Source organism: Phaseolus vulgaris, chromosome 2 (genome assembly GCF_000499845.2).
Source record: "Phaseolus vulgaris cultivar G19833 chromosome 2, P. vulgaris v2.0, whole genome shotgun sequence".
NCBI classification, from domain to species: Eukaryota; Viridiplantae; Streptophyta; class Magnoliopsida; order Fabales; family Fabaceae; genus Phaseolus; species Phaseolus vulgaris.
In genome coordinates this window covers 440,692-571,299 of record NC_023758.2, presented here as the reverse complement: position 1 = coordinate 571,299, position 130,608 = coordinate 440,692, and the positions used below count along the sequence as shown (strand labels likewise).

Sequence of the window (130,608 nt, the reverse complement as noted above, 5' to 3'; positions counted from 1 at the left end):
GTTTTTTTTTAAAGTATCCATGAATTGGATGATTTTGTACAAAGAAAAAAAAATAAAGAATGATGCAACAATAATACAACAAGTTATAAATTAGTTGTTGTCAATACTTTAAATTTGTTTTTTTAAGATTTAGTGTTGCAAAATTATTTTGAATTTTTTTCACGTGATGAACATCTTACCAACATATATAGTTAAATCTATTTCATTTGGTATTTTTTTTTAGAAGAAATCAATTTTGTCTCTAAGTTTTTTGGGCTGAAAAGATGGAAAATGAGAAACCATTGGGTGAAACTTCCAAGAAACCGAAATGTCCTCCTAAAACTGAAATAATAATTATCAAATTATACGTTGTATGCAATATTGTAATTAATTTTGGAGAGAGACTCCTTACACTCGTATATATTTCCCTATACATGAGATGTAAATATACATCTAAAAAAATTAAAAAAATCTTCTTCTTACATACCATTTTCTTATAACGAAAGGTGATAAGATGACCTCCAAAACAGATCAATCAAAGAAAAATTAATAGTAGTGACGTACATCAATCGTAGTATTTTATTATCATTGTTGAATGTAAACTAGTCCATTTGATTGAATATTGTTAGAATTCAATCCTTCCTTTTTGAAATTTATGCATTAGAAAATGTTTTTTTTATTTATATCTTTGTTTCTTTTCTTCATTTTTTTTTAAATTTCCAATATAGTTGCTCAGATTAATCTCAAGAGTTTCTTTGTGTTTTTGTTTTTTTTAAAAAAAAAATAGTATAAAAGTATTAATTTCATATTTTTTTAAAATCTGTCAATTTGGTAAATTCTGTGTAAAATTACACTGTTCTAATTATATTTTTTAATCAGAAACGTGAAATTTAAAAACATCATCCACATCAAATAAAAGTTAGGATTATTCTTTATTTATAAAATAATTTATGAGAAAGGTTTGTCTGGTGAGAATAGCACATGCATGCGTGGTAATATGCCATTGCTACAGAATGAGATCTTCATCACATTCTCAACACTCTTCTTTTTGCTTTCTGTCTTCTAACCTTCACATCGATCCATTTTCTCTTTCTCTTTCAAAATACTTTTCCTTTCTTTTTCCAATTCTCAACATTTTAATAATATTTTTTTAAACTATATTTCATGTTTAGACTTATTATTTTAAAATAATTCACAACCCTCTTAGCTATTATTTTATATTTATTAATTTAAAATTTAATTTTATAAAAGGTTTTTAGTTTATTAAGTCATAACTCATTAGATTTTGCCTGACTAATTTTAGTTTGCACTAATTTTATCAGTTAATTTTGCTAAATAGCCACTTTTGTTAAGAATAAATTCGAGGTATTTTTTATTTCCTGAATAAAGGAATGTCTGGTTTTCTTTTTCAAAAGAGTGGTTCAAATATGTGTAAGTTTGTCAAAATCAATAACATGATTGGATCTTAACCACACAACTGGAATAAAATATCTAACAATGATAATATTCCAAAATGTTTGCAAAATATAATTTTATCTTATTTTGTTTTCGTGTAAGTGTATATAATTTGATTTCGTTATCGATAAGATATATGATAGTTTTTTTTTTTTCATTTTTTAATCCAACTTGTGGATTAACTTATATATTTTTTTTTCATATCTTCTAATTGATTAATTATCTTGCCTTTAGAAAGAAAATAAACAAGTTGAGTAATGATGAGATTTTAAAGTGAAAAAGAAACAAATTAATCAGATTAATCTTTTATTAGATTTGTTTAATACATAAATTACAATATCATGAATTAAACAAGTTTAAGTAAAGCTTCGTTAAAATATATCTAAATTTTTAAATCAATTTGCAATTACACATATATGTATTCAAGAGAAGAAAGTGGACTTAATGTATAATACACACTTTTCTATATATTTTTTGTTTAAAATATATTTTTCAATTAAAATATTGTTTCATATATATATATATATATATATATATACTTTTTAAACTGGATCTTCTTTCTATTTTAAATCTAGAAAAACCTAATTTAAAATTTTATATGTTAATTCTACAATTTTCTTTTTCTTTCCACTCAATATAATAAGAAATAGTCTAACCCTAGTACTTTCATTTTAACAAGTGTTAGTAAGTTAGTAACACACTCTTTCTAATAATCTTTTTAATGGCTAACATATGTGTTAAAAGTTATAAAATTTGTGAAAACCCACAAAATTTCAACTAAAATAAAAGCATATTAAAAAGGAAAAATTCCTTTTTGACACCACTTTTAAAAAAATACATCTATTTCAAAACTTTTTATAAAACAAAATATTATATTATAATAAAATAATATTCTTTAGATGTTAAATAAATGTAAATGGTCTCAAATTTATCACTACCCTATTAAAAATGTTAGGTTAGAAATATTTGTAACACTTTTCATCTTTTGATATTGTATACCATTAGTGTTGCTACATTCAAATATGTTAGAAAATGAAGGCAATGAATTGAGTGAATAAATTTCCTTTTAAGAGAACACATTATTTAGTGGGTTATGATAAGCAACATGGCATTGTCATGTATAAGGACTTGTCAAAGATCTTCATTCACAAAAACTTCTTTTTTCTTCTTTCCATTTTAAAATATCAATCTATTAAGTGATTGTAATTTGCTACAATAGTGCTGGCCTCCATTAGCAGCATATAGAACAAAGAGGAAACAAACAAATTCAATTCAACTCTGAATGTGAATATATTCATAACCGACCAAGGCTAATCAAAGCCCCTTCAATACTATACTATTAAACCATGACTAAACACAATAACAAATCAAACACAATTTAATCAGGAATCAAAATCTTTGCCACCCAATTCAACCTTATCAATATAATAAACACTTAAATATATCTTTAATCCTTGTATTATTAAGTAAAATTGGTTTTGTTCTCTAGTCTAAACTTTAGATCTCTTATATGTTTGTCTTAAGAAAATTACTGAAATAAACTTTTATCAGTATTTTTACGAATCAAATGAATTTTTTAGTTTTTAGTTTTTTTTTACGTAATAAATGAATTTTTAAATTATTAGTTTTTTTTACGTGGTTGTTCTAATATGGACTAAGATGTTAAAATATTTTATGTTGGCTCATCGTTGACCTAAATGTTATATATCATACTATACACTACAAGAAAATCATGAAATATAAACCAATTTTAGAAACAAAAAATAATTAGTTGCTATAGTGACTAAATTAGAGACTAAAAATAGTTTAGTTTCTAAATTAATTTCTATTATTGTTAAATGGTTTCTAAATTGGTATCTAATTAGCTCCCAGGTTTTTGTTACCAAATTTAGAATCTAAATAATTGGTAGTTAAAACCTTGGTAATGGTAGCTAATTAGATACAAATTTAGAAACATTTATCAATAATAGAAACTAATTTAGAAACCAAATTATTTTTTAGTTTCTAAAATGGTCTCTAATTTAGTCACTATAACAACTAATTATATTTTGTCTCTAAAATTAGTTTCTATTTTATGATTTTCTTGTAGTGATAATTTACACTGAAAATTTATTTGTTAAACAAACACCGATAAAAACATATTCTAATAATTTTCTTACTATAAATAGGTAGAAAATCTAAAATTTGGATTAAGAAAAAAATCAATTTCACATTAAATATAGGAATGAAAAACATAATAACCCTATAATAAATCATCCTTAACTATAGTATTAAACTTGAATGATGAAGAGTTATTTGTCTTTAACTTAAGGTTTGGATTGTAGCTAGCAACATAGACATAAAGAATATTGGAAGTGTTATTGAGGGAAGTGATGAACACTAATAAAAAGGTAATGAAATAGGGAAGTCAACATCTTCACCGTTAGAGGGCTAATGAAAATGGAGCACATGTCCTCTTCTTACATGCAAGAATCCAATAACAACATTAAAGAAGCATAGAGAGAAAATGGGTAGACCAAACACTAAATTTATATATTATTTTGCTACCATGTGATTGGTAGCTTCAGTTACGTGACTGAATTTACATTTGATGCACAATAATAAATATTGTATTGTTCATGGCAGGGAGATATTATGCATGTTTAGTGCAAAATTTTAGTTTAAAAAAGTGATAGCGTAAACATTAGCATCACTGATTGATAATAATATAGAAAGAGCAATTGTCTCTTTTCTGCATTTTTTTTCTCTGTTTTGTGCATAACACGCAGGCCACAGGAGAAGATAACGTTCCAGAGTCTTCTCAAACATATTTAATTAACTCATATTCAAAACATTGATTTGGTTCTCCTTCAAAATATGGGGAGAGGTTTGCACCCACTTCCGATAAATGCCAATAGAGAATGACCTAATAAGATCAATAAATACTTGCTAGGATAGACTCGAAATGACTTTGATACCAGATTACAAAATGAACTTTAAATCTAACTCAATCCCATAAAACCGGCTCATGGAGGTGAGGTTTGCACCCATTTATATACCATGAATTATTCTCATATCTAATCGATATGGGATCTCCAACACTCTGAAAATAATTTAGTGAGACAAGATAACACAATCCATGTCTATACTTTATTATTTAGGTTTTTTTAACATCGAAATTGATGAAACTTTTAAAAATATTAAAATTGATAAATTTTTAAAAATTATTAAAATAAATAAGTCATATTAAGTTAATACAATTTTATTATAAAAGATTTGTGTTAAAGTGATAATAGCGTATTTAAACTATGACTTTAATATAATTTAACTAAAATTATTTCAAGATAGTACGATTTATTTATTTTAATAATTAAGAGATAAAATTATACTAAATTAATAAAAATTCTTTACTACTCCTATCAAGGAAATTAATTCATTAGGAAAAAAATTTATTTTCCTAAAATTTGAAAATGTAAATTTTATTTTTGGTTTATATTTTGAAGTAGAATACTTTCAGAAATGTTTCTTGAGAATATTTGTTGACAATTTTTCGTAAAAGCATCCAAAAAGACTACAAATTTAAATTTTTCATAATACTAAGTTAGTAAATCATAAGTATGATAATAAATTAAAGACTTTAGTAAAAGTAACATTATCTTTGATTTATAGAAAACTTCATAAATATTTCTTAAAGTATTTTAAATAAAACTAAAGTCGGTCCAAAAGTATCTAAGTTTCCAGAATTATAATTTCCGTATAAAATGTTATTTCCTCCTGCATGCCAAAAATGTCAACTAACGCCCTTTTTTTCATTCCGAAAAGATTGACTCTAACGCACTTTTAGGATACGAATTGTCATTTTCGAAATGAAAAAATGGCGAAATTACTTCATGCACCCAAACAACCAATTTTCACGTAAAATGATAAAAATATCCTTTAAGTAAAAAGAGATTTAATTTTTTTTTTCTGAAATACATTTTTAGATTTAAATTTTCAGAACATTGTTTTTTAATTTTAAAAAATTTATCCAAACATATTTCCAAATTTTGTTTCCTTGAAATTTTTTTTCAGAACATATTGTTCATTCCGGAATTGCTTATTTCGAAATAAGATTTTTAATTTTTAAATTCTATGTCCATCCGAATTTGATTTTCTTGAATGTATTATTTGAATTATAATTTTTCAATTCGAGAATGAAGGTAAGTTTAGAAATTTCAAAAGGGTATCGGATGTTGGTCACAATTTGTATTTCCAAACACATTTTCAGATTTTGTTTTCTTGGAATTTTTTTATAAGATTTTGATTTTCGACATTTCCATCGGAATTTGATTTTCTTAGAATGTATTATTCGAAATCTAGAATAAAGAGTAATTTTAGAAATTTCAAAAGAATTTGCCATGAAAAAGGAGTGTTAGTTCAAGTTTTTGAGGTGCAGCAAAAAATGTTCTTGTGCCTTGGATAAAATTTTGGGCTCCAGAAGTTTCCCTAGTTTCCATCAGTCGATCATATTGCACTGTAATGCAGTTCAAGGTAAGTTTATAAACAGAAAAATGCCGTGGTTTAATTAACTCCAAATTGAACTGTTTTAAAGCAGAAAATCCACACACAACAAACAAACAATTGGAATCATTTTTAAAGGTTTTATTTACAGCAACGCCACTGTAAATTTTGACGTCTCAGCACAAATATTACACACAAATATGAAGATGATGTTGGCCATGTCATGGAGTAATCCAGTGCAACTTGAGTTGTGAACACAAATGCAGCAAAAGAGATCACATTATAGTGCAACGGCTCTTTTCTTCAGTTGACTGTGAGTTTACTTGCTGGAACCTGCTCGACTCAGATGGGTTGTATGTGAATTCCGAAGTATCAAGTCCATACTGAATAACGACAGTACTAGTGTTAGATAGTAAAACCACATACATCACCATAATCATCTAACATATCTAATAAACAAGAAGAAACTATATTACGAAGTGGACTTTAAGCTTAACTCAACCCCATAAAACCGGCTCATGAAGTGAGCTTGCACTCACTTATATACTATAAAAGACTCTGATCTCTAGTCGATGTGAAATCTCCAACAAACTATCATATATATATATAGTCAAATTCAGAGAAAAAGATTTCACCTTCTCCCTCATCCGTGCACTCCATGCATCATTTCTGCTTGGACGCTGGTCAATAGTCCCAGCAACCGGTAACCCTGTTACTGGGGCTGCAGCTGGTCTGTTGAGCAATGGTTGCTGCCTTGGATTAATGAACTCCTCATCACTATCATAATCTGCTGGCTTGTTTACAGCCCTAACAATAAGGGCTAACAAGAAAAGTAGGGCCTGCAGTTTCATACATATTCCTTTAGATAATATATGAAAAAAATCCTACCCAATTTTATGACCCACAAACATAACAATGGATGCATTGCCCCACACACATGTATAAAGCTTTCATTACTATGGACCCCTCCATTTCCTTCTAGTGGTATGTAAATGGGGATTCGATGAGATATTCAATCAGGTACTCAAGTACATTTGAAAAGTTGAACTAATATTATACTAATTATATATACGGCTTCTCACAGGCACAACTGTTTAAAAATTCCTTAACAGATAACTAGGAAGCCTCAAAGGAATAAGAAGGAGGCTTCAGTTAATTTAGAGTCAACTCTGGATCAGGAATATTCGCAATATCTAATAGGGTTGTTGTTGGGCTTTTTATTATTATTTTTAAGTTTGTGTAATTAGGCCTTTACATGAGTTACATATTGTTAGCTGACTTATAAGATAGTTTGTTGAACCATAGACTAATTAGTTAGATGTACCTAGTAGTCTTAAGTTCATAATATAAGTTGTCAATTGTTGACTTGTGTAAGAAGTTTTAACTCATTGTGAACAAGTTATACAATTGTGAGAAAAATTCTCTATGTTTTTAAGAACAACCCTTGATTCTTATCTTTGAATTTTCTAGTACCAAGTGATGAGTTTTCCTCAACTTATCAATCACTACGGGTAATAGCATTGATCTCCATTTCTAGATTTCATTCCATTTTTTACCTTTTCTTTTTCTACAGTTTTCTTGAAATTTCATCATAAAAAAACAAAAATAACGTGAGATGCTGAATTTGATTCATCAAACGGAGTTTACACGATGGATCAAATACAACATCTCACATTCAGCCTCCTCGTCAAGAGTTAAATTATTCTCCATCGGTTATGAGCCCAATCTAAATAAAATCTTATAAAAAATGGATAGCTTGCATGCAATCCGAGAAACTATTATCTGCTGCCAATGGGTACAGGCACAAAGACAAAAGAGTGCAAAACAATACGGCATTCTTTCAAATGCCAATCATTCATACAACTTCTTGCTTACCTCAAAGACAACAATTCCAAGAGCAACCCATCTCACAATATTCCAATTCTCACTCAGAAATTCATATATCGCATCAAAATCTCCAGTTTTGTCTGTTGGGATTTCCTGAATGAAATATAATTATAAATGACAAATTCAACTTTAATATCTGTCACAAATTACCAGACTATTTACTTACTTCTTTCCAGTTTTTGTCGAAGAATATAAAGGCTGCACATCCCAGCTCTATCAAGATCAGTAATACCACCAGAATTGAATACTGTGTTGACTTAAGAAAATCAATAACGGATCTTGGATAAGTACAGATCAATGCATGTAATTGTACATATATAACGGGAGAGAAGAGCAGAAACTTAATCTAGTGTTTCCTTTGTATGAGTGGAAATTTATGAGATCATGAAATAATTTAATACTATATAGCATGAGACACTCTAATAGGATACACAGCTCAGGCAGCATCCATTTCGTGTTGCAGCTCCAATACAACCAAAACAAGAAATAAGAAAGAGAACTACTCCAATACCAATAAATACAAAAATAAACCTGCCAAACATGAAATAAAGAATTAGAGTGAGATCAGTCTTTGTCAACTTCAAAAGTAATTATGTGTTGTGTGTGTGTACTAACTGTACTATAAACTAAAATGGAACAGTTTGGTATATAAATGTAAAATATCAGTCGTGACTCAGGAATGAACAAAAGGTAAAGCATTGAGATCATAAAGCTCCATCAACATACAAAGGGAAATACTACATGTGGTATTCAATTGTTGATTTTCTTTTTCTCGAACAAAAACAATTAGTCAGTAAAAAACACTACACCTGAAAAAATAAAAGTTAATTCAAATTCACATTTTGAGGGTCATTCTGGAAAGTGCACAAAGTAGGTTGATCAAGTTTAATTTTTAATCACTAGCAAGAATAATCAACGGTGGACCAATCAGACCAACAAATGAAGATGCTTAGCCTTAAATTTTACCTTCTTAAATTATAATTAGTTCATAATCACAACAACTCCACATTCGATTGACCAAACATTCCAAAAGTTCCACCTTGCAAATCTCACAAAACATGACCAAAATCAAACATAACAATATATATAGCAGCACAATTAAAACTGCTGATTAGTTACAAATCTATCCCATGATTCTAGCAGTTTTTCCTCTGTTAGCGGTTCCTGTTTTGTAGCCATGTAATTCCTTTATTTTCGGATTGGAAGTTTTGGATCAACTGCAATTTATTTAATTGAATTGTATGACAGTACTGCGTGTACTCCCATACAGGCCAATCATGGCAACTCTTCCAAGCACTCCAAGTTCAAGTACGTCATATTCCTTGCCTCGTCTACAAACTTGATCACACTAATTATCTCTTATGGGAAACTACGATCTTGCCTATCATCAGAGGTCACAAATTAGATGGCCATGTCTTTGGCAACAAACCTTGTCCTCCAGAGTTCTTGCCAAGAACCACACCAGGCAGCACAGTAAAAATACCAAACCCAGAGTTTGAAGAATGGGTCTCAAATCACCAATTACTTTTAGGATGGTTATACAGCACCATGAGAACTGATATAGCATCTCAGTTGATGCGAAACTCGACATTGAAAGAATTGTGGGATGCAGCCAAAGAACTTTCTGGGGCACACACAAGATCAAGGATTGTCTATTACAAAGCTGAATTACAGAAAATGAGGGAGGGAGGCATGAAGATGGAGAAATATCTGACAACTATGAAGTCTATTGCTGATAATCTCGCTGTGGCAGGAAACCTGATATCTCAATCTGAATTAACAATTCAAATTTTGAGTGGTCAGAATACACCCCAATTGTCACTCTTCTGACTGGTAAAGAGTCTGTGTCCTGGATTGAACTGCAAACTCATTTGTTAAGGTTTGAAAGCAGGTTCGAGCAGCTTAATACATATTCAACAGAGGGCGTTACTCTTAACCATACTAATGCCCGCCTTACCACTAGCAAATTTGACAACAAGCCATTTAACACAGGCAGAGGGAAAAGTTTTCAACAAAAGAGGTGCTAAGAAGCAATGGAAATAAACCTGTGTGTCAACTATGCGATAAAGGAGGTCACACCGCTTCAATCTGCTGGAACAAATTTGATCGTACTTTCATGCCAAACTCATCCAACAACCAAGCCTCAAATGCAGTAAATGGAAACTTTGGTTTGGAGATTCCACTTTTAGCACAAACCTAAAACTAGAGGCTGTACCCAAGAACATAATTAAGAGGTTGAGTCCAACTCCAGAGCGCTATCATGTTCATCGTAAAGTACTGAATGCATTTGACCCATAGTTTTTCTAGAGCAACTCAGAATTGTCTTTAACATAACTATGCATTTCATACAATACTGATTACTACATTGTTACGAGCCATTAAAGCAAATTTCCCCGAACACCCGGGAAAAAAGCTTTGTCTGCATGAATATAATAACCTACGGAAAACTAGATAACAGATAGCAAATTGATGTAGTAAAAAACCTTTAGCAAGTCAAGAATCAATATAAATCAATGGATATGCCCCAATATCAAAAGTGGCAAGAGAGCAGAACTCATACCAAGCACTGGGCAGGTTATCCAAAAAACTGTTGGATAGGGAGACAGTCATAAGCACTGGCCGGCCAAGTTGAATCAAAGCAGAATCATCACTGACAGGAGAAGTCGTCAGAGTTTCGCCATCTGAAGCTTTAGAGAATTCAACAAAAAGATAGATTCCATAGCCCACTATGGCCAGACCAGTGAGGCTCAATATGAAGTTCAAAAGCTTCAAAAGGCACTCCCAGCATCCCCTACATGCCATCCTCTACCTATAACTGTACTTCAATCCCTCCACCACAGTTCAAAAAGTAGACCAATGCCTTATATATTTTTTCAGCAGAAACAGACAGGCACTTCCCTACAGTATCAGGTAACAAAAAAATAAAAACTATCACATAAACTATAGCACCTGCAGTTCAATTACAATTTAGCTTCAACTTCTCTTGTTCACACTTTACTGTCAGAAACTAACAACAACAATGATTTTGAGCTCTGTTTGGGAAAAAAATCGAGAACGTATTTTCGGGAATTCTAATGCACGTTCCTGAATTCCAAAGCACAAAATGAAGGAAGAATTTGTTACTTTGGAGTTAAAAGTACTTCTGCAGGTCCCAAGCCGATGTTCACAACCCTCTGATCTGCAAAACACATAAAAACATTTCTCAAACGAAAAAAGAAGCGATTTCCGCAAATTATACAAATAATAAATGCAAATTTCTATCCTTAATTCTTTTTATATATAAAAAAAAAAAAGTAGTGTTGTTGTGTATACTTGAGCCCTATTCGCAGCGACGTGCAACTAAGAAAATTAACAAGAGTTTCGGCGATTGATTAACGAAAACTACACAAACGAGGAGAAGTGAAGAATGAGTCTAAGCTGCAAGAACTTACAGAATAAATTGACGATTTCGAGTTGCAAATTGTGAATGCTTCTTTCAGAAATTGAAATTAAAATGGAACTCAGAGAGAAGAAAACAGAGAAGACGACACAGAAAAAGCGACAAATCACAAATTGCCACTCTGGCATAGGGAGGATCGTCTACAGTATCCATAAAAATGTAAACGATCTCCACCTTTAATTTTACAGAAAAATAATTAATAAATAGTGGTTAAAAATTATCAACCGTTAGATTGCTTTGAACCACCAGTCTCTCTTGGTCCTTGTTTGTTACTCACATTAAAATAAGAATATAAAAACATTGTTTTCTAAAATTAATAAAACAACAAAATAATTTCTGGAACTTTCTATTATAATTGCTTTAATTAAATTTTGCCTAACTTTCAAATTTTCACAAAATATGTAAAAATATTTTCTTAACACTTTGAAGTCTATTAATTTTCACTCTGAGTGGACCTGTAACACTTACATTATCATAAATAAATGAGATTAGTATTTGATTTAGTGGATTTTAAAATAAAAAATTACATTTTAAAATTATACTCATTTTAATTATAAATTGCTTTTAATCTCTTAAAAAATTGTAAAAATATTTAAGGTATGGTTTCAACTCTTGACTTTTACTTTTCCACTGCCACTAAACCTGCAAAGCCATTTTAATTGTTAATTTATATATAAAAATACATCATACATTTTATTAATGTATTTCTTAATTGTACTTATAATTTGCTAAATGTGTGTATATGTTTAATTGAAAATTATTTAAAGTTAAGATGATAAATTCATTTATGAATTTTTTTTATGTTAATTATGTAACTTTACTCATTCAATTATATTAAATTATTTATACATCTTTCTCCATTTTAGATATAGTCTAGTTATTTATAATACACATATTTAGTTGTTTTTTACAAGGCATTGTATTCTTTTAACTAATAAACAATTTTAGATATTTAATTAATAAATTTGTATCATTATTAATGATAGCTTTCATAGAAAATTAAGTCGTTGTAATTATCTTGTAGGAATCAAATTAAAGTCAATAAGAATTTCTCTTTATTTGGTTTAAGAATGAAATAAACAAATAAATAAATAAGAATCAAATACAAAAGGAAATAAAAGAAAAATAAGAAGGAAAAATGTTTTATATGGATGAAAAGAAATGAGAAATAAAATAGTTACAAAATTTCTCTCCACTTGTTTGGATGGATAAAAAAATGAATAGAAAAGGGTAAGTAAATTATATAAAATTGTTTTTATGTTAATTGTTCCGGTTAGAGAGAAGACTTCGTTTTCTTTCCTTCTTTCAGGAGGTTGTTGAGGCTTCACTGATCCTTCTGATCTTTGCGTCACTCCTTCGATTCTCAATCTCGGGTGAATGCCAAATGGGGGAGGTACCTGCAGAAGAAACTTCGACGCTCAAGTCAGTAAAGAGGGTATTCGACACTCGGGTGTGTAATAATGATGTACCTTTCTTCTTTGGAATGTGCGTTATTTATATATTATTTTAATGGATTTACCTTATTGAACCTGATTAGTGGAATAGATCACACTTATGGTTGCATTACCTAATTCTTAATGGTAATTTAGCTTCATTGACCTTGATTTGAACGTTAGTGATTAAATGTGTCGGTCGGCCAAGCCGTCCGTGGGGATCTCAGTCATCTCGATCTCGTTTCATACCAGTTGATGAGCATATATTTATTCACACTCATTAGCCTTATTCATAGAATATTGGACTATAATAATAAATAAATTCATTGTTTTAATTAATATTCTTATGGGTTTATTTGGGCCTTAACTATTATTATTGTTAATTTTGTGTTTTTAGAGTAAATTATCCGGAGGAAGCATCTACCTTTGTGAATGGGCCAAATATGCAAAAGTCCAAGTTGCTTCTTGAACCAAAACAGAAAACAAATTCTGAGGAGAAGAAAGAGAAAATAAAATCTACAATATCTCAGAAACAGAATTGGAAGCAAATCTTCTGCAAAATACAAGAATTCTGGAAAGATGAAAACTTGGAAACGGTTAACAAAATATAAACTACAATATTCTCTCAAGATCCTTTTTTTGGTTGATTCTTTTGTAATTCCCCATTGAGTTCTGAGGTTTTGTTCAATAAAAGTTTCGATTTTTAATTCTCTAAAGCAGTTGTTTTTATTGTCTAATCTCCTGGAAAACTGGTTTTTGTGAGAGGTTGTACTTGAACGCATGATTGAGAGTCTTCCTTATCTTAAACTTTGGTTTCTTAGTTAGTTCGCATGATTCAAGGGAGAGGAGGTAAGCATTCCCATGGAGTATACGCATGGAACAAAGTGGGTATTGATTAAACTAGTAGACGCATGCTTTACTGGTGAGTTTCAATTGAATCAGATCGGCGCATGTTCAATCTGGTTTAGCTCTGTTGGAGGATTGAGAAAAGATTAATCTTTAGAGAACCTGTGAAGAATTCAATGGTGGAAGAACTTGGGGATCAACCGCTTTTTATTTGCTATTTTAATCTCTTTTATATTTTTTGCACAACTATCTCAAACCCCCTTTTCATCTTTATTGTTATTGCTAACTTTTATTGCTTGCAGATAGATTTTAAACCCTGATTAACTGATTTTACTATTGGATTCGTTGGGAGACGACTTGGGGACATTTGTCCACAATTATACTATCATCTCTCTAGTGTTAGACAAGTCTACGCTAGAATCATATTAATTTGACAGCAAAACGACAACTATCACCAGTATATTAATAAAAATTATTCTCTTTATTCCTTTTTACAGAACAATATTTATTATTATAATTATTGTAAAAAATACATTTAATTTTAACCAAAATTCATAAGCATTATCCGTCCACAACTTTCCTTTCTAAAATCCCATCAAAACTGAAAGAAAAATACTCAAAATCACTCTCAAATTTATCCTTCCCAAATAAATCAATACAAATATGGGGTTAGGGAGAAAATCACAGTTTTCCAAACTAGCAAGTGATGAACTTGGACCACTTCAAAACAAGGAAGGACAATATGAGCATCTAATGACTTCACTACTCTCTCTAATCTATGAACACAAGCAATGCACTGTAAATTTCGATGTCTCAGAACAATATAACACGCTAACATGAAAATGATCTTGGCCATGTCATGGAGTGAACAAAATACTCAGCAAAAGAGATCACATTATAGTGCAGCGGCTCTTTTCTTCAGCTATCTGGGAGTTTACTTGCTGGAACCTGCTCGACTCAGATGGATTGTATGTAAATTCCGAAGTATCAAGCCCATACTGAACGACAACATTAATGGTGTTAGATACTAAATAACAAATAATAATAATTTACACTGAACTTATTTGAAACATGTCCTATGCTTAGGTGTCATGTTTTTACTTGAAGTGTCAGTCTAACTGAGATGTCAAGTAGCATAGTGATGCCTAACATGAAAGTTTTTTTTTTAAAAAAAGTTATCCTGTTTTGAACCTTGTGTTACATCGGAAACAAATTAGATGATCTTCACGTTTAGCTAAACCTTCAAGACATGAATTCAACAGAATGAGCTAGATTGAAAACTCCATGAAGTCTCTCATGAAATCTTATAACGATGTTATTCAATGATTAAATATTCTTCTGAGAATGGAGTAAATTTTAATCATTCAACATATAATGCTCAACAAATTCATATGCCAGAAGAGACTATCATATGTATAGATAGCCAAAACTATAAAGTTAGCTTTAGATCACGTGACCATTTAAAAATATTTATGTGTATTTATTTATATTTTAATCTTGATCAGTATAATTAGATTTTATAATCAATATCCATTCATTGTCTACATTTGTTGTAATAATAAAGTATTCCAACCTAAATAACTCCTTTGTATGTGTTTGCTTATATATGTAAGTAAAAACATCATGTGCAAAGATCATAATTATTGGCTTAGTTAAGATCTCAACCAAGGAAGCCTAGAGCAAGAGCCAAATATACGTGACTGTATGGGAAAATGTTTGGTAACGATGACGACGCTAAAAATCTTGGATTGCACCAGATAAACACATGTATGGTACTATCCATAAACCCTAAACTCTAAACCCTAAACCAAGAAAGCCTAGAGCAAGAGCCAAATACACGTGACTATATGGGAAAATGTTTGGTAACGATGACGCTAAAAATCCTGGATTGCACCAGACAAACACATTCAGCACAGACCAGGAGCACGCAAGCATGTAGGAATACCTGTTAAAACAAAAACACAAAAGAAATGCATAACAATATTAGCTAAGAGAAAAAAGATTGCACCTTCTCCCTCATCCTTGTACTCCAAGCATCATTTCTGCTTGAACGTTGGTCAGTTGTGCCAGAAGCAGGTAGCCCTGCTGATGGGCCTGCTGCCGGTCTATTGAGCAATGGCTGACGAACTTGCTGCCTTGGATTAATGAACTCCTCGTCACTGTCATATTCTGCTGGCCTATTTGCAGCCCTGACAATAAGGGCTAACAGGAAAAGAAGAGCCTGCAAAATTTTATGATAAGAATCCTAACAAAAATTTATCTTCCAGAAACATAACTATGGGCACATTACATCACACACACATACAAAGCTCACATTATAACTATTTTTCATTGAAATATCTAATATATCATAACTATTTTTGGTTTCTTTTGGGTCAAGAAACTAAGTCCCAAATATACCTCTGTAATTGCATTTCTCATCAATAAAGAAGCATCACGAAAAAGTTGGCTAATGGGCAAGTTTCCAAGAAATGGGGAAATAGGGGGCAGGGAATCCTATTGTTGATGATAATTGAAGAGTGATTACCATGAAATTATTAGCAGGAAGGTGGTAATAATCAATTCATTTTCCTTGTCTTCCTGGTATATAGATGTTTCTATATAAAAAAAACAGTGTTTTTTCCAGATCAACAGTTAAAGCATTCTCAATCTGTTTTTTGCCCAATCAAAAATAGGTGCTATACAAAATCAATAGCTTGATTATAATCCTGGAGACTATTATCTGTGGTCTGTGTGTACAAGTACAAAATCACATGACTGCAAAGCAATATGGTTTTCTTTCAAATGCCAATCATACAACTTCTTGCTTACCTCAAAGATAACAATTCCAAGAGCAACCCATTTCACAATATTCCAATTCTCACTCAGAAATTCATATATCGCATCAAAGTCTCCAGTTTTGTCTGTGGGAATTTCCTGAATGAAATATATTATAAGATGACAAATGCATTTTTAATTTCAGATTACAAATTATCACAGACAACTTAACTTACTTCTTTCCAGTTTTTGTCAAAGAATATAAAGCCTGCGCATCCCAGCTCTATCAAGATCAATAATACCACCAAAGTTGAATACTTTGTTCACTTAAGGAAATTAATAACAAATCCTTTAACTAGTACAGATTAATTCATGCCCATAGGGAAAATACTGTAGCATGAGACATACTAAAAGGATACACAGCTCAGGCAGCATCCATTCCGTGTTGCAGCTCCAATACAACCAAAACAAGAAATAAGAAAGAGAACTACTCCAATACCAATAAATAAGTAAATAAACCTGCAAACATGATATAAAGAATTAGAGTAAGGTATGTCTTTGTCAACTTCAAAATCAATTTTATGTGATGTATATGTGTATGCACTAACTGTACTATGAACAAAAAAGGAATAGTTTATTATATATATATATGTTAAATATCCTTGTAGAAGAAAAGGGAAAAAATACATGTGGTATTTTATTGGTGATTTTCTTTTCTAACACAAATACATAAGTTGGTACAACAATACAACAGAAAAAATATCAATGGTGGACCAAACTAGAAAGCGCATAAAGAATAATCAATGGTGGACCAATTACACCACAGAATGAAGCTCCAACTATTTCATATTCAAAAGTCCATGTAAATCTCACTAAATGGGCTCAAAATAAAACATAATGATATAGCAGTACATAACTAAAAGTAGAAGCCATGCCCTAGAAATCTAAATGAGAGGTTGATTCCAACTCTATAAACCTATTATCTCTGGTATGTAGTACTAAATACATTTGACAAATTATTTTTTTAAAGCGACTTAGAATTGTTTAATCACTTAACTATGCATTTCATTCAATACTGATTATGTATGGTCAAATGTCATTAAAGAAATTTCCCCCAACCACTGGCACGAGTAATCTATAGCAAAACTAGATAACAGATAACAAATTGAGGCAGCAAAGTATAACCAAAAGCAAAACCTTTATTGAGTAAGTCAAGAATAAACAAAAAATCAATGTATATGGCCCAAAAGTGGCAAGAAGAGAGCAACACACATACCAAGCCCTAGGCAAGTTATCAAAAAAGCTGTTAGATAATGACACAGCCATGAGTATGGGCCGGCCAAGTTGAATCAGAGCAGAATCATCACTGACAGGAGAAATATCCGGAGTGTCATCATCTGAAGCTTTAGAGAATTCAACAAGAAGATAGATTCCATAGCCCACTATTGCCAGACCAGTGAGGTTCAATATGAAGTTCAAAAGCTTCAAAAGGCACTCCCAGCACCCCCTACATGCCATCCTCTACCTATAACTGTACTTTAGTCCCTCAACCAAGCTTCAAAAAGGGGACCAATGCCCTATATAAATTTTCTGCAGAAACGGACAGACACTTCTCTACAGTATCAGTTATGAAATAAATAAAACTATTGCATAAACTATAACATCAGCAGTTCAATTAGACTTTTAAGAAATACCACAACTTCAATTTTGTCGTCTACACTTACTGTCTCAAAAACACAGAAACTAATAACAAAAATAACTTAAGTTACATAACAGCGTGCTTTTGGAAATTCCAATACACGTTCCTGAATTCCAGAGGAGGAATAATTTGTTAATTTGAGGATGATCACAACTTAATGCAACTTTTGTACTTTAATTACTGAGAGCTTAAAATTAATTTTGTGTTTCAAACCAATACTTTCCTCCCTCTTCATTTCGTGCATTGGAATACAGAGACACACAATGAATTCTTCAAAAATAATTTTTCAGCTTGATCGAAACATAGACCTAATCGTTTGATTCCCAAAAACATAAAACATTTCTAAAATCTGGAAGCGATATCTGCTAATTATACAAATAATAAATGCAAAATTATATTCCTAATTCCTTTTTAAAAAAACAATGATGATGCATAGAATGTAATTGAGTCCTATTCGCAGTAAATTGCAACTGATAAAAATAATAACTTCAGAGATTCATCAATAAAGAAGAAACGACAGAAGAGATGAGTGGGTCTAAGCTGCGAGAACTTACAGAAGAAACTGACGATTTTGAATTGCAAATTGCGAATGTTAGCTTTCCAAAAATTGAAATTGAAATCAGACAGAGAAGAAAACAGAAAAAAAGAAAACAGAAAAAGTGACAAAGCACAAAATGCCACTCTGGCACTGCCAGATAATTGTCTACAGCGTCCATAAAAATGTACACGATCTCCACCTTTAGTTTTTAAACGAAAAATATTGATCAAATTTTATGAACCATTGGATCTATTTAAACGGTCTGATTCACTTCTCCATGGTTTTTGTTATTATACAAGCAACCCCCAAATTGCGGTGTTATGGAGATTAGTGTGAATGACATGTTTGCCCTTCTCTTTGTCCACCTATAACTCCAGCACAGTGTAACAGTATTTCCAATTTTAATATTTTAATGTTTTTAATTAACTTGTTTTATTTTTAATAATCATTTTTAGAAGACTATTAATTCACGTGCACTTAAATCGTTCATTGTTACTAAATAATATTTCTACTATTTCAATTAATAGTAATTTAGTGAGTTGTTATGAATCTCAGAACATAGAAGATCAACTCCTAAACCTAAAAGCTATTCATCATTTGAATAAACTATGTATGGTTGTTGATTATTAGGGTTCAAGTTGAGGTTTTGAATGGTAGTTTCAACCTAACTTTTTGCATTATTGATGGTATTGAACCACCTCCTTCTTCTGTTTTGTGAATTATTTTCTCTGAATTCAATCTTTTGAAAGTGGGGGATAGTGATGAAAACCCTTTAACACACGTGTAAGAGACATAATACATTAACAATGTGATATTTTTGTGTATTCTTACAACTTTCTTTTGTTTTTAGGAACTCAAACCTTATTTCATTATGACCTAACTAAAATTATGTGCTTTTTTAGCCTCTAACGATGGACTAAAAGCTTGGTATTTTTATCAAATGAATTGATTAAAAAAACTAAAGAATATATATATAAACTTACATTTCATATATGTGATTATCTTAATTAATATTTTGACTACTCCATTCTCAAATGTCACCCATTAATTATCTTAAATATTTGGAAAAAAAAATATTTCATATTTATTAGAATTATATTTTATTTGAACAAGATTATTATTTTATAATTGATATCTAGACTTTAAAACATATTCGTGAAGATTAAATTTTAGATATGATTAAAAATAGTGAATAATACTTGGCCAATAAGAGTTACTTTGGATGATTTGTGAACTTACACAATAATTTTCTATGAGACTTACAGATGAACCTATTTGGGGGTGGAGGCTGGAGTGTGTGAAGGATGAAGAAATGTATGAAAAGTTTGGAGTAAATAGACCAATTACAAATTTGATCTTGAAATTTTATATGCATTGGAATAGTCAATCAATTGATCATAGTGCATGTTTCTTCCGTAACCGATTATGGATTCCTTCATAATCGATTATGGATTCCTTCATAATCGATTATCCTTCATAATCGATTATGGATTCCTTCATAATCGATTATGGATTCCTTCATAATCAATTAGGATGATTTCGATAATCAGTTATGATTTTCAAGAATATAAAAAAGGATCATTCGATTATTAGTTTATTGTTAGTTAAACGTTTAATATTATTGGATTTGAAAGGTGGTAGGTTACCCAATGTACATGATATAAGAAATGAATTTCAAATTATACAATCTAAAATAGAAAAACATGGATGTAAAAAAACCCTATATCAAATGCAATATTGATAAAAATGGACACAGCTTAAGAGACCCCTATGACAAATTCTATACATATGTGTTTGAGAACTAATTGTTTTTGGAAAACGTATAGGTTTCTCCACTAATAAGACTAGCCACAATTCTATACCATCAATTTTTGGCTATATAATCAACCACCATTAACAATAATAAACTTGGCTCATCTTCAGATCTTAGTTCTTTATTTTCTTTTTCTTTTAAAAATGTTGTCTTCCACTTTACGTTTTGGATGCTAGCTAACAACCTACGGATAAGAATATTGGATTAAGTTTCAAATAATAAAAACCTCCTCTATAATAAATTTTCAAATATTTTTAAAAAAAAGATTAGTAAACGAAAATGAAAGTGTTATTCAGCCAACTCGCCACTACTAGCCAAAATCACAGTGGATTCAGCATGAATATTGTGCATTTTTCATACTACTACGAAGCATCCTCTCTAACATGTGATTAGTAGCTTGAGTTACATGAGTTTTATCTCAATGAACATGGTTTTACTAATGTTTTAAAATTTCATGGGAGACTAATCTAACTAAAAAAAAAAGTTTAAATTTAGTAAGGTTTTGTTTTCTGTGTAAAATAATTAGTGTTTTATGCATGTTTCGTACAATAATTAATTATAAAGGGGATGACATCAACATTAAGCATAATTGATGGTATCTATGTGTAGAGCAATTGTCTGTTATGTGGATAAACTTCTTTCTAGAAAAACTCGTATTATAGAGCCTTCTTCACAAATAGTTAATTAATTCATAATCAAAAGACGAATTTAACGGCAGAACTTATAAACTCAAACAAATTTGGTTCTTCTTTCGGACACTCATTTTCGACCCTGTATCATTTTCTTTTGGTACATCTTCTGCATTTTTATTTTTCTGTGTCTCTGCTTAATCAAAGAGAAGTGTTCCCACTATTTTTTTTCCCACAATCACAATTCACACCTTGAAGAAAGAAGGGAGAATATTTTGGTGAGACAACACAGCCCCCTAATCTGTGAACACAAGTAACACCACTGTAAATTTTGATGTCTCAGCACAATATTCCACACTAACATGAAGGCTATGTATAAAAAAACATGAATATATGATGTTGGTCATGTCATGGTGTGATCCAGCACAGCACGAGTCGTGAACATAAAATCAAAAGAGATCACATTATGGTGCAGCGGCTCTTTTCTTCAGTTGGCTGTGAGTTTACTTGCTGGAACCTGCTCGACTCAGATGGGTTGTACGTAAATTCCGAAGTATCGAGTCCATACTGAATAACAACAGTGACAGTGTTAAGACAGTAAAACCACACACAACACCTAATCACCTAAGAAAGCTAACAAGAGAGTTAAGAACGGAAAGACTAATTGAATAATCAAATCTAAAAACACTGATTGCTAACAGACAGTTTATTGAATTAGGCCCAATGCAAAAAATTATCCTGTCCTGTTTTGTGCGACATCGGAAAAATTATTAGATGTAATTCAGGTTTAGCCAATCCTTCGAGACATGAATTCAATAGCAAAGCCACTAAACTCGTTAAACTTTAGACTGAAAATGGAATAATAATCAGTAAACTCATTAAATTTAAAATGATCAACAAATACATAGACTAGGACAAAAATAAAAGTTAGTTCATGATCACGTGACCACTTAAGAAAATTATATACATTTATCTTTTAATCTTGATCATTCAAATCAGATCTGATGGTTAATAATCACGCATTGTCTTCATCTATCATAAAAAAACTGTCAAGTCACGTGTCGGTTAGTCAGTGCCACAAAGCTCACTTTATGTGTCCGGAATGCTTTCTAATTTCTTATAATACTCAATTATTCTCACCTAAATAACTCCTTTATGTGTGTTTGCCTATACGTATAAATAAACATTCTTTGTAAAGATCCTATCTATTGGCTAGTTTAGACCTCAACAAAGGAAGCCATAAGTCAAAGCCAAATATCTGTGTATGGGAAAACATTAATAAACACAAGGCTAAACAGTTGCATAGCACCAGACACACACACAAACAAGTATGGTACTATGCACCACAATCCAGGAGCACTCAAGTGTGTAAACACATAACTGTCAAGACAAAAGAAATCAAAAACTGCTTAAGAGTATTAGATAAAGTCAATTTAGGAGAAAAAGATTGCACCTTCTCCCTCATCCGTGCACTCCATGCATCACTTCTGCTTGGGCGCTGGTCAATAGTCCCACTAACTGGTAAACCTGTTGTTGTTGAGCCCGCTGCTGGTCTGTTGAGTAGTGGCTGCCGCACTTGCTGTCTTGGATTAATAAACTCCTCATCACTATCATAATCTGCTGGCCTATTTGCAGCCCTAACAATGAGGGCTAACAGGAAAAGAAGGGCCTGCAATGTCATACACATTTCTTAGATATATATGATGAATCCTACCCTATTTTTTATGTCCCACAATCTTAGAGATCCAAAAAGTAGAAGTATAAACCGGGAAAATGATAGAATATATATATATATATATATATATATATATTACTCCTCAAAATGAAATAGAAAATACAGTAGGATGAGGATTCCTAGTGCTGCAAAGCAAGCTCCTACCGAGAGGTTAACACCCCCTGGCCATAACAAAATTCCACAATATCTTCCCTGCTCCCCTTATATTTTCGCTACTTCTCTCACTCCTTAACTAATTTTGTTACACCTTTTGTCACCTCAGCATTTCTCTTAACACCCTTGTTTCTCCTCTCATACACTCCAAATCTCGGGCCTACTCTCAGAGTATACACCCACATTCCCAGTCCTAACAATTCCTGCTTCTTCAATAGGAGCGAGCGTCGTCCTCAAGGTTTAACTGAGGAAACTAATTTCTAATGTTAAATTCCTCTTCCCACGTGGCATCTTCCAATCCTTTGCCCTTCCATTGGATAAGCACTTGACTAACAGAATCATCTCCCTTTTTTATCAGCCTTTTTGATAGCATAGCCTCAAGTTTCAAACTTATTTCATCTTCATCAGCCAACTCAAGATGAAGTTCATCCCGCGCATTCTAATTCCCCACAGCTTTCTTAAGTATAGATACATGAAAAACAGGATGTATCTTGGTTGCTTCAGGTAACTGCAGCCTATAAGCTATTGCTCCAACTCGTTACAGCACCTTAAATGGTTCATAGTAACATGCAGCTAAATTAGGATTAATGAGGGACACTCTGGTCAGCTGTCCATGGGGTCCAAGCTTGAGATATACGAAATTTCCTACTGCAAACTCTTGATCTGTCTAATCCTTCCTCCTATTATGGGCCACTGCAATTAATACTTCAATTGTTTGAGAGCTTCATCATTGTCCATCAACTCCCAATTTACTACTTTCACTTTTACCTCTCCAGGCAGAAATCTAACTATTGTAAGAGGTTTTCTGCCATATACAACCTCAAAAGATGTTCTCCGATTGGAAGCATGAAAGTTGGTGTAATACCAATATTCAGCCCACAAAAGCCAAAGCACCCACTGCTTTGGTTAGTCTGCCAAGCAACAACACAAAACCGTCTACAAACAACAATTGACCACTTCACTTTGGCCATATGTGTGTGGGTGGTAAGCGGTGCTCATTTTGAGGGTTGTCTAAAAAGCTTGAACAGCTCTTTCCAAAACTTACTCACAAATATTGGATCCCTATCAACAATAATAGAAGCTGGAATTCCATGTAAACACGCCACTTCACAAGTAAAAATCTCATCCAATACATAAGCAAAGTAGGGAAGCTTTAAGGGAATAAAATGGCTAGGTCTGGTGAGCCTATCAACTACCACCAAAATAGTTGTGTAACCTTTGGATTTAGGGAGACCAATTATGAAATCCATAGAGATTTCTTCCTCTAAGAAAATAGATTTTAAACCTAACTCAACTATAATTTAACCATTTTCGTAATCGATATGGGATTTCCTACACACCTCTCCCGCTAAGGATTCAACATCTCAAGCATGAGACTTGATATTTGTGAGTAGTCAGTCTAATAGTACCTAATAGAGGATAGGCTCAATAAATCTTGCAAGGATAGGCCCTAACCTTCCCTCATAAAACAATATATATTTAAATCTTGGTTTGATATCCCTATTCTTTTTCAAATTTGATATGGACATAAACTTTTCATCTTTATGCACCTCTTCCACAATTGCTTGAACTCCATCCTAGTGAGGATAATGAACTACTTGTTACAATTCAACTTTACCATACAATTCAACTTTACCATACCTACCGTGAAATTATTAACAGAATGGTGGTAATAATAAATTCATTTTCCTGTCTTCTAAGTATCTAGATGTTTATATCAATAAAAAACAATGTATTCTCCTTATCAAGAGTTCAAGCATTCTTGGTCTGTTATTGACTCAATCATACAATGGGTAGCTTGATTATAATCCTAGAGACTATTACATGTGGTCTACGAGGACAAGCACAAAGAAACAAGATGGAAAAACAATTGAGGAATGTCAATCATACAACTTCCTTACCTGAAAGATGCCAATTCCGAGGGCAACCCATCTCACAATATTCCAATTCTCACTCAGAAATCCATATATTGCATCAAAATCTCCTGTTTTATCTTTTGGAATTTCCTGAATGAAACATTTTATAAATGAGAAGTACATCTTTAATTTCATATTACAAATTATCAGACAATTTTACTTACTTCTTTCCAGTTTTTGTCAAAGAATATGAAGGCTGCACATCCCAACTCTATCAAGATCAATAATGCCACCAAAATTGAATACTTTGTTCACTTAAGGAAATTAATAATAAATTCTTTGATTAGTACAGATTAATGCATGTATATATGCATGCGCACACACACAAACAAACTAGGAGAGAAGATCAGAAGATTAAACTTGTGTTTTCTTTGTATATTAGTGGAAATTTATTATATCATGAAATATTTTTAATTGTAGCATAAGACATTCTAATAGGATACAAAGCTCAGGCAGCATCCATTCCTTGTTGCAGCTCCAATACAACCAAAACAAGAAATAAGAAAGAGAACTACTCCCACACCAATAAATAAGAAAATAAACCTGCCGAATATGAAATAAAGAATTAGAGTGAGATTGGTCTTTGTCAATTTCAAAAAAATTATATTTGTTGTGTGTGTACTAACTGTTCTACGAAACAAAAAATGGGGCAGTTTATGATATAAATAAATGTAAAATGTTAGTCATTACACAAGAATGAATAAAATAAGAGAACAAAAGGACAAAATACCTTTGGTATTTTATTGGTCATTTTCTTTTTTCTCACATAAATACATTGTTCGGTAAAAAACACTATACCAGAAAAAATAAAAGTTAATTCAAATTCACATTCTGTGCACCATTCTGGAAACTGCATAAAGTTGATTATAAGGTTTTTTTCTTAATCAATGGCAAGAATTATGGATTAATTACATCATTGGGTGAAGCTCCAACAATTTTTGAACCATGAGTCCAATATTTATCGACAAACCATTAAAGTTCACCTTGAAAATCAAACTAAACATACTCAAAATCAAACAAAATGATAGAGCAGTACACAACTAAAACTAGGGGCCCTGCACTGGAATCAAATTGAGAGGTTGGTTCCAACTCTGAAGCCCTATTATCTCTGGCGCAGTACTGAATGCATTTGACCCAAAGTTTTTCTATAGCAACTGTTTTTTTTAACTCAACACTGCAATTCTTTCAATAATTATTATTACATGGTTACGGGTCATTAAATTAAATTTCCCCATACCCGGAAAAAAACGCCATAAATGTAATCTATGGCCTAACTACATAACATATAGCAGATTGATGCAGCAAATTATAACCAAAGCAAAACCTTTAGAATGTCAAGAATAAACATAAGTCAATGTATATGCACCAAAAGTGGCAAGAAGAGAGTAGCACACACACCAAGCCCTGGGCAAGTTATCAAAAAAGCTGTCTGATAGAGACACAGCCATAAGCATGGGCCGGCCTAGTTGAATCAGAGCGTAATCATCACTGACAGGAGAAATATCCGGAGTGTCATCATCTGAAACTTTGGAGAATTCGACAAAAAGATAAATTCCATAGCCCACTATGGCCAGACCAGTGATGCTCAATATGAAGTTCAAAAGCTTCAAAAGGCACTCCCAGCACCCCCTGCATGCCATCCTTTACCTATAACGGTACTTTAGAGTCTGTGCCCTATATATATTTTCTGCAGAAACATATAGGCACTTCTCCATAGTATCAGATAAGAAATAATATAAAAACTACCACACCAACTATAACACCTGCAGTTCAATTAAAATTTTAAGAGCTAAACTTCAACTCATATTCACAACTTAATGCATGTTTGAATTTCAGTAAGGAGAGTCTAAAAGCACTTTTACTTCCGAAGGTATAATTTCTTCCTTCTTCGTTTTGAGTATTGAAATTCAGAAATATCCATTGAAATTTGCGAAAATATTTTTTCAATCTTCATCCAAAACACAGTCTTAATAGTTTAATTTGCAGAAGACAGAAAAACATTTCCAAAACGAAAATAGGGAAGCGATATCCCGCAATTATATAAATAATAAACACAATTTTACATCCCTAATTCCTTTTGATAAAAAAAATGGTGATGTATTGCTTACCTTGCAATCAAACCCTATTCGCATCAAAGTAAAACTTGGAATATTAACAAGGAAGAACTTCTGCGATTCCTTAAACGAGAAATAAAGAACGAGAAAAGATGAGAGGGTCTAAGCTACGAGAACTTACAGAAGAAATAGACGATTTCGAATTGCAAATTCCAAATTCAAAATTAAGTTACTCACACGAAAGAGAAGAGAAGAGAAGAGATGAGAAAAGAAGAAGGAAAAAAAAAATCACAGAACACAAAATGCCACTCTGGCATTGGCTGGATCCTCTACAGCTTCCATAAAGTTGTACAAGATCTCTGCCTTTAATTTTACGTACCGAATAACTAAATTGCTGTGAAAATTAACCGTTGGATCCTTCGAACGGTAAGATTAGCTTCGCTTTTGAGTTTGTTATCATACATTCAACACCCGAAATCGCGGTGTGATGAAAATCCATTTAAATGACATGTTTGCCCTCTCTTTGTCTTCCTATACTCTGGATCAGTATAAACAGTGTTTTAATTTATTTATAATATCATTTTAATAATTGCGTTTAAAAGAAAATTAATAATTATATATTTCTTATAATGCAAATATTTAAAATTATTTATCTATTATCTAATATATATTTAAAAAATCATACAAACAAAAAATTAAAAAATACAAATACAAAAATTATGTATATTCATATTTTTTAAATATATATTAGATAGTAAAAATAAAAAATATAAATTCATATAATAATAAAAATAAAAAATACGAATATATAAAAAATATTTAAAAATACAGATTTACGGAAAATTATTAAAAAAATACGAATACATAAGTTTATAATTAATTAAAATATTATAATAAATTTATAATTTATTTTAATAAATACAAATACATATATATATATATATATATATATATATATATATATATATATATATATATATATATAAGAAGAAGAAGAAGAAAACAGATATAGTGCTCTCGCGTTTCCGCTAATTTTAAGAATTGCGTTTAAAAGAAAATTAATAATTATATATTTCTTATGGAGAAAATAAATTACTTTTACCATTCATAACAATTTTATCCGATTTACAATATTATTTATGATAAAAAAAATGCACTGGATCTATTAAATAAAGTTATTTTAATTTGAACTACCACTCTTTTTTAAAATAACACGCGGTCTATTAAAATCATTATTTGCTTACTAATATAAAAGTTAGATAATTATTATCTTTTCAACCCACTAATCCGCATTAACTTGTTCCACATGACCAACAGTTCGTGCGGACCAGCAGCGAGGCGAGGCGAGCTGGCCCGCAAGCCCGCAAACCAAAAAAAATAAAAAATTGACTTTGTCAACAGTGGAGTAAATGATGTTCTCTTTTTCTTTCTTTTTCATTTTGGGGTCGAAAATTACAAGGATCATTGGAGTTATAATTTTCTTGAAACTCCTTTTTGATCTAGTTTTGGAGATGAAAATACAGGATGTTGGATATGATATTTTTCATGTAATTTGAAATAAATAATAATAGATATGTTAGGTATTGGGTAAGTCAAGAATATTGAAAAGTTAATACTTGAATTATGTAACATTCAATTAATGTTTATTGTTGTATTAATCATAATGTCTTTGTTTTTTATGACAATTTTTCAAGAGAAAAAGTAAAAAAAAAAATCATTGAATTTTTAAAAAAAAAAAATTGAATGCGGGTCCACCCTTAGCGGAACGAAAAATCTAATCCGCACTCACTTTGCGGAGCGGGCCAACCCAACCCACATTTTACGGGCCTATTTGCCATCCCTAAAAGAAAGTGATGGTCTTAAACTCACTTTATGCCTTAATTTGGAAGTGTTTCCAAAAGGTTAAAATGATAAATTTAGTAAAAAAACAATGGCCCCAGCCAAAAGGGGTACAATACAAGAACAACTGAGCTGCACAAACTGAATTATGTGAACTAAATTGAAACAGCTGACTGAATAAATTGAATTGGGAAGGAAGAATTAGCATCCACCAAAGCCTGGACTCATCTTTATTCACAACATTATCCTCACTACCCTTTTCCATTATTATTATTATTATTATACACCTCAACTAGGCCCCATCTCAACAGCACCAAAGACCCCAAATCCTGTCATTCAATTTTACATGGACCCCAAAGTGGTCACTTACAACCCCCCAAATCATCAGCTACTATTTTGAGCCTCAACATTTTGTGCAAAGCTTCAACAAATGGAGCCATAAAACTGCTGAGTGCTGAATACCTTAACCTTTTTTTTAGTATTTTAGTTTTGTGTTTTGGCAAGTGGGATGAATAGGATCAATGCATTGTCCATTTGTGCTGCATCATGGTGTTGTATGACCGTACCTGATATCATGTCATACCATATCAACCATTAACAATGAGCAGCTTAAGAAGAGACAGCATGAGTGGTTGGTGTAGCAGTGGGGTAAATGGTCCCAACTTCCAGCCATATCTACCACTGTGGTTGCAACCTGAGAGGGAATTTTGAGAAACAAAATAACTACAAGACTCAACAGGGAGTTGACATGTGAGTGGCTGGCCAGCCCCATCATCATCATCATCAAAGCCTCTACTCTGTAGGAGTCGGTGGTGGGGTCATTGGTAGACTTCAGCAGGGTTTTGGAGCAGAAGAACCCTTGTTGCCAAGAGGGATGCTGGATATGCCTTGTTTGGAGAGCTCAGCCAACACACTATCCGTGCAAGGAGCTTTGAGTCCCAAGGGCAATGGCAGCCATGGCTTGTTAATTGCTTCTTTCACCACCTTGTCTACCACCTCCTCTGCCTGCATGCATGCATGCATGGAAGAACACACTGTATCAGGAACATCTCATTGTACGTTCAAAAGTCAAAACATTACGCAAGTCCATTAAGAAATGGCACATTGCCATACAAATTCAATTAGAACAAGGGAGTAACCATGTCATTGAGCACTAGAAGAACATCGCTTCATATCAAATCCAATAAATGCATCTAGCACCCCACAAAGTACTTAGATAAATAGATTTGTGGTTATCTGAATGCACACTTGATACAAAATATTTGATAGATTCACTCATCTGTATACCTTTCTCGGTATAGCAATTCTTATTATTTCTCAACTAGAGAAAAATTTCATGATGATTTTGTGGAAGGAAAGTACTGCATTACCGGATGATGCTCAAAGGAACTGCGTGGCATGCCGAATCTATAATCCACTGCTTTAGGTGTGTGCAATCCAGGTATATTCTGCAGTTTCATGAGAATATCAGATTAACATCACTTTGACAAATAATTTAACTACTACAAGGGTAGATTACGCGCATGTGGGTATATTACATATACAAATAGCATTGAAACGGAGTCAAATTAAGTTGTTGAAACTTACTTGATTGTAGGGAAAACCAGGAGCTTGAGGAGGTGGGAACAATGGGCATCCCCAAGCATCCACGTGCATCTGAAACATCAAGTCACCACATATCAAACTGCATACATAATTTCTGCATAACATACCAAAAAAGCATATTTGATTTCATTCCAAATAAAAAGATTACCCCCGGATAAGGCTTCCAGTTCCAACTTTCTGTAGGATGCCACAAGGGGTATGCAGGAGAGCCCCACATCTGTACGCCAGCCATTTGACTTCCAGGTTGTCCCCACATAGGATATATAGGAGCTGGAGAAAGGGTTTGATTAGAATGATAGGAAGGGTAGGCCATGATTGGTCTCTGCAGATAAAAGCTCCTTTGCATTGCATCTCTTTGATTATGCCATTTTCTATCTTCTTCCCCAGGTGCACTTTGTCTCTTGTGTATTCTATATTTCTGTTCAACATAAAGTTGTTACTTTATCTTACCTATATGCTTTTTCTTTACTACCAGAAAGATTTTGAAAATAAAACAGTCATTTTATCTTGCAGCTTTGAGATCAAAACTATAGCCAGAAGTAAAATAAGGACCTGAAGATGGCTTGCCACATTGTGCCTTGTCAAACCTTCCACTTTCATTATCTCCAATATTCTAGAAGGAATGGCTTGATCAATACCTAGTTGTTCGACAGCCTTTACAAATTTTTTATGCAGCTCGGGCGTCCAGTCTACCTGAATCAAAAAACCATGTATAATAACTGTTTTTAGATAATTGTACAAGGAGATCATTTGCACAACCGTAAAAATGGTTATGTTGACAGCAGATCCAAGTGTTTCAGGTGAAATAACAGTGATCATGGATAAGATGCAGTTGAAACATTTAATAAGTTCAATAACTGCCATGTTCAAGTTCTATAATTATTATGGGTATGTAGATCATCAACTACAGATCCAAGCTCCATAATTTTGTCCTAAACAGGCAACACATTCTATTTAAAACAGCATACAGGGAATAGAGGTCATGATAAGAGCCATGCTATTCTATCAAGCTATTTCAGTAGGAAATCCCATTGGAAGTGTCCCTTCTCAGATTGACAAACATGGAGCACTTAATATTTCATAATGTCTGGTACAATGTTTTCTTCAATAATTCAAAGCATGCAGATACAACATGTTGGAAACATTGACAGGTTAAACAAAATTTTGAAATAATTCGTAGTTACATGTGCCAAACTATATGAGCATGTGTAAGAAAATGTTATAGGGCAAGAATGAAGAGCAGAGTAGTGTTAGTGTTAATGTTGGTATTTCCAAATTATGGGAGAAGTTTACATCATATAAATGTGCATATGATAAAAATAACTAGTAGTTCTGATTCAGCTTACTTTCATCTTCTTCCTATTAGCTTTAATCTCACATGAATCATGAAGTACTCCGGTCTTTTTTGAAGATGTATGACCATCTGCATTGGTGAGAAACTTTTCATTGTGTAGATTCGGTGAAACAGCTCTCTCGCCCTTGGAACCATTGGCAAAATCCTCTTCCTCCTTAATCAGAGTCTCCTCAGGTTCAGTTGGTTGAGGAGAACTTTCAGCATTCAGATTCTCACATGAAGCTTCGACTGATTTGCACTCCCCATCATGTTCCCCACTTTCTTTTTCTGTTGAGAAATTAGTCTGCTCATGGCAATCTCCATCATCCAATAAACGTGTTCCATGTTTCAATTGTGGGGTTGAAGGAGCCGGATATTTATCACACACAGATTGCTCTTTGTCATCATCACCAAACTTGGACACATTCTCTAAATCAATTGACATCGTCCTTTTATGAGTTTTATCTTGTTCATTGCCTGTTTGGAGATGCAGCACCGATTCTAAAGATTCTTTGACAGGTTTTAGTGATTCAGACAGACCATTTGCCCCAGCATTAAATGCCTGCATGAAATTTAACCACATTAAAAACTACTTTATTCATTGTATTCTAACAATAAATGTCATCATAATGTTGCCAATGCCGACAAACCTTGTGAACAACATGCTGCCAAATATTTTGGAGCTTGTCCTCAGATAGTGGTTTACTGAGGAACTCAACGGCACCAAGCTTAAAAAGAACAAAATAGTCACAGATTAAAGTGGTATGCATCAACAACCATGAGTGTGTTATACAATCAAATATTAATCCACATATACTTTACTAAGGGCAAATAAACCAAAATCTTACCGCAATGCACTTCATTGTGGTGTTCAGGCACTGGTTCTTTGAAGTCACTGCATGAAGAATTGTAAGTAAGAAGTATCATTGGTTAGAAAATTTAAAGCAAGCACAAGACAGCCTTAAAGAAAACTTTTTTCTCATATTCCCATTGTCATGCTTCCTCGTAGATCATTCATCCATTTCAATTGTTTAAAGCTTAAAGGAAGAAAAGAAGTTGTTATATCGTACAAAACCAAAGCAAGCAACAATCACAACACAAGCAAAAGAGAAAATAGAGATTAAGTAAAAAGAATTGCTATTACTCTAATAAGTGACAAATAAAATTGGTTTTGCGAGAAACAATAATTTTCCTTTTTAGGAAATAAATTTGAGCTGACTTCAGATTAGACGGTTGACTGTAAACACCATAAAAATGGAATTGTTGATGATAAAAAATACAAGAGATTAACCAGCAGAGTCAGGCTTGTATTTGTGCTTACTAATGGTAGGCAAGTCCTTTGCATTCTCAAGAAATTTGAAACCTCCAAGGCTACTGCTTGTACTCACCTACAATTCAGATCAATGCCAGTGGTTACAGATCATCACATCATCAAAGGCTAAATTATTTTAACAATGTAAAAAGGATCAATTACAAGTTTAAGATATAGACATGACCAAAGTGAGACAAACAGTGCCAAGATATTATTAGAGCAAAATGCACAAGGTGATAAATTATGTTTGGAATCACCTAACCATTATGCAAGAGAACTACCAACTTTTCCATATTCACCTCATTCTAAACTAGCATACTAGACAACATCCTTTTTTTGTTTACTTTTTGTTCAAATTTTACAACTATAACATAATGATTCATCGTTTATACTGAAAATAAAAGTTCATTACCTCCACTATGGCAACATGGAAGCCTTCAGGACTACTCGATATTGCTGACAAAGCTTCATTCTCGTCATAGAAGATAGAAACTGTGCAGAAATTTTCAGGTTTGCTTAAGAAACTAAAGGAATAACAAGAATGTACAAGGAAGGGTGTGGTAGTGGATGAAAAGAATGCTTTGAATTTAATTATATGTCAGTCAAATTATAATTAGGTTGGTGTCAACTGATTCATATTCTCTTGGAAATTAGAAGTCCATCAAAATCCAAATGCACCACTAAAATTAGAATAGATTCATTCGTTGATAAAGTCAGACATAGCAGACCATTCTTTTATCCTCAATACCTTTAGAATTTGGACCACTTCCTGCCTTCAGAACACTTGGGGGCATATAGTCTAAAGCGCAAATGAAAAGCTTTGAACCTTAATAAACCATCTAGAGAAATACCACATGTGCTAACATCAAGCATCAAGAAAGAAGGGCAAAATCTAGAAATATTTCAAACCTTCAATGAAATAAAATCTCATTCCACAATTTCCCAAAGAACCAAATAAGGGCTATCTAAAGCAGTGCCGCTTTACAAGATGCCATTCTACAAAATGGGGACCAACTTTACCCACTAATTAAGGAAAGTGAGATTAGCCATGCCAAAGTTTCAGGAAGATGAGGAAGTGAAACATACCAAAAATAAAATAAAGGGATCCAAAAAGTCTCACCATTATAGTCCATGGCCTGAAGCTGTTCTCCTATCTCAGCAGCAGAACTTCTATCTCCGTCAAGTACAAGAACCCTGAGTCCCTTTGGAAAATCTTTCCATCCTTGTAAATCATTGGCAGTGCAAACCATAGCTGGTTTGGCATCGTCACTCGGTTCCCTACTGATGTAACAGATCAATATTGACTATGAACATAGAATCCCTTCTGCAAGATCCATTAGATCACAAGCTTGAATTTGTTTCACGGGACACAGAAAAGCAACGGGAAAGAGAAGCAAAACTCCACAGAAAGAATTAGCTCACATGGAAAAAAACTTTAAAAAATGTGGAATGCTAACAAGACATAGTCAGAAGTTAAAACCATAGCAAAGTTCAGTTTGAGAATCACAAGCTCTGATCGCTCATAAAACAACTCTTAATTAGAAAAAAGAGAAGATTCCTTCTCAGTTTTCAGCACATTTCCTCCAAAAGAAAATAAAACCTTCACTTCATACCATAAAATGCAAAGATCTCATTTGCAAATGAAAGGAAACCGTCCCAGAACAGTAAACAGACAAAGACACCGGCAAGATCTCCAACTATCATAGCAAAACATGACAAGAAACCGGGTCAGACAGCAACACAAAACCGTGAACCAACCCAGAAAAGAAATAAACAAAACAACCCAAAGTGGCAAACATGTCATGCCATGCACATATTATAATCTAAAAAGGCAAAGAGAAAGCCAAACAAAACTAAACCAAACCAAAACAGTTGAATTCTCCAAAATGAACACATGAATCAATGAGGATCAACATGCACACGGAAAGTGGTTCTTTCCAAAGACTTTTCTTTTCCTACTACCTTGGCTGAAAGAAAAATGCCCCACTAACTCCTTCAACCAAAGTTGTGCTCTTTCTCCTACTATCTCATTGAAGACAAAGAAAGCAAACAGAGAGAGGACAAGTCAAGGAGAGGGTGAAGGAAAGTGATTAAGGAGGTTTAACTACGGTCGTTGAAGGGTGTCTGTGTGAAAACTGAACAGTTGCCATCGATCCTTAAGAACCACATAATACTGCAGAAAAGGAGTCAATCAGCTATTCTGCCACAACTTCAAGACTCATATTCCAAATCTACCCTCATTTTTTTACCACTTCCTCTGTCAAAATCTTACCTGCTATTTTCTGTAACTTGAATTGCAAATAAACACATTGTCTTCTACTGTATAAAATTTCATAATTTATTATTATTTGCTATGGATCTCAATATTTTATTTCTCTTGGACGTCCAAACACTTTGTTCCTGTACAATGAACTTTGTCTTTTTACTTCTTTCTGTCTTGAGTCATCATGACATAATCATACATTTTTTCATTGTCTTGTTTCAGCTATTGATGCTACAGATTTTACTGATAAAAGCAATTGTTGAAAAATCTAATTAAATTGAATTATATCGGCCTTTTTTCTTGTGGTTTTAGTACATATTTATCTTAAAAACATAAATAAACGAAATACCAATGTATAATTTCATAATATAGCACTTCCAGAGTACACTGCAATTGGTAAGATGTAGTACAGTTTATCATTATAACGTGTACCAACAATTAGAAATTGCTGAAAAATATATGAAAAAATGCTTAAGCAAGGGTGGATAAGAATGTTAATTTTTTTCTGTCCCAAAAAAGAGCTTATAGTACCAAAATTATAAACAAATATGGGCAGTTGTTAGATGTAAAATTGTTCATTCACTTGTACAAACTGTAACACTCTTTTGGAAGTATGGTACAAATACACAAGTACTGGAGCATGTTGCAGTTACTGAAGCTATAATGCTAGGATGTGGATGTAAACAAGATGATGATACTTTCCCATCATATTTTTTTATACTTCCATTTTTGACAACTAAAAATTTAATTATTTTATTTAAAAAATTGTTTATATTTATTTTTATTAGTTAAATATTGATGGAAAAAACGCACGCGAAATCAACACACAACCACGAATCAACGGTAGAAAATAAACAACACAGGAATTAACTTGGTTCTGTCCCCAATGTGCAACTTACGTTCACTGACAACTAATTAGGTTTTCATTATGTTTTATTACAAACACAACGATCTCTTAAATAGAGATTATATGGAGAGGACATAATAATTAAGTTCACTCACTAAAACATGGTGTCTAGTCAGCTCAGTCTAATTGATTCTGTTTTCACACTCAATAAATATAATATTTTATTATTGAAAAGGTTAAAGTAAAAGAAAAATGTGAGTGTCATATGATAATTTTTCATGTAAATATTGAACCATATATTGTTTAATTTTTTTTATGTAAGCTCTCAAAAACAAACCTGTTGTGCAGGGTTTGATAGCTGAAAGTTAAAATCTTGGGTAAATATGTTAACCAAATGACAATAGGGTAAAATGTCAATTTTCATAGCAAAAAGAAGTACACAAAATGCAAAATGTATAAGTAAAGTTTAGTCCATAAAAATTAGGAGTGAATGTTTGTTGGTTTGTGAAACTTTAAAGTTAGGTTAATCTAGTATGCAAGTTTCTTATTTAACTATTTGATTTGCATTAAAGATTCAAAGATGTGTGTTTTCATTTGTTTTTATTTGATCACTTTTTTCCAAATTTTGAATCAACACAAAGAAATAAAGTTTGAAATAAACAAAACATAGTATATATCTTAGTAATATGATTAGGTTGGAAGTAATATGAGTAATTTGTTGGTTAAAAACCTAAAAAGTTAGTATTAGTTATGAGGTTTCACAGCTTTTAGTTGCAGTCACATTGATCTAAAGTGTGTGTTGATTACCAACACTATAAAAAGGTGAAAAAAGAGAGAATAATTTTGCCTGGGCAAAGTGGTCTCCTCAAAAGACAATAATGGCTAATTACTTTTTACTAAATCAATGAAACAATAATTGCAAAAAGAGAATTGATATGACTTTTGACCCTCCTTAACAGTGTTTTGTTATCATATTTTGTCACATGTGATCCATAAGTAAAATTTCAGAGTGAGTTTCCTTTTCCCCCATAAAAATACCACCACACTTTTTTTTTTCAACTCCAATAAAAACTAATCACTTATGGTGTAGTAAGAATATTAGTGTAAAAAAGTCTTCAGTCTCATGTGCACATGCAATCAATCTTGAAGTTGATAGCTTTTTTGTATTAATGATTTGTCCCATTGTTTTGATACTAACACTTCACATGATATTTTAAATAATACAATTTGTTCCATTATTTTTAGAGTATATTAGTTATTTATAAAAAAAAATTGTGTCTTTTTATTTAAAGAATATAGCAATTTAACTTATTCTATCTAATTAAGGTAAGAGAATTGAATGCTTTTTCTTCCATTTGACAAAAAAAATTATATAAAATTGTCAGTATATATACAAGAGTAGGACACAATTAAAAACTTTTAAAATAATAAGAAAGTAAAATGAACTTACATTTAGGAGAACCAAATATGTTAATAAGCAATTCTATAGAATAATATACATGCATAATTAAAATTTGGTTGTTTGAACAATTTTGTAAATTCTTCAATTATGTTTAAAATAATGATTCATGGAAATCAATTATTTCTATGTGTATCATTTTTCTATATTTCTTTTCATATCATCATATCATAACATTGGTAAAATCTTTATTTAGATATGATAGTATTATTTTGTATTTTAGGTATCTATATATATCTTTTCATTAATTAAGAAGTGGGGTAAGGTATCTCTCTATGTTCTCATTAATTAAGAAGTGGGGTAAGTAAATATAAAAAAAAAACATGTTTTATGGAATATTTAATGTAAATTGAAGTGTTTACAATTTTGGTAATCATATTTTAGAAGAAGGGCATTTTAGTAATTGAACAATTGGTACTTGGTAAGTTGCTTAAACATGTGTATGAAGTTAGATTGTTAATTATAATGTAAGCTAGTTGTAGTAATCAAATGCACTAGATTCCACTCCACTTGTTATTATATCAACCACTCACAACAAGTTTGTAAGTAACTCATAAGTTGTAACAAGTAAGAAAAAATGGTAGCAACTTTAGTTTTACTATTTCAATATTCTTTGTTTAAAAACTCATTTGACAACATTTTTTTCATAACAAAGGCTCTCAAAATCAATGAGAATCCATTCAAAGATTGAAGAGTATTTCTTGTTTGAGAAAAGATTCATGTCACATAGTCATATCACATGTACTTGTCATACAAAACCAAAAGAAAGAAATTCATAAATAGTGACCAACACATGATGTGCTTTACTTAGTGGTATTTCAAAACATGTCACTCTCTATTGTCTAGATATGTATTATTTTCAAAAACTCTAATAATACTTTTTTTTTATACTATTTTTCAAACAGTTCTTATTCTTACAGACTCTTCAAAAATTAAGAGAGAAAAAACATTAAATAAATTTCACCCAAATTGATAAATTTTATCATCCAAATCCAATGGAAAATATTAAAACAATTTAATGATATCTTTCTATTATTTATAGGGTTAAATATATTTTTCGTTCCTTTACTATAACACACAAAATTAATACTCGAGACAAACATTAGATCATAAATCTTAAACCTTAAATTCTAAACCATAAAAGTGCTTGTAATATGCAAATGATTGAAATAGATCATTTTGTATATAAAATTAATTCAATTTGAGATTTTATTTCATCAACCCATTAATCTTGAAAAAAAAAACTAATAATCATTTTACATACAAAATAACACATTCCAATCATATCATTTCCATACTAGAGATATATACATTGTCTAAAATTTGAATCATATATTAATTATTTTCAAATGCATTATATAAAGCTTGAACCATGAAAAAAATAATTTTACATTACATTATAAAAACGAAAAATATATATTTAACTCTTATTTTTATTGGTTAAATACTAATTTATTCCATCGACAATGAACCTTCTGTTATTTCATATAAAATTTGGATTATCATCTGTCGCAAAAAGAGACAGAAAATGCTGGTTTTTTTTACAAGTTGGGAAGAGATAAAAATCTGCAAACATTTATCTGAATTGTGAAAATGTATATATTTATGAAGACAACACATGACAGCAAAAGACTGTGCTGGAAAAGTGTTCTACTGAGGAAACAAAACCATCGCCCACGGTTTGCAATGGTGCATGAAAACAAAGTGCTTGGCTTTGTTGTGTAGTCAATGGTTTTCTTTTTATCTTGTTGGTAGTGGAAGTCCTACAAACAAGATCATACCATAGATCTTTGTCTGCTCCTCACTCTCTTGTCATTGTTCAACATTGTCAATGCCTCAATCATTTTTACTGTTTTCAAACCCCAGATACTTCTACCAGGATTTGCAAAAACACCCACAATTCAAAATGCTGCCTTATTAAGCAAGTCTTTTTCCTTCAGCATAATGATTTTTATCATTATTAAGAAGTGGACTTTAAGCCTAACTCAACCCCATAAAATCGACTCATGAGGTTGAGGGTTGCACCCACTTATATAGAATGAAAGACTCTAATCTCTAGTCAATGTGGGATCTCCAACACAATCCCTCACGCCGAGACTACCAACACAAATACTCACTAGGATAGACTCGAAATGACTCTGATACCATGTTAAGAAGTGGACTTTAAGCCTAACTCAACCCCATAAAACCGGCTCATGAGGTTGAAGGTTGTACCCACTTATATAGAATAAAAAGGCTCTAATCTCTAGTCGATGTGTGATCTCCAACAACTATCAGTAAACATGTTATGATTAATCACATGTTCAATTATGAATTTAACAAAAGAACCTTGTTTGTTTGGTTGATTTATTGCCACATCTTTACCTTCTGCTTTTCATTGTGCTCATAATTTCAACTTCTTTTCTTTTGCCACTTTGCTTGAGAACCACATTTGTCATTTCCAACAGAAGATATTTTTTTAATCTTGTGTTTGGTTTCAGTTTTGTTTGGTTCGATTAGGAAATAATCCCACATATCAAACCTTTCATTATTTGCACAATACTCATCATGTCCATTATGTTGGGAATATAATATAAAATTAGTCTGGTTTTGGGTATAGAATTGATGAGTCATAACAGATATAATTAACATGTTTCTGTGATTGGAAGTGATACAAGTATAACACATATATAATATCCATGTGTGTGATTTTGAACCACTAAAGTTGATTCAATACCGTGGAAAAAAAAATAACACAAGATTATAATTTTAATATTTTCATGTGTTTTACGTCATAATTTAAAAGTTACAATCTATTAAATAATGTGTTCGTGTCGGACACACGTATCATACATCAATAATTGAAAGACACTCATAGGACACGTATCGGATAAGTGTCCAATTTAAAAAGTATTTGTTTGATTTCTGACAATTCTAACACGATTCTAACACGATTCTAACACAATTTTAAAAATAAAAAACACATTAATTTTCTAAAAACTCAAATTTATTGTATAAATTTTTAGTATGATTATAAAAATAAGGAACAAATCCTTTTGAACTAGTCATGAAAAATATTTGTCTGCTAAAAAAAAACTGAAACACATAAATATTTAAATATTTATTATGAATTTATATAATTTATAATTATATAATATATAGATTTGTGTCTCCGTATCCTACATTTTAAAAAATTATATGTATCTCCGTATCCGTGTCGTATTAGTATATGTGTCAAAATGTTTAAGCTATATAGGTTACATATAGGTTACAATAGTTAGATCAAATTCTCTTTAATACATGGTTTAATTAAGAGAAAAAGAAGTACACAAATATATACATTTTTTAATATGTATATTTCCTGTAATTGGTAAAATTTAATAAAAATATTACGAGTAGGAAAGAAAGAGATGAGAGAAATTAATTTTCACTAATTATTTATTGTTAAAATAGAAGGGAAATGAAGATTTTTTTATAACATGAAAACTGGTTTCTTTCTTTTTTTAACCCTGAAAATGGTTACGATATAAAATATTTTTATCGTTTTTAAAATATACAAAATTTTGAAAGAATAGTAAATCAATTTTTATCAAGAGAAAGAAATACCAAATAGAAAAATATAATTTTTTTTATCAGTATAATAAAAAAACCATTTAATTAATTTATTTTCATCCACCTTTTTTCCATTCGTGGAAATAATTTAAAATAATCTTTCACTGTTTTTCTTCTTCATTTTGTTCATTCTTCTTCATTTTGTTCATTTAAACAAAAGTATTTTTATTGTTGTTCGTCTATTTGAGATTCGAAACAGGTAGTAATAAATTGAAACTGAGAACTATGTTCATTTCATTTGAGTGATAGTAATAAAGAGCTAAAAAAAAAATTAAAAGCTCATAGCTCCATGCATGTGTAATTAAAGTGAAACTGTGAAAAACCAAAAATAAAAAAAAAATATAAAACGCCCACCGTGGGGCTCGAACCCACGACCACAAGGTTAAGAGCCTTGCGCTCTACCAACTGAGCTAGACGGGCTTTTGTTTAAGTTATTTGTAGTTTCTTATTTAATTACACATTCACTACACAAATTAGTAACATCCGAATGAAATTTTATACTCAAAATATAATGTTTGCTTAATACTTTGCTTAACTTTTACATTTTTCATTAGTCTTGCAAAGAAGCATACCAAGTCTTATGCTGAAAAAACAGGCTTGGCTTAAAAATAATTATATTTTATTTGCTTTAAAATACACGTTTCATTACATAAGTATATTTAATCCAGTACTTCTTTAATATTGCTGTAAAATATTTAAACAATATTAAACGAGAGAAAAGGCAAGGTGCTTAAAATCACAACTATGTTTTTTGTTGTTGTAGAATAAAAAACGTGTAGAAGAATAATGTAATTAATAGAAGATTGTTTTATTAATGATGTACAAATATGGTGTTATGCTTAATATTTTGTTTAGATATTGAACGGTGGCTAAAATTAAGAAAAGAAAACCTCTTGAATTATGAGCTGATTAAAGAGAAACAAATATACGAGTGAAAAGGAGAGTACAAATATAAATATAAGAAGGTTCCTCGTTTTTAACGAAAGAAGATTTAAAATTATTAAGAGTAGCTTGAGTGTAGATGTGTGAAAAGAATAATGACAAAACAAATTCTTAAACATTACGGGTTGTATAATAAGGTTCTTTCTGCCTCTGCATACCCTCCACCTACATCTCTATATATTTTTTTTTAATTTGAACAATACATTTCTAATTATTTCTAATTATAGTGAAAAATAGTGTCTTCTTTTTCAAAATATCTAATAATATTAATAATGTTTCCCACTATAACTAACATGAATCATGACTTTAACATGTATTGAATTTTAACTTTTTAATAATGTAACAAATTTATTTTATCATTTGATAATGCAAATGATAAAATTGCTCTTTCAGGGAAGGTGTGCAATTGAAAGAACGGTGCAAAGTACACCTAAGATTATTTAAAAATGTAAAATTATGTTTTATTTATGATTATTTAAAAGGTTAAAATCGACTTTTCACGATTGATATCAGGATGAGAGGAGGTATAGAGGTGGACGGGTTTATCTGAGATTAATGAGTTCCATATTAAAATATCAAGATCAGTGTATCTTGGGAGCAAACAGACAGAAAAACCAATAAAAAAGGCAAATTCAAAAATTAAGGAGCAGATGGTATAAGCAATCTCCGGAAATATAAAGGACCAGGAGAATTCATATGTAGTGACATAGTAGCACATTCATATGCCTTAACTCTACAACAATATCATATCATTCCTTTATTTATATGCTTTAATATTTTGGATTGTCTTTCAAAAAAATGCATACTTAAATCTAGTTAGCATAATTACATTACTAGTTGGCTAGCCGTCAATTGGATAAAGGAGTTATTTTCCTACCTAAGCTATAAGCACGTTTCATAATAAGCATGCAGGTCTCATGAATCAATACTCGTTTTGGTAAAAAAATGCTTGATAAAAAATGCAGGTCAAACTGACAACCAATGCCGCATATATTGCCCTCTGCTGCTGTAAACATAGACAAGATAAGCTTTACCCAGCTTTCTTTGTACAAAGAAGGTATGACAGGACTTCAGGGAAAACTCTAGTTTTGGCCATCGTAATTTACAAGGGAAGTACTAGTCACTGTTATGAGGTGTCTCCAAATCAAAAAAGTGGTTCCACAGGCTCTACAACAAATCAATTTTACTACATCAGGAAACAAGCATGATTTTAAAGCAGATATTAGTAAGACAACCACTGACCTGTTTTCACTTCAGGATGTTGTCGTTGATTCAGATCCATGCTTTCGTTGATCCTTGTTTTGCTTGCATCTCTTCTTTTCTTCATCTTTGAGACACTCAAAGAGCCTTCAACTGTAGAATATGAGGTAAACAAAAATATAAATCACTAGAAATAATTGATAGAAGTAATAAGAATATTAGCTGAAAAGAAAAGACTGCCTCTCAGCAATTCATCAGAATTTTATCAGTATATTAAATTGCTCGCATTACTGGATGGAATAGATTTCATGATATTGCCAGCACACGCATGTACCTTGCCATTCCCATACCACTTTTGATTCACCCTTCACCAACTTTGGATAGCAATCTATTCGCGAATCTTCTTGAACCAATTCTTCTACCTGTGATCCCAACAAAGTTTTTATAAGATCAATCATTCGTTTAGTTAATTTAAAAACCCATTGACATTTAACTTTAATTACAGGAAAAAAGTGATTTCATCAACAGCACTCTAAAAGATAGTTGGGGTCAAAGATTCATCAATCAGTAAGTGGAATGAAAAAGAGAAAATAAACAATTTCGCTGATTTACAAGGATATGCCTTAAGTATGACTTTGTCCTTGCTGAAATCTTCAAGAATGGCATATACAAAGACACTTAAAATTCATCTTACGATACAAATCAACAGGCATCCAAATTGTATCAAATCGTAAGATTTGAATTGGAAGTAATAAGATTCTAATAACTATGATGGTGTCAGCTAATCCAGACAAAATGAATTAGCTTGTTCTGCTTCCGTGATTGATTAATTATTATTACAATAAAACAGGGTAATCAAGTGGAATGGCTTTCAAAATAGCTCTGGAACTACCTTTCTCCATAATAAAGGGTTCTTCCGCTCTCTTGGCAAAAGCAGGTGATCACGTAACCTAGAAGCAACAAACCAGGGTTCACATTCACCATTTGCACTCTTTGATGTCAATGCATTATCTTCAAGTATTTCACAGACCTAAAACATCAGTAACAAAGAAATTTTGAACAGATATAAAATCAGAATAAAGATGCAATTAGTCATTCAGTAAAAAAACCTGTGCACAACAGATATAAATGTAACTGTAGTTAAAGGGAGCCAAAAGTCAGATTTTTTATATATTTATTTGAAAAACACATTCAACTGATTTTACTGTCTGAGTAACGGTCTACTGCATTGATCAAAATCCTAGTTTATCCAAACTCTAATAACAAAAACTAGAGAGTATGATATTTCTTCACTCATCTAAAACTACAGAACTATAATATATCAAATTGGGGCATTTGAACCCTATGGTCACTTTACACAGAACTACCTTCTAAAATTGGGTACTATTTTGTGAATTCAACTAACAAAAATACTCTATTGCAATATACTTGTGAGCTTCTATATATATGTGTGTAGGCATGCATGTATACACATTCTTAATCGAAGGCATTCCCATCACTACTTGAAATCACACTTGTTATTGGGTGAAATCATCAATGAAACATGTAATAATCCCTTGTGTCTATATATGCCTTTGTATGTGTCCCACTGTACCTTGTCGTAAAGCTCCTCAACTCTTCTTGACATGGACAGTTTCCGTCGAATACTCCAGAACAAAGTTATGCATCCAACAAGCTGTTAAATCTCAACACAATCAACTTGTTTACTCATCCATGACAGAAATATATGCATTAAAGTATGTCTTTAAAAAACAGATACCATGGCACAAATGGGCAAAACAACTAGAATATGCTGGGAGACCCACTGACGAATACAGCAGGTATACGGCTTGTAATGCACTGCCAGTAGATCTGGACACTTAAACTCCTTCATCCTGTATGAGACATAACTCGAAAGTGACATAATAAGCAGAAGTTTAAGCCTCTTTGGAAACATGTAACTAATAGTCACTGTTGACTTGATTAAAACGGAATAGAGATGATATACCCATGAGAGTTGTTTAATCTCGTCTCCAATAATTTCCCCATTGTTTCAACTGCCCTTTGTTTTGTATAATTATGAAGAGCATTGTCCACTTTGACATTTTCCACCGGCTGAAAATGATTCCACAAAACATCCTCGGGGACCTGAGATTGAAATACAAAAGGAAGTTGAAATCAGCAGAACTAAGAACAACTCAAGCAGTAATGTATACAGCCAAACATAAATAAATACAAGTAAACTGCAAACTCCAAGGGTTAAACACGAGAAAACTAACCCACATTGGTCCGGTTCCACTGCACAAAAATTGAGCATATCCCTCACACAGGTGACGTTCCACTCTCTCCACCTATGGTCAAAGTCAAAGGTCAATCAGAAAGATATAAAGAAAATGCAAAAGAACAAGGAAAAATAATAGACTGTATTTAGTTCAAGAAATAGTAAGCCACTATTTAAATATAAAAAAATATAGACACATACAATCTTTCGAGCTGATTGACTAATATCTCCATCTTCTACACACAAGTTCCCATGCCTTTGGTAACCCTGAAGGCATTCTAACTTTCCATCATTGCATTCTCCATTACTTGGACAAGGTTCACAAGCATCTGTAACAATTCCCAGTCAGTAGAAACCTCACAAGATGCATATAGTTTGCAAAGTTGAGACTACAAAATTTGATTGATAACACAAGGCCCCAGAGAATGAACTTCCAAGAAAATTATTAGAGGTAATACGAAGCAGACAAACATTGAACGAGGCTCGCATTAGAAAGTAATCTGCGTCCTACCAAAACAAATAAAAGAACAAAACAATGTATAACAACAAAAATCAAAATTAAATAAGAAATGAACACCCATGCAAAAAGCCATGATATAATTCAAAAAAAAAATAAAAAAATCAGATGAATTTGTTCATCATTGTTAGCAACAACTATCCACTGTTCTATCCTTAAAGTATTCAGCCCTGAAAAAAGAAGGCCATCTCACTCTAATTTTCTTTTTAAGCGGAATCCATTCCCTCTCTCTAGTATGCTTTCTTCTTCAATAGAGAAAAGAGCACAATTGAAATAAACAAAAAATAAAAAATGAAAAATAAAATCACCCAGAGAATACACAGAGACTAGGCATGTATGATTCATCGTTCAGTGGCACGGGAAATTCACTAAACCAGAGTTAAATTCAACAACCAAAACCCAGTGGCTTCTTGAGTTGCAGAGTTAGTTGGAAGAAGATGGTAAATCATAAGGTCGAACAATGGGTAAATTAACAAACAGAACAGAATCATATGAAAGGCATGAAAACAACAAAACAGAAGCAAACGAAATAGAGAGAGAGAGGGAGATACCAGGAAAGTAATCGGGGGAGTGGAAATTGGTGTCGCAAAAGGGTTTGGAAGGGGAACGAAGGAGAGAGGTAAAGAGGAAATTGCAGGTCCAAGCAACTAGCGATGCGAGTGCGAGCACGAGAACCAATCTCGGTAAGTCGTGTTTGGAGGGTAACAAATTCTGAGGGGGTTCTCTTCCCATCAACGATTTCGCACCAATGCCTGAACTATCTGGAATCGAATTAGACAAACACTCCCTTCGCCGATTCTGCTTCATGTTTCCAAACACACCATCGCTCCAAACACCAGCTTCTTCTACTTCTTCACTCTTTCTTTCAAAGAAAAAAGAAAAAGAAAAAAAACTCTTACAATACTGAGTTAAGCTTAATTACTGTATTAGTCTTAATCTTAAATTTAGCATAAACAAATGTTTTGGTTCTCTCTTAGAAACAGATTATCAAATTTCAAAAACTTATTTATTATCATAAATTACAATAGTAGAAATAAAATAATTCGTGCAAACTATTTAAAAAGTAAATAAGATTTTATCTTAAAAAATAGAAAGTGACTAATTTTAACATTTTTTTTGCAAAGAATAAATTAATTAAATTAAAAATGGGAGACGATTAGTTTGCTTCCACCCGTCCTTGATTGTCCGACTGTTTGGTACTTATATATCCTTGTGACATCAACTCGTGTTAAAGCAAAATCAAAACTATTGACGGTAATAACCTATACAATGAGATTAAATTCAAAACCACCAAAAACAAACAGATAATAATCAAACATAATTGCATTTGATGTTTTTATACCAAACAAATTATTTTGTCGTCGTGTTAATGCAAATAAGAAGAGATAAAATTCAATCAGAGAAAAAGAACTTAGCTTTCCTTACCTTGTGTTTCATCCATGTCCATGATTGGATTTGTGTCATGGTAAGAATTTTCTCAGCATTAATCTTTGCTTGATTAAAAATGACCATGTTTCTATGTTTCCAGATACACCATAACACTGAAACACATAGACTTTTCCATAAACTATTACCTTTTTTATTAAAGCATATGCAGGAAAATTGCTTAAAATGATTAATTATCATTATGAAACACCAAGCTAATCCCAAGCCAACTATTGTACATATTTCAAACTGCAGAAGATACCTTACACAAAATTAGAATGTGTGATGTCGAGTCATCTTCCCTCCCACATAAGGTACATAACAAATATATATATATATATATATATATATATATAATACAGAATTGTATTTTATTTTATTGTATTTGATGATCGAGTCAATTCCATGATTCTAAGTTCATTCTATACCGAAACCAACCGAAATGAGATTATATACATTCTCATTATGAGAAGAGATCATTCGAACATATATAAAGAGATACCATGTTTACATATAGATATTTGCGCCTATTCTATAACTATTTAATATTTAAAAAATTAGATAAATGTTTTTAGCAATATTTTGTTCTCATAAAAAAATTAATAATACTTAGGAATTAGTAAGAAAAAAATTTCTAGTTAAATATTTTGATTTTTTAAATATCAATAACCACACCAAACACTCTATAAACTTATTATTAAACTTTTAACAAATTGATTTTGTTAATGATAAACATAATTTGACAAAATATCAACCATTTAACTTTTAATATACATTTTTTTACTTTTACTTTCTAAAAAAATTAAAATTAAAACAAGTAACAAACAAACCCTTAAGATTAAAATTTGAAAGTGTTATTGATGAAAGAAAGAAAAAGAAAAAAAGAGGAACCAGGATCTTTCTATTAGGATTGGACCGCTGATTCCTATATACCCGAGATGGTGTGGGTTTCTTGCAGTTTCAGAATTCAATTAACATTGAGCTTCAGCAACAGTGTTCAGGACACAAATCTAAATCACAGGTACCAATTTTCTTAGCAATTCTTGCGTCAATTTGAAGTTTTACCATATCCATGTTTGTTTCACACCCTACCTACCCACGCTCTTCGTTGCTTCAACCCATTTTTTCATCTCATCTCGTGTATTATTATCAGGGAAATTGCTATTTCTTTAACTATTAGTCTCTTGGATGAGCTTTTTCTTCTGGATTTTTGTCCAATTAATTTCCTCGTTTGATTTAAATTTTCATTTCTTTATATGACAAGGCGAGAGTTTCTGCAGGTTTTTTAGTTGTTAGATGTCTGTGGTTTATTGGAGTATTTTATGAATGTATGGTAGATATATTTACTGCGCTATTTCATCCGATTAATCGAAATTGGGGATAGTGTTGTTTTGAATTGATTATGGACATGGTTATGTAAACACTACCATGATAGCAATTGGAAACTGCAATATTCCGTACGCTTAGTTTGAGCCTTTTAGGTCAATTGATCATTTCATGTTAGGTCTCAATTTCTAAGATATGGTTAGGTTTGTAAAAGTATGTTGAAAGATGTTAAACAGGGGGTGATCTCTTGGGATATAGATTGTGGTAGAATAAATTACGTTTCTTATGCAAATTGTGTGAATTTATTGTGATGCTGTAAAGTCAAACTTTTGAGTTTGATGAAAGTTTACAAATTGATTATGGTTACTGATTTATGTTTGGATGCTTCTATTCTATGAGCAAGCTAGTAATAAAACTCTGTCAACACAAGTTAACACAAGTTAGTAGTATTTCAATGGGTTTTGAATGTTTGAAAGTGAATCCAGACATACACTGAACACATGTTGTTACTTTTGTTTAACTCCATCTCATTTATCACGTATTGATTGGAGTTGTTTATTTATTAATTTTTGTTCTGATCAAATGCTCTTGTAGTCTGGTGCTGATGATTTTCTTGCTTCAGTTATTACTCCCTATGACATGAGGAGGTGACTTGGAGATGTCAGACTTACCAGGGTATATACGTACCTGTTTGAACACAGGGAAGCTTCTTTCATTGGCAATTTTGGTCTCTGGGGGAATCGTCTTGCAAGTTTTGGTTAGTATTACCTTCTTTTTTTTTATTTATACATGCAGAAATAGATGGTAACTTATTAGTAAAAATGCCACTTTTTACTTACATCTGTCATCTGTGTTATTTGTCAGGCATGTGCCTTGTATAATAATTGGTGGCCGATGCTAAGTGGTGAGATAAAGCACCTTTGAAATTTGATTCCACTGTACTATATTTTCATTCTTTTGATTGATGGGGTTGTTATGTGACAAGAACATCCCCTTGTTTTTTTTTTCTTGCAGTGTTGACATATGTGCTTCTTCCAATGCCTTTATTGTTCTTTGCGGGGTCTGATGACTCTATATTCTCTGAATCTGATAATAGGTGAACTCTTGTATAATCATAAAACTTCTATCATACAACTTGTTAAATCAGTCTGATTCAAGTTAGATCAGAATTTTATCAGAAAAGAAAGTCAAGATGGTGGACTAATCTTCCAACTTTTTGTTTTGTGGTTTTGTGAATGATGAAGCAGCTGGGTGAATTTTACCAAGTTCTTGACCGGAGCCTCAACCGTGGGAGGCATTGCCATTCCAAGCATATTGAAGCATGCAGGGGTTATTGGTTGGGGAGCCTTTGCAATGGAACTTTCTTCCTACTTCGTGTTTGGATTGACCATAATATGTTACCTTTGGATGAGTGATGAAGATGAGTACAGTATCCTCTGAGACGAGATTTGCTTCATTGTAAAAATGAATTTGTTCCTTTCGTGTGCTATTGCTTTTCTTGCATTGTGACTTTCACTACAGCATATTTGCTTTTAACAATGATTTGTTGACTCACCCAATTGTAGAGTAGCTTTCAGTCAAATGTGTATTTATTGTCTGTAACTAAGACGGCTTTTGTTCGTGTTCTTATTGTGTTAACTAAGTGCGGTTTTCGTTATATAAAAAAAGTTTTACTTCGTAAAAGTTATTTTTCTAAGATATCTCAAAATCATTTCTGAATGTAAACAAGTTTTTATCTTTACGTTTTTTTAGCCAATTCCATTAAAATATAAAGGAAACCAGATTCGCAGCACTTACAATATCCAAAATTCAGCTTACAATAGCCAGATTTCAACGTATACCGAATTCTTCAATCCTCATAAAAAACCAAAAAAGCAAAACATCCACAATCGTGTTTGTGATTACAAATACAAACTTGATGACATTTGTATTAATGTTTGCTTATAACGTTATTGAAGTCTGTCAGTCTCCAGAAACAATTGATTAATGGTAATAGTCATGGATAGCGTCAACGACTTGTTAGAGCATGAAATACAGAAGATTGAGTATCTTTAATCAAAGTTTAATAATCTTAGTAAAGAAAGATAGAACTAATCACGGGCAAATGCTATGCTAATGCAACCAGCATGCCAAAAATTCAAGATCGCAAGAGGGTAGAATGCATATCTTTTCTTCCTTCTTTGCTTTTAGCCCAAAAGTTGTGTTCCAAACTTAACCATATGAGCTTAAAATAAGTACCATAGACTATTAAGGTTACGACGGACCTAAAATCTAAGGACGTTGTTGTTATTAATTTTATAGACAATGAATGTCTGATTTGAAGGAGTTGGAAGTAAAGACAGAATTGTTTTCTTACTGCAACTATGGCTTAAATCTAAACACCGATTATTGCACCAAATAAAGCGAAGAGCTTACTTTGCCACTGCAGTTTGGGTATATTCAACAACCACAGAAGCAGTACATCTAATATGCCCACAGCAGAAAATGAGTAAATTAAAATTCAGAGAATGAATCACTGCATACTAAGTTGAGGGCAACATAATAAGATGGAGGAAACTGGTGTCTGTCTATGAACATGGTCACTGCAATATCCTCCCAAAAAAACAGGGGAACACTTTAGTTTTCAAACCCATTTAAAACCATAATTCCTTGTTTTCTACAAATCCAAATCATTACCAATATCATCGATCCTTATGCCAGATTACGCAGCTCTCACAGTAAACCAAGACACATATAGTAATTTGAATGAACCAATGTCATATTTATGATGGAACCCTAATTGTGGGACTTTGATGCAAAAAAATTAACAGTGGCATTTCATGAACCTGAGAATATAACATGCATCCATATCAATGTTAACGAAATTGGCAGGACCAAACGAAAAGAGAGATAGAAAAAAGTACGAGAGATTTCGTTTAAAGTAACTCGAAGGTGGTTTTATAGCAAAAAGTAGATAAAGTTGAATCCCATAAACATGAGTAGAAGAGAGAGTGATCAGATCAAAAAACTACGCGAAACTGAGGCGCGTTGGACTGAGTTGTGGGGAGGATCTCCCAGCGGCAGGGCTCGAGGTCTTCGGATACGGGGCAGTAGCCGGCGAGCGTGACCTTGTCGTTGGAGGCGGCGACGGAGCCGAACTCGAAAATGGAGACGGTGACGTTGGGTGGTCGGGGAACCTCGACGGCGCCGTTCATGCCTGGGGCCTGAAGGAGGGGTTTGGTGGCGTCTAGGGCTTTGGAATTGGGAATTGATGAGGATGGGTCTTTGGGTTTATTCTCCTTCCGCCACCACAGTAATCCCATGCTTTCTTTTTGGCTAAGGTTCTCTTTCTCCTCTTTTCCTATGATATACTAAGTTATGCCTCAAAATCTTTAAAATATATTTTTTCAATTAAAATTGTACTAAAATTATTAAAAATTTAATAAATATTTTTTAAATTAAACACTTTAATGTCCTATATTTCATACGGTGTCCGATATAACTTCATTTCACTACCATTTCTTTTTACCTCATTCATATTACTTCATTCTCCTTTCGTTTTTTTTCTTGTTAGCTGCTTACGTAATCTTAAAAATATTATTTGATATTTTCATCCTAAAATATAAGACTATTTGTTTCTCTCTACATAATTAGATATTTAACATTTAAACATGATTATGTTGAAGCAAATTTTATAGCGGTTGATCAATTAGTGATAAGTTTTAAGCTCATGTGTTGTTTTTATCTGATTCACTGAGCTTGTGGAGAGTTTTGAAGATCCTGGTTTGTTATGTTGATTGGAGAAGAAAGAGATTTGTTTTGACAGAGTTGTGTATAAAAAGAAAGACCCAATGGTTTGTGGGTCATGCAGCGTCACCGTTCATCAATCTTGGTGCGGTTTTTGACACGTTCATTTCGCAGTGTGCGTCATGTCTATGGCACCGATCATTCCCACTGCGAATGCGACGAGCCTCTGCTTCTTCACTACCTATCCAATGGCTGCCACCACCAAGCGCGAAACCTTCTTCAAAGTTCCTCCGGAGGTGACCTTCATGCACGCGTGGTTCGCTGGACGTCGCTGCTCTCCAACTTCTCCCGCTACGGTTACGTCGAGGAAGCTCGCACACTGTTCGACATAATGCCTCACAGAAACCTCGTCACTTTCAATGCCATGTTGACAGCGTACCTCCGCTCCGGCATGCTCGACGAGGCTTCCCGGTTCTTCGAAACCATGCCGGAGAAGAACGTTGTTTCATGGACTGCCATGATTTGTGGGTTTTCGGACGCCGGGAGGATCGAAGATGCGAGGAAGGTGTTTGAGATAATGCCTGAGAGGAATGTTGTTTCGTGGAACGCGATGGTGGTGGCGTTGCTTAGGAGTGGGGATTTGGAGAATGCGAGGGTGGTTTTTGAGGAGATTCCTTGCAAGAATGTGGTTTCGTGGAATGCTATGATTGCGGGGTATGCTGAGAGTGGTAGAATGAGCGAGGCTAGAGAACTGTTTCAAAAGATGGAGTTTAGGAATGTGATTACTTGGACTAGCATGGTATCTGGCTATTGCCGTGAGGGGGATGTTGAAGGTGCTTGTTGTTTCTTTCGGGCTATGCCGGAGAAAAATATTGTTTCTTGGACTGCTATGATTGGTGGGTTTGCTTGGAATGGCTTGTATGAAAAGGCATTGCTACTTTTTATTGAGATGGTGAGAGTTTCCAATGCGGAACCCAACGGAGAGACCTTTGTTTCTCTTGTTTATGCTTGTGGTGGTTTGGGTTTTTGTTGCCTTGGCAAGCAGGTACATGCTCAGCTGATTGTTAACAGCTGGCGGATTGATGATTATGATGGTAGGTTGCATAGAGGTCTTGTTAGGATGTACGCTGGGTTTGGTATTATGGATTCTGCTCGCAATGTGTTTGAAGGTAATCTGAAAGACTGTGATGATCAGTGTTTCAATTCCATGATAAATGGTTATGTTCGGGCCGGTCAGTTGGCAAGAGCTCAAGAGTTGTTTGACATGGTACCCATTCGGAATAAGGTTGCATCAACTTGCATGATCGCTGGCTATCTTAGCGCTGGCCAAGTACTCGAGGCTTGGAAATTGTTTAATGACATGCCTGATCGGGATTCCATTGCGTGGACTGAGATGATTTATGGGTATGTGCAGAATGAGCTCATTGCTGAAGCCTTCTGCTTATTTGCCGAGATGATGGATCATGGTGTTTCTCCTATGAGTTCTACATATGCTGTTCTATTCGGAGCGATGGGTTCAGTTGCATATCTAGATCAGGGGCGGCAATTACATGGTATGCAGTTCAAGACTGCGTCTGAAGATGATTTGATTCTTGAGAACTCTCTAATTTCAATGTATGCAAAATGTGGGGAGATAGATGATGCATATAGGGTATTCTCTAACATGACTTGCCGGGACAAAATATCTTGGAACTCCATGATTATGGGTCTTTCAGATCATGGGAGGGCCAGCGAAGCTTTAAAAGTGTACGAAGCTATGCTTGAATTTGGAATTTACCCAGATGACCTTACATTCCTGGGTGTCCTGACAGCATGTGCTCATGCGGGTCTTGTTGATAAAGGGTGGGAGTTTTTTATTACTATGGTTAATGCTTATGCTATTCAACCTAGCATGGAGCATTGCATCAGTATTATCAATCTTCTGGGTCGAGCAGGAAAGGTGAAGGAAGCAGAGGAGTTTGTTTTGAAGCTTCCTGTCAAACCAAATCATGCCGTTTGGGGTGCTCTGATTGGAGTGTGTGGGTTGAGTAAAGGTGATACAGATGTTGCTACGCGTGCAGCCAAAAGACTGTTTGAATTGGATCCTTTAAACGCACCTGGTCACGTGGCCCTTTGTAACATATATGCCGCAAATGATAGGCATATCGAGGAGATGAGATTAAGAGAAGAAATGAGGTTGAAGGGTGTGAAGAAGGCACCCGGATGTAGTTGGATATTGGTGAAGGGAACAGTTCATATTTTCTTCTCAGACGATAAATTGCATACGCGTCTTTAAGAGATTTTCTTCTGTTATCTGGATAGTGCACCATTCTTCCACTATCATAGAATTTGGAGAATGTAAAATATTTGTAGCCTTATCCTCGTAATAGGATTCTGCTATAGGATAGTTTGACGTAAAAAGTCAGGCATTCAAGACTCTAACAAAAAGCATTTCTCTCTCAAACATACACCAACTCTCCTATAAACTGCCACACATACTATCAATTAAATATACGCATGAATCGTGCACCATATTATTGTCAAACTGCTCTGCATGTGCTTTCATTGTGGAAGGAAACAACTGTTTACTGTCACATACAAAACATAACCGTCCCGTACATAAATTGTAATGGCCTTTTATTTTTTCTGACATGAAGACTCATCAGAATTTGGCCAATCAAACTCCTATGCTAAATGTTTTTATCCAGAAATTCCAACTTATCGGCACCAGGCTTGTCAAGTTCTTCTAAAGCTGCCCACAATTTTGGATCCTCATAATCCTTAATCAGAAAGGCAGGCTTTGCTTTCATCAGTAAATCCTCTGGGTTTCGTGTAGCTATGCCAATAACCGGCATCTCAGCTGCCACTCCAGCTGTAATCCCTGAAAAAGAATCCTATTACAGAAAAATAGAAAGTATGTCAAAATCAGGTCTAGAACAAGTTTTTCTTCACTCAGACATCACAAAAATGCAGACCTCAAATACAAATGCATGATCCTTCGATGCCTTCAGAACTTCAAGAGCTTTCAAGTAGGGGTCGGGATAAGGTTTACCACGTTCACATTCATCACCAATAATAAGAACATCAAAGAAGTCCGAGAGGCCAAGTTTTGAGATCATGAGTTCTGCATTTACTCTTGAGGAATTGGTAACTGCAGCTCTCTTCAGACCATGGTTTTCAACCCATGACGTCAATTTATCAAGGCCTTTCACAGGCTTCAGTTTCTCCTCCGCCAATCTACATAGTCCATCACAGAATCATCTTCTGAAGCCTCAAATGAACCACATGGAGGAAGGGTAGATACATAGATATATATATATATAGAGAGAGAAGAGAGCAGGGTTTACCTCCGGAACGTGACTTCCTTATCTTCTAAAAGCTTCAAACCTTTTTCCAGATCACCAGGAAAGGCAACTAAGGCAGTATCAACGTTGTTCTTGCCAGAAAAATTTTCAATAAAAAATTCCTCCGTTATAGGAACACCTCCATTAAAACCAATCTGACAGCCACCAAGGTTCGTGTTAGTTTACTAATAGCTATTGATAATGTGCTTGGTGATGGTGATTTGCAAATACCACAAAAGGAATATTGCAACAAAATAACTAAATCATTTCTAAATGTTTTCCATCAAGACTTTTATACTAAGAAAAGAAACAGTACCTTTAGGAGCATTTCACGCAAAGCATCATAGTGGAGTGGATCAGAATCACAGAGTGTTCCATCTACATCAAAGAGCACAGCTTCAAGTGGAGCAAGTCCGGTGAGAGAACTCATGCTGCTGGCTCAACATGAAGGTAATGAGAGATAAATTCAGCTAATGATCAGGAATAGGCTATATGCTAAATTTTCTTTTCTATCACAAAGCAAGCCACAAATTAACTATTCCAAAGTTTATACTGTTGCATACAGCCACCTGAATGGTTTATATATTTGACATGGCCCCTCATGCTTGATCCCTTTTGACTTAAAACATAGACAATATATTGCAGACCCACCTTATTCTGAAACTTAGCTTAACAAGATCCAGCATTAAACCAAATGGTTATAATAGCTCCAATATTCAAAAGCTTAAACTAATGGGTGAAGCACATGATAGATTTATATCTTTTGTTGCAGAGCACATCTCACTACAAGTATGCTGGTCCCTCTGCAGAGCTGTCCAGTTAAACTAGAAGACAGCAATGTGAAAATGACGAGAAAGAATTTGACTTCATCTTCCCTTGTTCAACATGATTTTAATCTCAACCACAACATAAAATAAAATAAAATTTCACAATTTTGCTTGAAAACAAAACGGGTGAGGGTAGTGATGCATCCATACAATAAGAAAGGAGCATAAGCTACGGTGTTAGAAATTTTTTTATACAAGAGCAATGTTCAACGAACAGCACACAAATAAGGTTTCTGAATAATGGGCAGTAGCAACATGCATTAAAACGTTCATACATGATATAATAGGATGAAGAAAACAGCAATGTCCTTGAAATTCGAAAAGGGATCCTAGCAGCTAGAACAACATCAACTACGTTGTAAGTGATGGAAGGAAGCACCTTGGGAGGCAAAGCTCAGAAGAAGCCTTGGTGAATATTTGTCTGAGATATGTTTTAATGCAGAGAAGGTGAATTTTTGTAGATGGACAAAATTTTACCACAGGGGAAACGTGGTTAGGGAAGCAAGGGAATCTGAAGATGCTGATTCTCCCGTACCATATCAGATCTTCACTCAATATAATAACGTGAAAAACGTGAACCTTCCTTTTATCTTTTTTATTTAAAATTTTTACCTTTTCATTGTATTGGTACGTTAAATCACAAAATTCCAATATATAAATTCAGAATTAATATGTCATTTTCAAATTTTAGTCTAAAAATTTAGCTACACAGTATAAATGATTTTCTGGATATCAAAGATCCATAAACAAAGGTAAATAAATTTTGAATCTCTATTATCAAGATATAAAATATCAAAAACTCATACCAAACTTAAATGATAAGAAAATCTTCTAAATTTTAAAATCGAGAATATATAAAAAAACTCTGGACTTGTGCAGAAAAATAAAATCAATGACAATGTTCACTCTGCAAAAGACTGTTAGGTAACAGTGTATTATAAAATCAATGACAATGTTCACTCTGCAAAAGACTGTCACAGGTAACAGTGTATTATGTTGTTTAACGTTTTCAAAAGGCAGATAGATCACTTAATTTATTTTGTCTTAAAAAATAATTCTTCAAACTGTGTCGGTGAAATTGTTATCTGAAGTCAAATAAATAACAATTTTTTTCTTGAGATTATTTATCATCAATAAAGTTTTAATCTTTCAAATAAGAATGAGCAATCAAATCCATTTCTAAAATAAAAAATATTCCTAAGATTATAAACTATCAATCAATTTAGTTATAAAATAATAGTAATATAACAAATTGATCTGTGCTTATAGATTTTTATTCTACTTTTTTTTATCTCTATATGTATGTTTATATTTAGTTAGGGAACTAGAAAAAGGCTTACGTGTAATTAATTTTTTATAGTTGTCTATCAATTTGTTTATTATGATAATGTTAAAAATAAAATTGATTGATGATTATAATTTTAAGTACTATTTTACCATTTCATTTATTTTAAAGACTAATTTGGTTGTTAATTACAATTTCAAAGACTAAATTGGTTTATGACACACCATTTAATAGAAATTAAATTAAAAACATTCAAATTTATAAAGAATATCAAATTTAAATATGATAATTTTATTTTACACGTGAAGACGTAATTAATAATAATACGCAAAATAACATCTACTATCCGGTTAACAGCAAATTACACTACAAAAATCAATTAAAATATATTTTTAACAGGATAAACTTTTTTTTTAATAAAAACTTACTTTAAAATACTCAGACTTAATAAGAGACTTAAAAATTAAATATTCAGTCTTGTTACTTTATGTAAATTATGAATTATTTGAGGATACACTTGCGCACATTGCACTTTCCTTGGCTTGACCCACGAGTTCATAGCTAGCAATGAAATTATTACAAGAAAGATTTGTTGCTGCAAACACTAATAATGGACTTGTATTATAATGTGGCCACCTACAACAATATTATGCAGGCGAACCTATGAATTATGAATTTAATACCCCTACAGGTTCTTGTCAAGAAATTCTGCGAGTTGCACTAGTAATTCAAACTGAAAGAGTGCTACTAGCCTTGTCTAGTTCTTCCAAAGCAGCCCACAATTTTGCATCATCATAATCCTTAATCAGAAATGCAGGTTTTGCTTCCATCAATAGATTTTCTGGATTTCGAGTAGCCAAACCAATGACAGGCATCCCAGCTGCAACTCCAGCTTTGATCCCTGAAAAAGAATCCTACGACAAAAAATAAAATAAAATAATGTGTCAAGAGCATATCCAGAAAAATTGTTCCTCAATAAGGCATTACAAAAGTGCAGACCTCAAATACAAATGTGTGATCCTTTGATGCCTTCAGAGCTTCAAGACCTTTCAGGTAGGGGTCTGGATGAGGCTTGGCATGTTCACATTCACCACCAATAATGACAGCCTCAAAGAAATCTGAGAGGCCAAGTACGGAGATCATGAGCTCTGCATTTTCTCTTGGAGCATTGGTAACTGCAGCTCTCTTCAACCCACGATTTTCAATCCATTTCCTCACTTTATCAAGGCCATTCAAAGGCTTCAGTTGCTCTGCTGCCAATCTGTACAACTCATCAGAAAATTATGAATTATCTTCTAAAGCTTCAAATGGACCAAATGGGGAAGGGTGGAGGGAGGAAGGTAAAAGAAAGCAAGCATTTCTTACTTCCGGAACATGGCTTCCTTATCTTCCACAAACTTTAAACCTCGTGGCAGATCATCAGGAAAGAGAGCCAAGGCTATATCATCATTGTGTTTGCCAGCAACAGTTTCAATAAAGAATTCCTCGGTTATGGGAGCACCACCATTAAAACCAATCTGACAACCACAGAATATTTTGTTAGTTTTTTAATAGCTATAGATCATGGGCTTAGTTATGCTGATTTGTAAAGACTGAAAGGAATATTGCAAACAAAAGAATATATTTTTTCAATATGTTGAACTTAAAAAACTTTTCTACTAAGAAAAGACACATGACCTCTAGAAGCATTTCACGGAAGGCATGGTAGTGGAGAGGATCAGAATCAGAGAGTGTTCCATCTATATCAAAGAGCACTGCTTCGAGAGGAGCAAGTCTGGTGAGAGAACTCTGGCTGCTGGCACAACAAGAAGGTAATAAGGAGTGATAAGTACAGCTAAGGATATACCCATATACTAAAATTTCTACCGATGAGAAATACCTAGTAACCAACTACACCAAAAAGCATAAGCTATTCGGTATGGCGCATAACTGGCTTGTATATCTAACATGTTTCTGCAAGAGTCCTTTTGACTTAAAATATAGATAATACACAGATGTACATTCCATTCTCTAGAAACTTAACTTCTATTTAGAAGAATCAAGATAACAAAAATAGAGTTTCGGAACTAGGACAAAATTATAGAGGCTTTAATACCATGCTATTAACTTACTGTTTCAAAATCATAAACTGCTACACAAACCATATCTCATTTATAAACAAGAAAACAGTACTGTAATGACTAAGAAATCGACATATTATACACGATGCATTCAGTGGTCTGGGCATTGAATGTTAATTCACAATAGCAGTAAAGGCATGATGTAAACCAATGCAATAGACAATCCAACAACTGATTATTGGATATTTCTTTGACAACAAAGCTTAAGATACAATAGGATATGCATAAAAAGTGACTACTGTTATTCTTCTAGCAAACCACTATGCCTACTACTGCATGTAATAATCTGTGACCTTTTCACCTGAAATAGGTATCTAACATCCAACATTCAATTTTTTACTAAGGCTCAAAATTAACCGTTAAAATTGTTTTAACTTTCAAGTTGAGAAAGGTAAATCTAACAGTAAATCTAATATGGATGCAAAATTCAATCTCCTCCTCTCCCCTTCGTTCTCCATTGATCTTGATCTCAACCAGAAAAAAAATAACCACAAATCCATCCATCCATTCATAATTTTTTTTTTATTTGTAGGAAACGATTAATCTATGTGAAACACCATTGAAGTTTGAATAATGATGAGTGATCCAAAAACCAAATACTAGGCTAGGTTTCTGAAACGTGCCATTGACATACAGAGACATAGAAAACAAAAAAACTTTTATGAGTAATTGCAGATGCGTGTAATGAAAAGGCAGAACACAGTGTCCCTGAAAATTGAAATTGCCGAGTATTATAAAAACAAAAAACCATGGATACCTACCTGGAGATGCAATCTGAAGAAGCAGTCATTGTAACTGAATGCAGAGAAAGAAGAGAAAGGTAGGTATGAAAGAGAGAAAGCAGAAAGAGTCACGTGCGCAATTTCAATAACAATAGCATGTTAATGGAATCGAATCGAATCTGCACAAAAGCATAACAAGAATAATAAATGGCGGATATGCCATATGCTATTTATCTATAACAGTTTTTATAAAAAATAGTTGATTATATTTAATCACTTTCCATATATATATATTTTTTTATTTTTTTTATTTTTTTTTTATTTTTATTTTTTTTTATCAGCAATTCCATATTTTTTATATAGATTCACTTGCAAACATAAACTTATTTATTTTTACAATAATTATATTGAAAATTATATCAATAACAATTTTTAGTCAATGTACTGGTAAGCTAAAACCGAAAGGTTAAGCCGAGAGTTAGATACAAGACATAACCAAAAGGTTATGTATAAAAGAATAAAACAAAAATATAAATATTATTATTATAATAAGGCTTAATTAAATAAAAGTCTGCGTTAGGGGGTGCGTAAATAATAAAACGGTGTAGAAAGGAAGTCCAAAGGTAAAGTGTAAGCGCATTAAGAAAATTGTATAAATAGGAGGTCAACACAAGAGGTAGAAAAGAGTAATTTCTGTCTGATGAACATAAAACCATTTCTGACTTTGGCATCGCCTTGCAGGTACACCCACCCATCTGAGTGGAGGAGAAGCCGAGAGCATCCAACCCGAGGAGAAGCCGAGAGCATCCAACCCGAGTTGAAGCCGAGAGCATCCAACCTTAGGAATAGATGAGAGAGCCCAGCTCAAGAAGAAACCAATAGTATCCAGCCCAAGGAGTTGCTGAGAGAGTCCAGCCCAAGAAGATACCTAGAGAAGCCCAATATTGAAAGATCCGTGAAAGGAGTTTGTCTTGTCAACCTGTTTGAGTGTTCTTGGTCCTTGTTTGTAAGAACAGTCAACAATATAAAAAACTTTCACATAATTACCATTTTTTACCAAGTAATTTCTTACACAACAATGCCAAAAAAAATAATTCCAAACTTCATTAATAAATAAATTAAATTATTTTTTTAACTATTGTTAAATATAAGTCAAATTTATAATATTTTTAAAAAAAATACAATTTCAAAATCATTCAATAAATCACTCATGAATTTTAATAAACTTTACATTTAACTCTCATTCTATTCACCTTAATACAAAGAACTTCACTTTCATCTAACTTTCATCTAACTTTTCTCGTAAGCAAATCATTTCAAATTCACTCCTAATCCAAACAAAACATTAATATCAATCAATTAAAAATTATAATAAATACATTTTAAAAATGACATTTTATACAAATTAATAGTTTATCATAGAGAATAATATAGTATGAAATCTTTTACTATTTAAATTATTATGATTTTTGTTCTGATTATAAAGAGCTTTTAAAAAAAATAAAATTGATGAAAGGTGACCCAATTTCTGGGAAAGTCAATAAAAAATTTGCTTCTTCTCCTTGAGTGGAAAGTGAATGGGTAGGTAAAGAACAAGTTTTATTTTTATCTGGTCAATGTGTCAATTTCATGCGTCACATGCCACTCTTTTGTTTTATATTTTATTATCTAATAAATATATGCTTAACTAATAAATATAATTTTTAATGTCTGCATAAACATTTAAAAGAAAAAAACAAATAGTTACTTTATCTTAGTATTGCTAGCCTCCGTGAAAAGAAGAAAAAGAAAAAAAGTGATAAGAGAAGTGTTTTGGACTATATGATTCCAAACATACTTTTGTATTATTTAATTTAGAATTTTATTTTTATAAAAAATATTTTCAAATTGTATAGTCAAAAAATAGAATATATATCGTTTCAAAATTCTTAGGTTTTGTAAAAATGTTATTCTAAGTGTATTAAAAATATTTTAATATGCACATATATTTTAGAATGTCTAATCCATTACTTCTTTTTATTATTTCAAATTGTACCTTCTAATAATATTATATAATCTAATAAATATTTTGTAATATTAATTTTGCATTGCATTATAATAGTATAAGGGGTAGAAAATAATTATGAAGTGTGAGAAGGAAAAAAATATCAACCTCCCATCATCAAGGCCCACATTGAATATTTATGTTGTGTTCGTTAAAGGGAGGCATGTTGGCAAATAATCTTATATGGGCTATTTTTTAATTTCTAATATTAAAATACGAACTATTTTAATTTATTAAAATAAAAGGGTATGATATAAAATGTCAATATATAAACACAGTAACTCCTGTATTAATGCTAATAATAAATATTTTTTCTATAAATATCTATAAAATACAAAACTTTTTATCTATTAACCAAAGTCAATTTATTTATCTTGAATTTTAGCGAACTTGTTTTAAATCGTATTATCCTCTCAATTCTTTTTCTTATAAATATTTGTCATATAATTCAATTAAAATGTATTTCTCTTTTAATATAATTTATTTCATATTTAAAATGGTATTATGAAGTTCAAATCATATACTACTAATTAAGATACATGTCTTAAGAAAAAACAATCTTAAATTACCAAGGAGGGTCAACAATATTCTTGTACTAATCTTTGTGTGCCCTCAATATTCAAATAATATTATTATACTTTACTTCACATTCTTCTCGTAATTTCCTCTGTTAATTTTTGCTCCACCTCCATAATTTATTCTAACACTCCCATATTTTTTAAAAATATCAAAATTGTCTAATTAATTTTGGATTTCAAATTTTTAAAATACAAATTTTAATTTTGGATTGTTAAAATTAAAATACAAAATTGTTATTATGAATTACTCTATCCAAACTTCAAATTTGTATTTCGAATGGTAGAGTTCAAAAGGTATTTACTAGATTCAAAAATATGTTTTAAACTCTACTATTCATAACACAAATTTCTATTCTTAATTGTAAAATTCGTAATGAAATTGGGGATTTTGATTATACTGAAACCTTTAGTCCATTAAGCCAACTACCATTCACATCATTATGAAAAAAAAAACTATATCCTCAAAATGGCCAACTCATCAAATCGATATAAATAACAAGTTTCTTCGTGGTGATTTAGAAAAAATTGTGTACATGCAATAATCCCAAGTTTTATTTCTCACAATCCAAAACAAGTTTGCTGGCTTAAAAAAAAGCTATATATAACATCAAACAAGCATTTATTCAATGACCAGAATTAAACGAGGATATATAGCTCGCAAACGGAGGACAAAAATTCGTTTATTCATATCAAGTTTTCGCGGAGCTCATTCAAGACTTACTCGAACTATTACTCAACAGAAAATGAAAGTTTTGGTTTCGGCTCATCGTGATAGAGATAGGAAAAAAAGAGATTTTCGTGATTTATGGATTAGTCGAATAAATGCAGTAATTCGCGGGAATAAAAAAAGTATCTTATACACCAACATGGTTTAAAAATCTTAGTCACACTTTCATCACTATGGAATTCAATCCAACCAAAAGTGATTCATCACTTTTCACTAAATTTGGTGAAACTTTTTCACTCACTTTTCACTAAATTTGGTGAAATTTTTTCACTCTTCATTTTCATCTATGTAGACGATATCATAATCGTAGGTAGTTCTTCCAATGATATTTTATCTCTTATTTGCTTGCTTCGTAAATGTTTTTCATTAAAAGATCTAGATACTTTGCAATATTTTCTTGGCATCAATATTTCTTAGAACAGAGATGACAGTCTCCACTTGTCTCAAACGAAATATGTAAAAGAATTTCTACAAAAAGCAAATATGCTTGGCTCCAAGTCTCAACCAACTTCATGGTATCCTCTTTGCTCCTTACTCAGGTGGATCAACCGTTGTTCAAGACCCAACTCTTAACAGATCTATAGTTGACACATTACAATATTTAATAATCACTCAACCAAAACTAACGTACTTTGTCAACAAAGTCTTTCAATACATGCATATATCAAGCTCAAGAACATCATTGGAAGGCTATGAAGAGAATTATTTGATATGTCATAGGCAGCATGCATCACGGTCTTCTTCGTAGTTGCTCATATGCGGATTGAGGGTCTGATCTTGACAATTTAAAGTCCACAAGTGACTATTGCATTTATATTGGTTCAAACATTGTTTCATGAGAGTCACATCACATCAACAAAAAGTGGTATCTTGTAATAGTACTGAAACTAAGTATAGGAGCATCACTGTCGTTCTTGCTGAAATCACTTAGATCACCTCTTTTCTCACTGAACTTCATCTCTATTATGACATGCCAAAAATATATTCTGACAATCTTGGTGGTATCCTTCTTACTACAAATCCCATCATGTTTTAAACTTTACCTACATTTTGTTTGTGATCGTGTTAAAAAACTTGCACAATTAGTTCATCTTTCAGCACGTTTTCAAGTTGCAGATCTTCTGACAAGACCAGTTTCTAGTTCCTCGTTTCATGAGTTTCGAGATTAGAGGATGTTAAGTAATCACCTTTAGAGTTCTTGTTTAGGTTATTTTTTTGTTTTCCCTTTGTCTATATATAACAGGTACCCCTTATGTAATATTTCATTTTGCTTCTATGAATATATGCTTTATTCTCCAACCCCCTCTTTCACTCGTTTCCTTACATGGCCAACCCAAGTGAGAACACAAGAAGATGCCTACATGTAGGGTTATGTAGCAGAGTGCAGAAGAACCTAACTTTTTTCCTGTGTTACTACACATATCACATTCAGAACAATTGAGTCTTTGGTTATGTTAGGTGCGCAAAGGTCAACCAGCTCTCACAGTCAAATGTCTCAACCTTCACAGTTTCTTAAAAGCATTTTCCTGTCAAATTTAAAAATAAGCCAACAGAAACAGCATCATTTGTTAGTGTCCATACCAGAATTTCACCTTAAGAAACCTTGAACAAAGGCCATCTCTATTTGTCAACTAAAAATAGATAAACAGAAAGTAATGCAGTTTTGAAAGTTGACAAGGTGGTTTTTCAACATCATATACTCGAGTATGTATCTTGTAGTCTAATTAAGCGGGTAGCTGAGAAACAATTGCATTTCACATTCAGATTTCAGAATGTGAATTTTTTTCTTTAGCATTCTGCATAGTCAAAGTTCGTAAATTGACCAAATTCTCTATAAATAGTAGAGTTGTGGTTTGTTCCATGCATCACCTAAGTGTCCTTAATTAATCTCCATTTGTACACTTGTTTCTTCCCCTTCTGTGTATCATATGGCGCTTTATCTTTTCTATACTTTTCTTGTTACCACCTTGATTTTCATGCAAACTCTGGCTGATACTTCATGCACCGATTGTTTCATTCATTCTCGAGCAGCATATTATCCAAATTCTGAAGAACACGGAACAGATGGTATGTATGAAGTGAAACTGATGTGACAATATTGAAAAAGAAAACTAAAAGTGTTATATCATATGTTCTTGTTAAATTCATTGCAGTAGGTGCATGCGGGTTTGGTTCCTTTGGTGCTACGGTCAATGGCGGGGATGTATCAGCTGCATCTTCTCTTTACCGAAGTGGTGTTGGTTGTGGCGCCTGTTACCAGGTGAGTTACCATTAAAAAATGTGTCTACTCAAGCTAGAAGTTATGATTTCTAGCCCTTAAACTTGTAAGCATGATAGTTTTCACAAGAGAAAAAAGCAGTGATTCAACCTCCCTAATCATGCTCCACATTGAATATTAAAAAGAATAATTCACTCTTTAAATATAATTCCTACAAATCTTCTCAAGGCTTAACCACTAAATGATGGTTCTGGCTCAGGAACTATATATTTAGTTGGTACAATAATAAGCCTGATAAATCTGACAAATTTTTTTGTCTCTGAAATTGTGTTGCTGCTATTTCTAATTGATGTGAAATCTACACCAGATTACACATTTAAACATAATTATTTGGTAAGGCATGAAGAGTGAAACTGATATGTTGGTGAATAATGAACAGGTGAGGTGTACCAACAGCGTCTATTGCTCAAACAATGGTGTGACTGCAGTTATAACTGACCAAGGTTCAAGTGACAACACAGATTTCATTCTTAGCAAACATGCCTTTAGCCGGATGGCTCAAACCACTGATGCAGCTGCTTCTCTACTAGCCCTTGGCGTGGTTGATATTGAATATAGACGGTAACATCAGCACTACAACTCTCACCATACATAATCCATTGCTTCAATATTTTTCTACTTTAACTGGGTATTCTATATCTTTCTCTGTCTCTCTAGTGTTTCATGCAGCTACCCAGATAAAAATATAACAATCAAGATAGACGAGAGCAGCAACAACCCTTACTATTTGGCTTTTGTGATTTGGTATCAACAAGGAAGGAGAGACATAACTGCTGTGCAGCTCTGTGAGGTACTATCTATCTTCCAATGGACTCCTATTGTGAATTTTGATATGAATACTAGTTTTTCTTCAGACAATTTCCATTAGTAGGTAAAAAATGTGAATACTGAAGATAATTACTAATCAGTGAAGAGAAATTCATATTTTCTACTAAATCACAATCATACCTGGTGCAGACTCAAAACTTTGTGTGCAAGTTACTGGATCGGAGCCATGGAGCTGTGTGGACTGCTACCTCTCCACCAAGTGGACCTTTGTCTTTAAGAATGTTGTTTAGTGATGAAGAAGAGGAAGAAGAAACTTGGGTTGTTCCAGCAAATAACATACCTGGAGACTGGAAGGCTGGAGAAACATACGATTCAGGGGTACAAGTGAACCAATAGAGAATCTGACAAAACTAATTCATTATGTAATCAGAGAAATATCATATCATGTCCATTTGATTTATTATCCCCTCCCTTATGAGTTGTAATGTTGTTTTTCTCACAATAAGTTGTGATGGCTTAGCTTGTGCATCATATACTATGCAAGTCACCCCATTTTCATTGAATTGAAATAGTTATTACACTTTTATATCTCTAATCTTACAAACTTAGTACTGTTAAAAACAACTCAGAAGGTAGATCAAAGGGAAATATTTATTTTATAACTTGTGTTCATAGAAGTTAAAGAGAAAATGAACATATTTTCAGTCAATTTTAGCTAACACATAATTAAAGAATATTTTTGTTGGTTTAAACTAAACCTCTCTTTAACACATTGAGCATGAGTAAGAAAAGGTGTGTACATCAAATTCTAAATCCTGAATTCTAAAACTATGTTCTTTTTATGACATGTCCATCTCTGTCCCTGTCACCACAGGCAACAGACAGAAGAAAAAATAAGGTTGTGTGAGGAAAGAGGTTGGTTTTTCCTTTAAATTTAAAAACAAAAACATGTAAGTTTAGTCTTTTCCTTAATATTATAGCAGTAAAACATTGGTAATGATAAGTTTAAACATAAAAGATTAAATTCAATTATTTTATAAGTGAAAATCTGATTCATCGTATATTTGAAATTACAGAAATAAAAAAAAAAAACAAATTTTTCCTTATATTTATTGTTGTGGGTTTGGGATATTGTAATTGCATAGGCATTATCTCTATATCCAAACGTGCTGTTGGTTGTGGTGAGTGTTACCATGCGAGTATCTTAACTTCTAATTAAGTTAGCTTTACAATAAAATCATGAAATAAAAACTAATTTTTGAGACAAAAAATAATTAATTGCTATAGTAAATAAATTAGAGATCATTTTAGAGATTAAATTAGTATCTAAATTGGTATCTAATTAGTTATCAATATTGTAGATTCTAAATTTAGTAGCAAAAACATTGGTATCTAATTAGTTACTAATTTAGAAACCATTTAAAAATAACATATACTAATTTAGAAATCGAAAGTTTTTTTAGTTTCTAAAAATGGTCTCTAAAACTCTTTTTTTTTCTAAAATTAGTTTTTTTTTTTTTTTAAGTGGCTAGCTAAATAAGATAATTAATGCCATGAAATTTATGTTCCCAACAATGCATTTTTATTCTAGGCGCTAAACTTATGTTAATTTTCAAAAGAAAAAGAAAATATAAACCTCTGAATCACTAAGTCCCACATCGAATGATGATTTATAATTTTCTGACTTTATATACAATGTTTAACCTTCATCGTTTGTGTTCGTTAAAAGGAGAGATGGTTGGCATCTCCCCTGACAGGGACGGGAACAGCCTTCGGGCTTTTCTCTATCACATCGGTTAAAGGCTACCCACCTCTCGGTGGATCTATAACCCAATTTTTTTTCCTACAGAAATCCATTCTCCCATTCGCACAAGTGTAGCAGTGAAAGATTTTATTTTTTTCACTTAACTGGGTGGGCCTCTGTCTCTCCTGTGTTGCAAGCAGCTACCCAATACAATCAAAACAAATGAATACTAAATTTTTTAATCACACAATTTTAGTAAATGATGACAACTAAGTTGCAACGGTATCACCATTAGGTCTTCAAGTTTTTCATAAAGTGTTGTTAAAAAGTCTAAAACAAAAATAACCTTTACATATCTGAGAAACTTCCATTTCCAAACAAACTGGAGGAAGATAATGTTGAGATTCATGGCAACCATGTTTTCTTGTTCAGTGGAAGATAGTGCTTCTATTGAGTATTTTGCTTTTGTCCAAAATAAAGATGTTTTGAACTAAGAAGCCCAAAAAGAACAAGGGAGACACGGAAATATGGTTAAATTGAAAATTATAGGATATGAGACATGGTTATATATAAATTAAAATGTATTAATATATTTTGTTATAAGAAAAAAAAATACAATGTTTAACTTTTATTTAGGAGATTTTAATATTTTTTTGAGATTTTGTTCGAGATTTTATCAGATTTCGTAGGAGGGAAACGTGTCTCCTCCGGCTAAAATGGCTCAATAAAAAGCGTTTGACATCGCGTTGTGCTTGCTTCTGCTACTATCCGTGTCCGCAGTGTATCGGAATGACGGAATGAAAAAAGCATATATGGTAGAATCGTAACCATAGAATATGACCCTAATCGAAATGTATCTATTTGTCTCATACACTATGGGATGATGACAAAAAATATATTTTACACCCGAGAGGACTATAATTGGAGATATCATTGTTTACATAAGTTCCTATAAAAATGGGAAATGCCCTATTTTGGCCGTATGCGAACTTCATAAACCCATCAAGTTTTAGAGGCCTACAACTCTGATTAACCAATACAAGAATCTTTACAATCTTTTACATTTGAAGTAACAAAGACAAACAACATACAAAATGTTGCACAACATAGTAATTAGGTGCAGTGCAGCATTTGTCCTCAAATTTGTCATACATGAAACCAGTGAGGATGCTGGTTTTTGCCACATTGCAAGAGCTGACACCATTTCCACTGATTTCTTCCTTTAAAATTTCCTTTTCGTGTGAACATATTTAAAATACGAATAAGATTATTAAGTTCATATTCATCAATATAATAGTTGAATTCTTATTATAATTAAATATAAAAAAAACACACTCAATCAATTATCGAGTGCGCATAAATAATGAAAGTTGAACACTTAGCATTTTCTTTGCCATACAGATATTTCCTCATTACTTTTTTTTCACAAAACCTCTTCAATCTTCATGCTGTTCGTCCATCACATTTCTACAGCAAATCAATAAGGAAGAACAGTGAATAATGCTTTCCCTCTTGAGTACATAACAAAATAAAACCCCTCAAAGATTACTTCTATACACCATAGAGAAAATCAAGTTCCAACTAATATAGTTGCATATTAATTGGAGCAAATCAACTTTACATTGTCAAGGATTTCTTTGGTAGTTCAACCAAAGAGCTGGAATCCCTGTGACAACTCCGGTGGAGCCATTACCGGCCACCGGCACCCCAGTCACCGCCGCAAACGACATGGAACTGGAACTACAAGAAGAACGTTCCGGCACTTTCACCCTCACCGAAATATTTATAACCCCGTTTCTCCTAACGTTACCGTCCCACAGCCTGTAGCTCAAGAAATGCAACTGGTTTTCCGGCACGTACCCTCCAATGAAATCAGAAACCGGTATTCGCGCCACGCCAACACTGTTAGACCCCGTCAACGACGACGACGACGACGTTTTGCACTTCACCTCAACGGATATGAACCTTGCATGCAACGGCACGTTCACCACAACCTTCTCGTTCCACGAAGGGTAGCTTCCTCCCTCTGAGTCCACTTTCGTGACGGCACCTGCGTCAGTGCTGGCGTCGGAGTGAACCGTGACAAATGTGTTTCCTCTTGCGGGTTTTCTGTTCATTTGGAGATTCTCTGCGGATAAAACCGTGACTTCCACTGTTCTTGACATGATGCTATTTATGATCCGTTGTTTAAACGATAAAAGAATGTAATTAGTAAAAGATTTGTGATGCGCTGAAATGTTGTGGTGAAGAGGAGAAAGAAGAGAGTTAAATATTATGAGGTTTGGGAAACGTGAGAGAAAGAAGAGAGAAAGAAAGAGGTTGCTTCTTTTTAATGTTGAAGAACTTTCCTGTGCCTTTCAATATCAGCCGTTATTACAACATACGTGGTTTCGAAAGTTGACCGAGTAAGGAACGTGTTTACCACGAAGTTTCAGTCCAATTTTCAACCCTTCTATTATATTATTATTATATTACACCTTCAACAATATTAAGAGTAAACAAAAAATTTATTAAATAAAATTTCTAACCACCAACACTTTATTCTAATTTGTTAATTCAGATTTTTAATTTAAACAACTGGGTCTCTGATTATGTAATTTCCGTGTTATGATTTTTATTAATTATGGTACTCTCTAATAAAAGAAAGAAAGATTTGTGTAACTGTATACAAAATATTTTTAAGCTTAAATATATTTTTCGTCTATAAACTATAACACGAAATTGATTTTCGATTTTTTTTAAATTTTAATCATTCAGATTCAGATTCAGATGTTTGTATGTAGTATAAAAATTATTGGAATTTGTAAAATAATTATTAGTTTTTTAAAAAAATTAATAGTTTTTCTCAAAACTTGATCGATTTTTCAAAATTCGATGTTATTTTGATCGGAGACTGTGTCCATATAACTACTTCCAATAGTTTAATGAACTGAAATAAATTGGATTAATTTCATATAAAAAAATTTCATTTTAATTATTATTTCATACTACAAACATCTAAGTGGTATAAAAACATATAAGTGATATAAAGTTTGGACTAAGAAAAAAATAATTTTATAATATAAAAATAAATAACATTTTTAAGTCAAGGTGAGTGCACTAATATTTTTGTTTTAGTGATATTTTTTTTAAGTGGGAATAGTTTTTAGGAAAAGTCGGAAACATAGTTGAGAACGAAATGTTTGATTTGGTTGTGGGGGGACTTGGTTTTAATTGGTCGTGTTCCAAAATCTGTCTCCATGCTGAGTAAATTCCAGAGGAGAAAGTTGGATGTGTTAATGGGGAATTTATGTTTTTAGTACTTAAGGGTTTTTGAAGACCAAGTCAACTACTGACTTTTTTAACAATGAATTGAGGAAGAAACAAGTAGAGAGACACCCGGAAGGTTACTAGTTTGGAATTTGTAGACTGCTACCTACCTCACGTGTTCTTCTTAAATTTATGGGAAAAAATTATGTTTTTTATTATTATCATACTTTCTTTTTCAAACTGTATTTTTGTTTTTTTATCTTTTCAAAACGGCTGAGTTGTTCTTTAATTTTTTTTTTAAAAAGTAAATTTAGTCTTTTCTTTAAACATAAATAAGAAATGGTAAGCTTAAATATAAAAAAGATTAGATTCAATTATTTTAAAAGTAAATTCCTTATTCATATATTTGAAATTACATAGACTAAAAATACATTTTTCCTTCCATCAATCTTTAGCTAGCTAGCTACCAATTACTGTGTTTTTTATAGACATATCCCTACGTAACTTGACATCTTAGTTAGGCATGATCGTGTTTTTTATAGACATATCCCTACGTAACTTGACATCTCAGTTAGGCATGATCACTATGCAACTTGACATCTCAGTTAAGCATGATCACTGTACAACTTGACATCTCAGTTAAGCATGATCAATATACAACTTGATATCTCAGTTAAGCTGACACGTCAAGTAACAACAATCTTTTAAATGATTCAGGATTACATATATAGTATGCCCTGAGGGTAGACGGCGCTTGTTTGCTAAAGTCTTAAGGCCCCAGAAAATTTAAACACACAGAAATGGACATAAATCAAATTGGGAACAAAAGTATTTGGGAGATAAAACTAGAAAGGATAAATGGTCCAATTGCTGGAACTGAGGTTCATCGCATCGTGTATGAATCACATTTTCCATTTCATTTATATATTTCCTCGGGGTTTGGACTTCTTGACCTTTCAGATACAAGAGAAGTTCTTAATAACTATCTAAGCAAGCAAAATTTGATCTAGGCAAAGTTTATTCGACGTTTCAGCATTAACAAGCATTTTCAGGCCAGCTTTAAGATCAGCCACGCCTTCCCCCAAAACAGAACATACAGGAAAGATGGGAACACCTTGTACCCTTCTCTTTAACTCTTTATATACTTCATCTGCACCGTTCTCATCAATCTTATTTGCAACTATCAAGGATGGCCGATTGGACAAACCATCCTGATGGTACTCTAGCTCTAGAACTAAGTCTCTGAGCTGTTCCCATGGCGGAATTCCCTTCCTTCCATTTAAAGCAGCAGCCAAGTCTACCACATAAGCAAGAACCTTTGTGCGCTCTATGTGGCGCAGAAATGCATGCCCGAGTCCACGATTTTGGTGTGCACCTTTTATAAGCCCAGGAATATCAGCCACGGTTATTGAGAGATCATCATAGTGTAGATTCCCCAAATTTGGCCTAAGAGTAGTAAACGCATAGTCACCAACAGCAGGCTTAGCCCTTGATATAGCCCCAAGTAAAGTGCTTTTACCAGCATTAGGCATTCCCACAAAGCTTACATCAGCAATACTCTTGAGTTCTAATATAAGAACGGTCTCAAAACCAGGTGAACCTGCATGCAGAGAGGAGTGGATACCGTTAGGATCCTGAAGATTAGGTACATTTTTCATTGAATCTTTGGAACAATACGCATTGCCCAGACCACCCTCTCCTCCGCGAGCAATGACAATTTGTTGACCTTCTTCTGTTAATTCAGCAACATTGTATATTATCTCTTGGTTCTCTTCTATATCCTCAGTACAAAATTCAGGAGCTCCATTAGTAGTGGAGAGTTGAGAGAATGCATCTGTTGATGTAACTTGTCTTGATTTTTCAGATTTCTCAGCATTTGCTTCTTCAGCTTGTGTTGAGGAGAAGCCAGTAGAATGTGTTGCGTTTACTTCCACTCTTGTAACATTGGAGGTAGAACCATAGCCAGGGTCATGAAGATCATCAACAAGTGCCCCTGGAATATCCCAAGGGTCTACATCAGTCGAGGATTGAGTTTTGACAACGGAAGGAATATCACCATTGACAAGATGAAGTACAGTGCCAATCGGTACACGGGCAACCTATTAAATAAAGCATACGATTTCGGAATGAACTTGCTGTTCTGTGTTGCGAACAAGGCTAAATAAGAGAAAAGAAAACTATGAATTGTTTAGAAAGCAGAAAGAACAGGTAAATCATCAATTACCTTATCAGCACCCCTGCTACCTATCAACTTTTTTGATGATCCATGTCCTCCTTTCTCGGCTATCTATGAGAAATAATTAGTGTCACCAATCTTTTAAGACATGAAAATTTTCATCATTTCAAAAAACATTTTGGCAGAAGATACAAACACATACCAGATGACGCTGCAAACCACTGAAGTCCCAAACTCTGGGAGAGCATTCCAGAATCACATCACCGCCTGTTCCCCCATTGCCACCTACATCAAACACAGACATCAAAGCAGCACTGTCATCAGCTCCATTGGACACCATCCACGTTTCTTAAATTGCGGTTTGCAACTACCATTACACCTACAATATCACAGTATTAATGAATTCTCTACTACCGAATTGCAACCACAATTGCAGTTGCATTGGAACACAATTTCTGTAATCACAACGCAACTAAATCTGCAATTCAAAACCTTGGCTATGCATCGTAATAAAGAGACATACACACCATCAGGTCTTCCCTTGCGCAAGCTGAAGCAACCATTACCTCCATCACCTGCTTTTGCAAATATCTTACACTGGTCTATCATTCGTCTCTCCTACAAAACCACCCATAACCGCAACGCAGTGGTAAAAAACTTAATATAAATGACAGCATGTCCTTTCATGTGCATTAAGCGGGGGAGGTACAAAAAAGAGTTGAGGATCAACCTGCAAAGGAGCAAGCTTAGACTTCTTCAGAGAAATATTGGAGTAACGAGCATAAAGTGTAATTGACCATCTAGTTATACACCTCTGAGTAAAATCTTCCATGTGTTTAATGCATTTTGCTTGAAAGTGTAACATCATTTTCACAAACTAGTAACTTGTAAGAGCGGAACCAGGTTGGTCCTCTATGTGTTGAAGCTTGACAACTTCAAAAACTGTGCAAAGCAAATGAAAGATTAATTAATTAATTTTACGGGATTTCTGGTTGCGGAGTTTTCTCAAACAGTTTTCGCGCATGGCAGAGTGTTATACAATCTGGTGCAATTGCTAACAACATGTTGAGTTAATTTTAGAAATGCAAAATGTGAGAGTGAAAGGGATCACCTAACCTTGGTTAATTCATCACGATGAAGTGCGGAATCAGAACCTTAGATTTGAGACTTTGCTCAAGTGATGTATATGTTGGCATGAAAAGAAGGGTAAATGAAATGAAATGTACATCTCCAGTCCCTTTCACCTCAGACTGACACGTGGATACCAAGAAATGAACGGCTTAAATTTAAATTGCAGTAAAGGCTTAACTGTTTTTTATAGTAGTCTATAAATGGGGCCCTTTAACCAAGGTAACATTCTTTAGTAGGCAAATTCTTCCTACACCCAATATTTTTAAAAGTGCACCCAACACAATTTTAAAATTCTGAAAATACCCTTTATTCCGGAAATGAAGATCAAGAAGTGAAAATAATACATAATGAAAAAATAGATTCGGAAGAGTTTTTTGGGCTTCGGAAACAAAAATCAAAAGTCCATTTGAATAAGAAAATCCATAATAAAAAAGTAATATATTAAGTGCATTTTCGTCTTTTCATTGGAATTGGTGCAGTTATATGATGTAATTTAGTTAAGTTTAAAGTTATATGGTATTAGAGTCATTTTATCATATCCTAATAAGTGTGGATACACTAACTTATATATAATGAAATGTCATCATCTCTAGTCGATGTGGAATCTCTAACAAATTATAATTCAATATAAATATTTAGTGTTGTAATCACTTCTAATTTACAAATTGATAATTTTTCAAAATATTTAATTAAATTTTATGACTTATAGAAGAGAAATAGAAGGTAGTTAAGAAAAATGATTGTCAAAATGGTTTGAGTCAACTAAGATTGATTTGAATGTACTTACATTTTATCTTTATTTTCAGATTTTTTATTTTATTTTTTCTCTACCCTCTATTCATTTTGTTTTAGTTAATCATACTACTTTCAAAACTAAGTTGAAATAAATAGCCTACACGAATAAATTAATAAACCAGTAGTTAAGTTAGTTAACCATACAGAAGCAACACATGTTTTGTTCTGTTATGTCACCCTTATATTGAAGTAATTATTTCATTTAATAGATTATTTAACTCAGCTGATTACAAATGCATGTATGGGGCATCTCTAGATCTGTTTAAGTAATCATAAAGAAGAAAGTGAATTTGTGAATGTTTATATTTCAGATTCCAAAAATGATAAAATGATAGTAAATAGCCAACAACTAAACAACCAACTTTAACAATATTAGTTGTTCAATCTGCCATATGTAGTTTCTGTTATAAAATGCTGTAGAAAGTCTAAAACACAAATGAACCTTTACATTTCAAAGCAAAAAGATACAGAACTTTCAAGATAAGGCACATTCAGCAAGCACATCCCCCTGAATCAGGTTGAGAGTCATGACCAGCAGAAGATCTCAGGTTCACGTCAACCATGTCTTCTTGTTTTGTGGAAGATAGTGTTTCCATTCCAGGCAATGCAGCAGCAATTTTTCGAAAGAGGGCCTAAATATAGGTTTCAGATGTCAATAAGTCAAAACCAGGAAATTGGCAGAAGCATGCAAGCAAATGAAGGTAATAATGTAACTCAAACAGTTAGCCTTTTGAAAGTCATCACTACTGCAACAAGCAAATCTCTGTTGGGATGAGCTCAGTTAAATCTACACACTTGACTCCACCCACAATGTGAAAATGTGGTTAGTTTCATCTTACAAGTGGTCAAAAGTATATGGAAGTGACTGTTGATAAAATATATATGCTTCTGTGTTTTTTTTAGTGTTTTCCTAGCTTTAACAGTATTGTTAAACCGTCTTATGGCACTGATAGACGATCATGTTAGACCGTATTATGGTGCTGATAGACCGTTTAGTGGTCCTAATAGACGGTCTAGTGGTCCTGATAGATGGTCTAGTTAAATTGTTTGATGGTCTTGCTGGATCGTATGATGGTCTTGATAGACGGTCCTATTAGACTATCTAACTTTGGGCTTTCTTTCCTTTGAGTTTATGTATTTGTTTTTGGCTCTCTTTTTCCTTTTTGATTTTTCTTTTATAGAGACAAGCCTTTTCTGTGTAAGTGTAATTTTCTATAATGAATATTCTTCTTCTCTCGAAAAATTTCTTTTGCTTTCTTTCTCTTTCTTTTTCTCAGCTTACTCAAAATCTTGGGGCACTTGTCTATGCAACATAGATTCTTGCCTTCTTTGAGTGTTGCAGTTTGCAGAGTGTTTCTGTTGGATCGTAGATAGCAGTTTCTGTATTAATTATATACAATTACCAATATGTGGTTAAAAGTATCAGGAGATATCGAAGTGCTTAATTGTGGTAAACTTTGTTACATGTGGTTAATAGAGTCAAAAGGGTTGTTGATCAACACATGTTCTAAATTATACGTGTAACTTGATGAATTAACATAGTGATTAACCATCTTGAACTTGTGAGGACAGTCCATATACGAGAACCATGTGTTAGATTTCCACAGTATGCCAAAATTCGTCAGATCATGAACGTAAATTAGTCTTAGAAAGCTTTGAGAAACCCATGATAAGACAAAAAAGATCATTAACTTTATCTCACATAATTGTGTATATTTCTCATTACAATTAAGAATAGTATCATGAAGTTATTGAAATATCCAACTATAAGTAATAGGGTTATGAAGTCACTGAAACATCTAATAATGTGCACTAAAAATGGTCAATAATTTAACATTAACCACATATCAGTAGTTACATAGAATCATGATCATTTACTCTTTATTAGAAAGAAAAATGTACACGTATTCAGGTTTCAATAGGTATTTAATTGCTCTTGTTATTACATGAGGACATTAAACAGGCAAATTATTACACAAATATAAAAAAAAGAAGAGGCTTACCTTAATATTAAAGCCAGCTTTGGCACTAGCTTCAATAAACATGACGTTGAGTTCACGAGACTTGGCTTCCCCTTCCTCTGTAGAGACTTGCCTATCAGAAATGAACAAAAAAGTGAAAATTTTAAAACAACACTTTTACAAGACATCAAAACAACAACGTTAATCAAACCTGCAACATTTCAAGTGCCAAACAATTCAAGCAACCAAAGGCTAGGAGCAAATCCAGCTCTTTCCTTCAAGGACTCTGCTAATTTCTAAGACTTATATGATATAGTAAAAGTGATCCACTGACACTTAAAAATTTAAGCAACATTCTTAAAGCACTAGTTAGGACTTAGGAGAATGAAGCATTTTCCAAGTTCACCAAGTTAGGAAACAACATTTATTTTATAACTTGTGTTCTGCTAGAGTTAAGAACACATGTACACTCACATTTTAACAAATTTTCCAAGCAATTGAAGAAGGCATAGATTTTAACAAATGTGTTCATAATTTTTTACAGACCCTCTTCCATATTCACCCAGCTCCATCTCTCTCATATGCATACTATAGAAAAGAAGATACCAAAATGGCCAAAAAGTAATGTACGAGGAGTTGATCAAACTCAAGGAGGTACTAATTAATAGAAAACAAAAGAAGCATGTCATGAAACAGGCCACAATAAACCATCTGATGAAAGCATTCTACCATTATTACCTCTTATCCACAAGATCAGTTTTGTTGCCAACAAGTACAATAATAACATCACTGCCTCTCTCACTGCGCACCTCTTCAATCCACTTTGATGTGTTTAGGAAAGTCTGACGGCCTATTTCATAAGAAAAATGAATAAGAATGCATCTGGTTTTTTGCTGCTCTTGGACACACATTCCCTTGAGGAACTCAAGTATTATTATTGTTAAGAAGCAGCAAAAAGAAAGGAATAGGAGAAGGGAAACACCCTAAATAGCATACTTGCAACATCATAAGCAATGACAGCAACCGATGAGTCCCTAATGTAGCTTGGAATAAGACTTCTAAATCTTTCCTGTCCAGCTGTATCCCTGTTGCCACACATCACAGGCATGAACAAAAAATAAATAAAGGCTTTGTGGAAACAAAATTAAAAACAGAATTTTTAATGAGGAATCCTTTAATGCTGATTTATGTAGCCCAAAAAATAGAAACCAAACACACCAAACTTCATGAACCTCACAGTGATTAACCAATAAGTAGCATTTTTTGACACTTGAAGTGATGAAGCTAAACAAGATACAGATAGTAATATTAGAATTTAGAATTCTTTAGAATAAATTAACTGTCTGAGAATTCCTCTCAGCCCCTGAAAATTTATATAGAAATATGATTGCAAGTCTACCTATCTTTAGTCAGTGTCCAAAAAGTGGCTTCGAGATACTAAAGATCTAAGAACAAAAAAACTTCAAAACGAATTATGCTTTAAAGCCACTGCAAATGGACATTGTAAAGAGCTTAGAAGGTATTAGACAATGTCGAAGTATTTCAATACTAAATTGATAGAACTTTCAAAATATTGATACCACATTCTCAAAGGCACTCCCCTACAATGTCACATTCTGAGACAATGTTGGACTCTCACATTCTGAGACAATTGCTACATCCTTCGCATATTGCTAAAGCAGGAATAATGTTTTTTCTCCAAAAGCTTCCCTTCCCTTTACTTCTTCAATACAATATTTTCCTTTCCATTCCAAAATTAGATTTTTTAAACCTTTTTTCCCTTCCCACTACTTCCCTAATACCATTATTTTCCTTCCTGATACAATTTCCAACATGAAACATCTTACCACAGCTGTAGCCGAACAGTTCGATCTTCAAGATACATAGTTTTTGATAAAAAATCAATACCTATCGTGGCCTGCTTGAAAAAAAAAACAATAATAAGTACAAGCAAAAGAAAATGACACAATATATGGTGCAAAATTTTCAATTATTGAGAAGACAAGTATATGCTTTCAAGATAACATAGTATAGAATGGGTCAGAAGCTATAAAGAAAGACACATTAGAGACAGAAAACCAGCTATTCATTTCAGGTCTTCTACCTACACCAGGCTTTGTTCCTTGACAAAAAAAGGTCACCTTTTCCACCCACTTAGTTACCATAATTGAAATTAGTCTCTCCCTCAAAGTTTCAATCCCTTCACCACACAAACTTCCCTTGCATTGCCCTATAAATTAGCAGTTTTTATAGGTAACAGAATATCATCAACCATCACAAATTGAAACCCATGATCCCACAAAGGAAAACCGTGATCTATTAAACCTACATTTGAATACCAAAAAACACATATGATATACACAGATCAATCATCATAATGATGAACATGGTAATTGAAGGGGGCGTAATGCAGCATCTGTTGTCATTTTCCTTTCCCTGATGAAAGTAAAGACATCAAAAGTAAAAAAGTTGCTGAGAAAGTGGATCTAATGACCTGATAAGTGTTGTCAAATTTGTCATACATGAAACGTGTGATGATGCTGGTTTTTCCCACAGACTGATCACCCAAGAACACCAGTTTGTACTTTGCAAGAGCTGATACTGGCGCCATTTTCACTGCCCCTCACACAACACAACACACCTTAACAAAATGCCACTTCTCATTCAGATTTCCTCCTTTCTCTCTCAACCATGTTCAACACATTTGTGTTAGTGTAATTTAAACAGAAATCTAACGTTTTTGGTGCACTTCAAACATTCTTTTTTTTCTATGCCTGCATAATAATAATAATAATTTACATGCATTTTTCACTTAAATCATCCACAGATAAAAAATCATCTACACATTACTTTAAATAGTTTTTTTTAGAGAACTTTAAATAGTTAGTACTATAAAAGTTAACCAACTATATATATCGAATTTTGTTTGGATTAATGCTGTAAAAAATACACTATCATTAGTATACTATTTGTTACTAATGACAAGAGAAATTATATAGCATCTTGAAATTCTAAAACTTTTGATAATCCAGCTATTTTTTTATAGGATTTGTAAGTAGTATATATATATATATATATATATATATATATATATATATATATATATATATATATATATAAAAGTTCATGTGTTCTAACTTCAGTGCATTTTTTGTAAAAAAAGTCCACCAAAAACATATTCATATTGAATTCAATTAAACTGAATTGTTACACTGTCTTTATATTCAATCTGGTCAAACTGTCTAATAATAACAACTAACTTTTGTTCATTGAAGAGAAAGTATTGTAATTGCATCAATGATTATTAAAAAAGAAAAGTTAACAAAAAATATTAGTTTTAAAAATAAAAATAAAAACGTTTAAATTGTTGAGATATAGTTTTTTTAAGTAAAAAACTTTCATGAAAACTTTATAAAATCTCATTACTTCAATGCTATTTTGCATTTGAATTGGTGATAGGATGTGGAGTGGAGAACAACGAAGCCAAAATACAAGTTATCCCATTATTCAATCTATAACGTTAACTGGAAATAAAATGGAAAAAAATATTATCCACAACTCATTCTATTTAATATGCGTTTTATAGAACAAATGTTCTATAGCATATAAAAATGGCTATTTTTTTATAATTATAAATTTTATCCTAAACTATACTTCTTTAAAGATAATAGATTACGAATAAAAATTATATAAAAGTAAAAAAATATAGATTTAATTCTCTTTAATCGTTTCTTCAAATTGTTCATTATATTTCCATCAATTCATCTCATTCTATTAATTTTACTTTATTTTTGTCACTAATTAAAACATAATACAAAAAACAAATAACTGTCTTGCGGGCATCTTTTCATTACTTTTAAATTATAATAATAATAATAATTTCAACAAACATTTAACCTTTTTAGTCAAAAAAATGTAATTTACTTTTCCAAAATAATTTAATGTGACAATGAATTAATTTTAAAAAACTTATATAAATATTTTTAGCACCATCAAACATAATTTAATTCTTAAGAATATATATGAATATGAAAAGTTTTTTTTCTAACGCAAAGTTTTAGCTTTTTAAAACCCGAGCTGAGAACTGAAATTAAAAAAATAGCAACAACCATACAAAACATGTTAAAAACTTTTTTATTTTTTAAAAATTAAATTTTTTAATGATAAACATATTTTTGGCAAAGTACCAAACATTAAATAATTTATGTTTTAATGTACATTTTTTTATTTTACCTTTTTCTAAATTATCAATAAAAAAAAAAAGGTTAACAAATCCTTTAGTTGAAACTTCAAAGTATTGTTATCATATTAAAAAAAAGTAAAAACATAACCGAGAAAAAGAAAATAGGAGGAGCCAGGATTCTTGTACTAGTGGCATATCAGCTCAATGGTGTTTTGATGTATATGAATGTTTGAAATCAATGCATTGACGGTTAACAATCTCCCTTCTCTTTTATGGTAGATTTGAGAGCACATGTTGCTGAGTGTGATTCAACCTCAGATGTTGGTGGGGAGGAGCAAGGAACCAACATACCTTTGTGGAGATGTCGTGCCTTATATCATTGACATGGGTTATGTTGTTGTTTTATTTTTTGTATTGTTGTTTATGTACAAACTTTGGCTAAGAACTAGGCTTTTTGTACATGGGTTGGAATACCCCAAGTATTCCCATTTATATTATTCTTTATTGCTGACAAAAAAAAAAAATTAAGATTGAATACACTTTGGTTTTTAGCCCTTTAGTTCAGTTCATCATTTCTAAATTTCTGAGATATGGCTGGGCTTGTAAGAATCTGTTGAAGGGAGGGGATGATCCTTTTGAGGCAAATGCTCCCTGCACCCAACACATTTTAACCTGCACCCAACACAATTTTGAAAATTCCAAAAATGCCCTTTATTCTGGAAATAAAAATCCAGAATTGAAAATAATATATTTCGAAAAAATATATCCGGAAGTGGTTATTGAGTTTCGGAAATAAAAATCCGGAAACAAAATTTAAAATTCTATTCTGGACAAAAAAATCCAGAATTGATAAATAATACATTCTGGAAAAAAAAATCCGGAAAAAAGATTATTGTGTTTCGGAAGTAAAAATCCAGAAACAAAAATGAAAAACTCATTCTGGATAAAAAAATCCGTAATATAAAATTTCGTTCCGGAAAAAAAATCCAAAATATATATTTTGGAAATTTTTTTTAAGGATAGTTTCGTCTTTTCCACTGGAATCGGGTGCAGTGATATGGTGCAGGAAGCAATTGCCTCCTTTTGATGGTGTTTGAGTGCTTCTTCTTGTTCTTCATTTTAAGTTGTGTATTATCAACATCTGAGTCCATTGTGATGCTATAAAGACAAACTTTTGAGTGTGTTTGATGAACCTTTACAAATTGATTAGGCTTAAAAATGCCATCTTATTATTACATACTTAATCTCTGTTCTCAAAAATTTGGAAGTAAGTATAAAACTATTTTCTTACTGCAACTATTGCCTGTGAAGATCTATTTTTGCCACCTCAAATTGGGTATATTCAACAAACACAGAAGCAGTGTATCTAACACAGCAGAAAATTAGTAAACTAAAATTTACTGCATAACTAAATTTTGAGGGCAACATAATAAGATGGAGGAAACTGGTATCTGTCTATGAACATGGTCACTGCAATATCCTCCCAAAAAAACAGGGGAAAACTTTAGTTTTCAAATCCATTTAAAACCATAATTCCTTGTTTTCTACAAATCCAAATCATTACCAATATCATCGATCCTTATGCCAGATTACGCAGCCCTCACAGTAAACCAAGACACATATAGTAATTTGAATGAACCAATGTCATATTTATGATGGAACCCTAATTGTGGGACTTTGATGCAAAAGAATTAACAGTGGTATTTCATGAACCTGAGAATATAACATGCATCCATATCAAGGTTAACAAATTGGCAAGACCAAAAGAAAAGAGAGATAAAAAAAAAAGTACGAGAGATTTCGTTTAAAGTAACTCGAAGGTGGTTTTATGGCAAAAAGTAGATAAAATTGAATCCCATAAACATAAGTAGAAGAGAGAGTGATGAGATCAAAAAACTACGCGAAACTGAGGCGCGTTGGACTGAGCTGCGGGGAGGATCTCCCAGCGGCAGGGCTCGAGGTCTTCGGATACGGGGCAGTAGCCGGCGAGCGTGACCTTGTCGTTGGAGGCGGCGACGGAGCCGAATTCGAAAATGGAGACGGTGACGTTGGGTGGTCGGGGAACCTCGACGGCGCCGTTCATGGCTGGGGACTCAGGGAGGGGTTTGGTTGCGTCTAGGGCTTTGGAATTGGGAATTGATGAGGATGGGTCTTTGGGTTTATTCTCCTTTCGCCACCACAGTAATCCCATGCTTTCTTTTTGGCTAAGGTTCTCTTCTCTCCGATTTTCCTCTTATGTTATGCCTCCTCTTATGTTAAAGTAGAAACACACGGGTAAGTGTGGGTAGAATGAATTCATCTGTATATTTTAAAAATATATAAATTTATTTATGTACCTACAATTTTTTTTTCAGTCTTATTTTTTAAAATTTTATAATCCAAAATATAAATTTGTATTTAAATTTTGTAATTTGGAATATTATATAATCTCAAACATAAATTTTAACTTCCTAATACTATAATCAATCTCTTAAGTTTCTCAAATCCACATCCTGAAATTAAAAAAAAAACTTTTAATAACAAAACTTAAAAGATAATTTCAGAATGGAAAAGACATGCATATATTTAGGAAGAAACTCTCCTCAACCCAAAACACGTATGACTTTCTAATATTTAGTAGTATTTTTTTTTTTTGTCTTTCTAAAATTTTTCAATACTCATTTTATAGTAGTAAAACTTTAGTTTTTTTTATAATTAAATTTAAATATAATATAATATAATATTATTTTTTAAATTAGAATAATAATAATGTGTCTACATGTATTATATTAATAAAGTGTATATATTTAATGAAATATTTTATTAATATGATTAAAATTTAAATTTCATTGAAAACTAAAATATCATAATAATTTTGACCTATATTTTATTATGCATGTGTCGTGAGAATAATAATATGAGATCATTTATTTAATTCATCTAAATAAGAAAAATAATTAATTTAATAAACAAAAAATAAAATTATTTCAAATATATATTTGAATTTTTTTTATTCATTTAAAAAAATTATGTGACCACTCTTATGTGGGGCAGACCAATAAAATTAACTCACATTCTTCATGTAGAACGGGACAAATGCGGAACAAATCAATGTGGAGGGGGTCAATCCACATTGTCATCCCTACAATTCCTTTCTCCCCACTTAAGTTATGGATTTGGATTTGAGTTTCTTTTATCAAACTAGGATAATTTTATAGATTAATTATTAAATTAGATAAAATTTTAAAAAACTATTAAAATTGGTAAGTCTTCTAATTTTTTTATACAACTTCCTTTAGAAATCGTATCAACTTGACACGACTTATCCATTTTAATAACTTTTTTTAAAATTATCTATTTTATTAATTAATCTATGAAGTTATCCTATTTTAGTAAAAGAATAATGGATTCCACCATTTCATTCATTATGTACCACTAACATCTCCTTTTACATCTTCATCTTTAAATTTTGTTCAACAACTATATGTTATTATGTATATTATATTATTATTTTATTTTATTTTTTAAATGTGTTATTTAATAAGAGCTTCAAAATTATTTAACTTTAAATTTTTTTATTCAAATAAAACATTTTAATTATTACAAAATATAAAAAATACATTAATATTAAGTAATAGTTAATAATTTAAAAATATTAATCTCATCATATTTTTCTATCCATGATATAAATATTTTTATGCAAGATTCAGATAAATATTTCTCTCAATTGTTTTCTATAAAGATTATTGTTTATTAATGTTGACTGTAAGTTTATATCAATCAAGAAGTTTTTTTTTTTAATTTCGTTAGTAAATGCTAATTTTTTTTTGTCTAACTTTTTAATTTAAAACAACTTTAATTAAGATGGTGAAACTAATAATGGTTGATTTTGGCTTAAAAAATAAGTTTTGATTATGCCAAAAATAAAATGATAAGTATAAGAATAGATATGAGAGGACATCTCCAAACCAACAAAACCATCTAAACAAGATAAAATTTTCTTTTTCCGTTGTTAAGATACACAATTCAACTATAAAAAAAGCAAAAAGTTTTATGAGTTTGGGGTTGTACTATCTGTATACATCAATGAGTACTTTCATGGATGGTCGAATCTTATACAGCCGAGTATATATTGGAAAACTGAAAAGTACTCTCGAATAACATGTTTAACATAATCATTGTACGAAATATATGTTTGGTACTAAGATTAACTTGGTAAATTATACTCAATAGTAAAGGCCCATAAATATGTGTTCCAAGACAAGGCAAACATACGCATTCTAATAGCATTTATTATTCCAACCACCAATAACCGAGCACTAACTTGAGCGTCCAATACAGAATAAAGATGTAAAAAGACATGTTAGTGGTACAAAATGAAGTCTAAGTTTTTATTCTTTGGTCTCTTTTCCAGGTAGCCACGATACTCTGGAGAGACCGAAGACCAAAGATCGAGAGATGGAAGATATTGAAGACCGAGACTTGAGAAAGATCGAAGACCGAGAGTTGAGAGAAATCGAAGACTGAAGACCGAATTCATATATGAGATGCACATTAGAGAATATTCGCATTGCAACGATAAAACATTCTCAACCCATATAAGAACAATACACATTCTAATAGCATATAATACTCCAACCACCGATAACCAAACACTGACTTAAGTGTCAAAGTACCTTTTGCAACTGAGGCCGAAGATCAAGACTTGGGAGAGACCGAAGACCAAAACCTTAGAGAGATCAAAGACCAAAGACCAAAACCCGGGAGAGATCGAAGACTGAATTCATATAGGAGACATGCACAATGGAATCTATGCATTGCAATGACGAGACCTTCCCGACTCATACAAGAACCATACACATTCTAATAACATTTATTATTCCAACCATCAATAATCGAGCACTGACTTGAGCGTCGAATTACCTTTTATAAGTACCCACCCCACTCTAACCGAGGTCAAAGATTGAGACTTGTGAGAGACCGAAGACCAAGACCAAAGAGAGATCAAATACCGAATACTGAGATCTAGGAGAGATCGAGACCTAAAAGAGATCGAATATCGAGATATGAGAGACCGAAGACCGAATTCATATGAGAGACATGCAAAAGGGAATATTTTCACTGCATTAACGAGACATTCTCAACCCATACAAGAACAATTGGCGTCAATCGTAGGACTAAAAAATAAAGAAGTACTCTCAAATAGTATGCTTAACATAATCATTGTACGAAATACATGTATAATACTAAGATTAACTCGGTAAACCATATCCAATAATAAAGGCTCATGTTGACAGTCTAAATATATGTTTAAAGACAAGACAAATGTACACATTATAATATCATTTATAACTCCATCCACGAATAACTGAGCATTGACTTGAGCATTAGAGTACCTTTTGCAGGTACTACTCCCACTTTGATCAAAGCCAAAGATCGAAACTTAAGAGAGATAAAAAACCGATACATGAGAGAGACTGATGACCAATACTTGAAAAAAACTGAAAAATAAAGATCAAATTCATATAAAAGACATCAAATATCCACAAAACAACAACTTTGAGAAATTCCTAATTGACACAATAACCAAATTTAATTTTAACTAAGAAAAAAACTACAATAATATATATATGGAAAACAATAATGTTTTTACCGTATTGATAATGTCTAAATTGAGATTTATTTAATAATGTTTTGATGTTAGCCATACTAAATACAAAGAGAGAGAAAAAACATAAATATAAAACATACTTACTTAAATTTCTATAATTTTAAATTATGAGAATTTCAATTTCTCAAACGAGATCAAATTTTGTATAGAAAATTAAGAATTGAATCAAACCAAATCAAATTTATTTATTTATTTAAATATATTTTTATATGATTAAAAAGAATTAACAATTAATAAATACGAGTGTAGTTCGGAAGTTATTTCACTAATCGAACACATTGTACTTATAATTTAAATTTAAACCCTATACAAAATAAGTTTTGTATAAAATTATATAATTTATAAATGAATATAAAAAAAAAACCAAAATGAATATCACATAATCTTGACAATTTTTATGACTTTTTAATAAAGAAATGAAAACAGAATAAAAAGAAAAGTCGAAGTAGTGAAGACGAAGCCTTTCCGAGGATCTGAGGAGCAAAGCCATGAACGACGAACAACAATCTCTGCTTCTCAACGCTTCTTCTCGCTTCTCGCCTCCTCAAGGTTCGTTACTTCTATTTCTCTTCATAGCGACAGCACCATCGTTTTCTTTGACGTTGTTCTTTCCCTCCGTACGTTTGGTCGTGTCCAGGAATCAAGCTATCGTACGGCACCGCCGGCTTCAGGGCCGATGCGTCGCTTCTTCCATCGGCGGTCTACCGAGTGGGAATCCTCGCAGCCCTTAGATCGCTCAAGACCGGTTCCGTCATCGGTCTCATGATCACTGCTTCACACAACAAAGTTTCTGATAATGGAGTCAAAATCGCTGACCCTAACGGTGGCATGCTCTCCCAGCATTGGGAACCCTTCGCCGACGCCCTCGTCAATGCCCCTTCTCCCCAACACCTCCTCCTGGTTTGTTATGGCTCGAATTGTTTCTTCCCACATTACCCTTTTTTGTAAATCGTGTTTTGGCGAGTGTGGTTATGTATGTGTGTATGCATCACCGGCAGTTGATAAATGAATTCGTGGCGAAAGAGGGGATCTTGATGGATGGGGTCAGCCAGGCTGAAGTGCTTTTGGGGAGAGACACTAGGCCAAGTGGAGATGCTTTGGTTGAAGCAGCTAGACAGGTATGGACAAGGTTTTAAGTTGCAGTTTCACGGTATTCCTTGATTTTGTAGGGGACAAGTGTGGCCGATGCAGTTTCCATGGACATCCTAAAACCTTGATGATGTTGCTGAAAGCATAGTCATTGATTATTTTTTAAAAGCTTGGGAGTATAAGAGTCATCATGGTTTTAAGAAACAGTCTGCAACTGCGATTTCGGTCACAATGTCAAGGTTTTTGAAGTATCTGCAACTGCAATTGTGGCTGGATTTGTTTGCAATTTCCCACAATATCAATAACTAAGTTAGGGGTACATGAGTAACAAATGATGTGATATTCTACCGGATTTTATTTAAATTAGCTTATTTTAATTGTATATACTTGAATGAAAATGAAGGGGGTCACTTCAATTGTTGGAGCTGTTGCAACGGACATGGGGATCTTGACAACTCCACAATTGCACTGGATGGTTCGGGCTCGAAACAAGGGTATACAAGCTTCGGAGCAGGATTACTTTGAACAGCTTTCAAGCTCATTCAGGTTAGACCAATACAGCATTGCTCTGGTAGTAGATGAACATTGCTTCATGTTGTTCCGTTATTTTGTTGATGTTTAAGTCATCGCTGAACACATCCTTCTAGGGTTGTTGTGTGATTGAATCAGGTGCTTGGAGGATTTGACCCCAGCTGAAAAAAGTAAGTTTGGCGGGATGAATGATAAAGTGGTTGTGGATGGATCTAATGGAGTTGGTGGACTGAAACTTAAAGATTTAGGGGGATTGTTGAATTCTTTGGTAATTGAGGTTCGGAACAGCAGTGAAGATGGAGGTGTACTGAATGATGAAGTGGGTGCTGATTATGTGCAGAAAGAGAAGGTTGTTCCTCACTGCTTTGGTTCTAAAGATGCTGGGATAAGGTTAGTCTGCCATCTTGTCCTAGAAGTGAAGTTCATGCAAGCATACTGCTTGAAATTTCTAGTATGCGTCCGAGTAATTTTCCAATAGTTTGTGATTATCTTTTTAGCAAAACAATTGAAATGTTTAATCAGTGGGCATAGTTACTGCAAGTAATTCCAACCATAATAATAGAAATGGATGTTTTTGTCATCCATTGAAACTTACAAATTTGTGACCATGAATTGATAGTTGTTAACACAATCTTGAAATAATTTCACTTTTAAAAATAATGAACAAAAATCATTCTTAATAGTGGCCTGCGTGTCATCTTTCTTTCATGTAATTTGTAGTAGAGGGTGTTTGTGATGTGGATGTTTTAGGGAAAGTTGCAGAGTTCTTATTTGAAGCTGGATAACATAGATCTACCATTTGATTTAATAGATGCATTCTTTTGGTGCTGCTATGTTGGTGTAATTTATTATGGTCTTTACTAATGGAGCTAGTTCTAGTTTGTAGGTGCGCTAGTTTGGATGGAGATGCTGATCGGCTTGTTTATTTTATTGTACTACCTGAAAGCAATGGTAGGATTGATCTTGTTGATGGTGACAAGATACTATCCCTGTTTGCCTTATTTATTAGGGAGCAACTGAGCTTTCTTAATGAGAATGAAGGCGTAAAAGATTGCCACCAAGCTCGTCTTGGTGTTGTACAGACTGCCTATGCAAATGGGGCATCTACTAATTATCTTAGACAGTTGGGGCTTGAAGTTAATTTTACTCCAACTGGAGTCAAATACCTGCATGAAAAAGCTGCTGAATTTGATATTGGTATCTACTTTGAGGCAAATGGCCATGGAACTGTCTTATTTTCAGAATCTTTCATCGGGTGGTTGGAGGCCAGAACTAAGGAGATTTCTTCAGGATCCAAAGGTCTGTTCAGTGGTTTCTGATTATTCTCACTTGCAAGATTGAAGTGCTGAAAGATATAGAAATCTTTTGATTGTTTGTTTCAGTTTCAGAAGGGGAAAAAGCTGCTTTGAGGTTATTGGCAGTCAGTAAGTTGATCAACCAAGCTGTTGGAGATGCTTTGAGTGGATTGCTCTTGGTCGAAGTCATATTACAGCACATGGGATGGTCAATACACAGATGGAATGAACTTTATCACGATTTACCGAGCAGGCAGCTCAAGGTTAATCCTTATCATTTATCTTTTCCGTAACTAGAGTATTTTGCACTGCTATGAGAAGTTTAATATCTTTTTTAGAGTATCAGAAGTTTAATTTGGACCACACACACACACACATATGCTCCTGATATTTCCTATTTAAGATAATAATTTGTGCATAGTAAAGTTAATATAGTTGAAATGTTAATCATAATTTCAATTATGTTAATTTAAATAACTTAATTAGCTTGAAAGTCTTTGTTTTAACATGGATCAGGTTCAATTCATACTGTCTTATCATTTTTTTTTCTCAATTGCTTATATTTGCAATTCGGTGACTATGCTTTGAACCCAAAACTTCACATTTCACCTTGGTTATGAAGTTGCTTTTTAATTTAGGGTTTAATGTTATTATTCAATTTAAATACTTTAATCTTCCATCCCTTCTTAGCATGTACAAACTTTTGCTTTATATATGATTATCATTCTACTGTCACTTTATTCATTTATTTATCCACACAAGGTTCTTGGCAGTTCTGAAATGAATGTTTGCTTTGGGTTTTATCAACTGTCAGGTTAAAGTTGCCGACAGAAATGCTGTGCATACAGCAAATGCAGAAACTGTGGCTGTTAGCCCCCCTGGTTTACAAGAAGCCATCAATGCAGAAACTGGTATATCTTTTTTGCCTTTTTCTTTTCCTTTTCTATTTGTTGACATGTTTGTTTGAATTACCTATGTGTTTTACCAACTTTGACATTGATGTTAAAAAGTTGTTTAAGATTGATGAAAAGAAAGATGTAGAAATGTGTCATGACATATTTGGCAAGATTTGTTTGGGTCCTGTCATATTTTGCATTGCTACTCGAAGTCCTAGAGCATTACTTTTGATTTCATCGTTGGGTGCTTGCTCTTATTTGTGAAATCACCAACCAATTAGTTTTAAGGAGTCAAGGAGTCCTGAAAAATACAAAAGATGAATTTTACTGTAGATAATTCCTGAATAGTTGGTTGGTGTCTAGTTGTTTATGGCATTATGTTAATGATGTTCTGAAGTCCAAGTGGCATGGCAAAATTGCACGAGGGCGAGAATATTGGTCCTTATCATTCATTAGAGCCTTTCAGGGAGAAGATTAAAATGTAGAATTTCACTATCCTAATATTACAGCTTGGTTCTTTTCTTATCTGGGTTTACAGGCAAGTACCAGCAAGGTCGATGCTTTGTGCGACCATCTGGTACTGAGGATGTTGTTCGTGTCTATGCTGAGGCATCCACGCAGGAAGCAGCTGATACACTAGCCAACTCTGTGGCTAAGCTTGTGGACCAATTCTTAGGGCTCAGCAGCTCCTGACACCACAGCAGCTCCTTTCCCTTTCGTGTCTTTTCCTTTCATATTACAACATAATGTACTCTTAGATTTTAAGGTTATCTAACCATGGATTTTTCTAAGAAATTTTTTCTTGCATTTTACTTTTAAGGGGGTGGTGTATTCTATTCCAGTTACTTCTCTAGATTAACGTCTTAATGGATGTAAGAGAAATTTTGTTACATCTTATATGGTGGTTTTGGTTTTCATCTTCTTCAACCTTGCAAAACTAATTAATAAAGTTACATATTATGTTGTGACTTTCTCAATTCTACTAGACTTGAGTTTTTTTAATAAAGTTTGTGCATAAAATTCCTTAGTAATGTAGAAGAATTTGTTAACAGGCACATTGTAAACCCTGTTTAGTTCTTAAACAACAACTACATCGTTTACTATCAAATCTCACATGTTTCACACGGTCGAACTCTTCAACAATATGAATCAAAGCAAGTTTAGATATGAAACCTAGTGATCTTTTTGTGACATTGAATGTGTGCCTTACCATATGTAGCCTATTTTTAAATGATGCCTTTATTTTATTATGTTGCAATATAATTACATTGTTTATATTATCCCAACATGTACACCTGTCTCTCAAACTAATTAGCAGAACTAAGAAAAAATGGATTAGTTTAGGGTGTTGAGAAATGTTAGAATCATGCATAAATGAGATAAATATGCCTATTTGAGGTTGTACTTTCAAATGCATCAAATTCATGCATTTACAAACTATTTACAATGTCCGGTCTAATAATCACTACTACAAAGGTCTAATAATCAGTACTACAAAGCCAAGTTCAAATGTCACTCTACCCAATCATTCAAGTAAGTTTTTGTAGTTCAAATGTCACTCTAAGTAACCATTCAAGTAAGTCTAAGTCTTTGTAGTTCAAATGTCACTCTACGTAACCATTCAAGATTCAAGTAAGTCATATCGACTAACAAAAACTTAAAAAAATGACAACATTAATAAATCACACCTCAAACTTATAACACAAATCAATTAAAATATATTTTACCTCATTTTTTGTAAAATGACTAACATAATATTCTGGAACCAATTTATCTTCACTAACTTCATAATTCATCCATATCAGAAATTTTATCTACTTAAGGTATATTAGTCTACATTTCAGATTCATTAGTCATTGAATAATCTCTGACTTATAAGATTAAAATTTATTAAAAAACAAACAATAAAAAATTAAGTTTTAATTATAATAATCAAAACAGAAACGTAACTAAAATTGTAATATGTATTTCTAATCCAAAAGTACCATCTAGATTGTAGAATCTGGAATGCATTAAATTTTAATTACATTCCGAATTCCATAATCCAAGATACATATTATAGAGAGAAAAAATGTCACAAAATGTACAATCTAGCATACACACAAAATGAAGAAAAAAGAGAATAGAAAACAAACGGTAAAAATACCATAAAACTTATCTAAACCACTAGCAACTACCAACTATCACAAGCAACCAACATCACTTAAAAATGAAGAAAAAATCATTACACTCTCCCACAAAAATAAAATTTTTAACATATACTCAGAAGGATAATATTGAAATTAAAAAATATGGAAGTGTAAGAAGGTATGGATGTGCATGAAAAATGGAGGTGCATGAAAAATATGTCGTAAAAAGAGAGTTCAAAGTTAAATACAAGTTAGGCAAACCAAATAAAAAAGGAAGATTGTGTTCAAGTTGGTCCAAAATTAAATACAAAGTTAAGGCAGGTTAAATTTTAAACTTATAACACCGTTTATAAAGTACAATGAACAAAATCCAATTTTGGGTTGGGGAGCTTAACTACTTTAATACATTATCCCAAACATAACCAATTAACAATAATAATTCTTTTGGACAGAACTTATATCCAACCCCTAACATTACAACTTATATATTCTTTCATCTATTTTCATATAATGCTGTAGAAACATATAGAAAAACCTTCTTAAAACAAAAAAGCACGACACAAAAAGCTGGACAGCACATGAATAATTAACATGCACATCCACTTGACTGAGGTTGAGACTGAGCGTTGCCCGTTGTAGACACTAAGTTTACATCAACCATGTCTTCTTGTTTTGCAGAGGATAGTGTTTCCATTCCAGGTAATGCTGCAGCAATTTTTCGAAATAGGGCCTGTAGATGTCCCACACCATAATACATGACAACTTAGAAAGGGAAAAACCACAATTTAAAACAAAATTTTCAAATGCAAGAAACCGAGAAGCAAATTATTAGAATTTAGAACCCACGATAATACGTAAAAGTTCTACCTAAAGAATATACCGTATATCTCTCTCCCTCTCTCACACACGTGTTCTAACACACATCTAGAGTCCAATCTTCACAGTATAGCATAAATCATTTCACTGTGACCAGAAACAAAGAATTCAATAAAAATGTATGGAAAGAAAAAAGATGGGTGTTAGACAGGTTACTTTTATATTAAATCCAGCCTTTGCGCTAGTTTCAATGAACATGACATTGAGCTCACGTGCTTTTGCTTCCCCTTCCTCTATAGAGACTTGTCTGCAGATTCGCACAGAGAAGATAATTGGTAAAGCAAAACAAAGTAAATTCCAGACAACTTACAATGCCCATGAAACATAAGGTCAACTTAACCCATGTCTGCTAAAGCCTGAAAAATTGAACTCTTCTGTTTGTCCAAAACTACCTAGACAAAGCTGATTACTAATGCCAAGAGTGACCTTCTATGGTAGGTTAACTTGCATACAGTACAGACTTTTAACTAATAAGCAACACCTTAATTCCTTGGTGTGCACTCTAATATAGGCCAACAACTGCCACAAGTGTTTAACCAAGATCAGAGCAAGACCCAAATGAATAGCATACCCAGCAAAAGATGGACTGTCTACAAACTAAGACATACATTGTAAGAATTCCAACAAACTTCTAGAGAATGCAAAAGAAATAATTGTAATCATTCCTACATTTAATTCCCACGCTATGTCATCTTACTGTTGCATTCCAATAATTTATTTATTTCCTACAACTTAATGTTTGTAGTGGTAAGCACTTACTCTGAATCATTTGGTAGAGAGACGACATTTTGGGTAAAAAGGGGATATGAAAACAGATGGGTAATAAGATATTATATTGGACGCACATGGAGGTTTAAAAGGAAAGATCCAATAAAAACTACACCACTGTAACCAGTTTGACAATATGCAGAGAGATTCTGATTACATAATTACAGTTGGTAAAAAGATTTTCAGTCTAAGAAAAGTTGGTAAATAAGTGGTTGGTTTATGTCAAACTATGTGATTTGTCAATAGTTCCTATCCGTATACTCGTTCCAACATTCTTCTCTTCAATACTCATTACCTTTTTTCAACAAGATCAGTTTTGTTCCCAACAAGAACAATAATGACATCACTGCCTCTCTCTGTTCGAACCTCTTCAATCCACTTGGCGGTATTTAGGAAAGTCTGCCTGCCTGTACAGCAAAAATATCAAATTTATTAGAAAGTGTTCCAGACAGAGCTCTTAACAGACATCTAAGTATAATCACTAATCTTTCTGCTACTTCCTTGGTCCCAACAAAAAAAAAGGCATGGCACCCTGCTATCAAACACACAGAGTATTTAAAATAATGTGAAGCTCGTAAATTTACACTCAAACTCAAAGTGTTTCAATATGTTAACAATAAAAAACAACTTCAATAAGACCAACTATTATTAAGAGGCAAAAGCAGCCTAAGATGACATAAAATAGTGGCCAAAAGTAACAGGTGAAAAGAAAGCAAATCCCAAATAACATACTTGCAACATCATATACAATGACAGCTACAGATGAGTCCCTAATGTAGCTTGGAATAAGACTTCTAAACCTTTCCTGGCCAGCTGTATCCCTGCCACAACACGTGAAAAGATGAACATTTGGAACACAGAAAAAAATATTTATTTCTGTGAATATAAGTAAAAGCTTAAAAACAATATGTTTAATAACAAAAAAAATGTAAAATGCAAAAGGATACACAGTAATCGAAAAAGCCCAAGTAAATCCTGCTGTACCATGGTCATATTAATCATTTATAAATTTCAGGGAAAGGAAGAAACTGAGGGCTGACAACTTAATCTCTCCCTATATACCCAAAAAATTGAAACATATCCTTGTTCTCCTATTTGGGATTGAACAAAAGTAAACTTAGTTCACGTAATTGAGACCTACTGGAGAGTGAACCCTCACATTCAGGCGAAATACAATTAAAATGTCATTATGTACTTTTTCTCATCCCATCATCGCCTGTATTCAGAATAAAATGGTAGGAAACTATCCCACCCATGCTTTCCAATCCTTTCCTAAACACGATTTCATTTCCTGACCATTTTATATTATGAGATACTGCCCAAATCTTACCACAACTGCAATCGAACAGTTCGATCTTCAAGATACATAGTTTTTGATAGAAAATCAATACCAATTGTAGCCTGCCGAGGGAAAAAATCAAAAATAAAATTCAACAAAAGCACGATAGTAAGATCAAGCTAAGAAAATGAAAACACACACAACGAATGAAGCTGCATGTCTATTATGCTCAGAAAGAAACTTCAGCCTGAAGTAAACAGATTATAACATATAAGCAGTCAAGCACATAGTTGAAACACAACTATGCAAACACGGTGTGAAGAAGAAAAATGCAATTCTCAAGATAAAAATGGGCACAACAAGTCCGTAATACAGTAATAATTATCAAATGAAGCAGTCAAATATATAACAGCAGCCATAGTTTGAATAATTTGACGGTTTGTTCAAGCTCGTATTTATCAAAAACGTAGTCTAAAATCTAAAAGGCAAAGGGGAACATACGAAAAGTCAAAGTGCATAAGCTGAATCAAAAGTAGGATTTATAATCAAATCCAGATCATTTAGTTGAGCTCTTCCTTGTTCTTTAAAATCAAATAAGAGTAATAATAATATAATAATCGCACAGCATAACAGTTTACTAGATAAATTAAACAGCAAGGAAAGCCAAATAAAATTCAAAAGCAGGAAAAAATCTGAATCGAACCAAGCTAGGAGCCTGGGATCAGTTTTACTAACATACATATAAAACAAGAAATCAAATGAAACAGCGAACACTGAAGGTTCAGAAGTGGTTTTAGGCTTGAGGAACTGAGTAAGGAGTTTTTTGTGCGGTTTTGAATTGGATCTGAGGGTTTAGGAACAAACCTGATAGGTGTTATCGAATTTGTCATACATGAAGCGAGTGATGATGCTGGTTTTGCCGACGGATTGGTCGCCCAAGAACACCAACTTGTACTTGGCTAAAGCTGAAACAGGCGCCATTGGAAAATCGATACGAAAGCAAAAGAGGAATCGGAAGAAGCCGAGAAAAACCCCGGAGGTTCGTCGGGGTTGATCTCGGATTCTGAGGGAAAAGAACAAACAATAAGACGCGGAGAGAGTTGGCTATTGCTGTGAAAACGTTATTTAATGGGATCGTAACGAGATCACTGGACGGAACCCCGAAAATTAAATAAAACAAAATTCAACCCCAGCTTCACAATTTTTTAAAAATTAAAAATTGCATCTACTTCTTTGTTTCGCCTTCTAGACTGAATAATATGTATGTATTTGTTTTGAAAATTCAAAGTTGGATGACAAATTATTATAATAGTTCTTTCTTATACTCAATTTTTTCATTTTATTTTTATTTAATATATCTCATTTTATTAATACAATAGAGTTATTTCATATGACTTACTTAAAATATAAAATTATTTTTTAATTTTTTAAATTAATATTAATGTATAGTTTTTATATAACTCCTTCACTCTTTCCTTAATTTATTATTCTAAGACACCAACAGTAAGAAAGACATAGCATACTCTCACACATTTTCACACAAAATCTAATATATCAAATAAAATAATTTTCATTTTCAATCACTCTCTTTACTCCATTTTTGTTTTTCGATTTTGACTCATTCAAAATTATTTATATATGTATATTAAATTTCTATATCATTTTTCGATTTTGACTCATCCAAAATTATTTATATATGTATATTAAATTTCTACTATCATTGAAAGTTAAGTAAAAGAGGAAAATGTGAATACACAAACACGGTTTGCGCTTGTGTTTTCACTGGTTAGTGATAATGTGTCAACATTTCTTCTTATTAATTGAATTATATATAAACTAGAACCGTTAAGTGTTAAAAAAAATTATAAACCGATGTGTAATTAATTTTTATATGAATTAAAATTATATGTTTGGTAAACCAAAAGTAAATTTACGTCTTAACAAAAACAAAGTGAGAAGTTAAGTAAAACACATGGTAAAAGAGATGGTTCTGGTCTTTCAAATCTCTTTCTCACTTCCTCCTCATTGTATATATTTAGAAACAAACACAAGATTAGTGTTTGAATCATATGGAAAGGTGAGTAATATTTGTATTTGTTTTCGTTGATTGTTACTAATTCCTGAGTGTGGAATAGTAAGGTTTTTTTTTTCATCTTTCAAAATTTTTTTAAGTAATGAAAATCAATTATCTAATACATTGATTATCCTTTTATTTTCACTTCAAAATTGACGTTAAATCGAAAAATATCATCCACGCTTTTTCAGTAAATTATAGTGTTGGGTATCCATAATCGATGTTGATTTTTCTTTTTCACTCACATAATCACTGTCAGGGTTGAAAGGAAGGTTTGTTTGTGTGTGTGAAACTGTTTGACTTTATTCCTAGGTGAATATTCATCCGTTTGACGTGAAATTTGTGGCGTTTTGTCCCAAATTCTGTCCAGATTCTTACGTGGAATTTCAGGAAAAAATTATTCTGGGACAAATTTTGTGAAAAACCAAGGCTATCCTCTAGCAAAATTTGTGAAATTTCGTCCTACTTTCTGCAATTTTATTATGTGTTGAAAAATTGCGTTGAAAAATTCACACAAGTACTTTCATGTGCTGTTTGCACCCTGCGAAGGAGGCACGTCCATAAACAAATCACAAGAAGGACATGTAGGGAAGAAAATGCAGGACATTTTGTTTTCGGAAAATCGGTTTTGTTCGCTCTCGGTCTGGGTCTTACTACGCCCTATTCCTTGGGTCTTTTGGTCTGAAAATTTTACCAGACATTCGTCATTGTGTGCATTGAGTTTTGGGTGAGATTTGAGCCCCAAATCCATCCCACAAGATTTTCACAAATTTTTTATTCATCACTGCCAGGGTTGAAAGGAATATTCGTTTGTGTGTGAAACTGTTTGAATTTTTTCCTAGGTGAATACTCATCCGTTTGACATGAAATTTGTGGCGTTTTGTCCCAAATTCAGACCAGATTCTTACGTGGAATTTAAGGAAAAAATTATTCCGGGACAAATTTAGTGAAAAACCAAGGTTGTCCTCTAGCAAAATTTGTGAAATTTCGCCATATTTTCTGCAATTTTATTCTGTGTTGAAAAATTGCAGTGAAAAATTCATACAAGTACTTTCATGTGCTGTGTGCACCCTGCGAAGGAGGCACGTCCATAAACAAATCACAAAAATGAGATATAGGAAAGAAAAGCCAGGACATTTTGTTTTCGGAAAACCGGTTTTGTTCGCTCTCGGTCTGGGTCTTATTACGCCCTATTCCTTGGGTCTTTGTGTCTGAAAATTTTACCAGACATTCGTCATTGTGTGTATTGAGTTTTGGTTGAGATTTGAGCCCCAGATTCGTCCCACAATTTTCAACAAATTTTTTATTCATCACTGCCAGAGTTTAAAGGAAGGTTCGTTTGTGCGTGAAACTGTTTGACTTTTTTCCTAGGTGAATACTCATCCGTTTGACGTGAAATTTGTGGCGTTTTGCCCCAAATTTAGTCCAGATTCTCACGTGGAATATCAGGAAAAAAATTATTCCAGGACAAATTTTGTGAAAAACCAAGGCTATCCTCTAGCAAATTTTTTTAAATTTCGCCCTACTTTCAGCAATTTTATTCTGTGTTGAAAAATTGCGTTGAAAAATTCACACAATTAATTTCATGTGTTGTTTCACCTTGCGAAGGAGGGACGTCCATAAACAAATCACAAAAAGGAGATATAGGGAAGAAAAGCCAGTACATTTTGTTTTCGGAAAACCGGTTTTGTTCGCTCTCGGTCTGGGTCTTCCTACGCCCTATTCCTTGGGTCTTTTGGTCTGAAAATTTTACCAGACATTTGTTATTGTGTGTATTGAGTTTTGGCTGAGATTTGAGCCCCAAATTCGTCCCACAAGATTTTCAAAAAAAAATTTATTCATCACTGCCAGGGTTGAAAGGAAGGTTCGTTTGTGTGTGAAACTGTTTGAAATTTTTCCTAGGTGAATACTCATCCGTTTGACGTGAAATTTTTGGAGTTTTGTCCCAAATTCAGTCCAAATTCATACGTGGAATTTCAGGAAAAAATTATTTTGGGAAAAATTTTGTGAAAAACCAAGGCTATCCTCTAGCAAAATTTGTGAAATTTCGTCATACTTTCTGCAATGTTATTCTGTGTTGAAAAATTGCGTTGAAAAATTCACAAAAGTCCTTTCATGTGCTGTTTGCACCCTGCGAAGGAGGCACGTCCATAAACAAATCACAAAAAGGAGATACCGGAAAGAAAAGCCAAGACATTTTGTTTTCGAAAAACCGGTTTTGTTCGCTCTCGGTCTGGGTCTTACTACGCCCTATTCCTTAGGTCTTTTGGCCTGAAAATTTTACCAGACATTCTTCATTGTGTGTATTGAGTTTTGGTTGAGATTGGAGCCCCAGATTCGTCCCACAATTTTCAACAAATTTTTTATTCATCACTGCCAGAGTTTAAAGGAAGGTTCGTTTGTGCGTGAAACTGTTTGACTTTTTTCCTAGGTGAATACTCATCCGTTTGACGTGAAATTTGTGGCATTTTGTCCCAAATTCAGTCCAGATTCTTACGTGGAATTTCAGGAAAAAGTTATTCCAGGACAAATTTTGTGAAAAACCAAGGCTATCCTTTAGCAAAATTTGTAAAATTTCGCCCTACTTTCTGCAATTTTATTATGTGTTGAAAAATTGCGTTGAAAAATTCACACAAGTACTTTCATGTGCTCTTTGCACCCTGCAAAGGAGGCACGTCCATAAACAAATCACAAAAAGGAGATACAGGAAAGAAAAGCCAAGACATTTTGTTTTCGAAAAACCGGTTTTGTTCGCTCAAGGTCTGGGTCTTACTACACCCTATTCCTTGGGTCTTTTGGTCAGAAAATTTTACCAGACATTCGTCATTGTGTTTATTGAGTTTTGACTAAGATTTGAGCCCCAGATTCGTCCCACAAGATTTTCAACAAATATTTTATTCATCACTATCAGGGTTGAAAGGAAGGTTCGTTTGTGTGTGAAACTGTTTGACTTTTTTTCTAGGTGAATACTCATCCGTTTGACGTGAAAGTTGTGGCGTTTTGTCCCAAATTAAGTTCAGATTCTTACGTGGAATTTCAGGAAAAACTTATTCAGGGAAAATTTTGTGAAAATCCAAGGTTATCTTCTAGCAAAATTTGTGAAATTTCGCCTACTTTCTGCAATTTAATTTTGTGTTGAAAAATTGCGTTGAAAAATTCACACAAGTACTTTCATGTGTTGTTTGCAACCTGCGAAGGAGGCACGCCCATAAACAAATCACAAAAAGGACATGTAGGGAGGAAAAGCCAGGACATTTTATTTTCGAAAAACCGATTTTGTTCGCTCTCGGTCTGGGTCTTACTACGCCCTGATCCTTGGGTCTTTTGGTCTGAATATTTTACTAGACATTCGTCATTGTTTGTATTGAGTTTTGGCTGATATTTGAGCCCCAGATTCGTCCCACAAGATTTTCAACAAATTTTTTATTCATCACTGCCAGGGTTGAAAGGAACCTTCGTTTGTGTGTGAAACTATTTGACTTTTTTCCTAGGTGAATACTCATTTGTTTGACGTGAAATTTGTGGTGTTTTATCCCAAATTCAGTCCAGATTCTTACATGGAATTTCAGGAAAAAATTATTCCGGGACAAATTTTGTGAAACACCAAGGCTATCCTTTAGCAAAATTTCGCCATACTTTCTGCAATTTTATTCTGTGTTGAAAAATTCACACAAATACTTTCATGTGTTGTTTGCACTCTGCAAAGGAGGCACGTCCATAAACAAATCACAAAAAGGAGATATAGGGGATAAAATCCACGACATTTTGTTTCCGGAAAACCGGTTTTGTTCGCTCTCGGTCTGGGTCTTACTACGCCCTATTCCTTGGGTCTTTTGGTCTGAAAATTTTACCAGACATTCTTTATTGTGTGTATTGAGTTTTGGCTGAGATATGAGCCCCAGATTCGTTCCACAAGATTTTCAACAAATATTTTATTCATTACTGCCAGGGTTGAAAGGAAGATTCGTTTGTGTGTGAAACTGTTTGACTTTTTTCCTAGGTGAATACTCATCCATTTGACGTGAAATTTGTGGAATTTTAGGAAAAAATTATTCCAGGACAAATTTTGTGAAAAACCAAGGCTATCCCTCTAGCATAATTTGTGAAATTTCGACCTACTTTCTGCAATTTTATTCTGTGTTGAAAAATTGCGTTGAAAAATTCACACAATTAATTTCATGTGCTGTTTGCACCCTGCGAAGGAGGCACGTCCATAAACAAATCAGAAAAAGGAGATATAGGGAAGAAAAGCCACGACATTTTGTTTTCGGAAAACCGGTTTTGTTCGCTCTCGGTCTGGGTCTTACTATGCCCTATTCCTTGGGTCTTTTGATCTGAAATTTTACCAGACATTCTTTATTGTGTGTATTGCGTTTTGGGCGAGATTTGAGCCCCAGATTCGTCCCTAAAGATTTTCAACAAATATTTTATTCATCATTGCCAGGGTTGAAAGGAAGGTTCGTTTGTGTGTGAAACCTTTTGACTTTTTTCCAAGGTGAATACTCATCCGTTTGACGTGAAATTTGTGGCGTTTTGTCCCAAATTCAGTCCAGATTCTTACGTGGAATTTCAGCAAAAAATTATTCCGGGACAAATTTTGTGAAAAACCAAGGCTATCCCCCTAGCAAAATTTGTGAAATTTCTCCCTACTTTCTACAATTTTATTCTTTGTTGAAAAATTGCGTTGAAAAATTCACACAAGTACTTTCATGTGCTGTTTGCACCCTGCGAAGGAGGAACGTCCATAAACAAATCACAAAAAGGACATGTAGGGAAGAAAATGCAGGACATTTTGTTTTCGGAAAATCGGTTTTGTTCGCTCTCTGTCTGGGTCTTGCTACGCCCTATTCCTTGGGTCTTTTGGTCTGAAAATTTTACCAGACATTCGTTATTGTGTGTATTGAGTTTTGGCTGATATTTGAGCCCCATATTCGTCCCACAAGATTTTCAAAAAAAAAATTTATTCATCACTGCCAGGGTTGAAAGGAAGGTTCGTTTGTGTGTGAAACTGTTTGACTTTTTTCCTAGGTGAATACTCATCCGTTTAACGTGAAATTTTTGGAGTTTTGTCCCAAATTCAGTCCAGATTCTTACGTGGAGTTTCAGGAAAAAATTATTCCGGGACAAATTTTGTCAAAAACCAAGGCTATCCTCTAGCAAAATTTGTGAAATTTCGCCCTACTTTCTGCAATTTTATTCTGTGTTGAAAAATTCACACAAGTACTTTCATGTGTTGCTTGCAACCTGCGAAGGAGGCACGCCCATAAACAAATCACAAAAATGAGATATAGGGCAGAAAAGCCATGACATTTTGTTTTTAGAAAACCGATTTTGTTCGCTCTCGGTCTGGGTCTTACTACGCCCTATTCCTTGGGTCTTTTAGTATGAAAATTTTACCAGATATTCGTTATTGTGTGTATTTAGTTTTGCCTGAGATTTGAGCCCCAGATTCGTCCCACAAGATTTTCAACAAATTTTTTATTTTTCACTGCCAGGGTTGAAAGGAAGGTTCGTTTGTGTGTGAAACTGTTTGACTCTTTTCCTAGGTGAATACTCATTCGTTTGACGTGAAATTTCTGGCGTTTTGTCCCAAATTCAGTCCAGATTGTTACGTGGAATTTCAGGAAAAATTTATTCCGGGACAAATTTTGTGAAAAACCAAGGCTTCCTCTAGCAAAATTTGTAAAGTTTTACCCTACTTTCTGCAATTTTATTCTGTGTTGAAAAATTGCGTTGAAAAATTCACACAAGTACTTTCATGTGCTGTTTGCACCCTGCGAAGGAGACAAGTCCATAAACAAATCTTAAAAAGGAGATATAGGGAAGAAAAGCCAGGACATTTTTGTTTTCGGAAAAATGATTTTGTTCGCTCTCGGTCTGGGTCTTACTACGCCCTATTCCTTGGGTCTTTTGGTATGAAAATTTTACCAGACATTCGTCATTGTGTGTATTGAGTTTTGGCTGAGATTTGAGGCCCAGATTCGTCCCACAAGATTTTCAACAAATTTTTTATTCATCACTGCCAGAGTTGAAAGGAAGGTTCGTTTGTGTGTGAAACCTTTTAACTTTTTTCCTAGGTGAATACTCATACGTTTGACGTGAAATTTGTGGCGTTTTGTCCCAAATTCAGTCCAGATTCTTACGTTGAATTTCAGGAAAAAATTATTCCGGGACAAATTTTGTGAAAAACCAAGGCTATCCCCCTAGCAAAATTTGTGAAATTTCTCCCTACTTTCTACAATTTTATTCTTTGTTGAAAAATTGCGTTGAAAAATTCACACAAGTACTTTCATGTGCTGTTTGCACCCTGCGAAGGAGGAACGTCCATAAACAAATCACAAAAAGGACATGTAGGGAAGAAAATGCAGGACATTTTGTTTTTGGAAAATCGGTTTTGTTCGCTCTCTGTCTGGGTCTTACTACGCCCTATTCCTTGGGTCTTTTGGTCTGAAAATTTTACCAGACATTCGTCATTGTGTGTATTGAGTTTTGGCTGAGATTTGAGCCCCAGATTCGTCCCACAAGATTTTCAACAAATTTTTTATTCTTCACTGCCAGGGTTGAAAGGAAGGTTCGTTTGTGTATGAAACTGTTTGACTTTTTTCCTAGGTGAATACTCATCCGTTTGACGTGAAATTTGTGGCGTTTTATCCCAAATTCAGTCCAGATTCTTACGTGGAATTTCAGGAAAAAATTATTTCGGAACAAATTTTGTGAAAAACCAAGGCTATCCTCTAATAAAATTTGTGAAATTTTGCCCTACTTTCTTCAATTTTATTCTGTGTTGAAAAATTCACACATGTACTTTCATGTGTTGCTTGCACCCTGCGAAGGAGGCACGTCCATAAACAAATCACAGAAAGGAGATATAGGGAAGAAAAGCTAGGACATTTTGTTTTCGGAAAACCGATTTTTTTCGCTCTCGGTCTGGGTCTTAATACGCCCTATTCCTTGGGTCTTTGTGTCTGAAAATTTTACGAGACATTCGTCATTGTGTGTATTGAGTTTTGCCTGAGATTTGAGCCCCAGATTCGTCTCACAAGATTTTCAACAAATTTTTTATTCATCACTGCCAAGGTTGAAAGGAAAGTTCGTTTGTGTGTGAAACTGTTTGACTTCTTTCCTAGGTGAATACTCATCCGTTTGACATGAAATTTGTGGCGTTTTGTCCCAAATTCAGTCCATATTCTTATGTGGAATTTCAGGAAAAAATTATTCCTGGACAAATTTTGTGAAAAACCAAGGCTATCCTCTAGCAAAATTTATGAAATTTCGCCCTACTTTCTGCAATTTTATTCTGTGTTGAAAAATTCACACAAGTACTTTCATGTGCTGTTTGCACCCTGCGAGGGGGCACGTCCATAAATTAATCACAAAATGGAGATATAGGGAAGAAAAACCACGACATTTTGTTTTCGGAAAACCGGTTTTGTTTGCTCTCGGTCTGGGTCTTACTACGCCCTATTCCTTGGGTCTTTTGGTCTGAAAATTGTACCAGACATTCGTCATTGTGTGTATTGAGTTTTGGCTGAGATTTGAGCCCCAGATTCGTCCCACAAGATTTTCAACAAATTTTTTATTCATCACTGCTAGGGTTGAAAGGAAGGTTCGTTTGTGTGTGAAACTGTTTGACTTTTTTTCTAGGTGAATACTCATCCGTTTGACGTGAAATTTGTGGCATTTTTTCCCAAATTCAGTCCATATTCTTACGTGGAATTTTAGGAAAAAAATTATTCTGGAAAATTTTTTGTGAAAAACCAAGACTATCCTTTACCAAAATTTGTGAAATTTCGCCCTACTTTCTGCAATTTTATTCTGTGTTTAAAAATTGTGTTGAAAAATTCAAATTCTATTTAATTATTTTTTCGGTTGAGTTTGTAGTTTTAAATAAATTTTAACTATTACCAAATACATATATTTTTACCCATAATTAATAAAATATTAAAAATTATAAAAAAATATGAAACTCAAATCCTGTTTAATTATTTTCTATCTTGAGAGACGGTTTTGAATTCAAATAGTAATTTTGAATTTTAAATTTTGAAAATTTATTCATTCTCTTTACCATATGTAACTTTTAATTACTGTTCTCTACTATTTTATTAACCTACTCTTTAACTTGTTTTTGAAGAATAAAAAAATACTAAAGAAAGAGAAATAAAAAAATGCGGATACACAGTACTCTTTAACTGTATACTCTTTAACTTCTCATTTTAATGTTATTAAGAGAAATTGTTTTTGAAAAATAAAAAAAAATACTAAAGAAATAGAAATAAAAAAATTTTGATACACAGGCACATCAGTGCCTGTGTTCCCGCTAGTATATATAAAGGGATTCCCCTCTTAACTGCTCTTAATTTTTTTTCCTATTTTCTCCTTATATTAATATTTAATTTTATTATTGTATTATGGTCATTGTGTCATTTCTTATTCCCCTCTTAACTGCTCTTAATTTTTTTCCCATTTTATCCTTATATTAATATTTAATTTTATTATTGTATTATGGTCATTGTGTCCTTTCTTATTTTTTCTACGATATTTGGTATACGTAGTGGGGCGGTTTTGAATTGAAAGAGAGGTGGAAAAGCGGTTTTGAATTGAAAAAGATGTGGAGGAACAGTTATGAATTGAAAGAGAGGTGGATGAACGGTTATGAATTGAAAAAGAGGTGGAGGAGTGGTTATGAATTGAAAGAGATATTTTATTTTGAAAATTAATTGCATAATGAGAGAGTGTCTGTTGTATGAGAGAGAAATAAATTTAATAAAATATTTGAAATAAATGGAGCAACCGTTTGAATTGAAAGAGATAATTTATTTATTTTGAAAATTAATTGCATAATGAGAGGGAGTGTCTGTTTCACGAGAGAGAAAAAAATATTAAGAAATGTGAGTGTTGGCCAAACGTGAACAAATTGATTATTACTAGGCGGTTACCACTTTCTTTAGTAGTTTTCACCGTCACCATTTACATCCACTTCGGTTACCACTTTCTTTCACTTCCTTATAAGGGGTAGTTTTCCCCCGTTGCATCTAAAGAAAAAAAATGCTCATAAATTTTGACACATTTTGAACCTTCTTCCTTCACGTTCCATGTTCTTCTCCCCCTCTCACCCATCTTAGTCCCTCTGCAATCACCATTGTACAACAACAACCACCATTGTTTCCTCCTTCTCGCACTTCCCAAAGCGTTCAAAGCAGAGACGTGTCTCATTGTTATAGGATTTGAACATTTTTGTTTCTATTGCTTTCTTATTTTTTTTTTATATTTTTGTATGAATCTTAAGCCCAGCTTTGCGGGCAAAGTTTTTATGTCTACTGGTGCTTTGATCTATTAGATATTACATAAGTTGGAAGTTTGGTAATTTGTATTTAGTTTATTATTTTATTTTTTTCAACTTCTTTGCCATGGAAGATGTGGATTCAATTGATATGGTGATAGATTCTACAACTTCCAACATATAATTTTTTTGTTGGTCCATTTTTTTTAAACCTTAATTTTAATCTTGATAACCTTACAAAGTTAAAGATTACACCCAAGTTAAATCAAAATTTAATATTCAAAAACAATAAAATGAAAATATAAAAAAAATTAACATAAAATCTTAATAAAACTATTATCAATGGTGCATTTAGATAATTTACATATTTTCTCATATAATTTAATATTTATTAAAGAATATATAAATAGTAAAAATGAAAAATGCGGATACACATGCACGTAAGTGCCTGTATTCCCACTAATCATAATAATACAAGTAAAAATTAATACATGTCTCAACACCAAATTAATCTTTATATCCGACTCTCAATTGAAAGAACAAGATTAAAAAAAACATAATTGTAAGAAAAAAATAAAAAAAATTATTATTATTACTAACATTAAAATAACGAGTATCATATTTAGGATTAAAATAATTACTCTAATTTAATTGACTTAATTTATTTAAATTAATAGAAATAACGATACGATTTTTAACTTTATTTGAATAATAAAATATTATCTAATTTGAGACTTTTTACTTGTTTAAAGTTATCTTTAAAATTGTTTTATTACTAGACAAATGTCTAGACTTTTTCTAATAGTATTAACTCAATATCACTTTAAAAATTAAATATTAATCTAACTTTACTTAAATTCACTTTCATAATTTTCATCTCTTTAAAATTTATACAATTCTTTATGCTTCTTCAATATTATTCATTATCCATAAAAAAATTCAAAAAAAAAAACAACAAAGAGTAATATCTAGAGATAAAATTATATCACATATCTAATAAACTTGGATATAACACTGAAATAATACACTAGATTTCGTCTGCAATTAGTATCACATTAGATTACCGATCTCGTGATTTGGATATTAAGTAGTTAATTCTTAAAACGAAATTAAACAAACCCACCCAACACAAGCCCAAAGTTGGAAAGTTAACCCTTGAGGGAATTATGAATGTTAGAGGAAAATCAGCGTTGACGCAACACTAGAAGGTACAATAAGAAGTTTTAGTGGCGAATTGCTCAGAACGCTGACACGAGTGGAGAACGAAAAAGCTAGGTGTCATTACACTGCAACGTGTCGTTACAAGGCTAGAGCGTAGAAAACACTTCCAACCAAGTCGCTTATGCATATGCTGTTTTGGTTTAAGAAGAAGCATTAAAAGAGAGAAGAAGAAACTAACATGTCTGCAGCGCAGGTTGATCCTCATGACAAGATGAGGGCGAGGGATGTCAACAAAGTTGCGCGAGGTCAGCAAGCTCCTAGGCCCGCTCATCAATACGGCACCGTTTCTCCACCTCCTCCTCCCTCTTCAACCCACACTCCCGGTGATACCAACAACAAGGTCAAACCTACACGCATTTCTTCTTTAACTTCATTTTGTTGGATGTACTAGAAATTAAGAATTTTGTTGGATATTTCACATCTAGAAATTAGGAATTCCAATTTTCATTGATATAAGTGAGTTTAAATCTTACCTCATAAACCAGAGTTTAGTGGGTGTAAATCTTACCTCGGGTTTATAAGTATATAAAGTATATAAGTAGATATATAATGGTATATAATTTTCATTTTATATAACTAGATATAGGTCCGACCGGTAAACTTTAATGGTATATAATTTTCATTCTATATAACTAGATATAGGTCCGACCGGTAAACTTTCATAGTTTACCATTGTATATAAGAAGGTATATAATGGTATATAATTTTCATTCTATATAACTAGATATAGGTCTGACCGGTAAACTTTCATAGTTTACCATTGTATATAAGAAATTATATAATGGTATATAATTTTCATCCTATATAACTACTTATATATAACTAGATATTATATACACTTAAACTTAGTGACTTAGTGGGTGTATAAACTTAGTGGGTGTATAAACCTAGTGGGTGTATAAACCGACCGATAAATCATTGTATATAAGTAATTATATAATAGTATATATTTTTCATTCTATATACTTATATGTAAATCTTATCTCCTATTTTTATTGTTTTTTTATTGTTTTTATGAGTATTTTGAGTTTATGAGATTTGAGTTTATCGGTTTTATGGGATTTATGGAATTGAATAAAGTCCTCATGTTTGTGTGTGTCGGATTTATCAAGTCGAACATTATCCGAACACTTATAATCATAACGATGTGAGGGATCTTTATGTTGGAGATCACACGAAATCCACTTCGTAATACAATTATTCATCATGTTACATCTTAGTTATTCTAAAATCAAGAAACAGTTTGTGATTCAAGGAAAATGTTTTTGATTAGTTGGGTTCTCTAACTGTGCAAAAACAGGAGGGAAAGTCAGATATATCAGAAAAGGGTGCTGAATTAGCTGAGAGTAGTGATTATAAAACACGTCACTGTTATGCAAAATATGTGGAGTATCACAGGTAAGTCGAAATGCTTTTGTATCAGTACAGAAGCTATATTCAGATATCTAATTCAGTAGCTTCTTTGACTTAATCAGATGCATTCAACAAAAAGGCGAAACTGCACCGGAATGCCAGAAACTAGGCACATATTTTAGGTCCTCTTGTCCATCTGAATGGGTGAGTTCTGAGCAGCAATTTGAAATCCAAAACCCTTTTCTCAACTTATTCATTAATGAAATAATTTTGGTTGGATCATCATCTTTTTCTTTCTTGTTTATCGTTTTGCAGATTACAGAATGGGATAAAGAGAGAGAACAGGGGAAGTTCCCTGCACAAGTATAAGCACGAGCATATTCTTTTTCTTTTGTTGTGATATAATAGGGAAAAAGTTGCAAATAAGTGAAATAACAGTGCATCTTCTTTTTCTGTATCACGTGCTTTCTTTTCCCTTGCGATTTTAAGGTAAAATTATCTTATAATATCTTAGGGTTATATCTTACAATAGTCACCCTATAATTTTTAATCCCTTTAGAAAATGTTGGTCCCCTCAAAATAATAGTCTTGCTCCAATATAAAGTATAAAATCACCTTATCACTTTGCCTCCACAGTGTAGTGTAGAATCATCTTTTTTTTTTTTCTGTATCATGTTACAACTTGTTATAGGGTGTGTTTGACTATTGAAGTTTAATACAAACATAGATTTAAAAAATTATGTATCAACAAAAATTAAAATAAAATCGTCATTTAATTGAATCCAATGTGATTGTAAAGACTACTTAACAATAAATCATATATATATATATATATATATATATATATATATATATGATTTGTTTTCATATATAAAGTATTAAAGTATTAAGGGCCTCATGTGGTTTGATAGTTTTAATTAGATAAAAAACCACAACATGGTATTTTTTTTTTTAATAAGACATAATGATAAAAACGTGTAAACAAGAGTGATATAAAAATGAGAAAAGAAAAAATAAAATATACAAAATAATTTTTAATTAATAAAATTAGTTTTATAATTTTGTATCCACTTACAAATATAAGCATTCATAAATAATAATATATTCCCGCGTTTGTTGATTCTCTTAACACGTGTGTTAAGAGTTGATTAATGATAAAAAAAAATTATTAAAAAAGTGAGTTTGAGATTTTACATTAATTAAAATTAAAGACTTTTAAAGATAAAGATTAGTATATAGTAGATATGGGTTAAAATAAAGAAAAGAAAGATAGAATGAGATGGAGATCACACATAAAATTTATTTTATAAATCAATTTAAAAAGATAAACCAGAGATAAAAAGACTTTTCAAATATTATTTATAAGTTAATCTAATAATATTGATTTCAATTTAAAATCGACTTCTTCTTCATTTAGTTATTAAGTAGTACTTGATTAGTAATCATAAATGTTTTCTATTATATAAATAATATGATCAGATTATTAATATTTAAATTTAATATTTTTATATATAATAACATTTTTTTTTCGCATTCTTATAACTTACTGTAATTTTTAATTATGTTTATATTTGATTTTATATTAATACAATATTATATAGTATTAGTATTTAAATTAATTACTTTATATATTAAACAAATATCTATCATTGATATTAATATTTAATGAATTATTTGATAACTTTTTAATTATTATTATTATATTATTATTCTCCGTCTGTAGACCCGTAAAATGAAACTCTTTGAAATATTTATAAAATAAATTTAAATTAATATACTCTAAACAAAATTAATAGTTTTTTATATAGTAAATTTTAATTGATGTTATATAAGGTTTTCTTAATGTAGTATAATAATTTTGAATTAATTAATTTAAATCTTTTATATTTAAAACTTTTAATATATTTATTATTTTGTTATTAATATTAATGCTTGACTGACATCCTTAAAAAATTGTCCTTATAATTTATAATTTTCCTTTATGGTATATATAATAAATTAAAATCAATGTATTATAACGTTTTTTAATACACTATAATGGCCATTTTAAATGTTTTACATTCAAAAGTTATTATACGCATGTGTAATTATTAATATGCATATTTTATAATAATGTTTATTTTAATGCAATTAGTTATATAAAATATAAACTTAATACTCTCAAGTAAGATAATTAGCATCTTATAAATATATTAGATTAAGAAAAAATAGTATAAATATTTTTATGGACAAATAGGATTACAGATAAGAATTTAAATTATTTGATTATATATATATATATATATATGATAAAATGTGTTATATTGCTTTGTTGTTAAAAATCAGATACAGGTTGTTTTCATCATCTCGAGTGTTGTGTTAGGGTGTTGTGTTTAGGGTTTAGGATGTATGATGTGATTGAGTAGATTATACAAATATATCACATTGTTAATGGATATTTGTCACTGGGGCATATTTATTCTATCTCGTGGGATACACCGTATTTGTGGACAAATGTCATGTTAATGGGTGTGTTGTACTTCAGGTTCTTCAATAAACTTATTTGTTTTATGTTATGCAATTATAGTTATTTTGATGAAATTATGAATACTTAATATTGTAACATGTAAGGATATATATATATAGAGAAACTTTCCCTAATATCGATATAGGAATATCTTTTTACTATGAGATATGTGGTCACCCAATAATTATTTATGTTTTTTGAGAAATTAGGTTCTAACTTGATGATTTTACCTTATTTGCAATCAAAATGGAGGTCATACGAGGAGCATCGCACCATATATCGTTTGCGTAAAATTCCATGTTCTTTGGTACATTCAATTGGGGACTAACATCCATCTTCATTTCCTAAAGCGTGTGTTGCGTCATTTGTAAACAATCACATGCCTCTCCTTTCCCACCATTCCTATTGTCTTCCCGTAAGGTGTTTATTGTCGAGTTGGAAGACCGATGGTTGTATTTTGTTGGCCACCACATAGTGATTTCACCAAGGTCACACATTCAGTTGTATGTGTGGCTAAATACATAAAGTGATTTGATATATATTTTGAAATTGACCGACCTAATGTGATATCTCCCTGACATCTTCAAACTTTAAAGGTTCAAGATACGAAGTTGGTTTCGCAGTAGCAACATCACATTATGGTAAATGCTTAAAGTTATTGATTACAATTAGTAAAATGTTTATATAAATATATTTTTATAGTATACACTAGGATCTATGTATATATATTTTTATGTTTGTCAAATATATTTGTATTTTTTACTTTTATAACTTGACAACAAAATAAGGAAACTCAACCCTCCATGGATCCATATCAAAGAACATCAAACATCAAATATACTTTTGTGCAAAGTTTCTCTTATCACATTGTTAAGTACATGAAGATTTTTATCTTTAAATATTACATGTACCGGTTGGTACTAGGCGAGCTGGTTTCGGCTTTGGTCACCGACCAAGTGAGAGAATGTTTCAAGACATGGAATACAAGATAGTGATGACAATTACAACGGTACTTAATGACTCATAATTAATATTTCGAAATATGCAGAAGATTTATCTGATGAATCAGCTAAATAACTCATAATTATTAACTGAATGACGCACATTCCTATCAATAAGGGACCACGATATAGGTAAGTTAATAACTGATATTTGGCCATCATGACCACAACCCATAACCAGTACTATAAATAAAGTCCTATGAGGATGAACAATATACGTTTTTTCTATTTGACCAGAATACACTCTCTACAAGAGTAATTACTTAAGAATGTCTTTTGCAGGTCACCTCATGACCGAGCGTGAGCATTTAAGGAAAAAGTCTTAAAGGAAGCAAATAGAAGATTACCGACATGTCAATAATTATACGTACAATCACAAATACTATCTAAGGGTCCCTTTGCCTATACAAGTACATTACACAACAACCATTTTTCGAAATTTATATAAAACAAAAATGTTAAAATATAAAAAAGGAAACTATAATATACAATACTCTTTGTGCTAAGCTTTTTGTGCTTTTTGTGTAATGAAGTCTTTAATTAAAATGTGTCAAACTTTTCTATTCTTTACTTTATGAAGCTATTCAATATTTTAATTTTTGAAAAATATTTGTTTTAAACTATATTATGTTATTGTGGTTAGGGTTGATAATAAAGAATTTTTGTATTTTTTTATGTTTGAAATTAAGAAGGATAATAACGAGTAACTGATGCATTTATTTATAATTATTTTTTTTATTAATTGGTTACTTAAAAAAAAGGAGAATTGAACTTAACTGAATTTTTGTTATAAACTATTATGTTATCATCATTTCAAATTCTTAAATTTGTTTTTTTATTTTTATATTTTCTTGGATGTGCAATCTTTTTTATAAAAATTAATTACACATTTAATATTTTATTTTGTAGTTACCTATAATATATAACTAATTGTTAACATATTTTTAAATATAACATGTTATGATCACTTATGAACTGTAATATTTTGTAACAGTAATTAGATAAAAAACTATTAATTTTAAAAAAATTAAAAAACCCAATTATTCAATTAAAATTTTATAAAAGTTAAAATTAAACATTTGTGAAATTATAGACACAGAAGATACTTAACCCTTTATAACATTGTTTAAGGAAATATAGACCTACTCTCCTCAGTATAAATAAAATAGTATAATGCGCAGAACGTGGAAGTTCAGGGGATCAGTGTATGTGTATGTATCCGTATGTTCTTTGAATACGTCTCTACGCACTCGCGCGCATACGCTCAATCACCCTTTGTGTATGTGTCTCACACTTTCATCCTTCTTTGAGAGTACCTGCCCTTCTCTTCTCTCTCTTCTTCCATATTCTCACACCCAACCCTAACCCTAATCACGAAAATTCACAATCCCGTTCCACCTCGACCTTCGTGTTCGCTTAAAACCCTAGCTCCGATACTCCAAGGATCGGAGGCTCCTCTTCCTGATTCCGAAAACCCTAACAATGGACTCGCAACAGAACAATCTATTCGACACCGCTTCGCAGCCCGACACCGGCAACGACGCCTACACCTTCCTCGAATTTAACACGCAGGGCGAGGATTTTGACTACCCTGAATTCCGCGACCCGATTAGGTCACCGGTAGCTTGGCCGACTCCGTCCGATTCGCTTGCGGACCCGTCGGAGCGCGGCGCAGTCGGGGGACCAGGCTCCGATCACCAGTCCGACGCCTCACCTGTCTCCGCGGCTCCTGGCAGCGCCACCAAGGGCGGCCGGTCGGGGAACGGCGGTGGACACAGCAGCCAGATGGTCGATGCGCTTGCGGCGGGGATGAGTGGGTTGAATTTCGAGGACACTGGGGATGATGATAACTATGAGTACGGTAAAGGAGATTTTACCGAACACGCCTGCCGCTATTGCGGGGTTTCCAATCCCGCGTGCGTTGTGAGGTGCAATGTACCTTCATGTCGCAAGTGGTTCTGTAATTCACGGGGGAATACTTCTGGATCACATATTGTCAATCACCTGGTAACTGCATTTTCCTTTTCTTGTTATTTTTCTTATGTTATGTGATATTGAATTTACTTATTTGCTTGCTCTTTGGCGTTTTCATTTGTGGTGGGTCGGTGTTTACATATCAAGTAGTGAGGTTCTTGACCGTGTGGTGTGTTTTTATTGTTCCATTCAAATTACGAAGAGGATCCTAGATATTCATGCAGTACTCGAAATTAGACTGTTCAGAAGAAATTATTGATATTTAGTGAGCATATTAGAACTGACTAGTTTTCAACGCCCATGTTTGTGGAGCTAGTGCGTGATTCCCTAGGTTATTATTTTATGTTTTTGAAGTTGTTGAACTAGAAGAATTTGTGCCTGTGGGCTGTTGGTCTTGTGTAGCCCTTGAAGCTTTAGAAATCCAACTTGTTGGTTTTACAACATGAGCATGTAAACCATTCCCCAAATATATTGATGGGCATGGCTTGCTTGTTCGCTGGCAATAATTGATGTATTTTATCTACTCTGTCCATATATTAAATAATCATTTGAAAAACTTAGGTTAATGAAGATTACCAGTCACATTTTGATTGAATTCTACTTATTATTTATTTACACTTTTTAGGAGGGTTTATCAAACTTAGTGATCAGTTTATGTAATGTAACCACTTTAGATTAATGAATCTACTTAATAGTTTTTGAAGGCAATTTGAAGTTTTGCTTTTCCTTAGATCTCACAATTACCGACTGGATGTTTCTAGGAAGATAGAGTTCATAGTTTCATTTGTGCAGTTTCCAGCATTTGAAGGATTTTTTAAGTTAATCATGAATTGTCATGAGATATTGTAAATGTTAATTTGGCTTTAATTCATAGTTTTTTTTGGTTGAATTCCAAATTAATAGTTAGTCTTAAATAAAGCACATGTCATGTCACACATTCATAGGACATGTAGTTGGACAGCTTGTATTTTAGCATTTTCAGGGTTTCACTCACAAAGATCTTGAAATTCAATAGTAGATTTCCTATTCTAGCACTTTGCTTATGTCATGATTTTTAGTACTTACTTACCTAGCAAAATTGAAAAAATTAGGAGCCAAAACAAGTCATTTTCCATTTGGTCCGGCTAGATCCTGACTGGATCTGGTGCAACTCAACAGAAAATAACCCTTCTAAATGATATTTTTCTGAATTGGCTGAGTTGTTTGAGTCATTATTTATTGGGTATTTTAACCTATAACAGAGTGCCATTTTTGCTTTCTCCCTGTAATTATTATTGTCAGGCTGCTATGTTTTTTGTATAAGGGTGACTGAGATTCTAATAGCTATGTTCTTCATTATCTTGAATCTTTTTTCAAGTTTGTTGTGTATATATTTGTATTGTAGTCACTTGTGTAGAATGCTGATTTTGCAGAAAAAGACAGTTAAGGGAAACAGGAAATAAATTTATGCATTCACATGTTTGTGTATATATTTGTATGGTAGTTGTGTAGAATGCTCTTTTTTGCAGAAAAAGACAGTTAAGGGAAACAGGAAATTAATTTATGCATTCACATGTTTGCTACTTACGTACTTATGTTTCTTTAATTTTTTTTATGAGCAAGTATTGTCTTAATGGTTAAAATATGCTTACTAATAAGAAAGGGGAGGGGTGGTTGGTGGCCCACTTTTGGAAGCTAGAAAAATATAAACAATTCTGCAGCTTGATTTTCTTAAGTTCGAGACTCAAGAACTTGTAATTTTTCTTACATGTTTTACTGATTAGCAATAGACCTGTTTTTTTGGGTATGCTTATGAATTTCTGATTCAAGTATTATCCTTGTTTTTTCAGGCAAAGGTGTTTATTTGACAGATTTTTTTTTTTGCTGTGTAATGACGATAATTTATATTGGTCTTTGGTGTGCAAATATAGCTTATGATAAATTTTTTAAATGTAGGTTCGGGCTAAACACAAGGAAGTCTGTCTACACAAAGATAGTCCGTTGGGAGAAACAATTCTTGAATGCTACAATTGTGGATGTCGTAATGTTTTTCTCCTTGGATTTATTTCTGCAAAGACAGAAAGCGTAGTTGTCTTACTATGTCGTGAACCTTGTTTGAGTGTTAATGCGTTGAAGGACATGAATTGGGACCTTAGTCAATGGTGCCCCTTGATTGACGATAGGTGTTTCTTGCAGTGGCTTGTCAAGGTTACTATGTTACTTTTTGGTTAACTAATATAATGTTATACATGTTTTGTCGATCCATCTTCGATACATCTTGTTTTCTGCTGCAGATCCCATCTGAACAGGAGCAGTTAAGAGCTCGCCAAATAAGTGCACAGCAAATAAATAAGGTGGAGGAATTGTGGAAGACAAATCCTGATGCTTCCTTTGAGGATCTTGAGAAGCCTGGTGTAGATGATGAACCTCAGTCCGTGGCTTTGAAATATGAAGATGCATATCAGGTGTGCATTCAGGATGTCTTGCTTTTTTTTTTACTTTCACATTTACAATTTCTATGGTATATACATGGGTCTTATTTATTACATTTCTTGTTTTGTCTCTTTGTCCTAGTATCAAAATGTATTTGCACCTCTTATTAAGCTTGAAGCTGATTATGATAAGGTAATTTTTGTTCTTTACTCCATTGTAAGATATTTTATATAGTTTCTTTGCCTTTCTTATTCTGCTTGTACTTTTGGAACACTTCTCTAAGCAAGAAATTCTGATTGCTTTATGTTTCCTCACATCTTGTGTAATATGTTTTCTTCCCTGTATCTATATGTTGTTGTAGATGATGAAAGAATCACAAAGTAAGGACAATGTGACTATTCGATGGGATGTTGGTCTTAATAAGAAGCGTGTTGCCTATTTTGTATTTCCAAAGGTATACCTTTTTCTTAGTCTTCGATTTATTGCTGTTGTTCTACGTTGTATCCGCTGTCTTGTCTTATGTTCTTTATAATTTGTTTTCTAAGTTTTCTTTAGCACTTATACTTTCTTTGTGATGATAAACAATATACTGTAGGAGGATAATGAGTTGCGGCTTGTACCTGGTGACGAGTTACGATTGCGTTATTCTGGTGATGCTGCTCATCCTGCATGGCAGTCAGTGGGTCATGTGGTATGGATGAATGTTTTTTTTCCCTCTATCTGTAGCGTATGAAAAACGACCCTGGTTGTTTTATTTTAGTCTTCACATTTTGTCTTTATGCTATCAGTGAAACTTTTAATGTACGTTGGGTAAAAAATACTTGAAAAAATGGGCTGATAAATATAATAAAGAAAATTATTTTCAAATAATTAAACTTGTGCATACTTGTCTCTCTACTATACTCATATTAGATCCAATTATCTTTTGACCAATGCCCAAATACACATTGCTCCTTTTCGAGAAGTAAAGAAAGCTCTATTGATTTTTATAAGCTATTGTTCTACTGTTCACTTGTTTAGTAATATACTGTATTGGCTATTTCTTTAAATTATTCAATTATATGATGTATAAGATTCTTCATGTTTTATTTTTTAGATTAAGCTAACTGCACAAGAGGAGGTTGCACTGGAGCTTCGTGCAAGTCAGGTGAATTTAACATTACTTTGTGATGCTTGTATCGTGCTTTTATGCTTTTTATTTGGCTTTTTACTTATTTCTCTTCTTGTTTTCAGGGGGTTCCTGTTGATGTTAACCATGGGTTCAGTGTTGATTTTGTTTGGAAAAGTACAAGCTTTGATAGGATGCAGGGAGCTATGAAAACCTTTGCTGTTGATGAGACAAGTGTTAGTGGGTAAGTCTGCCCAAATTGGATTTGATTTGATGCCTTGTATTTCTATTTCCTTTCATATTTTTTTTCCATTTTTTCACCTAATTAGAAGATTTCCATGCTTAGGTTAGGATTGTGTATATTTTTTTTATAGAACATGACAATGCACTTGGCTGTGGTTCTATTAGTTACTATTATTTGGAGTGTGTTTAAGAATGGGTGGGTAACAGAAATCCTAATAAACAACACCTACTATGCTACCAAAAGCAGAGTAACAGAAAGAGTTTGCATTCCTTCAGAATGTTTAGTAACACAAACACTAGTGTAAACAAAATTACCCCCCAAAAGGAGCACCCTCCTTTTCAGTCTTACGTCAATGTGAAAGTGTAAGCTGAAAAAAGCCCCACCACAACAGAGACCTATTTATTAAGCCAAACCGCATACTTAATAATCAGTTACAACTAGTAACAATTTAACCACTTTTACTTTTTCTTTATAATAGACCTGTAAAGGCTGTTCTCACTCCTTTTCGGTCCTGCCACCATTTCTAACAGACTGTAAACTGTATCAGGATTTTTGTTTGTTTTAACTTTTAAATAGTTGATTATGACTTTTTGTTGATTTTTTTACAATTTCTGATAATTATGTAGGTATATTTATCATCACTTACTGGGTCACGAAGTTGAGGTTCAGATGGTGCGAAATGCTTTGCCTCGTCGCTTTGGTGCACCTGGGCTTCCGGAGCTGAATGCATCTCAAGTATGTTGTTTCTTCAGATATGTTACCCCTGTTTAATGTGTTTCTTTCTATTATGTTTAATATTGCTCTCTTTTTTTCCTGCTATAGTCTGGCCATGGCTGTTGGCAAATTAGTTGCTGCTTTTGGGTATGCTTTAGGAGTTGGGAGGGAACATTTGTGTGAGGGAATGTAATAAATGCTTGCCCTTGATTGTTCAAACTTGATGAGCAAACAATGCTTTAAAAAAAAGGAAAATAAAAATATATAATGCACTTCTTTACTAATTTACTATTTTACTATTGTGTCAGCATTGAATTTTAACAATGTGACCATTATATTTATTTTTGTGAGGGATTGTAATAAATGCTTGCCCTTGATTGTTCGAACTTGATGAGCAAACAATGCTTTAAAGAAAGAAAATAAAAATATATAATGCACTTCTTTACTAATTTGCTTTTGTGTTAGCATTGAATTTTAACAATGTTTTGGAAAAATGTATTTTGACCATTATATTTATTTGTAATGTTCGGATGTATAGCTTAATAATTTGTTGCATACCTTGTCAATTTTGAAGTATTAAAGAACCTGAATAGAACTGGTAAATTGCCTTGTCAGCTTACCATATTATTTTGTATCTTGTAAAATTGTAAAAAAAGTTCACTTATCATCAATGTTTGTAGGTTTTTGCTGTCAAGAGTGTTCTTCAGAGGCCTATTAGTTTGATTCAAGGACCACCTGGAACTGGTAAGACTGTAACTTCTGCAGCACTTGTATATCACATGGCCAAGCAAGGCCAGGGACAGGTATGTTCTTAAATGTTTCCTTGATATCATTAGTTTTTCTGCTGTGTTTCTGTTCATTTATTGCCATCCCCTCACAACTTATTTTTCAGGTTTTGGTTTGTGCACCCAGTAATGTAGCTGTTGACCAGCTAGCTGAAAAGATTAGTGCTACTGGATTAAAGGTATAGTCAATGTTAATTGTGTTATGTATAAAAAAAGTGAAGGTCTTGTCTAATACAAATCTTCCATTCAAGGTTGTGAGGCTTTGTGCAAAGTCAAGGGAAGCTGTCAGTTCTCCTGTTGAGCATTTAACTCTCCACTATCAGGTTAGTGCCTTCCACTAATATTCTTTTCATATCATGACTACACGCAGTATACTTCTGTATTGCATAATGCATTTTGAAATTGTGAATCACTGCATGATGCATGTGAATGTTAATGGTGTCTATTGTAATTGTAGGTTCGACATCTGGACACATCTGACAAGAGCGAACTTCATAAGTTGCAACAGCTGAAGGATGAGCAAGGTCTTGGTGCCTTTTTAAAACTGTTATAGCCTCATTTCGTTAACTTTTGTACATCCTGTTTTATCCAAATATCTATTTGCAAGTTTTACATCTGTTAGGGATTAAGTAGAAACTGTGCCTTTTCTGCTTTTCAATGTTCTGTTGTTTGTTACTGACAATGCTATGTTTTAAGTTGTACTGGGTAAAAATGACATTTTGTTTCATCATATTTCAGGTGAACTTTCCAGCAGTGATGAGAAAAAATACAAAGCTCTTAAGCGAGCAACAGAGAGGGAGATTTCTCAGAGTGCAGATGTGATCTGCTGTACATGTGTTGGTGCTGGAGATCCTCGGCTTGCAAACTTTAGGTTCCGTCAGGTTGACATACAAATCCTTTTTATGTCTAACTTTCATTCTCAATCACTTTCTACACTATTTTTCATTAATATTTTTTCTATTTTTTTTTCTGCAGGTGCTTATTGACGAGTCTACTCAAGCAACTGAACCCGAGTGCCTCATACCTTTGGTCCTAGGAGCAAAGCAGGTATTTTGTTAAATATGTACATGCAGTTGTGTGCCCTTCGGTTGTTGATGTTTTGAACAAGATGTTTTTCTTTAGGTTGTTCTTGTTGGCGATCATTGTCAGCTTGGTCCAGTTATTATGTGCAAGAAAGCAGCCCGTGCTGGATTAGCACAGTCACTTTTTGAACGCCTTGTTCTACTTGGTGTTAAACCAATTAGGTTGCAGGTAAAGGTCCTTTTAAGTATTGTTCATTGGTTTTATAAGAGCCTGTAGTGTTCCATGCTGAATTTGTTTAGTTCGAATTTTTTTTTCTAATTTTTTTACTATACTAACTGAATTTTTTGGTTTTATTATCTCAAACATCAGGTTCAGTACCGTATGCATCCATGTCTTTCAGAATTTCCCTCAAACAGCTTCTATGAAGGCACCCTGCAAAATGGAGTTACTGTTAATGAAAGGCAATCATCAGGAATCGATTTTCCATGGCCAGTTCCAAACCGTCCTATGTTTTTCTATGTTCAGGTACTTTTAAGACATGTGTGTGTTTATGTTATTTTCTTTTGTTATTACCGAAATATTCCTATCATAATCCACACCATCTTGTCAATTTTTGTGGTTCTTTTGTTTTGTGCTTGTCATTTTGTGCCTTGTTCATACCAAAATGTACCTACCTGTTTTGTAGATGGGACAAGAAGAGATAAGTGCCAGCGGAACATCTTATTTAAATAGGACCGAGGCTGCAAATGTTGAAAAGATTGTAACTACTTTCTTAAAAAGTGGTGTGGTTCCAAGCCAGGTATCTTTCGTACTGGAAATTAAGCAGAGGGGTTTACACTAACACTGTTAAAGTTCATATTAATATTAATATTCGTTTAAATGCTTTAACAGATTGGTGTTATAACACCTTATGAAGGACAAAGAGCTTATATTGTGAACTATATGTCTAGAAATGGTGCTCTCAGGCAGCAGCTTTACAAGGAGATCGAGGTTTGAGACAGATATCTTTAGTTCTATGTTCAATCTCTGTTCTTGTTGCAGTTGCTACATGAGTTTTGTTCTTTTCAGGTTGCTAGTGTCGATTCTTTTCAAGGAAGGGAGAAAGACTACATCATTCTTTCTTGTGTTAGAAGTAACGAACATCAGGTAGGTGAACTTATCCTTTGTTTGTTGCCTTCAAAGTTTTCATGCTTCGCATATCTTCATTTTGCGTCATTATTTAGAATGATTGATTTGACTTCTATACCCTTTCTGTAGGGTATTGGATTCCTGAATGATCCTAGGAGGCTCAATGTTGCTTTGACTCGAGCAAGATATGGTATTGTTATTTTGGGAAACCCTAAAGTTTTGAGCAAGCAGCCTTTGTGGAATAGTTTATTGACTCACTACAAGGTAGTTTTTTGTTTTGAGGTTTTATCTGTTTCTTTAAAGCTTTATGGGACATAGCAGAAGTTAGAATTTAATTTGAAATGTTTGTGCTAATTGTAGAATTATGATAAGAGTTTTCTCATAAGGGATTTCACATTGATATCCTTTTTTTTCCATACAGGAACATGAGTGCTTAGTTGAAGGGCCTTTAAATAATTTGAAGCAAAGTATGGTTCAGTTTCAGAAACCCAAGAAGGTAGGTGCTCAAGGATGGTATGGTGTTGATTTATTTGCTTTGTGCATGTGGTAAGGGTCTGTTAATGCATTCAGGTGGGGTGTTTTTCTGGTGAGGTATTTGTTTATTGAGATGGTTAATATCTTTTTCATGGTTTGTTTTGATTCAGATTTATAATGAACGAAGGCTTTTTTATGGAGGTGGACCTGGAATTGCGGCTAATGATAATTTTGGTTCTGTTGGATCTGGAGCTGGAACAAGTTCAGATCGGAGGAGCAGTCGAGGAAGGGGTATGAACATTATCCTAGTGTAACTTTTTGTTGGACAGGGTTGTTTTTTTCCAAAAGCACTTTTAGGTCAACCTTGTGGTCTTATTATATATGTCCTGATTAAGAGTACCTGTGATTTATAATTTTTTTAATTTTAACATTTTAAACACCTGCCTGATGGAGGTTTTGATATTTTAATTTAGAGTGTATGTATGTCAACAATTTTTCTGTTAACTGTAGGGTCTTATATACCTCCTGGTCCACCTAATGGAACTCATAAGCCTGGAGTGCATCCTGCTGGATATCCTGTCCCAAGGGTTCCCTTGCCTCCCTTTCATGGTGGTCCCCAATCTCAACCATATGCCATTCCATCACGTGGGGCCGTTCATGGACCTGTTGGGGCAGTTCCTCATGTTCCATCCCCAGGGAGTCGGGGCTTTGGTGCTGGTAGAGGGAATTCTGGTGCTCCAATTGGCAATCATCTTCCACACCAACAAGGCACCCAACAGCCTATTGGTAATATTGGATCTACCTTTAACTTCCCTACTCTAGAGAATCCTAACAGCCAGCCATCTGTTGGTGGTCCTTTATCTCAACCTGGGTTTGCAAACAATGTACGTACTTTCATCATGCTAGCTTAATATGTTCTATCTTCATATCTTAAAGTCATCTTTTGTCTGGGTTATGACTATTTTTTCTATTGGATATTAGATGCCAGTTCAAGGGGCTGGCCAGTCATTTCGTGACCAATTTTCTATGCCTGGAATGTCCCAGGTATTTATTGTGACTTGGTAGAAGCTTGATATTGTTTCTATGTAAAAAATTGGGTCATTTTTTTGTATTTTGGTTTAAATTTACCATCAGGACTTTTTGGGCGATGACTTCAAAAGCCAGGGATCTCATGTTCCTTACAATGTCACTGATTTCTCTACTCAGGTTTGTGAACTACTGTTAATATTTTATGAACTATATTTGTTCTTTAGAATTAAATTTGCTTTATCAGTCCTGCAAAACAGGGTGCAGAGCTTTGTCCTTCCCATTGATTAAATCCTATCAGTTAGATGTTCATGTTCATTTGTTGTTTTTGTACTGACACTTTGACCACCTTAAGGCTTCTCAAAGTGGATATGCTGTTGATTTTGCCACACAAGGAGCACAAGGTGGATTCCATGGGAATTTTCTTAACCAGAATTCTCAAGCTGGATATTCTCGTTTTGGTTCTGGAAACGACTTTATGTCTCAGGTTGTTGAAGATTCTAGTAATGAGCATCCCCCCCCCCCCCCCCCTTCTATCTGTGTTGCCTTGTCCTTCCTTTTCTGATTTTCCTTTCTTTTAATTTATAGGACTACATGGGCCATGGATCACAAGGTCTTTTTACTCAGGTGGGATTCAATGATCCGTTGCAAGATGATTCAACTCAAAGCCATTTTGGTGTGGCCAATGCCAACCCTCTTCAGTCCCAGGTTTTTTGTAGTTCCAACCTTTCTATTAGAAGTGATGTAATTACGAAATTTGAAAGGCTGTGATTGTTTTACTGTTTGTCATTCCCGTTTGATTTACTCAACCCCATAGTTTTTCCCCTGGTAAATTTTGTGGGTTCTTTGTACAGATGAATTCTCTCTACTCCCAACCTTTTGCTCACTACAACACACAGCCGCTTAACATGCAAGCTTCACAACAGCAGTCTCAGACTCAGAACTCCCAAAATCAGAAAATCCACTATAACGGTTGAGGAACTTATTGTGGCTTTGATGGGTTATATAGTCTTTGCAATCAACAACTGGGTTTGTGCCTGTCTTTTGTGCTGAATTACGTTTGCAAGAGACATCCGAAGGATTGCCTTGGGATAGCTATACCGAAGGATTGGTATATATGATTTGAGTTGATGGAATTTTGGGGCATTACAAAGATACAAGCAGGCGCATCCCGGGCTGAAAAATGATAAGATAACCCCCTTTACCTTACTGAAGTTTTGTATTGTTTGGGATTAAGGTGAAAAAGTTCGAGAAAGCATTACATGGAATGGTTTTGTCGAAAGGGTTTCGATCTTGAAGTGGAAGGGCGGTTTTCCATGTCGGTGAAATACTGAATATAGTAATCTATACGGCAGCAATTATCGCCAAGGAAGTTATTGTACAGAAAGCAGGGATGCGGTGAACCCTTTCAGCTCTTCCTGACATGTAATTTAAACTCGATTTTATAAACACTCCACATGTTGAATGTTATATTATGCAACTGCTGCCACCCGGAATTTTCTGTGGCATATAAAAGTGTGATAGTTGTTTTCCATGTAAAATAGTATCTTATATTTGCAACAACATCTGAGTGCTTTGAGTAGTAATTAAGCAAAATGGATATTTCAATCTTACTGGAGTTGGAATTTACAAATCTTAAGAAGTGTATTGCTTTCAAAGCATGACGTGCAAATTTAATTTTAACAGTTAATAGTATGGTTCTTTGAAAGTATCAAGGTGTTGACATTTGTTTCGGTTTTTATACTTGTAAGTGATAATGGCATAGGCCGATTTAAATGTTATGTTAACTAGCATTTTCAAAGATTCTTGACTACAAAGAAGTTCAGTCTCAAAGTGGTGCCGAAGTTAGAATCAGTACAAAGTAATTTTATCATTGTATTTTTAAAATAGGTTTTTACTGGAAATTATCAGCTATTTTCCTATTCAAATCCCTTCTACGTCCTAGCTTTTGTAATGCAACATTTGTGGTTGACATCAATGGGGATTTCTTTTTAGACCTCTTAGGAAGGCTTGTTCAGTCCAGGATTGGCTTTCAGATCTGAAATTTACTTTTGGAATGGAAAATCTTGAATCTACTCTTCCTAGAAAGCACTTTCAATTTTGAAAATTTGGGAAATTTCTGTATCACTTAATCCAGAAGAGACAACACAAATATGGAGACTACAATCATGCTCTTCATTCACTACAACCAATACAAAATCAAACTACATGTTTCCAATGGGACCATGTCAGATTCTACACATATTATAACATAAAGTTGATGTAAACATTCTTTTTATCTTGAGTAGACTTTAACTAATTAAGAGTCTATTTTAATTGGTATTAGTTATTAGTTAGGTATATTGTATTATTGGTTGGATCATCTTTCCTTATTATGCTCAATATTTTTAATATAAGTACTAAAAAATATCATTTAAAAAAACAAATAAACAAATATCAATTAGTCATATACATATTTTAAGCATAATTTATCTAAATACTTAGAAAAGTAAATTTGTCCAGTAATCAACAAAGAATTATACCATATAAATAAATAAATAAAAGTCTAATGTTGAAATTAATTGATACACGTCTACATTAAAGTTTTAAATCAAATATGTCAAAAACAATTTTATCTAACTTATCCTTATTTTAGGATTGATGAATATTTTGTTCCGATTGGGTGAGAGTAGGAAAACAAAAGGTGATTTTTTAATTAAGAGAAAAGATTAAAGTTTAAAGAAAATAAGTCTAGAATATTTGATTCTGATGAAAAAATTAAATCAATTGAGTAATATAATAAATTACAAAAAATATTTTAATTTTATATATTTAAGTATATTTTTATAATTTTTTTTATTTATAACTTTTTCATAATTTATCTAATTAATATATTATTGTTAAAGTTGTTGAATATCAAGGGTTCAAGGTATGGTTGATGAAATTTAATGTCTTGTATTTGTAATTTATAAAGAATTTAAAAAAAATGGTTAAAATATTTTTTAAATTGTTTATGGAAAAACTTTATGAAAAGTTAATGGTTTTAATTTATTCTTTTATTAATCAATTAATTAAAAGTTTTAAATTTGTTTTTTACTGATTAAAACATTTATGATATTTTTAGAAATTTGTTTTATATGTTAAAATTGTGTTTTGATATATTTAAAAAAATAATTACAAGGTTTTAACATTTGAAAATAACTGGTTAATTTACTTTAAGTGAAATCAAATAGTGTATTTAATATTTAACATATTGTTTTTCTGATAGTTATCTTCTGGAGACTATTTTATGTGTATCTGAGTTTGTAAAAAGAATTTTTGTTTTTAGAAAAATGTTCCACGGATAAGTGTGCGTTTTCAAATATGTGAGAAAGTGTTCATAATATATTTTTCAAAAGATCTTTCTGATTTTTTTTTTTAGGTTTTGAAACATAAGGATTCTTCTTAATTTTGGGAAACCATAATATCTGGTTGTGTTTTTTTGATTCAGGTATTTTTTTTCTTACTTTTGTTTTGTTTTGGTTTAGGGTGTAATGGTAGATTCAGTTTTTTCTTTTTAAATTGTTTGTGTTAGTGAAAACTATTTTGGTGTGAAGTGGTAATTAGGTGTAGGTTTTTGAAAAAGGGTGAAGTAGTATAAAAAATTTATTGTTTTTTATTATCTTTTATTCTGCTGTTATATATTTGTTAAATATAATATTTAAACTAATTATATTTCGCAAAAGATTTGTTAATTTTTTATAGACCGCTAATAAAAATTAACATCAATTGTTTTTTTAGAAGAATTGGTTGAAATTGATCTGTTGTTTACGGATAATATTCAAATCAATTGTTGTTGTTTTATAATATGTTTAAATTTTGAAACAAGATTTCTCACATTATTTCATATACTTGAAACAATTTTCCTTGTGTGATGATATTGAAACAATTTCTATGTTGAATTGTATTTTTGGTATTGCATTATATAACTAAAATGTTTTTCAATCTATTGATCTTATAAGTATTTGGTAATCTTTTCACTGTTTTTTTTTTCTTGAAATAAAGTTTTTGTGAAAATCTTTCAAGGTTCAATTCATTTCCCTCTTAAAATCTTCCAGGTTCAATTCATAGCCCTTTTATTTCAACAAAAGTAAGTACTAAAAATAATAAAAGTTTTTTATAATTAATTTTTAATATTTTAATAGTTATTTTTCAACTAATAATAACATATTGATGTTGTTTTGCCTTGATATATAATGATACGGTATTATATTCCTGCACATGTTTTTCTTCCTGCTCCTCCCATAATATAAAGACAAAAATAATCCTATTTTTTAAAAAAACTTCAAAATGTATATAAGACTCACACTACTCTTTCTTCTTTGCCCATAAACTGCACACATAGATTCCATTTAGGGTCTCCATCTCTTAGCACAAGAATGTATTTTTTTTTGTGATAGTGGTTGGTGTCTTGGATTATCATTTTCACAAGTATTACAGACAATGCAGCTGGGTAATTTTAAGGAATCAGGAATCCACATTGGTTTTTTCACATTCCAGATTTGGAAGCCATAAATTTTCCATATTAAAGAATCCGTAAATTTTACAGATTGGAAAATCCGTAAATCTTTCAGATCCATCAATCTGTAACAGAAATTAAGCTTCAGAATTCAGCAATCTAGAAATCAACAATTTATTAACAATTTACTTCCAGAATATCTCCTCATCCGGAAAACAACATGATTTACTTACAAATTGATGAATTCGTAGCACACTCTACCACGGTGTCCTTTTTCAAATAAAAGGTCAAGGTCAGTTTCAGGATTTTTAAAATTATGGGGTGCAGGAAGAAAAATGTAGAGGTGCAGGGTGAAGAAGCCTTTATTTTAATGTAACAAATCCAGTTCTTTATAAAGTAACAAATATTATGAAGACTTATGGTAACTAGTTATGCTTTAACACATAAAATCAGTATCTTTCAAGATGTTATCAATCAATTATATGTTGAACTATAATCAATTATTTCCTTGGTTATGCTTTATTTAGACATTACTTTTAATTATATTATTGTTTTGACAACTTAATGTATTTTTTTCTTTATTTACTCATAAAACATGACTTTATTATTTGTATTTTTTAAAATGATGTAACACAAATTTTATTTTAATTATCTGGTGAGATATAATGCATGATAGAAACTATGTTTGTTGTATTTTCTTAGAAAAAAGAGTGTTCAAATTTATCAATTTGGGGTGATTTAAAGGGATGGAAAACATGAAGAGTATATAAAATTACAATTATAAAACAAATTTTGTCTTTGAAATGACATTTATAAATGTTCTTATTCTTTGAAAAATATTTTTGATCCCAATAACACTGCAATTTAATTTAATTTATGTTGAAAATATTTATTTAATTTATAATGTTTCTATTAAAAAAATTACAA

The 130,608-nt window shown here is 32.6% G+C and overlaps 19 protein-coding genes and 2 non-coding genes across 43 annotated transcripts; 7 read left to right on the top strand and 14 right to left on the bottom strand.

The window, feature by feature from the left end:
* Positions 1–5,948: 5,948 nt before the first annotated feature.
* LOC137809979 (tobamovirus multiplication protein 2A-like) lies at positions 5,949–11,411 on the bottom strand. 4 transcript variants are annotated; one of them, XM_068611070.1, is made up of 8 exons: positions 11,232–11,411; positions 10,924–10,978; positions 10,361–10,698; positions 8,232–8,331; positions 7,967–8,047; positions 7,789–7,893; positions 6,549–6,752; positions 5,949–6,296 (listed from the first exon to the last, which is right to left on the bottom strand). In XM_068611070.1, exons 3-8 carry the CDS (start codon positions 10,600–10,602, stop codon positions 6,189–6,191), a joined length of 840 nt encoding a protein of 279 aa, XP_068467171.1. In that variant the 5' UTR covers positions 10,603–10,698; positions 10,924–10,978; positions 11,232–11,411; the 3' UTR covers positions 5,949–6,188. The 4 variants fall into 4 exon arrangements, with proteins under 4 accessions (XP_068467171.1, XP_068467173.1, XP_068467174.1 ...); XM_068611072.1 differs by having other exon boundaries at positions 5,949–6,246; XM_068611073.1 differs by lacking the exon at positions 11,232–11,411 and adding an exon at positions 11,113–11,203 and having other exon boundaries at positions 5,949–6,246.
* Positions 11,412–14,131: 2,720 nt separating this feature from the next.
* On the bottom strand, positions 14,132–18,661 carry LOC137809978 (tobamovirus multiplication protein 2A-like). 2 transcript variants are annotated; one of them, XM_068611068.1, is made up of 7 exons: positions 18,529–18,661; positions 17,552–17,865; positions 16,695–16,794; positions 16,512–16,592; positions 16,330–16,434; positions 15,527–15,739; positions 14,132–14,516 (listed from the first exon to the last, which is right to left on the bottom strand). In XM_068611068.1, exons 2-7 carry the CDS (start codon positions 17,791–17,793, stop codon positions 14,409–14,411), a joined length of 849 nt encoding a protein of 282 aa, XP_068467169.1. In that variant the 5' UTR covers positions 17,794–17,865; positions 18,529–18,661; the 3' UTR covers positions 14,132–14,408. The 2 variants fall into 2 exon arrangements, with proteins under 2 accessions (XP_068467169.1, XP_068467170.1); XM_068611069.1 differs by having other exon boundaries at positions 17,552–17,884; positions 18,529–18,650.
* Positions 18,662–21,104: 2,443 nt separating this feature from the next.
* Positions 21,105–27,154, bottom strand: LOC137809980 (tobamovirus multiplication protein 2A-like). 3 transcript variants are annotated; one of them, XM_068611075.1, is made up of 7 exons: positions 26,867–27,154; positions 26,157–26,445; positions 25,202–25,301; positions 24,923–25,003; positions 24,744–24,848; positions 22,408–22,623; positions 21,105–21,521 (listed from the first exon to the last, which is right to left on the bottom strand). In XM_068611075.1, exons 2-7 carry the CDS (start codon positions 26,396–26,398, stop codon positions 21,414–21,416), a joined length of 852 nt encoding a protein of 283 aa, XP_068467176.1. In that variant the 5' UTR covers positions 26,399–26,445; positions 26,867–27,154; the 3' UTR covers positions 21,105–21,413. The 3 variants fall into 3 exon arrangements, with proteins under 3 accessions (XP_068467176.1, XP_068467177.1, XP_068467175.1); XM_068611076.1 differs by having other exon boundaries at positions 26,157–26,464; positions 26,994–27,154; XM_068611074.1 differs by having other exon boundaries at positions 26,994–27,154.
* A 1,643-nt stretch (positions 27,155–28,797) lies between these two features.
* LOC137809977 (two-component response regulator-like APRR2) lies at positions 28,798–35,291 on the bottom strand. 5 transcript variants are annotated; one of them, XM_068611066.1, is made up of 13 exons: positions 34,864–35,199; positions 34,515–34,598; positions 34,022–34,225; positions 33,314–33,393; positions 32,911–32,977; positions 32,438–32,484; positions 32,240–32,317; positions 31,603–32,151; positions 30,809–30,949; positions 30,405–30,674; positions 30,239–30,307; positions 30,022–30,099; positions 28,798–29,656 (listed from the first exon to the last, which is right to left on the bottom strand). In XM_068611066.1, exons 3-13 carry the CDS (start codon positions 34,149–34,151, stop codon positions 29,483–29,485), a joined length of 1,683 nt encoding a protein of 560 aa, XP_068467167.1. In that variant the 5' UTR covers positions 34,152–34,225; positions 34,515–34,598; positions 34,864–35,199; the 3' UTR covers positions 28,798–29,482. The 5 variants fall into 5 exon arrangements, with proteins under 5 accessions (XP_068467167.1, XP_068467168.1, XP_068467165.1 ...); XM_068611067.1 differs by having other exon boundaries at positions 34,324–34,598; positions 34,864–35,094; XM_068611064.1 differs by having other exon boundaries at positions 32,881–32,977; positions 34,864–35,094.
* A 6,117-nt stretch (positions 35,292–41,408) lies between these two features.
* TRNAK-CUU (transfer RNA lysine (anticodon CUU)) lies at positions 41,409–41,481 on the bottom strand. Its single transcript has one exon. It is a non-coding gene; the product is annotated as a tRNA-Lys (tRNA).
* Positions 41,482–42,726: 1,245 nt separating this feature from the next.
* On the bottom strand, positions 42,727–47,153 carry LOC137809976 (uncharacterized). The gene is made up of 10 exons (XM_068611062.1): positions 46,532–47,153; positions 45,665–45,792; positions 45,462–45,533; positions 45,191–45,330; positions 44,963–45,077; positions 44,798–44,878; positions 44,096–44,233; positions 43,538–43,625; positions 43,246–43,356; positions 42,727–43,170 (listed from the first exon to the last, which is right to left on the bottom strand). Exons 1-10 carry the CDS (start codon positions 46,785–46,787, stop codon positions 43,148–43,150), a joined length of 1,152 nt encoding a protein of 383 aa, XP_068467163.1. The 5' UTR covers positions 46,788–47,153; the 3' UTR covers positions 42,727–43,147.
* A 1,114-nt stretch (positions 47,154–48,267) lies between these two features.
* On the top strand, positions 48,268–50,356 carry LOC137809974 (vacuolar protein sorting-associated protein 55 homolog). 2 transcript variants are annotated; one of them, XM_068611059.1, is made up of 5 exons: positions 48,268–48,426; positions 49,354–49,488; positions 49,596–49,635; positions 49,746–49,827; positions 49,979–50,356. In XM_068611059.1, the coding sequence occupies exons 2-5, from the start codon at positions 49,390–49,392 to the stop codon at positions 50,169–50,171; spliced, it is 414 nt and encodes a 137-aa protein (XP_068467160.1). In that variant the 5' UTR covers positions 48,268–48,426; positions 49,354–49,389; the 3' UTR covers positions 50,172–50,356. The 2 variants fall into 2 exon arrangements, with proteins under 2 accessions (XP_068467160.1, XP_068467161.1); XM_068611060.1 differs by having other exon boundaries at positions 48,272–48,426; positions 49,326–49,488.
* A 1,284-nt stretch (positions 50,357–51,640) lies between these two features.
* On the bottom strand, positions 51,641–52,103 carry LOC137809975 (uncharacterized). Its single transcript, XM_068611061.1, has one exon. The coding sequence runs from the start codon at positions 52,031–52,033 to the stop codon at positions 51,731–51,733; it is 303 nt and encodes a 100-aa protein (XP_068467162.1). The 5' UTR covers positions 52,034–52,103; the 3' UTR covers positions 51,641–51,730.
* Positions 52,104–52,217: 114 nt separating this feature from the next.
* LOC137809972 (pentatricopeptide repeat-containing protein At1g32415, mitochondrial) lies at positions 52,218–54,918 on the top strand. Its single transcript, XM_068611052.1, has one exon. The coding sequence runs from the start codon at positions 52,576–52,578 to the stop codon at positions 54,730–54,732; it is 2,157 nt and encodes a 718-aa protein (XP_068467153.1). The 5' UTR covers positions 52,218–52,575; the 3' UTR covers positions 54,733–54,918.
* Positions 54,919–54,948: 30 nt separating this feature from the next.
* Positions 54,949–57,144, bottom strand: LOC137809973 (haloacid dehalogenase-like hydrolase domain-containing protein Sgpp). Of its 6 annotated transcripts, none has more exons than XM_068611058.1 (5): positions 56,987–57,144; positions 56,097–56,214; positions 55,784–55,935; positions 55,412–55,673; positions 54,949–55,330 (listed from the first exon to the last, which is right to left on the bottom strand). In XM_068611058.1, the coding sequence occupies exons 2-5, from the start codon at positions 56,208–56,210 to the stop codon at positions 55,127–55,129; spliced, it is 732 nt and encodes a 243-aa protein (XP_068467159.1). In that variant the 5' UTR covers positions 56,211–56,214; positions 56,987–57,144; the 3' UTR covers positions 54,949–55,126. The 6 variants fall into 6 exon arrangements, with proteins under 6 accessions (XP_068467159.1, XP_068467157.1, XP_068467156.1 ...); XM_068611056.1 differs by having other exon boundaries at positions 56,097–56,211; positions 56,987–57,134; XM_068611055.1 differs by having other exon boundaries at positions 56,883–57,051.
* A 1,204-nt stretch (positions 57,145–58,348) lies between these two features.
* Positions 58,349–60,955, bottom strand: LOC137809971 (haloacid dehalogenase-like hydrolase domain-containing protein Sgpp). 2 transcript variants are annotated; one of them, XM_068611051.1, is made up of 5 exons: positions 60,774–60,955; positions 59,570–59,684; positions 59,258–59,409; positions 58,892–59,153; positions 58,349–58,806 (listed from the first exon to the last, which is right to left on the bottom strand). In XM_068611051.1, the coding sequence occupies exons 1-5, from the start codon at positions 60,800–60,802 to the stop codon at positions 58,621–58,623; spliced, it is 744 nt and encodes a 247-aa protein (XP_068467152.1). In that variant the 5' UTR covers positions 60,803–60,955; the 3' UTR covers positions 58,349–58,620. The 2 variants fall into 2 exon arrangements, with proteins under 2 accessions (XP_068467152.1, XP_068467151.1); XM_068611050.1 differs by having other exon boundaries at positions 59,570–59,687; positions 60,774–60,940.
* A 4,988-nt stretch (positions 60,956–65,943) lies between these two features.
* On the top strand, positions 65,944–67,713 carry LOC137809575 (expansin-like B1). 2 transcript variants are annotated; one of them, XM_068610688.1, is made up of 5 exons: positions 65,944–66,150; positions 66,240–66,343; positions 66,741–66,922; positions 67,019–67,151; positions 67,319–67,713. In XM_068610688.1, the coding sequence occupies exons 1-5, from the start codon at positions 66,012–66,014 to the stop codon at positions 67,523–67,525; spliced, it is 765 nt and encodes a 254-aa protein (XP_068466789.1). In that variant the 5' UTR covers positions 65,944–66,011; the 3' UTR covers positions 67,526–67,713. The 2 variants fall into 2 exon arrangements, with proteins under 2 accessions (XP_068466789.1, XP_068466788.1); XM_068610687.1 differs by having other exon boundaries at positions 65,945–66,150; positions 66,237–66,343.
* Positions 67,714–68,844: 1,131 nt separating this feature from the next.
* Positions 68,845–68,970, top strand: LOC137813125 (U6atac minor spliceosomal RNA). The gene has a single exon (XR_011081360.1). It is a non-coding gene; the product is annotated as a U6atac minor spliceosomal RNA (small nuclear RNA).
* A 1,287-nt stretch (positions 68,971–70,257) lies between these two features.
* LOC137809970 (BON1-associated protein 2-like) lies at positions 70,258–71,139 on the bottom strand. The gene has a single exon (XM_068611049.1). The coding sequence runs from the start codon at positions 71,036–71,038 to the stop codon at positions 70,499–70,501; it is 540 nt and encodes a 179-aa protein (XP_068467150.1). The 5' UTR covers positions 71,039–71,139; the 3' UTR covers positions 70,258–70,498.
* A 1,825-nt stretch (positions 71,140–72,964) lies between these two features.
* Positions 72,965–75,555, bottom strand: LOC137809967 (probable GTP-binding protein OBGM, mitochondrial). Of its 4 annotated transcripts, none has more exons than XM_068611044.1 (6): positions 75,415–75,555; positions 75,029–75,240; positions 74,826–74,916; positions 74,501–74,583; positions 74,347–74,409; positions 72,965–74,221 (listed from the first exon to the last, which is right to left on the bottom strand). In XM_068611044.1, the coding sequence occupies exons 2-6, from the start codon at positions 75,164–75,166 to the stop codon at positions 73,109–73,111; spliced, it is 1,488 nt and encodes a 495-aa protein (XP_068467145.1). In that variant the 5' UTR covers positions 75,167–75,240; positions 75,415–75,555; the 3' UTR covers positions 72,965–73,108. The 4 variants fall into 4 exon arrangements, with proteins under 4 accessions (XP_068467145.1, XP_068467147.1, XP_068467146.1 ...); XM_068611046.1 differs by having other exon boundaries at positions 74,826–75,028; positions 75,111–75,240; positions 75,415–75,482; XM_068611045.1 differs by lacking the exon at positions 75,029–75,240 and having other exon boundaries at positions 74,826–75,028; positions 75,415–75,544.
* A 967-nt stretch (positions 75,556–76,522) lies between these two features.
* LOC137809968 (ras-related protein RABH1b-like) lies at positions 76,523–81,241 on the bottom strand. The gene is made up of 6 exons (XM_068611048.1): positions 80,680–81,241; positions 80,033–80,103; positions 79,182–79,270; positions 78,924–79,035; positions 78,228–78,318; positions 76,523–76,856 (listed from the first exon to the last, which is right to left on the bottom strand). The coding sequence occupies exons 1-6, from the start codon at positions 80,794–80,796 to the stop codon at positions 76,716–76,718; spliced, it is 621 nt and encodes a 206-aa protein (XP_068467149.1). The 5' UTR covers positions 80,797–81,241; the 3' UTR covers positions 76,523–76,715.
* A 3,015-nt stretch (positions 81,242–84,256) lies between these two features.
* Positions 84,257–84,559, bottom strand: LOC137809853 (uncharacterized). The gene has a single exon (XM_068610917.1). The coding sequence runs from the start codon at positions 84,557–84,559 to the stop codon at positions 84,257–84,259; it is 303 nt and encodes a 100-aa protein (XP_068467018.1).
* A 3,846-nt stretch (positions 84,560–88,405) lies between these two features.
* On the top strand, positions 88,406–92,746 carry LOC137809964 (phosphoacetylglucosamine mutase). The gene is made up of 9 exons (XM_068611040.1): positions 88,406–88,567; positions 88,656–88,918; positions 89,017–89,136; positions 89,511–89,653; positions 89,777–90,028; positions 90,525–90,937; positions 91,021–91,196; positions 91,748–91,844; positions 92,368–92,746. The coding sequence occupies exons 1-9, from the start codon at positions 88,507–88,509 to the stop codon at positions 92,520–92,522; spliced, it is 1,680 nt and encodes a 559-aa protein (XP_068467141.1). The 5' UTR covers positions 88,406–88,506; the 3' UTR covers positions 92,523–92,746.
* A 1,512-nt stretch (positions 92,747–94,258) lies between these two features.
* LOC137809966 (ras-related protein RABH1b) lies at positions 94,259–98,113 on the bottom strand. Its single transcript, XM_068611043.1, has 6 exons — positions 97,746–98,113; positions 96,933–97,003; positions 96,335–96,423; positions 95,898–96,009; positions 94,991–95,081; positions 94,259–94,688 (listed from the first exon to the last, which is right to left on the bottom strand). Exons 1-6 carry the CDS (start codon positions 97,860–97,862, stop codon positions 94,545–94,547), a joined length of 624 nt encoding a protein of 207 aa, XP_068467144.1. The 5' UTR covers positions 97,863–98,113; the 3' UTR covers positions 94,259–94,544.
* Positions 98,114–109,569: 11,456 nt separating this feature from the next.
* LOC137809965 (cytochrome c oxidase subunit 6b-3) lies at positions 109,570–111,444 on the top strand. Of its 2 annotated transcripts, none has more exons than XM_068611042.1 (4): positions 109,570–109,796; positions 110,757–110,854; positions 110,932–111,013; positions 111,125–111,444. In XM_068611042.1, the coding sequence occupies exons 1-4, from the start codon at positions 109,635–109,637 to the stop codon at positions 111,176–111,178; spliced, it is 396 nt and encodes a 131-aa protein (XP_068467143.1). In that variant the 5' UTR covers positions 109,570–109,634; the 3' UTR covers positions 111,179–111,444. The 2 variants fall into 2 exon arrangements, with proteins under 2 accessions (XP_068467143.1, XP_068467142.1); XM_068611041.1 differs by having other exon boundaries at positions 109,579–109,796; positions 110,730–110,854.
* A 4,058-nt stretch (positions 111,445–115,502) lies between these two features.
* On the top strand, positions 115,503–126,814 carry LOC137809963 (regulator of nonsense transcripts 1 homolog). The gene is made up of 29 exons (XM_068611039.1): positions 115,503–116,323; positions 118,226–118,477; positions 118,564–118,734; positions 118,844–118,894; positions 119,064–119,156; positions 119,298–119,393; positions 119,799–119,849; positions 119,936–120,054; positions 120,681–120,789; positions 121,449–121,571; positions 121,661–121,732; positions 121,805–121,876; positions 122,011–122,077; positions 122,292–122,434; positions 122,529–122,600; positions 122,676–122,804; positions 122,946–123,101; positions 123,262–123,375; positions 123,468–123,566; positions 123,645–123,722; positions 123,834–123,968; positions 124,126–124,200; positions 124,349–124,469; positions 124,689–125,062; positions 125,160–125,222; positions 125,313–125,384; positions 125,560–125,691; positions 125,793–125,912; positions 126,059–126,814. Exons 1-29 carry the CDS (start codon positions 115,799–115,801, stop codon positions 126,179–126,181), a joined length of 3,807 nt encoding a protein of 1,268 aa, XP_068467140.1. The 5' UTR covers positions 115,503–115,798; the 3' UTR covers positions 126,182–126,814.
* Positions 126,815–130,608: the final 3,794 nt, after the last annotated feature.

Bases quoted from the DNA above. Each gene is read 5' to 3' on its own strand.
- LOC137809575 (XM_068610687.1), top strand. From the start codon at position 66,012: ATGGCGCTTTATCTTTTCTATACTTTTCTTGTTACCACCTTGATTTTC. The intron at 66,151-66,236 runs GTATGTATGAAG...AATTCATTGCAG, and splicing joins TGAAGAACACGGAACAGATG to TAGGTGCATGCGGGTTTGGT. The intron at 67,152-67,318 runs GTACTATCTATC...TACCTGGTGCAG, and splicing joins CTGCTGTGCAGCTCTGTGAG to ACTCAAAACTTTGTGTGCAA.
- LOC137809978 (XM_068611068.1), bottom strand. From the start codon at position 17,793: ATGGCATGTAGGGGGTGCTGGGAGTGCCTTTTGAAGCTTTTGAACTTC. The intron at 16,435-16,511 runs GTAAGTTAAGTT...TATTTCATTCAG, and splicing joins TTGACAAAAACTGGAAAGAA to GAAATTCCCACAGACAAAAC. The intron at 14,517-15,526 runs GTGCAATCTTTT...GTTGTCGTTCAG, and splicing joins GTACAAGGATGAGGGAGAAG to TATGGGCTTGATACTTCGGA.
- LOC137809967 (XM_068611044.1), bottom strand. From the start codon at position 75,166: ATGATGTTACACTTTCAAGCAAAATGCATTAAACACATGGAAGATTTT. The intron at 74,917-75,028 runs GTTGATCCTCAA...GTGGTTTTGTAG, and splicing joins CTAAGCTTGCTCCTTTGCAG to GAGAGACGAATGATAGACCA. The intron at 74,410-74,500 runs GTATGTGTTTGT...TATTTCTCATAG, and splicing joins GTGGTTTGCAGCGTCATCTG to ATAGCCGAGAAAGGAGGACA.
- LOC137809977 (XM_068611063.1), bottom strand. From the start codon at position 34,151: ATGGTTTGCACTGCCAATGATTTACAAGGATGGAAAGATTTTCCAAAG. The intron at 30,950-31,602 runs GTAAGCTGAATC...TTTTTGATTCAG, and splicing joins CTAATAGGAAGAAGATGAAA to GTAGACTGGACGCCCGAGCT. The intron at 30,675-30,808 runs GTCCTTATTTTA...TATGTTGAACAG, and splicing joins ATGTGGCAAGCCATCTTCAG to AAATATAGAATACACAAGAG.
- LOC137809973 (XM_068611053.1), bottom strand. From the start codon at position 56,466: ATGCTGGATCTTGTTAAGCTAAGTTTCAGAATAAG. The intron at 56,215-56,431 runs GTGGGTCTGCAA...ATGTTGAGCCAG, and splicing joins AAGCTAAGTTTCAGAATAAG to CAGCATGAGTTCTCTCACCG. The intron at 55,331-55,411 runs GTCTGCATTTTT...TTTCTGTAATAG, and splicing joins ATCATGCATTTGTATTTGAG to GATTCTTTTTCAGGGATTAC.
- LOC137809971 (XM_068611050.1), bottom strand. From the start codon at position 60,802: ATGACTGCTTCTTCAGATTGCATCTCCAG. The intron at 59,410-59,569 runs GTCATGTGTCTT...TGTGGTTGTCAG, and splicing joins TCCGTGAAATGCTTCTAGAG to ATTGGTTTTAATGGTGGTGC. The intron at 58,807-58,891 runs GTCTGCACTTTT...TTTTTGTCGTAG, and splicing joins ATCACACATTTGTATTTGAG to GATTCTTTTTCAGGGATCAA.
- LOC137809964 (XM_068611040.1), top strand. From the start codon at position 88,507: ATGAACGACGAACAACAATCTCTGCTTCTCAACGCTTCTTCTCGCTTC. The intron at 90,029-90,524 runs GTTAGTCTGCCA...TCTAGTTTGTAG, and splicing joins TCTAAAGATGCTGGGATAAG to GTGCGCTAGTTTGGATGGAG. The intron at 90,938-91,020 runs GTCTGTTCAGTG...TGTTTGTTTCAG, and splicing joins GATTTCTTCAGGATCCAAAG to TTTCAGAAGGGGAAAAAGCT.
- LOC137809965 (XM_068611041.1), top strand. From the start codon at position 109,635: ATGTCTGCAGCGCAGGTTGATCCTCATGACAAGATGAGGGCGAGGGAT. The intron at 109,797-110,729 runs GTCAAACCTACA...GTTTTTGATTAG, and splicing joins CCGGTGATACCAACAACAAG to TTGGGTTCTCTAACTGTGCA. The intron at 111,014-111,124 runs GTGAGTTCTGAG...ATCGTTTTGCAG, and splicing joins CCTCTTGTCCATCTGAATGG to ATTACAGAATGGGATAAAGA.
- LOC137809968 (XM_068611048.1), bottom strand. From the start codon at position 80,796: ATGGCGCCAGTATCAGCTCTTGCAAAGTACAAACTGGTGTTCTTGGGT. The intron at 79,036-79,181 runs GTATGCTATTTA...CTTATGAAATAG, and splicing joins CATTGCTTATGATGTTGCAA to GCCGTCAGACTTTCCTAAAC. The intron at 78,319-78,923 runs GTAATAATGGTA...CATTTCTGATAG, and splicing joins ACTGATCTTGTGGATAAGAG to GCAAGTCTCTACAGAGGAAG.
- LOC137809976 (XM_068611062.1), bottom strand. From the start codon at position 46,787: ATGAAGCAGAATCGGCGAAGGGAGTGTTTGTCTAATTCGATTCCAGAT. The intron at 45,534-45,664 runs GTATGTGTCTAT...CTTTGACCATAG, and splicing joins GTCAATCAGCTCGAAAGATT to GTGGAGAGAGTGGAACGTCA. The intron at 45,331-45,461 runs GTTAGTTTTCTC...TTTCAATCTCAG, and splicing joins GTGGAACCGGACCAATGTGG to GTCCCCGAGGATGTTTTGTG.
- LOC137809963 (XM_068611039.1), top strand. From the start codon at position 115,799: ATGGACTCGCAACAGAACAATCTATTCGACACCGCTTCGCAGCCCGAC. The intron at 125,063-125,159 runs GTACGTACTTTC...ATTGGATATTAG, and splicing joins AACCTGGGTTTGCAAACAAT to ATGCCAGTTCAAGGGGCTGG. The intron at 125,692-125,792 runs GTTGTTGAAGAT...TTTAATTTATAG, and splicing joins GAAACGACTTTATGTCTCAG to GACTACATGGGCCATGGATC.
- LOC137809966 (XM_068611043.1), bottom strand. From the start codon at position 97,862: ATGGCGCCTGTTTCAGCTTTAGCCAAGTACAAGTTGGTGTTCTTGGGC. The intron at 96,010-96,334 runs GTATGTTATTTG...TTTGCTGTACAG, and splicing joins CATTGTATATGATGTTGCAA to GCAGGCAGACTTTCCTAAAT. The intron at 94,689-94,990 runs GTAACCTGTCTA...GGACATCTACAG, and splicing joins AGGCTGGATTTAATATAAAA to GCCCTATTTCGAAAAATTGC.
- LOC137809979 (XM_068611070.1), bottom strand. From the start codon at position 10,602: ATGGCATGTAGGGGATGCTGGGAGTGCCTTTTGAAGCTTTTGAACTTC. The intron at 8,048-8,231 runs GTATCCTATTAG...AAGTCAACACAG, and splicing joins ATGGATGCTGCCTGAGCTGT to TATTCAATTCTGGTGGTATT. The intron at 6,753-7,788 runs GTAAGCAAGAAG...ATGAAACTGCAG, and splicing joins TTGGAATTGTTGTCTTTGAG to GCCCTACTTTTCTTGTTAGC.
- LOC137809972 (XM_068611052.1), top strand. From the start codon at position 52,576: ATGCAGCGTCACCGTTCATCAATCTTGGTGCGGTTTTTGACACGTTCA.
- LOC137809980 (XM_068611075.1), bottom strand. From the start codon at position 26,398: ATGGCATGCAGGGGGTGCTGGGAGTGCCTTTTGAAGCTTTTGAACTTC. The intron at 24,849-24,922 runs GTAAGTAAAATT...TGTTTCATTCAG, and splicing joins TTGACAAAAACTGGAAAGAA to GAAATTCCAAAAGATAAAAC. The intron at 21,522-22,407 runs GTGCAATCTTTT...GTTGTTATTCAG, and splicing joins GTGCACGGATGAGGGAGAAG to TATGGACTCGATACTTCGGA.
- LOC137809974 (XM_068611059.1), top strand. From the start codon at position 49,390: ATGTCAGACTTACCAGGGTATATACGTACCTGTTTGAACACAGGGAAG. The intron at 49,489-49,595 runs GTTAGTATTACC...GTTATTTGTCAG, and splicing joins GAATCGTCTTGCAAGTTTTG to GCATGTGCCTTGTATAATAA. The intron at 49,636-49,745 runs GTGAGATAAAGC...TTTTTCTTGCAG, and splicing joins TTGGTGGCCGATGCTAAGTG to TGTTGACATATGTGCTTCTT.
- LOC137809853 (XM_068610917.1), bottom strand. From the start codon at position 84,559: ATGGGATTACTGTGGTGGCGAAAGGAGAATAAACCCAAAGACCCATCC.
- LOC137809970 (XM_068611049.1), bottom strand. From the start codon at position 71,038: ATGTCAAGAACAGTGGAAGTCACGGTTTTATCCGCAGAGAATCTCCAA.
- LOC137809975 (XM_068611061.1), bottom strand. From the start codon at position 52,033: ATGGGATTACTGTGGTGGCGGAAGGAGAATAAACCCAAAGACCCATCC.